General features: G+C 44.9%; 2 long non-coding RNA genes across 2 annotated transcripts; both read left to right on the forward strand.

Annotated features, from left to right (window-relative positions):
- Positions 1–51,026: 51,026 nt before the first annotated feature.
- LOC120990239 lies at positions 51,027–52,351 on the forward strand. The gene is made up of 3 exons (XR_005776388.1): positions 51,027–51,208; positions 51,840–51,844; positions 52,341–52,351. It is a non-coding gene; the product is annotated as an uncharacterized LOC120990239 (long non-coding RNA).
- A 9,257-nt stretch (positions 52,352–61,608) lies between these two features.
- Positions 61,609–74,203, forward strand: LOC120990240. Its single transcript, XR_005776389.1, has 3 exons — positions 61,609–61,756; positions 70,187–70,194; positions 74,193–74,203. It is a non-coding gene; the product is annotated as an uncharacterized LOC120990240 (long non-coding RNA).
- The last annotated feature ends 69,976 nt before the right edge of the window (positions 74,204–144,179 follow it).

Here is a 144,179-nt window from a genome sequence, read left to right on the forward strand (position 1 = left end):
GGCGGCGCGGTGTGATAGTGTTGGAAGGGAGCTTGGTGTGGCAGGCGCAGCACTATGAAGTGCCTTTTGTGCTGTGGAATTAGAAGTATTTTGGTATCTCTGACTTTTAGTCTAACCAGACTGTCTAATTCCTCTAGCGCCGTTCTATGGAATTAGTAGGTTTAAAGAGCACACCAAATGCTTGAAATAACTTCTTTATTAACTTCAACTTTTCTTCATATAACACTGCCACCTCCGTAGCAGATAATCAATGTACATAACACATGTTGAAAAGATATCACAAAATGGCAATATGATTAGGATGGTGGTTCAACTGTTCAATCTTGTCATTCAACATAAAATGGTGGATATATTTCTTTCTAGAGTGTCTGTACTCTCACTTTAAGTTATTTAATCACTTTATGATCTCTCTGAGAGGTATATCTGAGGTCTAACTAATAGTTCTGCTTGCTCAACTTGGTTTGCAGAATGCAATTGCTTATGATCTGGTATGAGCAGTTCGAAGTTTGTATGCAATTTGTATGGAATCTGGTTGGTATGCTTGCAATTTGTATTTGCAATTGACTTGTATGGTTGCAATTTGAATTTGCAATTGTATGGTTGCAACTGGTTGAACTGTAATTAAACATATATATAACTGGTTCAATATACAGTTCTAATCACAATATTAACAGTAGGAACATTATATAACTATTTTAAATACCTATTTTGGCCTCTTGTTCCCATAGAACTGGACTCTGACTGGAACTGTGTGTATCTTTGGTGAGTAATGATTCCAGCAGCTCCTGTTAGGGGAATTCCTAGACAGGCTGTATGTGAGGCTGGCTGTGATTGGTGAAAACTCTTGCTGTATGAGAAGCTGGCTGTGATTGGTCTAGACTTCTGACCAGCAACAACAGATTAACACTATGCTTTCATTACAAAATGAATCTTAAAGGAATACAATCTTTTACTGCTTCTGTGAACACAAAATTGTCATGCCTTGCCCTGTGAATGTGCTGAGATCTGTCAGACTGGCTGCACATGTCTGACTTCTTTGTTTGTTTTGATTTGGGTCTGAGCTGGATCCACCTTCCCTCAGGTGTACTGGGTTTCATTATTAGTGAGGCTATTTATCCCTCCTTCCCCCCCAGTGGCCTGTGCGGGTTATAGTTCTTTACTGGGAGCTCTTGATTTGTGGTAGATCGTCTTCTCCAGCTCTGCTCAAGATAAGTCCTCTCCTTTATTTTGCTTTGTGTGTTTTTCTAGGCCTCTAGTGAGACACTTGCTTTTTCCTGATTTGAAGAAGCAGGTTGCCTCTTCCCTTTTCCCTGCTGCTTATGGTTTGCCCAGGGTGTTTAGGTTTTAGGCACGAGGGCATGTGCATATCCACCCTAAGGGTATGCACATGGGCACAGCAGTTTAGGGAAAGCTTTTAGGAATCGCTAGGAGGTGACCCTTTTCTCCCTAGCTTTTGGGCCTAGTCGTTTTTTCTGTTTGTTTTCCTGTGTTTGGTTATTTCCCCGCTTACCTACCTACCGTGACATTATAACCCGCCTAAAAAAAAACAACTGTCATATCCCTGCTGTTTGCGAAATGGAGGCTATGGATGCCTTGGTTGATCGCATGCAGGGATTATCGCTGGAGGTTGCTGATCTCCGCAGTTCTGTTGCACGGTGTCAGAATGCTCTGGCGTCTGGCGCCATTGGAGGAAATCAGGTCTGCTTAGAGCCTAAAGTCGCTCTCCCATATAGGTTCTCAGGGGGTGGTGATGACTTTATTCGGTTCAGGGAGTCCTGCAGGTTGTATTTTCGTCTGCGGCCGATGTCATCTGGTGATGAGAATCAAAGAGTGGGGATCATTATATCTCTGCTCAAAGGGGACGCGCAGTACTGGGCTTTATCTCTGCCTACCGGTTCACCATCCCTCCGGTCGGTGGATGAATTTTTTAGAGCCTTGGGCTTGATTTATGATGACCCAGACCGCGTCTCTATGGCTGAATCTAAGCTGCGCATTTTGTCACAGGGAGAACGTACTGCGGTCGTACTGTGCAGAATTTAGAAGATGGGCAACTGACTCGGGGTGGAATGATCCTGCACTTCGGAGTCAGTTTTATCAGGGGCTATCTGAGAGGTTGAAAGATGCCCTTGCTTTTCATGAGTATCCCGATTCATTGGAGACGGCCATGTCTTTGGCAGTGCGGCTTGATAGACGTCTTTGAGAAAGGAATAAGATTCCTCTCGAGCGGGGGGTCCCGTCTGTAAGTGGATCCGTCCCACCTAGTCCCCGGGGTAATATGACTTTTGAATCTGGGGCAGGATCGCCCCAAGAGGCGATCACAGCCATGCCTACTAATGGCATGGCTGTGATTGGCCAGAGCAGCATGTGACCCAGGCTCTATATAAGCTTGGGTCACGTAGCGCTGCATGTCACTCTGCTGTTACAAGTGTAGGGAGAGGATGCTGCTGGACTTGTGATTTCAGGGAGAGCATAGGAGAGAATCTAACTCAGCGATCTACAGACAAATAGATGTGTGGGTGCAGGGCACTATCGTTTTACCCTGCCCTGAGCTCAATGACCAAAAATACTAACTTTTAGAATTCTGTTAGTTAGGTGGGTGGCGGCGGCGGCCAATTTATGCATGCTCAGTGCACCAGCACTGTATCTGAGCTTTTGGGACATTGCAAATCACCATTTTTTGGGGGGCAAACTACAACATCTGGATTAGTCAGTGTGCAATTTAAGATAGAAATACACCCATCATTTTCTGGGGTTTGAAAAACACATTTTTTTTTTCTTCAAAAAACTGTATTTGCCAGATCTGCAAGTGTTAAATTCAAGTTTAATATACACAGCATTCATATTCTGTTAGCAAAAAAAGACTTTTTGGGCAATCTACAACATCTGTATTAGTCAGTGTGCAATTTAAGGTAGAAATAGACCCATCATTTTGTGGGTTTAAAAAACACACATTTTTTTTCAAAAAACAGTATTTGCCAGATCTGCAAGTGTTAAATTCAAGTTTAATATATACAGCATTCATATTCTGTTAGCAAAAAAAGATTTTTTGGGCAATCTACAACATCTGTATTAGTCAGTGTGCAATTTAAGCTAGAAATACACCCATCATTTTCTGGGGTTTGAAAAACACACTTATTTGACAATAAACACTATTTTCAGGCCTTGCAGCATCAGCACGTGTGAAATTACAGGCTTATATACTGCTGTCAAATTCAGTTGTTAACCGCCTCCGGACCGCCTAATGCAGGATTGCGTTCCGGAGACGGTCATTTTGTTCCTCCTTGACGCGCCGACACGTCATCTGGCGAGACATTGCGGGCCGGCAAAAGTTAAAGCAATATTTCGTCACCAGCCTGCCAGCCAATGATTGTCGCTGGCAGGTTGGTGATTTTCAGAAAATCGAATCGGAAGCCATTTAACACCTTATATTTATAAATATAAGGTGTTAAATGGCTTCTGTGCTCCTCTGCTGGTCCTTTTCGTCGGTTGGTCCCAGCAGAGGAGCACACATCACTGTGAGTACACACCAAACACTTCACTTAGCCCCAGATCACCCCCCATCACCCTAATTAACCCCTTGATCACCCCTTGATCTCCCCTGTCAATCACTAGTGAAAGGGAAAAAAGTGATCAGTGTAAACTGTCACTTTTTTTTCCACTAGTATTGACGGTTAGGTTTAGGATAGTTTAGGCCCCTTTGTTAGGTAGTTAGCGCCGGTTAGCGCCCAGCCCACCGCACCGCAGTCATTGATTTGCTGATCAGCATTGGTACTTTTATAGTATCTGTAAGTGATCAGAACTGATCACAGTCAGATCTATAATAGTATTAGTGTCACCTTAGTTCGCCCTCCACCCAAAACGTTTGCCCGATTAGCACAATCACTTCACAAGCGCTGCGGCGATAAAAAAAAAACTGTTTTGATATTTTTTATCAATTACAGTGGCTTCTGGTTCTTCGCTAGCCTCCCATTTGTAAGACAGGCTTGCTTTTTTTCTTGGGTAGTCTCAGGGAATACCCCCTAAATTTAGTTGACCAAATGGCAAATAAGGGGTATTCATCTGAAGAGGCCTACAGGATTCTGACCCAGTCGGATGAGGAATGGGAACCCTCATCTGACGAATTGGCTTCAAACAATACATCCCAAGCAAGCACGCCCGGTATGGGGTCAAATTGTATAAGCTCTGTGAAAGGGCCACAGGCTATACGCACAAATTTCGAGTCTATGAGGGTAAAGATCAGATCCTGGAGCCGGTCGGTTGCCCTGACTACCTGAGGAGCAGTGGGAAGACAGTCTGGGACTTGATGTCACCCTTATTTGGCAAGGGGTACCATCTTTATGTGGACAATTTTTACACACGTGTGCCCCTCTTCAGGCATTTGTTCCTAGAACAGATTGGCTGCTGTGGCACCGCACGACCTAACGGCTCGTTACCACCCGTCTTGCAAGGGGGGAGAGGGCTGCCTTGTGTAATGAAGAACTGCTCGCGGTGAAATCGAGAGACAAGCGTGACGTTTACATGCTCTCCTCCATTCACGCAGACACGACAATACAAATAGAACAGGCAACCAGTGTCATTGAAAAGCCCCTCTCAGTCCACGACTATAATTTGCTCATGGGAGGGGTGGACTTCAATGACCAGATGTTGGCTCCTTATTTAGTTTCCCGACGCACCAGACGCTGATATAAGAAGGTGTCTGTAAATTTGATTCAATTGGCTGCATATAATAGTTTTGTTCTCTACAGTAAGGCTGGGAGAACAGGATCCTTCCTCAAATTTCAGGAAGAGATCATCGAGAACCTCCTGTATCCAGGAGGTTCTTCGTAGAGGCCAAAAGATCTGTGAGGATTTTCACACACCTCCGGCTAAGGCTGATGACTAGATCTGCCATTACTGATAGTGGCTATTTATCGCATGCCCCATCATACCACCTTTACTGTCTGCCTGCCATCATGTTCCATATTATATGTGTCCCATTGGAATAAATGGAAATAATACCATACATGCATTGTCACCCTTTCATTTACCGAGCTGGTACTCAACTATTTTCAGAAGTCCCATAGCAAGAAATATAGAGGACACTGCACATAAGCGTTGTGCTCTTAGTACATGAGACATGTCTCTGAGCTGCCACTGTCTGACCTCAAAACACATGCTCCCTGCTGAGTGCATGACAAAATCACTCACCACTTTATGCTGCTCTAGCATATGCAAGGAGGAATTGTAGCAAGTTGAAGGTCATGGATCAAGCCCTGGAGACTGTCCTGTCCCTGCAAGTAGAGAAAAGGGTTCCTTGCCACAAAAGAGACTGAAATTCAAGGACAGTCTCCTGGACATGGCCAGCACCCTCTGCAAGCCACTGTACCTTTTCAGAAACCACTGCACAACTAATGCAGGAAGCATGTGTTATTTCCCCCAAATGCAGCACAGCCATTGTCGCTGACAACAGTCTCCAGTTTGGGTTGGCAGGGAGACAACCGGCAGGACACTTGATGCACTTTAGCAAGTGATCGGCTATGTGGCTACTCTCCCCCAGTATGAACAGATTAAACGACATGGCAACCATTCACTTTACACATACGTTAGGAAGGGAAGTGGGAGCGATGCTCTTCCCTGCTACTGTTGGGGATGGGAGAACGTCCATGGAGGTGCACGTGTAGGAGGCATGTAAGCTCCTGTTGTGGGAACCAGACTGACAAAAATGTTGAGGTATCAATATGACCTGGATATCTTGCTGCCACGCAAAACATTGACCCAGTGGGCCTTGAAAGAAGTATACTGTAACAACTGCTCCAGGTGTCTATTGTGCTGTGCACCTTGCTGCAGGTATAGTTTTTTTTTTTCCTCTTCCAGCGAGGGTGAGTGCACCTCCCTAAAGGCAGTAAAATCTACTAAATGGTACGGCATACTGCAGCAACTGTACCACTAACAACTTGGAAAGGTGGGAGTCTCTCTCGCTCTCTCGCTCTCTCGCTCTCTCTCTCCAAAACGAATCGCAAATAGCTTTGGATTCGTTTGTTCAACACATTTGTGAATCAATGAAATGCACAAAATACAGTTTATTCTACTAGCAACATGCAGTATACCCTGCATTGCATAATAGCTACAAAATACTGTTTACGTAGGCAAACCATTGCTACGAACTTGGTTTACACTATTAATAATATTGCGGAATAATAAAAGGGGTAAATTTATGTGAAATATTTTTATGGCAACTATGAATCAGCTCCCTTATTGTAGGCCTGCAGTGAAGCTAATCACTGGCCTTGTAGATTTAGGTGAATTGCCTTTTCTTCAACAAAGACACATAATACTTTAATATTGAGACCATTTTTCTTCATTTTCATCAAATTCAGCTAGAAAGCTCAGTAACTTATAAATAGTGCAGTTTATTTCTTCGTGTTACAGGAATACCGTATCAGTCTTTGTTTTTAATAATATGCTGCCTGCGCGACTCTGCTAAGTGCAAACAAACATTGCTTTCCTATTCAGAAACGAACAGTGGGTAACCTGTGTATTTACGGGACAAGAAACGAAGCAAAAAGGCATACTGTACTTATTACTCAGACTTTACTTAGAGTGTATGCATATTTAACATGTCTCAGAAAGAAGCATATGTTTTTGCGGACAGACATAATTTCTGATCTTATTTATTTATTTTTTTTGTCTTCACATATTCTCATATATCATGTTTTTCCAAGGAATAATAGAGAAACAGGTCATGTTATAAAAGATATAATGATAGGTGATCCTCAGTATAGGATATAGATGTTTAGAGAATGAGCGATCAGACAATCCTACATTCAAATAAAAAAAAAAGAATCTGAATTAACATAGCTATCCACATCCACTTTCCTATTCAGTTTTCAAAAGTGACAAGAATGCCGTTAAAAGATAACCTAAAAGGGACCTTTTCCACCAGAAGATTGCCACAAAGGGAATAATAAATCCCCCCTTTCCTTATTTGAGACTATGTTCCATAGAAGTCAATAGGGAAGCAGAAAAACTTCACAGAATTCTTTATGTTTACCTGGACTAGTGGAACATTGATCATGAGGAAATCATGGCAGCTCTAAGTTTCTTTAAACGTATCCCATGTATATTCTAGGGTTATTATGGGCAAACTTTATTTGAGTAAGAGTTGCTTATGGTATTAAAGAGGTTGTGCTAGAATCAAAACATATCACCTATCCACAGGATAGGTAATGGGTGTTTAATGATGAGCATTTCACCTCTGGGACTCGTACCAATCCCAAGAAGAGATGTCCTATGTCACCTGTTTGAATGAAGCGGTGATTGAGCATGCATGTTACCGCTCTGTTCAGTTTCAATGAGACTAACAGATCTAGCCAAGGGTAGCACAGTCCAGTAGAGATTACACTTCAATAAAGTCTTAGATGACAACTTTCTCCAAACAACACCAGCGCTTAAGTAATGTATGTATGAAATCCTTAAATGTTGATCAGGCCTATTTGCCACATATTGGCTAATGCCTTATTGGTAGGGTTGAGCGAACCCGAACTGTAAAGTTCGGGTTCATACCGAACTTTAGGAGTTTTGGACCCCGGACCTGAAACCGAACATTTTCGTAAAAGTTCGGGCTTGGGTTCGGTGTTCGGCACTTTCTTGGCGCTTTTTGAAATTTAAGTTAAATATATACAGCATTCATATTCTGTTAGCAAAAAAAAAAGACTTTTTGGGCAATCTACAACATCTGTATTAGTCAGTGTGCAATTTAAGCTAGAAATACACCCATCATTTTCTGGGGTTTGAAAAACACACTTTTTTTTTTTCTTCAAAAAACAGTATTTGCCAGATCTGCAAGTGTTAAAGGATAACTGTCGTATTTCTTTTTTTTTTTTTGAGTATTGGATTGTGGTGATTAATATCACCTTGGTGGCCCTATTTCAACTTTTCACTGTGTATTCAATTACCCCTTAATTCCACATTTTTGTTCCCTGTACTGCCTACTTTTACCTGTGCTTAAAATAGGGTTGCTAGGCATGGTCCGTCTATCTGTTGAAGGACGGAGGACGCAGAAGCAGGCTGCGTGCACGGTCACATTACTGACAGCCAGGGACTGTAAGTAAATGATTAAAGCCAGGTCCTCCCCAGCAGCTGATAACAGTGCCTGGGCTTTGTGCACTTCTCTCTGTCCCTGCGCTTGGCAGACACTCCCTCACTCAGCAGAGCTGGAGAATGCAGAGTTGGAGCAGCGCAGACCAGGGAAGTGAGATCTGCCATCTGCTCAGTGTATAAATGAAAGCAACATGTGGTAAGAGGACCCCTTTGTGCTGCAGGAGATTAACCCTTTAGGGGGGGAGGGCTCTGGTTGCTGACACTTTTAGGGGGCTATTGTTACTGGCTAGTGAGGACAGGCGGGATTAGCCTCAGGGTGAGGGCAGTGGCGGCCATCTTAACTGCATAGTGAAATTGCAGTTTTATGCAGACTGGTTGCTAAGGGCTGAATCTTATTAAATATGGGGTAAGTCAGTCTAATAGTAACTGATTCTGGAATATCATGTTATTAGTAACTACATATATAAAAATAGAAATTAGGGTCTAAATGTGACAGTTATCCTTTAAATTCAAGTTTAATATATACAGCATTCATATTCTGTTAGCAAAAAAAAGTATTTTTGGGCAATCTACAACATCTGTATTAGTCAGTGTGCAATTTAAGCTAGAAATACACCCATCATTTTCTGCGGTTTGAAAAACACACTTTTTTTTCTTCAAAAAACTTTGCCAGCAGGGCCGGACTGGGACAAAAAATAGGCCCAGGCATTTTTGACTGAGCAGCCCAATCACATGACCCCCAACAGGCCCCACCCCCTTGCAGTCTAGGGGCGGAGCCAAAACCGGAAGCACAATTGAGAGGCAGGGCCAGCCACCAGTAAGATAGGAAGGTTTCAGCCAACACACAAGCTTCTTGTCACGGATGGTGTACAGGAAACAAGACAATGCAATATATTCAATGACTCACTGGATCCACAACTAAGGAACAAAAGGGAGACCCCTGCATGAGACCTGCCACTCTCCCTGACTGCTCAGCCTATGCGAACACCCCAAAGGTGGATGGGCGCATATCCACGTACCTCGGCTATCTAATACCTGAAGACCCTACAATAGTGAGGGGACACGACCACCGACTCCCTACACTAGACACGGAGGAAGTCAGGGTCTCCTGAAATCCAGCAGACAGAAAATCACAAATAAAGGAACAGCACTTATCTTGCAGAGGACTGGGAAATAAGGAACAGCATGCACACACACTCCAGGAAGTTGTATAAGCCGCACACTACTGCATTATGGGGAGGAACTTAATGGGAAGCAATCAGTCCAACTGCATGACAACTGAGATAGACTAACGAGATGAGGAACTGAAACCAAAACAAAGAAACTCAAGGAGGAGGATCTGGAAGGCTCCTGTCAGAGCTTCTCAGCTGTCTGGTTGTGACACTTCTTTGGGGGTCCCCAGGTGACATTAGGGGTCTTAGTACGATCCGGCCACCTAATCCGGCAGAAAATGCAAGGAATCGACTGGACACAAAGCAGAGCATGCAGCGGTTTATGTCCCGCTGATTCCCAGATTGTGGCCAGATCTCTGCCGTACCCCATTATAGTTAATGGGGCTGGCGGGCATTCTGTCTGCATCTAGCAGTGCAGGTCCAGTGAATTCTCAGCTAACGCACACATCACTAACGCAGATGTGAAAGTAGCCTAATACAGTGCCCCATACCTCTTATATCCAGTGACGTCTCCTCTGATGTAGATGTTCTCTTTCTTCATCTTCTCCATTCAGACCAGACCACCGTGATAATTTCTTTCAGCCATCTTACGTCTCTGCAGAGTTTGACAGACATCTTAGTTTCCTACTTTTCCATCATCCTCCAATTAACATCCCATCATGCACCCCCAATACTGAGAAGCTGTGCTCCCCAAAACTATACTGCAAAAAGAACTGTGCTAAGCTGATTCTGTGCCAGGGTGCCCCCAAAGTAATGGGGCTCCCAAAGTCCCAACAATAGTAATTATTTCTTTGCCAGAGTGCATTTAGTAGTAATCGTGCTCCTACAGTGCCCCCAACAGTAATTGTGTCCCACAAGCAATAATGCTCCCATAGTCCCCCAGTTGTAATAAAGCCCCCCATAATGCCTCGATAGTAATAATTCTCTTTATAATGTGTGACAGTAGAACCCCCCCCCCTTATAATGTGCACCAGTACAAAAAATGCCCCGTTGTGTGGCAGTAAAAAAATAAATACCTCCTCTTAGTGCCCCCAGTAGAGCCAATGTCCCCAGAGTGCCCTCATGTGTTCCAATGACCCGTACTGTGTGCCACTACAAAAAACACTTAGTGCCACCAGTTGAGCTTAGGTGCCCATAGTGACCTTATAATTTGTGCCAGTATAAAATACTCCTATATAGTCCCCCCAGAAGATGCCCCCATAATGCTCCTTCCCCGTCTCCATTGTGCCCTCCATAATGTGGCACTATAAAATGCCCCTATAGACTGCCCCACATAGATACCCCCATAATGCTCCTTTCATCCCTTCCCCATAGTGGCATCAAAATGGGTGCCAGTATTAAATGCCCCTATATAATGCCCTCATAGTGTTCTTGTCCCCCACTTCTCCATAGTGCCCACCTATAATGCGTGCCAGTATATAGGGCCCCCAGTAGATGCCCCCATAGTGCAGTCATACACGCACTCTCCACATACATGGACGCAGTCATACACGCACTCTCCACATACATGGATGCAGTCATACACACACTCTCCACATACATGGATGCACTCTCCACATACATGGACGCACTCATACATGCGCTCACAATATACATAGATGCACTCATACACACACTCTCCACATACATGAACGCAGTCATACACGCACTCTCCACATACATGGACGCACTCATACACACACTCTCCACATACATGGATGCATTCATGGACACAGTCACCACATACATGGACGCACACATATACAATACACATATATAGACACCCAGCTTTCCTGCTGTGCCTCTCCCCCATACCCTAATGCCTCTGCACTTGTGCCATGCAGGATAGCTGGTAAGCTGGATGACATTTCATGATATAATTCACCCAGCTTTCCTACTGTACTGCAGGTCACATGTGCCTAGTCTGGGAAAGCTGAATATAACCGCAGTAGTTCCCCTGCTACTCACATCACTGGTGCAGTTGTGACAATCCAACTGATGTGCAGCTTGCTGGGCAGGGAAGGTTCAGGCTGCAGGAATCGCTTTGTGGGTAGAAAAGGGGGCGGGGCTATTATAGCTCTGCCCACATCGGGCCGTCCTGTTGCTGGTCACTGTCCATCATAAGAACTCAGGAGGGGAGAGGCGGAGCAAATTCACTGATGTCAGGAGGTCAGTGACAGAGGTGCAAGTGCAGGACTCTGGACCCGTGCAGGAGAAGTCAGCTGCTCTGACAGGGGCCCGGGGTGACGAAGTACAGTGACCAGGCGGCCCGGCCCACCGGGCAAATGCCCGGTCTGCCCTATGGCCAGTCCGGCCCTGTTTGCCAGATCTGCAAGTGTTAAATTTAAGTTTATTATATACAGCATTCATATTCTGTTAGCAAAAAACACTTTTTGGGCAATCTACAACATCTGTATTAGTCAGTGTGCAATTTAATCTAGAAATACTAGAGATGGGAAGTTCGGATCTTTTTCATGAATCGGTTCATTCGAATCAGTTCATTCAAAAGAACCGATTCATGAATCAGAACTTCGGTTCACTTCCTGAGCCGGCAGAAGCAAGTGAACTGAAGATCAGTGCGCATGCTCAGCTCATCGAATCTTCGGTTCACTTGCTGAGTCGGCTCTCAAGTGAACCGAAGGTCAGGAGGGACTCGCTCCTGGCAAACACAGCTCTGCTGCAGTGAATGCAGTGGAGCAGACTGTGATGTAATTACAATGTATAGTTATTGCAGGGACTAAGAGAATCGTCTGAGAGTTTATTAGTTAAAAGAATCTAATGAGTCAGAGACGTGTCACCGAGTCCCTGCCAGACTTCCTGCTACACTGCTGCATGCACCCTGTACACACACAGCTCCGCTACATGCTATACTAATGCCCCCCCGGACAGACTTGTCGGGAGACAGGGAGCCGCAGAGCAGGAAGCCTGGCAGGGACTTGGTGACACAGTCTTTGACTCATTCGATTCTTTTAACTAATAAACTCTCAGACGATTCTTTGAGTCCCTGCACGACTCCCCCTGTGCTGTGAGTCAGTGCTGGTTGCCTCTGATTGGTTGGAGGGCGGGGAGGGGCGGGGCTAGATTCCACTGTAGGCTCCTATTACACTGCCTGCTGCTGCCTCTATGCTAATCTGACTGAGCTGCTTCACTCGGATCGGCTCAGTCAGAGGAATCGACTCTTCCGGTTCAGTGAACTGAATCGATTCAAAAGAATGATTCCTTCATGATCCGGACATCACTAAGAAATACACCCATCATTTTCTGGGGTTTGAAAAACACACATTTTTTTTTCAAAAAACTGTATTTGCCAGATCTGCAAGTGTTAAATTCAAGTTAACCGCCTCCGGACCGCCTAACGCAAGATCGCGTTCCGGAGGCGGCAGCTCCAGGCAGAGTCACGCATCTATGCGTCATCTCGTGAGACGCGAGATTTCCTGTGAACGCGCGCACACAGGCGCATGGATCGGATCCGCAAAACACATACGGACGTCTGAATGGAGCCTTACAGGGGGGTGATCAATGACAGGGTGGTGATCAGGGAATCTATATGGGGTGATCACTACTCTGTCATTGATCACCCCCCTGTAAGGCTCCATTCAGACGTCCGTATGTGTTTTGCGGATCCGATCCATGTATCCGTGGATCCGTAAAAAACATACGGACGTCTGAATGGAGCCTTACAGGGGGGTGATCAATAACAGGAGGGTGATCACCCCATATAGACTCCCTGATCACCTCCCTGTCATTGATCACCCCCCTGTAGTAGGCACCATTCAGACTTTTTTTGGCCCAAGTTAGCGGAAATTGTTTTGTTTTTTTTTTCCGGTTTTTTTTCTTACAAAGTCTCATATTCCACTAACTTGTGTCAAAAAATAAAATCTCAAATGAACTCACCATACCCCTCACGGAATCCAAATGCGTAAAATTATTTAGACATTTATATTCCAGACTTCTTCTCACGCTTTAGGGCCCCTAAAATGCCAGGGCAGTATAAATACCCCACATGTGACCTTATTTCGGAAAGAAGACACCCCAAGGTATTCCGTGAGGGGCATATTGAGTCCATGAAAGATGGAAATTTTTGTCCCAAGTTAGCGGAAAGGGAGACTTTGTGAGAAAAAAAAAATCTATTTCCGCTAACTTGTGCCAAAAAAATAAAAATTTGATGAACTCGCCATGCCCCTCATTGAATACCTTGGGGTGTCTTCTTTCCAAAATGGGGTCACATGTGAGGTATTTATACTGCCCTGGCATTTTAGGGGCCCTAAAGCGTGAAAAGAAGTCTGGTATCCAAATGTCTAAAAATGCCCTCCAAAAAGGAATTTGGGCCCCTTTGCGCATCTAGGCTGCAAAAAAGTGTCACACATGTGGTATCGCCGTACTCAGGAGAAGTTGGGGAATGTGTTTTGGGGTGTCATTTTACATATACCCATGCTGGGTGAGAGAAATATCTTGGTCAAATGCCAACTTTGTATAAACAAATGGGAAAAGTTGTCTTTTGCCGAGATATTTCTCTCACCCAGCATGGGTATATGTAAAAAGACACCCCAAAACACATTGCCCTACTTCTTCTGAGTATGGCGATACCAGATGTGTGACACTTTTTTGCAGCCTAGGTGGGCAAAGGGGCCCACATTCCAAAGAGCACCTTTCGGATTTCACAGGGCATTTTTTACAGATTTTGATTTCAAACTACTTCTCACACATTAGGGCCCCTAAAAGGCCAGGGCAGTATAACTACCCCACAAGTGACCCCATTTTGGAAAGAACACACCCCAAGGTATTCCGTGAGGGGCATGGCGAGTTCCTAGAATTTTTTATTTTTTGTCACAAGTTAGCGGAAAATGATGATTTTTTTTTTTCTTACAAAGTCTCATATTCCACTAACTTGTGACAAAAAATAAAAACTTCCATGAACTCACTATGCCCATCACGAAATACCTTGGAGTGTCTTCTTTCCAAAATGGGGTCACTTGTGGGGTATTTATACTGCCCTGGCATTTTAGGGACACGAATGCTTGAGAAGTAGTTTGAAATCAAAATGTGAAAAAAATGCCCTGTGAAATCCGAAAGGTGCTCTTTGGAATGTGGGACCATTTGCCCACCTAGGCTGCAAAAAAGTGTCACACATCTGGTATCGCCGTACTCAGAAGAAGTTGGGCAATGTGTATTGGGGTGTCTTTTTACATATACCCATGCTGGGTGAGAGAAATATCTCGGCAAAAGACAACTTTTCCAATTTTTTTATACGAAGTTGGCATTTGACCGAGATATTTATCTCACCCAGCATGGGTATATGTAAAATGACACCCCAAAACACATTGCCCAACTTCTCCTGAGTATGGCGATACCAGATGTGTGACACTTTTTTGGAGCCTAGGTGGGCAAAGGGGCCCACATTCCAAAGAGCACCTTTAGGATTTCACAGGGCATTTTTTACACATTTTGATTTCAAACTACTTCTCACACATTAGGGCCCCTAGAATGCCAGGTCAGTATAACTACCCCACAAGTGACCCCATATTGGAAAGAAGACACCCCAAGGTATTTCTTGATGGGCATAGTGAGTTCATGGAAGTTTTTATTTTTTTGTCAAAAGTTAGTGGAATATGAGACTTTGTAAGGAAAAAATAAATAAAAAATCATCGTTTGCCGCTAACTTGTGACAAAAAATAAAAAGTTCTATGAACTCACTATGCCCATCAGCGAATACCTTAGGGTGTCTACTTTCCGAATTGGGGTCATTTGTGGGGTTTTTCTACTGTCTGGGCATTGTAGAACCTCAGGAAACATGACAGGTGCTCAGAAAGTCAGAGCTGTTTCAAAAAGCAGAAATTCCCATAGTTTGTAAACGCTATAACTTTTACCCAAACCATTTTTTTTTAATCAAAGACATGTAGGACAATAAATTTAGAGAGAAATTTATATATGGATGTCGTTTTTTAAAAAAAAATTTACAACTGAAAGTGAAAAATGTCATTTTATTTGCAAAACAAATCGGTGAATTTCGATTAATAACAAAAAAAGTAAAAATGTCAGCAGCAATGAAATACCACCAAATGAAAGCTCTATTAGTGAGAAGAAAATGAGGTAAAATTCATTTGGGTGGTAAGTTGCATGACCGAGCAATAAACGGTGAAAGTAGTGTAGTGCAGAAGTGTAAAAAGTGGCCTGGTCATTAAGGGTGTTAGGGGGGCTGAGGTGGTTAAATATATACACCATTCATATTCTGTTAGCAAAAAAAGACTTTTGGGGCAATCTACAACATCTGTAATAGTCAGTGTGCAATTTAAGCTAGAAATACACCCATCATTTTCTGGGGTTTGAAAAGCACACTTATTTGACAAAAAACACTATTTTCAGGCATTGCAGCATCAGCACGTGTGAAATTACAGGCTTTTATACTGCTGTCAAATTCAGTTGTTAAACAAACAGTCGTTTGGGCTCCAAAAATTTTGTTGGCAGCCATTGATGCAGATGTCATTGTGAGATACACTCTTAATACATTTGTGTTACATTCAGAGATTTTAAATACCGCCATTTGGTGCACCAATATTGAATTCAGGCCTACAGATGTTCAGGCCCTGTGAGATACCACCTCTACATACAGGGGTTTGAATTAGGCATTTGAAATACAGCCATTTGAAATACAGCCTTTTTGTGCAAAGATATATTTACTTCAGGCCTACACAGGTTCAGACCGTGTGAGATACCCTCCTACATACAGGGGTTTGAATTAGGCATTTGAAATACAGCCATTTGAAATACAGCCTTTTTGTGCAAAGATATATTTACTTCAGGCCTACACAGGTTCAGACTGTGTGAGATACCCCCCTACATACAGGGGTTTGAATTAGGCATTTGAAATACAGCCATTTGAAATACAGCCTTTTTGTGCAAAGATATATTTACTTCAGGCCTACACAGGTTCAGACCGTGTGAGATACCCCCCCCCCCCCCCCTAAGTTTAGGGGTTTGAATAAGGCATTTGAAATACAGCCATTTGAAATACTGCCTTTTTGTGTAAAGATATATTTACTTCATGCCTACACAGGTTCAGACCGTGTGAGATACCCCCCTACATACAGGGGTTTGAATTAGGCATTTGAAATACAGCCATTTGAAATACAGCCTTTTTGTGTAAAGATATATTTACTTCAGACCTACACAGGTTCAGACCGTGTGAGATACCCCCCTACATACAGGGGTTTGAATTAGACATTTGAAATACAGCCTTTTTGTGCAAAGATATATTTACTTCAGGCCTACAGAGGTTCAGGCCCTCTGAGATACTACCTCTACATACAGGGGTTTGAATTAGCCATTTGAAATACACCCATTTGAAATTCAGCCATTTTTTGCAAAGAAATCTTTAATTGAGGCCTAGTCTGGTTCAGGCCGTGTGAGATACACCCTTTACATACTGTAGTTGTTTTTTACTATTAATTAAACATCCATTTAGGGCAAGATCCTAAATTCAAAAAATATGAGGAGAGCGTCAAATAAGGGACGTGGCCCAGGTCGTGGTGCTGCTGGTGGAGCTCCTGTTGCAGGGAGAGGACGTGGTCGATCTGTGCCAGCTACAAGCAAAAGTGAAACTCCTTCCTCAGGTGCGAGTAGGCGACAAAACCTGCAGCGGTATTTGGTTGAGCCTAATGCTGCTCCACGAATGGTGAGGGCTGAAGAAGTACAGGGGATAGTAGATTGGATTGCTGACAGTGGATCCAGTTCCTTCACATTGTCTCCCACCCAGTCTCATGCTGAAAGACCACAGTTGGTACCTGTAGCCGATGTCCATCAGTCTTTCACCTCACCCTCTTGCAAATCAGCCAAGCAGTCTGAGCCCCAAGTCATGCAGCAGTCTCTACTGCTTTTTGATGACTCTGTTAGCAGGGTTTCCCAGGGCCATCCACCTAGCCCTGCCCCAGAAGTCTCGGATGATGACGAAACACAGGTGCCAACTGCTGGGGCTTTCGAAAGCGTGCAGACCGACAAGGAAGTCATGGGTGAAGACTGGGTGGAAGATGATGTGGAGGACAATGAGGTCCTCGACCCCACTTGGAATCAAGGTCATGTGAGTGACCGATGTAGTTCGGAGGAAGAGGCGGTGGTCGCACAGAGCCACCAGCACAGCAGAAGAGGGAGCAGTGTGCAAAAGCGGAGCGGCCGTCCTCTTGACAGTACGCCTCCTACTGCCCACCGCAGCAAGGGACCGAGCACACCAAAGCCAGCTCCAAGGAGTTCCCTGGCGTGGCAGTTCTTCAGACAATGTGCCGATGACAAGACACGAGTGGTTTGCACGCTGTGCAATCAGAGCCTGAGGCGAGGCATAAACGTTCTCAACCTGAGCACAACCTGCATGACCAGGCATTTAAGTGCAAAGCACGAGCTGCAGTGGAGTAGACACCTCAAAAACCCAGAAAGGTCTCTGGCTCCTCCTGGTTCCTCTTCTGCTGCAGTCGCGGCCTCTTCATCCACCTCTGGAGTGACAGTGCCACCAGGCACCCCACAAACTGAGGATCTGCCAGCAACACCAACACCTTGGTCACCAAGCATCTCCACAATGTCCCACGGAAGCGTTCAGCTCTCCATATCCCAAACGCTGGAGAGGAAGAGGAAGTACCCCCCTACCCACCTGTGATCCCTAGCCCTGAATTCCAGCATTTCTAAATTACTTGCCTTTGAAATGCTGTCATTCCGTCTGGTGGAGACGGATAGTTTTAAAGGCCTTAAGGCGGTGGCTGTCCCACAGTACGTCGTGCCCAGCCACCTCTACTTTTCAAGGCGAGCCATCCCTTCCATTCACAACCAAGTAGGGGACAAAATCAGGTGTGCACTGCGCAACGCCATCTGTGGCAAGGTGCACCTTACTACGGATACGTGGACCAGTAAGCACGGTCATGGCCGTTATATCTCCATAACAGCACACTGGGTAAATGCAGTGGCGGCTGGGCCTGGGCGGATAGCAGTTTGGCGCATGTCCTTCCACCACTGAGGATTCCAGGGCGCTTCAGTTTGCCTACTGTTGCTTCCTCATCCACTACCAGCTCCTCATTCGGTCAGAGACACCTTCACCACCAACTTCAGCACAGCCAGGGGTAAACGACAGCAGGCAGTTTTAAAACTTATCTGTTTGGGGGACAAACCCCACACCGCGCAGGAGCTGTGGACAGGCCTTGAACAACAGACCGATGAGTGGTTTGTGCCAGTCAGCCTCAAGCCCGGCCTGGTGGTGTGCGATAATGGGCGAAATCTTGTAGCAGCTCTGGGACTAGCCGGTTTGACGCACATCCCTTGCCTGGCGCATGTGCTCAATTTGGTGGTGCAGAGATTCCTTAAAAATTACCCCAACATGTCAGAGCTGCTGCATAAAGTGCGGGCGGTCTGTGCGCGCTTTTGGCAATCTCACCCTGATGCTGCTCGCCTGTCAGCGCTGCAGCGTAATTTTGGCCTTCCCACTCGCCGCCTCATATGCGACGTGCCCACAAGGTGGAACTTGGCACATGCTGGCCAGACGGAACAGCACCACTTCACCACCAATGACTGGGCCTCCATGCGAGACCTGTGTTCCTTGTTGCGCGCACTCCACCAACATGGCCAGTGCCGATAACGGCATTCTCAGCGTTACTATCCCACTTCTATGCCTCCTTGAAAAAATGCTCCTGGCGATGATGGAAGAGGATGTGGCACAAGAGGAGGAGGAGGAAGAGGGATCATTTCATAGGGTTTCCGGCCAGTCATTCCCAAGTGGCTCCGAGGGTGGGTTCCTGCACCCACAAACGCCAGGTACACTATTGTCCAGCCAGGACACAGTTCTGGAGGATGAGGAGGTGGAGGATGAGGAGATGGAGGAGTAGGAACCATGTTTACAGCAGGGTGGCACCCAGACCAGATCATGGCCATCACTGGTGCGTGGATGGGGGGATAGAGAGAACACTTTTCGTTGCCTCTAGACAGCCTTGCACACATGAGCGATTACATGCTGCAGTGTCTCCGCAACTACCGCAGAGTTGCCCACATTCTAACTTGTGATGATTACTGGGTGGCCACGCTGCTGGATCCCCGTTACAAGGACAACGTACTGTCCTTAATTCCGTCACTGGAGCGTGATCGTAAGATGCGCGAGTACAAGCGCATGTTGGTAGACGCGCTGCTGGTGGCATTCACAACTGACAGCGGAGGCACAGTGGAAGCACAAAGCGAAGGCAGAGGACGAGGAAGAGGTCGCCAACGCAGCTGGGGCACCGCCAGCACCTCAGAAGGCATAGTTAGCATGGGCGATATGTGGAAAAGCTTTGTCAGCACGCCACAACAACCAGCACCACCAGCTGATCTGGAACGTCTTTCCAGGAGGCAGCATTTCACCAACATGGTGGAGCAGTATGTGTGCACACGACTACACGTACTGAATGACGGGTCTGCCCCCTTCAACTTCTGGGTCTCCAAATTGGGCACATGGCCTGAGCTTGCCCTTTACGCCTTGGAAGTGCTGGCCTGCCCTGCAGCCAGTATATTATCTGAACGTGTGTTTAGCATGGCAGGGGGCGTCATCACAGACAAGCGCAGCCGCCTGTCCACAGCTAACGTGGACAAGCTCACGTTCATTAAAATGAACCAGGCTTGGATCTCACAAGACTTGTCTATACCTTGTGAAGAATAGACATCTATACCACCATCCAACATACATTCTTGTACTCAAGTCAAGTGCAATGATTCTTTGTTTTATTTATTTTTTATTTGTCACAATATTTTGGGGGCTACCTACCACAATAAAAAATAAAAATAAATCATTGTTGGTTACCTCCTCCTCCTCCATTGCTGCCTCCACCTACAACACCAAATTCACCGCCTCCTCAACCTATGACTCCATATCCACCTCCTTCTCTGAGTTTCAGGTTAATAATTTGTAATTTTTTGTTATTTTATTATATTTTAAGTTATTTCCCTATCCACATTTGTTTGCCAAGCAGTTGCCATGCTCTTAAGCACATTTTACTGCCTTTTACATCCCTCAAGCCTTTTCAAGGACTATTTTATAGCCATTTAAATGCAAAAAAGTGCCAATTTTAGTGCTCTAAATTGAAAAAATTCTTATTTTCAATTGTCGGGTGACATTTTACCATTTTTGGCGTATACAAACCCCTGCTGAGCCTGGGTTACAAGGGCCTTAATCTCTCAAAATCCTCTGTTCTATTGCTGGGTGACATGAACCCCCCTTTGCCGTGAATAAACCCCTGCTGTGCCTGGGTGACAGGGGCCTAAACCTCTCAAAATCATCTGTTGTATTGCTGGGTGACAAGAACCCCCTTTTGCCGTGAATAAACCCCTGCTGTGCCTGGGTGACAGGGGCTTAAATCTCTCAAAATCCTCTGTTCTATTACTGAGTGACATGAACCCACTTTTGCCGTGAATGAACCCCTGCTGTGCCTGGGTGACAGGGGCCTAAATCTCTCAAAATCCTCTAATCTATTGCTGGGTGACATGAACCCCCTTTTGCCGTGAATAAACCCCTGCTGTGCCTCGGTGACATGGGCCTAAATCTCTCAAAATCCTCTAATCTATTGCTAGGTGACATGAACCCCCTTTTGCCGTGAATGAACCCCTTGCTGTGCCTGGTTGACATGGGCCTAAATCTCTCAAAATCCTCTGTTCTATTGCTGGGTGACATGAACCCCCTTTTGCTGTGAATGAACCCCTGCTGTGCCTGGGTGACAGGGGCCTAAATCTCTCAAAATCGTCTGTTGTATTGCTGGGTGACAAGAACCCCCTTTTGCCGTGAATGAACCCCTGAGGTGCCTGGGTGACATGGGCCTAAATCTCTCAAAATCCTCTGTTCTATTGCTGGGTGACATGAACCACCATTTGCCGTGAATGAACCCCTACTGTGCCTGGGTGACATGGACCTAAATCTCTCAAAATCCTCTGTTCTATTGCTGGGTGACATGAATCCCCTTTTGCCGTGAATGAACCCTTGCTGTGTCTGGGTGACAGGGGCCTAAATCTCTCAAAATCCTCTGTTGTATTGCTGGGTGACATGAACCTCCTTTTGCAATGAATGAACCCCTTGCTGTGCCTGGTTGACATGGGCCTAAATCTCTCAAAATCCTCTGTTCTATTGCTGGGTGACATGAACCCCCTTTTGCCGTTAATAAACCCCTGCTGTGCCTGGGTGACAAGGGCCTAAATCTCTCAAAATCATCTGTTCTATTGCTGGGTGACAAGATAACCCTTTTGCCGTGAATGAACCTCTTGCTGTGCCTGGTTGACATGGGCCTAAATCTCTCAAAATCCTCTGTTCTATTGCTGGGTGACATGAACCCCCTTTTGCCGTGAATGAACCCCTGCTGTGCCTGGGTGACATGGGCCTAAATCTCTCAAAATCCTCTGTTCTATTGCTGGGTGACATGAACCCCCTTTTGCCGTGAATGAACCCCTGCTGTGCCTGGGTGACAGGGGCCTAAATCTCTCAAAATTCTCTGTTCTTTTGCTTGGTGACATGAACCCCCTTTTGCCGTGAATGATCCTCTGCTGTGCCTGGGTGACAGGGGCCTAAATATCTCAAAATCGTCTGTTGTATTGCTGGGTGACAAGAACCCCCTTTTGCCGTGAATGAACCCCTGCTGTGCCTGGGTGACATGGGCCTAAATCTCTCAAAATCCTCTGTTCTATTGCTGGGTGACATGAACCACCATTTGCCGTGAATGAACCCCTACTGTGCCTGGGTGACATGGATCTAAATCTCTCAAAATCCTCTGTTCTATTGCTGGGTGACATGAATCCCCTTTTGCCGTGAATGAACCCTTGCTGTGTCTGGGTGACAGGGGCCTAAATCTCTCAAAATCCTCTGTTGTATTGCTGGGTGACATGAACCCCCTTTTGCAATGAATGATCCCCTGCTGTGCCTGGGTGACTGGGGCCTAAATCTCTCTAAATCGTCTGTTGTATTGCTGGGTGACAAGAACCTCCTTTTGCCGTGAATGAACCCCTGAGGTGCCTTCGTGACATGGGCCTAAATCTCTCAAAATCCTCTGTTCTATTGCTGGGTGACATGAACCCCCTTTTGCCGTGAATGAACCCTTGCTGTGTCTGGGTGACAGGGGCCTAAATCTCTCAAAATCCTCTGTTGTATTGCTGGGTGACATGAACCCCCTTTTGCCGTGAATGAACCCCTGCTGTGCCTGGGTGACTGGGGCCTAAATCTCTCTAAATCGTCTGTTGTATTGCTGGGTGACAAGAACCTCCTTTTGCCGTGAATGAACCCCTGAGGTGCCTGGGTGACAGGGGCCTAAATCTCTCAAAATCCTCTGTTCTATTGCTGGGTGACATGAACCCCCTTTTGCCGTGAATAAACCCCGGCTGTGCCTGGGTGACATGGGCCTCGTTCTCTCAAAATCCTCTGTTCTATTGCTGGGTGACATGAACCCCCTTTTGCCGTGAATGAACCCCTGCTGTGCCTGGGTGACAGGGGCCTAAATCTCTCAAAACCTTCTGTTCTTTTGCTGGGTGACATGAACCCCCTTTTGCCATGAATGATCCCCTGCTGTCCCTGGGTGACAGAGTGACTCCACTTTTAAAATAAAAAATAACACAAATCAGTGTTGGCTACCTATTCCTCCTTCGCCGCCGCTTCCACCTACACCGCCACGTCAACCTACACCGCGCATCCATCCATCCACCGCCTCCTCAACCTCCTACTGCTAGATCCAGATTGTTATTTTTAATTTTTCTGTATTTTATGTTATTTCAAGTCATTTCCCTATCCACATTTATTTGCAGAACAGTTGTCAAGCTCTTAAGCATATTTTGATGCCTTTTGCAGCCCTCTAGCCCTTTCCAGGACTATTTTAGAGCCATTTTAGTGCCCAAAAGTTCAGTTCCCCATTGACTTTAATGGGGTTCGGGTTCGGGGTCAAGTTTGGGTCAAGTTCGGGTCCCGAACCCTAACTTTATTTTCAAGTTCTGCCAAACTCGTCGAACCGGAACATCCGGGTGTCCGCTCAACTCTACTTATTGGTTTTCTGCTTTTTTTCTGAATCAATATAGGGAGAATTGCCCCACCATCTACCTTTCATTGATATAGCTTGGTTAAACTTGATGAACATATGTTAATTTTAACAGCACCATGAAAATATACTGTATAATATTGCACTTTAATTTTTGGTGTTGAAGGTGAGATAGTGACAATTAGAGATGAGCGATTTTTTTCAAAAATGTTGTATGCTGGAAGGGCACTGTGAATTGTCCCTGCAGTGGAGGCTGAGAACACAGTGCAGGATGAGGAGGCAAAGGCGGACATTGTCACAGGACCAATGGCGTGACAACTTGGAGGCGGAAGCGGCGTCGCCTGGTTAAGTTGCTAGTGTGGCTGTGTAGGAACCAAATTCACCCAGTGGGCCGTAAAGGACATATATTGTCCCTGACTGTAGTTACAGCTCCACACATTGGCACTGCCGTCCACTTTGGCAGACACCGACAGGCTCAAGGACTGGCTCACCTTCTATTCTACATGTGTGTGCAGGTCTGGTACTACCTTTTTGGCAAAGAAATGAATGCTTGGAACTAGGGATGTCCCGATACCGATACCAGTATCGGTATCGGGACCGATACCGGGCATTTGCACGAGTACATGTACTCGTGCAAATGTCCCCGATACCACTGCCGATACCTGTGCACCGCTTCTATGTGTCCGTCCGCGGCCCCTGCATCTCGAACAGCTAACAGCTTCACAGGCAGCAGCAGGCAGTGTAATAGGAGCTGAAAGTGGAAGCTAGCTCTGCCCCGCCCCTCCCCGCCCTCCAACCAATCAGAGACTCACAGCACAGGGAGCGTAGTGCAGGGACTCAGAGAATTGTCTGACAGTTTATTAGTTAAAAGAATCCAATGAGTCACAGACCGTGTCACCGAGTCCCTGCCAGGCTTCCTGCTCTGCGGCTCCCTGTAAGTCCGTCCGGGGGGAAGGGGGGGCATTATTAGCATAGCATGTAGTGGAGCTGTGTGTGTACAGGGTGCATGTAGCAGAGCAGGAAGTCTGGGGTGACACAGTCTCTGACTCATTCGATTCGTTTTAACTAATAAACTCTCAGACGATTCTGAGTCCCTGCAATAACTATAATTACATCACAGTCTGCTCCACTGCATTCACTGCAGTAGAGCTGTGTTTGCCAGGAGCGAGTCCCTCTAAAAGTGATAGTGTCTGTCTTCTATGGCCCTGGTCCTTCCCTTCCTGCCTGCAAGCTGCATTAGGGCAAGAAGAAATATACATTACTGTATGATGGCCACAAGACTATTATACTGAGGAGGGGGGGGGGGCTTCAAAAATTGTTGTCCTGACTCCTTACAGTAGCGTCTCCTTGTGGCCGTCCCCATACAGTATAATGTCTCCTTGTGGCCGTCCCCATACAGTATAATGTCTCCTTGTGGCCGCCCCCATACAGTATAACGTCTCCTTGTGGCCGCCCCCATACAGTGTAACGTCTCCTTGTGGCCGCCCCCATACAGTATAACGTCTCCTTGTGGCTGCCCCCATACAGTATAACGTCTCCTTGTGGCTGCCCCCATACAGTATAACGTCTCCTTGTGGCTGCCCCCATACAGTATAACGTCTCCTTGTGGCTGCCCCCATACAGTATAACGTCTCCTTGTGGCTAGCCCCATACAGTATAACGGCTCCTTGTGGCTGCCCCCCATACAGTGTAACGTCTCCTTGTGGCTGCCCCCATACAGTATAACGTCTCCTTGTGGCTGCCCCCATACAGTATAACGTCTCCTTGTGGCTGCCCCCATACAGTATAACGTCTCCTTGTGGCTAGCCCCATACAGTATAACGGCTCCTTGTGGCCGCCCCCATACAGTATAACGTCTCCTTGTGGCTGCCCCCATACAGTGTAACGTCTCCTTGTGGCCCCCATACAGTATAACGTCTCCTTGTGGCTGCCCCTATACAGTATAACGTCTCCTTGTGGCTGCCCCCATACAGTATAACGTCTCCTTGTGGCTGCCCCCATACAGTATAACGTCTCCTTGTGGCTTCCCCCATACAGTATAACGTCTCCTTGTGGCTGCCCCCATACAGTATAACGTCTCCTTGTGGCTAGCCCCATACAGTATAATGGCTCCTTGTGGCTGCCCCCCATACAGTATAACGTCTCCTTGTGGCTGTCCCCATACAGTGTAACGTCTCCTTGTGGCTGCCCCCATACAGTATAACGTCTCCTTGTGGCTGCCCCCATACAGTATAACGTCTCCTTGTGGCTGCCCCCATACAGTATAACGTCTCCTTGTGGCTAGCCCCATACAGTATAACGGCTCCTTGTGGCCGCCCCCATACAGTATAACGTCTCCTTGTGGCTGCCCCCATACAGTGTAACGTCTCCTTGTGGCCCCCATACAGTGTAACGTCTCCTTGTGGCCCCCCATACAGTATAACGTCTCCTTGAGGCCGCCCCCATACAGTATAAGGTCTCCTTGTGGCTGCCCCATACAGTATAACGTCTCCTTGTGGCTGCCCCCATACAGTGTAACGTCTCCTTGTGGCTGCCCCCATACAGTGTAACGTCTCCTTGTGGCTGCCCCCATACAGTGTAACGTCTCCTTGTGGCTGCCCCCATACAGTGTAACGTCTCCTTGTGGCTGCCCCCATACAGTGTAACGTCTCCTTGTGGCTGCCCCCATACAGTGTAACGTCTCCTTGTGGCTGCCCCCATACAGTGTAACGTCTCCTTGTGGCTGCTCCCATACAGTATAATGTCTCCTTGTGGCTGCCCCCATACAGTATAACGTCTCCTTGTTGGCTGCCCCCATACAGTGTAACGTCTTCTTGTGGCTGCCCCCATACAGTGTAACGTCTCCTTGTGGCTGCCCCTATAACGTCTCCTTGTGGCTGCCCCTGTCCCCATACAGTGTAACGTCTCCTTGTGGCTGCCCCCATACAGTATAACGTCTCCTTGTGGCTGCCCCAAACAGTATAACGTCTCCTTGTGGCCCCCATACAGTATAATATCTCCTTGTGGCTGCCCTCATACAGTATAACGTCTCCTTGTGGCTGCCCCATACAGTATAACGTCTCTTTGTGGTCCCCATACAGTATAATGTCTCCTTGGAATGTTATAGTTCTGTTTTTGGGCCTTTTGGTTGGTCAGTGGTCAGAAAATACATGTGTGTGTATTTTATTGTTAAAATTAGTATCGGTAATTGGTATCGGTGAGTACTTAAATAAAAGTATCGGTACTCGTACTCAGTCTTAAAAAAATGGTATCGGGACATCCCTACTTGGAACTCTCCACCTCGGCACAAGCCATCAGTTCTCTGAAAGGTGCAGAGTCCACCACTTGTAAAGGGAGGGACTGCAGTACCAGCACCTTGGCCAGGAGCACTTTCAGCTTCTTCGCTGTTGGATGAGTGCACGCATACTGTTGTATCTTGGCTATCACTTCAGTGATTGATTGCTGAAGAAATGAGTGACGAGGAACAGGAGCATCAGGACCGGTAGATGATGGGAAGGACAGACAGCCCCCTTCGGCTGAGGTGGTGGAGCCTTAACTGCCTTAAATCGGTGGACCACCACATCACATCCACGGTTCTCCCAGGCCACTTTATGGTGACACTGCATATGGTGACACAGGGCCGTGGTGCCCACAGATTCTACATATGGCCATGTTCACCTCCTCTGGCAGCTTAACAAAAAACTGCCTTACCGCTGAGTAGGTGATTTTACACCCAACACTACGCACTGACTGACTGCTACCGCCGCTGCCTCTGTGAACCCGTGCACCGCTACTTCCCGGGTAGGTAGGCTCCTGCGAATCAGGTGGTCTACTCCGGGCATGTTTGGCTACCGACCTCCCACTGCTGCCACCCTGCTGACTCCCGGCCATGCTAGCGACTTGCTGGCTCCGCCGCTGCCTCACATAACTTTCTTGGACATCAAAATCTGATAAGGGGAGCGAGGGAGCTGCTTACCTTGGCCTGGCAAACCCCCCCCCCCCCTTATCCTTCACAGGACACGTTTATACAAAATGGATTCTCATCCCTCACAATTCCCCCATTTTGAGATATCTTGGAGCTGACAGCTTAATCCAGAGTTACTTCCGTTGGGAAAGGCCCAACTGCCAGCCGGAGGCCAGATTCCCTCTCAGGTATTGATGCAGTTCCTAAGACCTCTCAATAATCTTGGTAGTTTCTCCTTTTCGTACAGAACCTGTTGGTGCACATAAACATAAGCTTATACTACTATTATAATCAACACTACTTGCATTATTGTTTGTCTTGCCACCATGGGGGCTTCCACCCACCCTGCTATGGGGAGATGGACTGCAGTGGAATTATACTTTTGATCATCAGGCCCTGGTCTTCTTTGTGAGACAAACTGCCAACAAGATATATGAATAAGTTCTTTAAAAAATCAAAGGGATTGCCAGATAAGGCAGAGTTCTTAAACTCACAGGACTGTGAGTACGGATCCAACAGTCCTTAATGGGGATAATCCTGTCTTTCTGTTTGTGGTCCTCACTGAGTATAAGGCTAAAGGCAAACACTCTGGCCAAGGCCGCTGAGTTTCCTGCATGGCTTTCTGAATTTTCAATTTGAGCGTGCCATTTAGGTGTTCGACGCGGCCGCTGCTTTGGGGATGGTATGCTGTATGGAAAATTTGGGTGACCCCTAAAGCCTGCATCACTTACCCCATTACTTCTCCTGTGAAGTGGGAAGCCCTGTCTGATTCAATAACTTCAGGGACACCATACCTGCACACCAGTTCACTGACCAGCTTCTTTGCTGTATTCTTTGCATTTACCTTTGCTACTGGGAAGGCTTCCGGCCACCCTGAAAAGAGATCAACACACAAGGACAAATTCCTATACTCCTCCCTTAGGCAGTTGTATATAGTCTATCTGCAGTCTCTGGAATGGGTAAAGTGGCCTGGGGGTGTACTTGCTTGGAGTCTTCACCACTTGACTGGGATTGACCATACATCCTTGTACAAACCAAGAGGCTTCTGAAGAAAATCCTGAATCAATCCACCCTGCATTAACGACACTTACCATGGCACCTTTTGATAGGTGAGTGGGCCCTTGGGCCTCCTGAGCCATATCTGGGTATAGAGGGTGCGGTTGAAATGTACTTACTGAAATGTTCTCAGATCTCAAGGCTCTCACCGGGGGGCATCAGCATTTAGTGGCTGGAGTGCAGCTTGTTTGGCTGCCTTGTCTGCTCAATCATTGCCTTTTGCCTCCACCGTGGTACATCTTGTGTGAGCCTTTAACTTAATAATAGCAACCTCCTCTGGTAATAACAGAGTTCATAAGTTCAAGTACAGAGTCTTTATTTGTAATTGGCTGGCCTGCTGTTGTTAGAAAGTCTCTAGCCCGCCATATAGGTCCATAGTCATGTGCAATACCAAAAGCATACCTTGAGTCCATTTAGATGTTCACCTTCTTCCCCTTGGCCAATTTACATGTCTCAGTAAGTGCCTTCAGCTCTGCCTCTTGTGCTGACATGTGAGGTGGCAGTGGTTCAGCTATCCCTACCTCATGCTGTGTGGCCACTGCATATCCAGTGTGGAACCGGTCGTCCTCTCCCATGAACCTGCTTCCATCTACAAAATTCTCAAAATTATGGTTATCAAGGGGGTAAAGGGGGTTTTCATGTACATGTTTAAATCTTGATGTTTCTTGTTGCATTAATTGTACACAGTCATGGGGGTGATGTTCCATAATGTCATTTAGGAGGCTGCCTGTACCATCTATGCCCCCTTCCCCCATTTCTGAATCTGTGATTGGTAACAAAGTAGCAGGATTCAGATTAGTACATCTTTTGAAAGAAATGTTAGCAGGCATGAGGAGTGCACACTGAGTCTAGGTTGCCTACCTATAGAAATATGCTTAGGTTGAACCTGTGTTAATATGCCCTGTATGTCATGAGGTGTTTGTACAATCAATGGGTAGTCTAACACAATTTCAGAGGCTTTTTCTATCATTGTCTGCACTGCCGCTACCGCCCTGACACAGTAGGGGGCGCCTCTGGTGACAGGATCTAATCTGGCTGAAAAGTACGCCGCTGGCGGTCACCATGTTTCTGAGTCAATACAGTCATGCTGTCACCTTGCATTTCTGAGCAGAACAACTGGAATTCCTCATCATATTTTGGAATACCCAGGGCTGGGGCCAAGGTTATACACAGCTTCAAAGTATGAAAATTATTCACTGCCTCTTGTCAGGTGAAATGTGTAACGCACCTAGTTGATCAGTTAGGATCTCAACTGCGGAAGCAATGGACATGCACTATTATCCCACTGCCCTTGTTCTTGGCTGTGGGATTCGCGGTTACTCAGTATGTACCCCAGGCGTCTCTCTCAGTCTTGGGCGGAGAGTTTGGGGTAACAAAATCATTTACCGCTATCCATCTATTTAGTATTACTGCTGGAGAGGAAGGTCTCCCAGTATTACAGGAGTCACAAGTTAGTATAAGCTTGTGCACAGTTCAGAGTTAGTATCTAGTATGCAATAGGTTCAGGGCTAGTATATAGCATGTCCTCAGTTTAGTATATTGTATGCCATAGGTTCAGGGCATGTCCACAGTTTAGTATATTGTATGCAGTAGGTTCAGAACATGTCCACAGTTTAGTATATAGTATGCAGTAGGTTCAGAGTCAGTATAGCATGTCCACAGTTTAGTATATAGTATGCAGTAGGTTCAGAGTTAGTATAGCATGTCCACAGTTTAGTATATAGTATGCAGTAGGTTCAGAGCATGTCCACAGTTTAGTATATAGTATGCAGTAGGTTCAGAGTTAGTATAGCATGTCCACAGTTTAGTATATAGTATGCAGTAGGTTCAGAGCAAGTCCACAGTTTAGTATATAGTATGCAGTAGGTTCAGAGTTGGTTTGGGAGTATCGTCTCACACCAGTCAGGAACCACCCCACTCAGAGTTCCAGGACATTAATCAGAGCAGGTAACAGGCATATACTTGCGGTTAGTTGGTCCTGGCTAGGAAGCCAGCAGTGGGGAAGCCAGTGGCAAGAAGGTAGACAGTCCTTCACGCTGTTGTTAGGGATCCAGGTCTGGATATGTGGACAGAGTCCTCAGATGCAGTGGAGCTAGCAGTGTGCGCACTCCATTAGTGGAACACCCTGCTTAGCACCTGTCTTCTATTTAAGGGCCGGACGGTAAGTGGGCGGAGTCACAGGAGGGCCCAGCAGCCACTGCGTTCTACGCTGGAGCGCAAGCCAGCGTAACAACACAGGCGGTCGCTGCGTTCCACGCTGGAACGCAAGCCAGCATATCATCGCAGACGGCCGGTGCGTTCCACGCTGGAGCGCAAGTCAGCGTATCGTCACAGGGAGCCGCTGTGATCCAGGCTGTACTGTTACAGTACCCCCCCCTTAAGGGACCCCTCCGGGGTACCCCACTAGGAGAGGGTCGGTTGGGAAATCTTCTATGGAACAATCTTTGGAGTCTGGGAGCATGAACGTTTTGCACATCTTCCCAAGAGTCATCCTGGGGACCATACCCCTTCCATCTAATGAGATACTGGATCTTCCCCCGTCTTCTTCTGGAATCAATGAGCTGCTCAACTTCAAATTCTTCTTCTCCTTGGACCTCTATCAGAGGCAAGGGTCGAGGATCACTTGATGGGAACGGCCTAGATCTAAACGGCTTCAGTAGTGACACGTGGAATGTGGGATGTACCTGTAATCGCGGAGGAAGGGTGAGTCTCACCGTGTTGGGGTTAATAATCCTTTCTATCGGAAAAGGACCCAGGAATTGTCTTCCCAATTTCTTGGAAGGTACCCCCAACCGAAGGTTTTTTGTTGATAACCAAACCGAGTCCCCGACCTGGTAAGGAGGACTTTCTCTCCTACGACGGTCGTAGTAACACTTCTGTCTTTCTTTTGCCCGTTGAAGGTTGTCTTTTAGCGTCTTAAGGGTAGTTTGCAAAGTGGTCAGATAATCGTCTGTGGCTGGAACGTTTGTGGGAAGGCTGGTTTGAGGAAGAGACCTAGGGTGAAATCCGTAATTAGCAAAGAATGGAGTATGTAATGTGGAGGAATTCGTAGAATTATTATAGGCGAATTCAGCGAGAGGAAGTAGGCCCTCCCAGTCATCCTGGAGAAATGAGCAGTGACATCTGAGATACTGTTCCAGACACTGATTCACCGTTTCAGTCTGCCAATTAGTTTGGGGGTGATAGGCGGTAGACATTCTGTGGTCGATTTGAAGTCTGGAACAAAGTGCTCTCCAGAATTTGGAAACGAATTGCGAACCCCTGTCTGATATGACCTGGCTAGGAATTCCATGTAACTTAATAATATTAGACAGGAATACCACGGCCGTTTCCTTGGAGGAGGGTAACTTCTTGAGGGGCACGAAGTGTGCCATCTTAGTCAGCAAATCCACTACCACTATGATGGTGTTGTTTCCTCTGGAAAGGGGAAGTTCAACTATGAAATCCATCGAGACCCATTCCCAGGGTCTGTTGGCGATGGGAAGACTCATTAGGAGACCATAAGGTCGGTTTCTGTCAGTTTTACATGAGGCACAGGTCTCGCACGTGGAAACGAATTCCTCAATTTGTTTGGTCATCTTTGGCCACCAGAAGTTCCTGCGTATCAGGGTTGTGGTTTTAGCAATGCCGGGATGTCCCGCGAGGGGTAAATCATGGCAAAGTTTGATCACCTGATTGGTGAGGGAGGTTGGTATGTACAGTTGGCTGTCCTTGTAAAGGAGACCCTGTTGGTTCTGCGAAAGACCAGGGGGGGTATTAGCATGGTCATTAATTAGAGCATCCTTGAGCTGGGTTTCCAACGTTATGGTGGCAAGGACGAGTTTCTTCGGTGGAATGATCCATGTGGGGGCCGTGTCTGAGGTGCGAATTTCAGCCAGTCGTGACAAGGCGTCGGCCTTCCCATTTTTTGAGCCTGGTCGGTATGTAATTTGGAAGTTAAACCTGTCAAAAAAAAAACTCCACCGTACTTGACGGCCTGATAATGTTTTATTGGTTTTCAGGTATTGTAGATTACGGTGATCCGTATAAATTGTGATGGGGTGTATTGATCCTTCAAGTAAATGCCTCCAATTTTTTAGGGAGCACTTTATGGCGAGGAGTTCCTTTTCGCCTATGGGGTATTTGAAATCGGCGGTATTTAGCGTCCGGGAGTAGAACCCGATAGGATGTAACGGAGTTGAAAAAGAGCTTCGCTGGGACAGAACAGCTCCTATGGCTGCCTGGGATGCGTCTACTTCCAGCACGTAGTGATGGTTCGGATTTGGGAGAGTCAGTATCGGTGAACCTGTTCTTTAATAACTCAAACGCTGATTGGGCGTCCTTGGACCAAACGAACTTCGTGTTGACACTAGTTAAGCGGGTTAGTGGTTTAGTGGTAGCGGAGAAATCTTTAATGAATTTCCTATAGAAGTTTGAGAACCCCAGGAATCGTTGAAGAGCTTTCCTGGAATCCGGAATCGGACAATTTTGGATGCAAGTGATTTTTGAGGGATCCATCTGGATACCTTTGGGTGAAATTATGTATCCGAGGAAGGGAAGCGAGGTAGTCTCGAATACACATTTTTCCTGTTTGACGTATAAGCGATGAACACTTAACCGTGCGAGAACCCAACGGACATGTTTCCTGTGATCGTGTAAGTTATCGGAATACACTAGTATATCATCAAGATAGATGATTACACATACGTCCAGTAGATCCCTAAAGATGTCGTTAATAAAATTTTGGAATGTGGCAGGGGCGTTGCACAACCCGAAGGGCATCACTGTATACTCGAAGAGACCATACCGAGTGCGGAAAGCTGTCTTCCATTCATCACCTTTTCTGATCCTAATTAAGTTGTATGCGCCTCTCAAATCCAGCTTGGTGTAGATTGTTGCTGTTTGTAATCTTTCTATGAGTTTGGATATTAGCGGCAAGGGGTACCGATTTTTGATTGTTACTTTGTTCAAGGCTCTGTAATCTACACTGCGTGCAGAATTATTAGGCAAATGAGTATTTTGACCACATCATCCTCTTTATGCATGTTGTCTTACTCCAAGCTGTATAGGCTCGAAAGCCTACTACCAATTAAGCATATTAGGTGATGTGCATCTCTGTAATGAGAAGGGGTGTGGTCTAATGACATCAACACCCTATATTAGGTGTGCATAATTATTAGGCAACTTCCTTTCCTTTGGCAAAATGGGTCAAAAGAAGGACTTGACAGGCTCAGAAAAGTCAAAAATAGTGAGATATCTTGCAGAGGGATGCAGCACTCTTAAAATTGCAAAGCTTCTGAAGCATGATCATCGAACAATCAAGCGTTTCATTCAAAATAGTCAACAGGGTCGCAAGAAGCGTGTGGAAAAACCAAGGCGCAAAATAACTGCCCATGAACTGAGAAAAGTCAAGCGTGCAGCTGCCAAGATGCCACTTGCCACCAGTTTGGCCATATTTCAGAGCTGCAACATCACTGGAGTGCCCAAAAGCACAAGGTGTGCAATTCTCAGAGACATGGCCAAGGTAAGAAAGGCTGAAAGACGACCACCACTGAACAAGACACACAAGCTGAAACGTCAAGACTGGGCCAAGAAATATCTCAAGACTGATTTTTCTAAGGTTTTATGGACTGATGAAATGGGAGTGAGTCTTGATGGGCCAGATGGATGGGCCCGTGGCTGGATTGGTAAAGGGCAGAGAGCTCCAGTCCGACTCAGACGCCAGCAAGGTGGAGGTGGAGTACTGGTTTGGGCTGGTATCATCAAAGATGAGCTTGTGGGGCCTTTTCGGGTTGAGGATGGAGTCAAGCTCAACTCCCAGTCCTACTGCCAGTTTCTGGAAGACACCTTCTTCGAGCAGTGGTACAGGAAGAAGTCTGCATCCTTCAAGAAAAACATGATTTTCATGCAGGACAATGCTCCATCACACGCGTCAAAGTACTCCACAACGTGGCTGGCAAGAAAGGGTATAAAAGAAGAAAATCTAATGACATGGCCTCCTTGTTCACCTGATCTGAACCCCATTGAGAACCTGTGGTCCATCATCAAATGTGAGATTTACAAGGAGGGAAAACAGTACACCTCTCTGAACAGTGTCTGGGAGGCTGTGGTTGCTGCTGCACGCAATGTTGATGGTGAACAGATCAAAACACTGACAGAATCCATGGATGGCAGGCTTTTGAGTGTCCTTGCAAAGAAAGGTGGCTATATTGGTCACTGATTTGTTTTTGTTTTGTTTTTGAATGTCAGAAATGTATATTTGTGAATGTTGAGATGTTATATTGGTTTCACTGGTAAAAATAAATAATTGAAATGGGTATATATTTGTTTTTTGTTAAGTTGTCTAATAATTATGCACAGTAATAGTCACCTGCACACACAGATATCCCCCTAAAATAGCTAAAACTAAAAACAAACTAAAAACTACTTCCAAAAATATTCAGCTTTGATATTAATGAGTTTTTTGGGTTCATTGAGAACATGGTTGTTGTTCAATAAAAAAATTAATCCTCAAAAATACAACTTGCCTAATAATTCTGCACTCCCTGTATAATGGGCCTTAGGCTTGAGTCTTTGTTTCTCACAAAGAACATCCCTGCTGCTGCCGGGGAGGTTGAAGGCTGAATAAAACCTTTTCGTAAGTTCTCTTCTAGGTACTGTTTGAGGTGAACAAGTTCTGGTTGTGCCAATGGATAAATTCTACCCGTGGGTATCTCACTACCCGGCAGCAAGTCTATGGGGCAATCGTAAGATCTATGGGGCGGAAGAGATTCCGCCTTCTTTGCGCTGAATACCTCAGCAAAGTCTACGTATTGGCTGGGGACCTGGTTCACTCCCACGTGCATGAGAGATTTGAGAGGAAAGCAGGTCTCCATACAATAAGGTGACGTAAACTGAACTCTCCCCTGTTTCCATAGGAGGGTTGGCTGGTGTATTTGCAGCCATGGCAACCCAAGAATCACGGGAAACAATGGAGAGTGTATGATATCAAAGGATAAGAATTCTGTGTGGTTATTTTCACATGTCACCATGAGGGGTTGAGTCTGACTGTGGATAGGACTAGAAGTGGTACCGTCAATGAAACTCACGGATATCGGAACGTTTTTTCTCATGTGGGGAATTTTATTTCGCTCAACCAGATGCATATCGATAAAATTCCCCGAAGCTCCCGTGTCCACCATGGCTTCAACGATAATCCGGTTTTGGTCCCACTGTAAGGTGAGAGACGTGTATATGTAACCACCAGTACTATTTTTTGTACTGCCTAAGGTACAAGACGTGCCGCTCTTACCTTCGCACTTCTTACGTATCGCAGGGCATCCGTCAACGGTATGGTCAGCAGACGCACAATATAAACAGAGGTTGAGGTTACGTCTCCTGGCTTTCTCTCTCTCGGTCAGAGGACCTCGGATCGCCCCAATCTCCATCATCTCTACAGCAGGACCCTGGCTGGACGGTCTTGGGTTGGGTGTGAAGCCTGAGACTCTCTCGGCTCTGCGTTCCCTCAGCCGTCTGTCAATGGTGGTGGCCTTCTGCATCAAGGCATTAAGTGTAAGTGGTAATTCTCCTCGGGCTAATTCGTCCTTCAGGGCCTCGGAAAGACCTAGGCGAAACTGATTCCTAAGGGTGAGGTCATTCCATTCAGTCTCCCGGGCCCAGCGAGTGTATTCCGCAATAAAGTCCTCTACAGGTCGTCTCCCTTGTTTAAGGCTGCGTATAGCGGTCTCAGCGGTCATCTGTTTACTATGGTCCTCGTAGAGAAGGGCCATTTTTTCAAGGAACAGAGGGAAGGATTCCAGGACTGGGTCTTCTTTTTCTAAATAAGTATTGGCCCATGCTCTGGGCTCCCCCCTGAGGTATGAGATCATGGTAAGTACTTTTGTTCTGTCAGTTGGGTAAGTCCGGTGCTGCAGCTCAAACATTAGTTTGCACGCGTTCAGGAAATCCCTGAACTGCCTTCGGTCACCCGCGAATATCTCAGGTGGGCTGACCTTTGGTTCTGGTCCATCACGGGGGTGTCCTGGCCCCTGAGTGACAAGTTGCCGTATTGCCTGGTTTTCTAGCTGGAGATGTTGTATAGTCACATTGAGGGTCTCCACCCTCTTAGTGAGGGTGACGAGGTGACCTGCAACCTCCGCTGGATCCATGTGGGTTCCACTAATATGTAACGCACCTAGTTGATCAGTTAGGATCTCAACTGCGGAAGCAATGGACATGCACTATTATCCCACTGCCCTTGTTCTTGGCTGTGGGATTCGCGGTTACTCAGTATGTACCCCAGGCGTCTCTCTCAGTCTTGGGCGGAGAGTTTGGGGTAACAAAATCATTTACCGCTATGGATCTATTTAGTATTACTGCTGGAGAGGAAGGTCTCCCAGTATTACAGGAGTCACAAGTTAGTATAAGCTTGTGCACAGTTCAGAGTTAGTATCTAGTATGCAATAGGTTCAGGGCTAGTATATAGCATGTCCTCAGTTTAGTATATTGTATGCCATAGGTTCAGGGCAGGGAGCCACCCAGCTAGTAAAGCCGCCCTGGGAATGAGGTCAAACACAGATCCTCATTCCCAAAGCTAAGCAACAGGTCTGCGGGTAATGGGGGACCGAGTGCACCTTCGGAACCCCGTTACAGTACCCCCCCTTTTACGAGGGGCCACCGGACCCAAGACTTCAGGCGATGGCTTTTCAGGGTGTTCTAAATGAAATTTTCGAACAAGTCTAGGAGCATGAACCTCCCTGGCAGGTACCCAAGATCTCTCTTCAGGTCCATACCCCTTCCAGTGAATCAGGTACTGCAAGGAATTACGCACCTTCCTGACATCCACTATTTTAGACACCACATACTCGACAGCATCATTAACAAGAACCGGCGGAGGCGAGGCTTTCGATGGTACTACAGGTTCAAAATATTTTTTAAGTAGAGACTTATGGAACACATTATGAATGTGGAATGACTCGGGCAGCTCCAACCTAAAAGATACCGGGTTAATCACCTCCGTGATCTTATATGGTCCAATAAAACGAGGAGCAAACTTTTTAGAATCTACCTTAAGAGAAAGATTCTTGGAGGACAACCATACCTTATCCCCAACCTGAAAATTCACCCCCCTTGAACGTCTCCTATCGGCCTTGAGTTTCTGAGAACTTTGAGCCTTTTCGATTGAACCCGGGCCCAAACTGTGCACAGTTCAGAGGAGAACCTATCCGCCTCAGGGTTAGAGGAGGAGACGGATGACCCAGAATGAAAACGGGGATGGAAACTATGGTTACAAAAGAAAGGTGAAACCCCAGCAGAAGAATTGACACGGTTATTCAAAGCAAATTCAGCCAATGGAAGAAATTTCACCCATAATTGCTGGTCATCAGCAACATACGACCTCAAGAATTGTTCGACAGACTGATTAAGGCGTTCAGTCTGCCCATTACTCTCAGGGTGGTAGGCAGAGGACAAAGACAATGAAATTTTACATTTTTGACAGAAGACCCTCCATAATTTGGACACAAACTGCACACCCCTGTCAGAAACAATATTTTCCGGGTTACCATGCAATCGAACAATTTCTTTCACAAAAATAGACGCCAGGGTTTTGGCATTCGGGAGTTTGGACAGGGGAATGAAATGGACCATCTTGCTAAACCTATCGACCACTACCCAAACTACAGTCTTACCCTCCGCCGGCGGTCGGTCAGTTCTAAAGTCCATCGAGATATGGGACCAGGGTCTACTGGGAATGGGTAGGGGTCGTAGGTTACCAGCAGGGCGAGTCCTAGGTGTCTTGGACCTGGCACAAACCTCACAGGCTGACATGTAGGACTTGACATCCCTAGTTAGAGTGGGCCACCAATAAGATCTAGAAACCAGATCCTTAGTGCCCTCAACACCCGGATGTCCACAAAAGGCAGAATCGTGACACTCACCCAACAGCTGGAGACGAAATTGTACGGGAACAAACAACTTATCTGTTGGGGTGGATACCGGTGCCAGATGTTGTTCAGACCTAATGCGAGCCGAGATATCCTATGAAGATTTTTGCTGGTAGCATGGATTCAGGTGGTAACTCAGTAGGTTGAAAAGCCTGGAAGCTCCGAGATAATGAGTCCGCCTTCACATTTTTACTTCCCGGCCTGAACGTAATGGAAAAATCAAAACGAGTAAAAAACAGAGCCCATCTGGCTTGACGGGGATTCAACCTCTTAGCAGACTCGAGAAACATAAGGTTTTTATGGTCAGTGACAACAGTTAGACAATGCCTTGCCCGCTCCAGAAAATGCCTCCACTCCTCAAATGCCCATTTAATGGCCAGCAGCTCCCTATTCCCTATGTCGTAGTTTCTCTCCGTGGGAGAGAATTTCCTGGAGAAGAAGGCACATGGTCTCAGGTTAGTGAGGCTAGCAGGACCTTGTGAAAGGACTGCTCCTGCGCCGTCCTCGGTCGCATCCACCTCCACAATAAAAGGTTTCTCATGATCAGGCTGGATCAGAATAGGAGCGCTACTGAATCCCTTTTTTAATTTTTCAAATGAAGAAATGGCATCAGTAGACCAATTCTCCAAATCCGCCCCTTTCTTAGTAAGCTCGGTCAACGGTTTAGCAATTACGGAAAAATTCATAATAAATTTACAATAGTAATTGGCGAAACCTAAGAATCGTTGTAAGGCCTTTAAGGATGAAGGTCTTACCCATTCCTTAATTGCTAGTACTATACCAGGATCCATCTTGAAGGCGTGAGGAGTCAGAACATGCCCTAGAAACAGAATCTCCTGTACACCAAAGACACATTTCTCTTGTTTAGCGGATAGCTGATTCTCCCTCAACACCTCTAATACTTGTTTAACATGAGACACATGGGATTCGAAGTCAGGAGAGAATATCAAAATATCGTCAAGATAGACAATAACAAATTTACCTAAGAACTCCCTAAGAATGTCATTCATGAAGTTTTGGAACACAGCTCGGGCATTGCTGAGTCCAAAAGGCATCACCTGATATTCAAAGTGTCCTACCGGAGTATTGAACGCCGTCTTCCATTCGTCTCCCTCCTTGATTCGGATTAGATTGTATGCCCCTTTCAGGTCAATTTTGGAAAACCAGGTTGCCCCCAGAACCTGGTTAAATAAATCCGGAATCAATGGGAGGGAGTATCTATTCTGGACAGTGATTTTATTTAATCTCCGGTAATCGATACATGGCCTAAGACCACCATCTTTTTTCTTAACAAAGAAAAACCCCGCCCCCATGGGAGAGACAGAAGGTCTAATATGCCCTTTACCAAGGCTCTCCTTAATATAATCTTCCATGGCCTTGCGTTCGGGCATAGAAAGATTATAAATTCATCCTTTAGGAAACTTGGCCCCCTCTACTAGCTCTATGGTACAATCATAAGGTCTATGGGGGGGTAGAACCTCCGGGGTTGGTAATGAGAATACATCAGAATATTCCTTAACAACAGTGGGTAAAGTATCAGACTTTACTGAGACCCCAGCCTGTACCACGGACAAGCACGAGTAACACTTAGGTCCCCATCTCACCAACTCCCCATTGGACCAATCTATAGTGGGGTTATGTAGTCGGAGCCAAGGCAACCCTAGTACCACCTCAGCCGGTAGGTTCTCCAGGACTAAAAGCGAACATCTCTCTGAGTGGCACACACCCACGGTTAGAGAAATCTCCGAGGTACATAAGCTCACCGTACCACCAATAAGAGGAGTAGCATCAATAGCCATGACATGGATAGTAGTTGCTAAGGCAAACATAGGAATGCCCAATCTTACAGCATACTCAGAGTCAATAAAGTTAGCCGCTGAGCCAGAATCAATAAAGGCCTTACCCGGCCATTTATCTACTCCCAGAGAAATCGTAATGGGTACCGAAAGCTTACATTTAGAAAATTCAGGGTGTACCTGGTCTTTAAGTTGCCTTGCCTTAGGAGACTTGACAGAGAGGACCTTCTTAGGACACTGGTTAATCCAATGGTCAGGATCTCCACAGTAAAAGCATTCTCCACGTCTGCGGCGAAGACACCCTCGGGTCATGCTAACCTGCATGGGTTCCTCGGTAGAGACCTCAGCATTGTCTCTGGGATAGGCCTCTGGCTGGACCACCATCTGGGAAGAGAACTGTTGTTCCTGTCGTCTCTCTCTAACCCGTCGGTCAAGTCGGACAACAAGGGTCATCATCTCCTCTAAGGTCTCTGGAAGTTGATAACTGACCAGAAGATCCTTTAATTTATCAGACAGACCTGACCTGAACTGACTCTTCAGGGCTGGTTCGTTCCATCCTGAGGGGACACACCACCTTCTGAATTGGGTGCAATAATCCTCCGCTGGTAGATTGCCCTGAACCAGTGCCTTTACAGCCGTCTCGGCTACTAGAGCCCTGTCTGGTTCATCATAGAGGGTACCCAGGGCCTGAAAGAACCCCTCCACAGAATATAAACAACTGGCGCCAGCAGGTAAAGAGAACGCCCAGTCCTGGGGATCACCGTGTAATCGGGAAATGATAATGCCCACGCGTTGACTCTCGGGGCCGGAGGACTCTCGGAAGTAAAGTTTGCAATTCTCCTTAAAAGAGAGAAACTTCTTCCGTTCTCCAGAAAAGGGTTCTGGGAGCTTAATCTGGGGCTCAAAATGCGGACTGGAGGCCTGAGGAGTGGAAGAACCTTGCCCTAACTCAAAAGAACTGAGTTTTTCCCCTAACTCCTGCACCCTCTGCGTCAGATTAGAGACATGGTCAGTCAGGGTCACCAGAGGATTCATTATACAGTGGTTATTGGGCCTGTTAATCTGTAACGGTCGCGTACACACACACAGGAAGGGAAGTGACCACTGCGCTCCACCCTTACCCCTGGCCCTGCCTACTTGCCTCGCACGTCCTAATGACAGGGGACAACTGGACGGCAATCCCTAGCTTAGAATAAGTGCAGGGATGACAGACACACAAACAACAGAATGTGAACGGACCGAGTCAATACCAGGAAAGCTACAAAGTACAAATGGAGCAAGCAGAGAATAGTCAGGAGATGCCGGGGTCATATATACCAGGAGAGACGTGAAGTACCAAAGGAGTCAGCAGAGGATCGTCAGGAGGAGGCCGGGGTCAGAATACCAGGAGAGCAGCAAAGTACACAAGGAGCAGGCAGAGGATGGTCAGGAATTCAGCAGGAGGTAAGTACGCCAGGAAGACAAAATCACAGGTGGAACCTAAATTAACAGGCAACCTGTGGCCAGCAGGCTGCCTGTATTTATAGTGGGGAGTGAGGGTCATGTGACGTGGCCAGCATCACATGACCGACAGACCAACCAGTCGAGCACCGAGTGATCACAGATCCTCATTCCCAAAGCTAAGCAACAGGTCTGCGGGTAATGGGGGACCGAGTGCACCTTCGGAACCCCGTTACACCTAGAAATACAACCTTGTTTTTACAAAACTGCAGCTTCTGTTTTTAAACTTTACACCCGTTTTGATGTAGCAAAATTAAGAGATATAGTTGCCTCACAGCAAGTCTCATTGGTTTCAGCACACATGAGCAAATCATCCACGTATTGTAATAGGACCACTGAGCCAGGCAGTGCCCAGTTTGTAAGGACAGATTGCAGAGCCTGTGTATACATGGTCAGGGAGTTCTGAGCTCCCTGAGCCAGGACAGTCCAAGTATACTGGTTACCCTTAAATGTAAAGGCAAACAGATACTGACAGTCAGGATGCAGCGGGAAACTAAAGAAAGCATTTGCCAGGTCTATCACTGTGAAACACATAGCAGTGGATGGAACTTGTGACAGTAAGGTATGTGGATTTGGCACTATTGGAGTTTGTAAAACGGTCACCTTGTTAACTTCTATAAGATCATGAACCATCCTGGCAGGTTTTCTTTAACTAACAATTGGGTAACAACCATACTGTCTTTTATCTTTAGTTTAATTGGCTCAGATTCATGGACAAAAACAGTTTATCCTGTAAATCCCACAGCCGGTACATAACAAGGGGTTAACTGATGTAGCTGCAAGAAACTCTGGTCTACTACTGTTTTGGATGTCCCCATGTCAACCAGGAATGGTATTGCCTTTCTGTTTCTGAGTATACAACAATCTACCTCGCACAACTTCTCCTCTCCATCCCTCAGTTTCAACCTCATGAGCTACTTTTATCCATGTATCAACCACTTCTTTACATCCATGATCCTTTATTCAACCACAATGTGTCCTACTGAATCTTTCCCAGACTTCTAGGTTAAGATTCCCATACTCCATCCCTGCCTTCTCTAACACTTTGTCCACATTCTTCAGACCCTCCTTACCTCCTCTTTCCTTCACCAATGTTTTGGGTCTTATAACCTTCGGGTATACTAAAATTATTCCCCATTGCACTTTAACTGTACCAGAACAACTATAGAAATTAACAGAATTAAGACGTCTGTTTCCCTTCAGTTTCCTCAGAGCTTCTTCACTATATCACCTAGTGTACTCTGTTACTGAGATTTCCCTTTCTACAGTATAATGTTCTGAAATTTTCCAAAGTTCGGGTGCTATTTCAAAACTCGGCTAAGCTGTTTACCATTAACTGATGTGGTATATGGCAATCATGAGAAACTATTTTTGTGATATCAATGTGTCATTGTGTAACTCATTCAGGCTGCATTTGGTGTTTCCGTTTTTTCTAAATAGCATCCGCTTGTCATCCATTTTTCACAAGCATTAAAAAAAGTTGAATAATAACACATAGAACCTATGAGCAACTATCAATGACAAATAAACACTCTTTCATTGTGCCTCAGTTTTTTTTTTTTTTTGCCCCAGTGACTTGAAAAACTCATGAACATGCTGCAATTTTCCCTGAATAGACAGATGGTCAGTGAACAATAATGCTCATGTACATGTCCTGGCAGGAGCACACATCACTGATCCTGCCTGTTTCCTCTTCTGAAATCTCTGTCATGGAACATCAATGCAGGATACCCTTATGTTCTATGCAGAAGTTTCAGCAGGACACAGCGAGGACGGACAGGAGCAGTGAAGTGTACTCCTGCCAGGAGAGCTCTCACTGCAGCACATACTGTACAAATCAGAATCCACACACCACATACAGTATATGGCATAGCACTTCAGGAAGCCCGAATTTTGGGGGACTCATTTGGTGGAAAAATTTAGTATATCAATTTATAAAGTATAATAAAAATTATTTTAGGTTATTTCTTTTAAAAACCTTAGGTAGAGATGAGCGAAGTTTTGAAAAATTTGATTTGGCCGATTCGCCAAAGCTTGCAAAGAAATTTGATTTGTTCTAAATTAATTTGTCACAAATTACTATAAATCAGGTATACCCAGGCCGCTCTGCCTAATCATATTCTTTCCACTTGGTGGCTCAATCACAGTGTGAAGACTTGGAAAATAACCCTTTCCCGACTGCTGACAGTAAATTTACGTCGTCAGCCGGGCATTTAAAAATGGCCGCCAGGTGTCTGTTGTTTTAAAGAGCAAACACCCAGCACTAATGTCAGAGACAAGCAGTTGTGGTGGTCCCAGATTTTTAATCCTTCAGCTGCCATGGTCATCTGGGTGTTCTCTGGCTCCCACGGCGGGGATGGGGGGAGCAGGAGTGTATATGCAGCAGCCTCTGTTCTCCTGTGTGATGGTACCAGAGATGGTACACAGCATTGAGGCAGGAAAGCCTCAAAAATTGAGGGATCCACAACAGGGATGACCACAATCCCATGTGGATCACTCCATAGGGCTTGGGATCCCTCCCTACTATGAACCTAATATTAGCCTTAAGACCATATAGCCGAACATGGTGGATGGATGAAGAATGGCCGCTGGATTATTGCAGCAACACTGTCCCTAGCGCATGAGCACTTGTCACATTTCTTCCCACAGTATGCTCAGCTCACAGGACAATGACGGAAACCATGCGGGGTCAGGCTTTTATAGGGCTGGAACATCAAAGGGGATGGCTACCGGTGGATTGGCTGACTGCACAGCATTATGGGTCATATCACATTCCTGGGCTTCTTACTTTCACTTTGTAACACGTGCAGCTACCATTTTATGAAAAACTGATTCGTTAAAGCGAAGCTCAACGAAATTTGGATTCGAGTCAAATCAAATTTTTCCTAAACTTTGGACCGAATTCCACTTTGGATGCTTCGATTTGGATGCTTGACTATTTGCAATATATCCGTTTGCAATGTTTTTTGTCTGGCCGAATCCAGGCTTATTTGCTGGGTATCCCATTATTATAGTCAATGGGGCCAGCTGTTCTCTGCCAGAAAAGCCTGCCGGAAAATGCCTGTAGTGTGAAAATAGCCTATCCAGCCTTATGATAATCTTAGGTTGGAAAAAAATATATAATTTGTCAGGTTTTTTTCGCCCAAATAAAAAAAATCATCTAAATTAAATGCTTATTTATGTGTACATAAAAATGACACCTATGTAAAGTGCAATTCATCCCACGAAAACATGGCCTCATACATTTACATCAAATAGAAAAACTAAAGAAGTTATGGCCACCTCAATGCAAAAAAATAAAAATTAAATATGTCTGGTCCCTAATGCAAAAATTTGTTTTGTCATCAAAAGATTAATATCCATTCTGAAAGGGTCAAATAGTGTACAGTATGTTAGCAAAAGTTCCCAATGGACATTTCCCATTTGTGGATCCTAGTATTACAAAAAAAAAAATGGCGCAATTTTGCAGTGTAATAAAATATGCAGAAGCCTGTGTTATCTAAGGCTACTTTCACACTAGCGTTTTTACTGGTTCCGGCAAGGGTCAGCAAAAACGCTTCTGTTACTGATAATACAACCATCTGCATCCTTTATGAACGGATCTGGTTGTATTATCTGTAACATAGCCAAGACGGATCCGTCATGAGCTCCATTGTAAGTCAACGGGGGACGGATCAGTGTTCTATTATTTTTAAAGAAAACCGATCCGCCCCCATTGACTTGCATTGTGGGTCATGATGGATCCGTCTTGCTCCGCCTCCCAGGACGGAAAGAAAAACGCAGCATGCTGCGGTTTGGTCTCCAGTATGAGAGCTGAATGGAATGCATTTTGGAGCACTCCGTTCTGGTCAGTTATGTTTTGTCCACATTGACAATGAATGGGGACAAAACGGAAGCGTTTTTTTTCTGGTATTGAGACCCTATGACGGATCTCAATGCCAGAAAATATTAACGCTAGTGTGAAAGTATCCTAAGTAATTCAGTCGAATATCATTTCTCTGCCAATACTTTATTGTATGGATGTGTGTGGGAGGTTGTATCTAAATTCATTCAGATTAAACCGATGCACGTCAAAGTCTGTGAGAATCTATTAAAAAAATGAGCTGTGACAAGAATACTGCAGTTTCCACGGCAACAATAGCAACACTTTGAAATAGATTGTAGTGTTACATAAAATTTACAGAAGCTACAATCGTACATTTACTATGCGGCTGGATCACTGATTATCTGTGGAAATAACAGAGGACTGGAGCACTCCATGAGGTTAATGTTGATAAAAATGAAATATTCGACCTTGTGTACTAAAAATGCCAAGATCAGTGACAGCCAGTGTCTCTATCAGGAGATCCTGGTACTCGCTATAAAACTGCAAGCTTCTTATAATAAATATATCATCTTCTAAACGACAGTAAAAAGTTTATACTATAATAAATCATTTACTATTTCCCATTATTTCTACAGTGCATACCTGTTCCATTGCACAGAACACATACAGCCATGCTCCAGGTGACTATCCTGGTCTCAGCCAATATTTTTTATTTTTTTCTTCCTTCTTTGGTTTGTTTTTTGGTTTGTGGAGGCCCCAAAACATTATTAAACATAAGTGGTTGAGCATCAGTGCACTCAATCTCTTCCACTTCTGGGGCAGGGCTAGGTGCATGACCCAAGGAAACCCCACCAGCAGAATCATCAAAAAGCATAAGTGACTGCTGCATGACTAGGGGTTCAAACTGATTTTCTGATGTGCAAGGGGTTGCGGTGGCCGGTGCCAACTCTGCGCTTCCAGCAGCGGACCAGGTGGAAAACAATGTGGAGGCACTCTCAGCCATCCAATCTACTACCGCCTCTACTTGTTCTGGCCTCATTATTCTTAGAGCAGTATTTGGGCCTACAAAATGACACAGAACGTCCTGTCACCTGTGTGCACCTGAGGAAAGGTGATCGACAACGTCCTCTCCCTGTGGCAGGAGTCCCAACACCACTAACACCAGCAGCACGACGTCCACGTCCCTTAATTGATGCTCTCCTTATTTTTTTACGGTCACCCACCAAATAGGCTGACAGACAAACAATTGTATTTCTGTGTCACAGGTGCAAATGATGTCTTGTACATCCCACAAAATGGCTGTAGATCACCGACACAATTAACAGACTGATTAACTATTGTATTTCTGTGTCACTGGTACAAATGTGTAGTATTGCACCGACCAAAAGTGACTACAGGTCACCCACAGACTGAAAAGCACGATTAAGTATTGTATTTCTGTGTCACCGGTGCAAAGGTGCTGTATTGCACCCATATAAATGCCTACAGGTCATCCACAGACTTCCTAAAAAAAAATTAAAACCTAAAACTGTCAGTGCAGCAGCGTCCTGTCCCTTCACTAGTCTGAGAAGAATTGCGGCGCACTACGCTGCAGCCTTTCCACAAGCTTTATTCAAAATCCAAACAACGAGCACAGACTTTTGCGCCAATGTCCGTGTTTGAATACCCAGACACCCCAATGTTCGGTACGAACCCGAACAGTGCAGTCTGGGTTTGCTGATCCTTACTGGGTAACAGTGACATGGAAAAGGACTTATGAATTCTACTGGACAGCAAACTAAGCAGTAAAAACCAGTGTCAGGCAGCTGCTACCAAGGCCAATAAGATAATGGGTTGCATCAAAAGGGGCATAGATGCCCATGATGAGAACATAGTCCTACCACTTTACAAATCACTAGTCAGACCACACATGGAGTACTGTGTACAGTTCTGGGCTCCTGTGAACAAGGCAGATATAGCAGAGCTGGAGAGGGTCCAGAGAAGGGCAACTAAAGTTATAACTGGAATGGGTGGTCTACAGGACCCTGAAATATTATCAAAATTAGGGTTATTCACTTTGGAAAAAAGACGACTGTGGGGAGATCTAATATCTACCGTATGTATAAATATATCAGAGGTCAGTACAGAGATCTATCCCATCATCTATTTATCCCCAGGACTGTAACGAGGGGACATCCTCTGCGTCTGGAGGAAAGAAGGTTTGTACACAAACATAGTAGAGGATTCTTTACGGTAAGAGCAGTGAGACTATGGAACTCTCTTCCTGAGGAGGTGGTGATGGTGAGTACACTAAAAGAGTTCAAGAGGGGCCTGGATGTATTTCTGGAGTGTAATAATATTACAGGCTATAGCTACTAGAGAGGGGTCGTTGATCCAGGGAGTTATTCTGATTGCCTGATTGGAGTCGGGAAGGAATTTTTTGTCCCCTAAAGTGAGGAAAATTGGCTTCTACCTCACAGTTTTTTTTTTGCCTTCCTCCGGATTAACTTGCAGGATAACAGGCCGAACTGGATGGACAAATGTCTTATTCAGCCTTATAAACTAGGTTACTATCTGGTCTTTATTAAAATATTGAACCATTCTGTCACAACAAAGAGTTAACTGTTTTTCTAGCCCTGTGAATCCTATTTTCTACTTTCACTTTGTGCCTTATTTCTAATTTACTAAGAGGTCATAAACACTTATTTATCAGTAGGATAAGGACTGAGCTATAATAAGTGTTTAGGAGGTCAGAGATCAGAGATAAACAGACATCAGCTGAGCTGCCTGATGGGACAAAGTGAAAATTCAGATCCTGCTGCTAGATAATCTAACAGCTACACACACAGGGGTTAATTTTTTTTAATAAATACCAATTGAAAAAAAATTTGGGCTCAAAATGAGTACAATGCAATAATTGAAAAAATTCCACCAAAGGTGTACATAGCCTTTAACTCAATTTATTGAAAACGACATCACAAAGCCACATAGGGTCACAGTGGTTATGCAAAGTCACGTTGTAACCTAGTTGTTGTCTGACTGTTTTGTAGGTCTGGTTGTAGCGGTAGAGATGAGAACAAATCATTTCTATTGAAAAGTGTGGCAGCTACAAATCATTCAGTTGCACCTCATGTCAGAGGATGGTTCACATTGTTCATTAGTTCAAAATCACCCAAAAGTAAGCAAAATACTATTTTCCTGATGCAGATTTAAATATTGCAGCAGCAGGAGCAATGCTCTGTGGTCTTCATTTGCTGTCATGTTTGTCTCGATAATCCGATTTCAAACAACTACAGTAACTTAGGTGAAGTCTGAATGCTGCTTGCTTAATTAAGAAAGTTCATGGCATTAAAACTGCATCCAACTGTAAATATAATTAGCAACATAACTTTTTTTTTTCATTGTCCAAAACATCTGTGCCCCCCTTCTGCAAATATAATTTAATATTCTCCTTCCAATATAGTAAATGCCATGCTTATTCATTCCCACATAACAAGCACCTGAACAGCCGCAGGGCAGAGCATCTGCACTTAATGATTTCATATCATTTTTTAAAAGGCATAACAGTCACCACATAATATAATTCATTGTCTCAATGACCTGAGAAAAGTCTCCTAGATCGAAGTCAGGAACCGTTCAAATGGAAGCAAAAGTCTGCCTTGTTTTCTTGTGAAGGATGATGATGCCTACATACAATAATATGTATGGAAGTGATGAACCCTTAAAATCTCATTCTGCTAGACATGAACACATCTACACTATAGATATTGATGACCTTAGATAATGATGGCCAATTCTCCGGATATCTTGTCGATTGTAAGTCCTAGCTACAGGGTCCTCACCCTCTTTGTACCAGTCTGTCAATAAGTTCATGCTTATTTTACTTGCTTTTGTGCTTGTTTTTATATTATGTATGCACTGTATACCTTTAGATGTAAAGCACCTTGAAATTAATGACACTGAGATATTTATACTGATGATCTATCCTCTGGATAGTCCATCAGTATCTCATCGGCCACCTGTCCGACACCAGGGACCCCTGCGATCAGCTGTTTGCGAAGGCACCAGTGCTCGCAGTAGCGCCGCTGCTTTCTCTCTGCTGACCAAGCTCAGCGCTGTCTATTTGATAGCAGCCGTGCTTGTTATTGCAGCTCAGCCCCATTCACTTCAAAGGGGCTGAACTGTGTCTGCAATGTGACCAATGAACCCAGGGAAAGCCTAGGGAAAGCTGTGAGAAGGCCACAGTGCTACTGCGAGCGCCGTAGCCTTCTCAAATTGCACATCGGCTCGGGTACCTGTTGTCGGACACCCACTTATCAGATATTGACCTATTCAGAGTATAGGTCATCAGTAAAAAGATCTTGGAAACCTTCTTTAATAAATAATAATCAATATCAGATAGGTGGGGGGGTCTGACCCATACTTTATGTAAAATCTATGGGAACCATATCTGGATTACTGCTACTGAGGTAAAGCAGCTGCAGAATCCAGCACAAGTTCTGCAAGGGGCCATCGCACCTGTGGGGCTATTCTTCAAGCCTTCTCCAGATTTGAGTCTGCTGATGCACAACCTGCCAAGGTAGTCATCATTTTTCCCTAAAAACTCTGACTATCCTATGAAGCATCAAAAGACTATCATCTGTTTTTACATTTCCAGCTTTAAATGGCGGGAGCCGGGGAAATCCTCGGTGGGCCCCAGGGATTACAGACAGTTAATGATAGTGCAGGAGGGCGTATTCAGCTCCAGCGCTTCACTTGCTGTGGCTGTCGGCCTCAGCGCTGACCAGTGCCTCTGTTCGCCCGCTCGTTGTGCTGCCTGGGTCCACCTTCCACCAGGGAGGGCCCGCCTCCTCGTACCTGCCGTGCCGTGCCTGCGCTGTGCTCTCGCTGCATTTCCACGCACAGGCACAGGCTATCAGGAGGGTCCTTCTGCTGGTGCTGCTGCAGGAGTCTGGGAGGATTGAAGGTGATCATATGAGGGTTCCTCTGCTGATACTACTGCTGACTTCAGGAGGGATATTGTGCTGGTGCTGGTGCTGCTGCGGATCTCAGAAGGGTCCCACTACTGGTGCTGCTGCAAGAGTCAATGAGTACACAGATGTCCTCCTCCTGCATGTATCCTGACTTGCCCCTGGATTGTCTTCTGGATGACTTCTTCCCTCCCACACAATGCCCTTTATGTCTGTGCAGAGTTCTCAGCCCCTGTGTCTCCACCATCCATATGGGATCCCTGCTGTATGATGTCTCTCATCCCCAGTCCCTATCTGTGACCTCATTACCCGCCAGGCTAGTAGGGTTTGTGGATGTGATTAGGCCACTTACCTCTATATGCAGCTCACTGTTTATTCATTGATTGCAGATAAAGAGGAAAGTGCTGGGGACAGGCTGCTGCCCTTATGTAAGCCAGGCAGCAGCATTCTGGATGATGATGAATCACTGTTCTGTTCTCTGCATTGACATAAAGGCATTGTTGCTGGCCTGCCAGCACTGGAAGGGTTAATCACTGAGGGGACACACTGTCACTGTCATCAGGCCATAGGGTTGTGCAGGGAACCTGCTTACTACCTTGTATATCCTGAAGCTCAAATTATAAAACCCGGCTCTGCTACATCTGCGTCTTTTTCAGCCTCTTTGATGAGGAGATGGGAGAGTAGTGACCCTGCTCCCCACTCCTCCTGTCACCCCACTAGTAACCCTGCTCCCCCCATTAGTGACCCTGTGTGTTCCTGTACGGAGAGGAGCCTGGCTGGAATGTGGTTGGTGAGGCCTAGCTGTGTTTGTGTCCCTGTGTGTGTGTGTGTGTGTGTGTGTGTGTCTGTCCCTGTATATGTGTGTGTGTGTGTGTGTATGTATGTATGTCTGTCTGTCTGTCCCTGTGTGTGAGTTAGAACGGACAAGGTAGCGCAGCGGTAAGGGGAGGCCGGTCATGAAGAGGGTTTGGGTGTGATGTAGGGGTTAAGGTTAGGAGGCAGGGTTTTAGGAAAGGCGCGAGTCGCCATGTGAACGGGGGGGTGGCTGGTGGTTAGAGCAGAGGAGGAGGCAGGGCCAGGGCCAGGGGCAGTCGGCATGGGGAAAGCGAACGGAGCAGACAGGCTGTACAATGGCGGCGCAGGCTTTATCAGTGGAGGAGTTATTGGTGCGGCTGCGTCGGGAGGCGGAGGTGCGGGGGCCTGGCTGGTTGCAGGAGCAGGTTGGTGCATGCGTTCTTTCGCCTGCTCCTGTAGCTACCCCCACTGAACGGGCTGTCCGGCCGCGGCTGAGCCCTGAAAGCACCCCCCGGGTCCGGCGCCGAGTAGGGAGCCCCTCTAGGGACCCTGAGAAGGCAGAGGGCTCCTGCTCAGCCTGTTGCAGGGCGCTCTCATCGCGGGAGGAATCCCACTGCACGGCTGGGCCCAGAGCAGAGCGGGACGCCCCTTCCCCCGCTCTCTGCTGCCAGACATGGGGATGCAGGTCCTGTAACGGTGGACTGGCCCAGTCCTGGCTCCAGCGGGCGGTCCATTCAGCGAAGTGAGGAAATCTGGGTGCCTCGGGCTGCACACAGTGGTGGAGAAGAGCTGTGCAGGCTCAGTGAAGTTCCGTGCAGAGTATTCCCCTAGGGTGGCAGGTGCCGTGTCGTCGTGCCAAAGGCCTGCCAGCGTCATCCAGAGGGCCGTGCAAGTCGTCCGGGAGGATTTGCCGTCGACGTCCAAGAGCTACGCCGAGGGAGAGTCCGTTCAGCGGGAGTCAGGATCTGCGGCAGAGGGAGTCACAGCGCCCGTGGTGCCTGGTGAGACTTCTTGGGGTCCCTTGTTAGCGCAGGGCTTCCCGGTGGGAAGTGTTGGGGGGGTGGTCATGGGTGAGTTAGGAAAAGGGTTGGAGCAGTTTTTGGGGGGTTTGGCGGGTTGGTTGTCTAGTTTGGGGTCAGCAGGGGGGTCGTCATTGCCGGCGTGGGGTGTGTTGCCAGGGCCGGTGGCTGGATCGAGTGGGGGGTCGGTGTCTGTGGAGACGCAGGTAGAGGGGGAGGGGCAGAGGCTGGATGACAGAGCGCGTGGGGAGGTGTATGTGTGCTTTGAGGGCCCTTTGGGGGCCCATTTGAAGCAGGAGGTAAAAGAGAAGATTTGGAAAGGGGAATATGTGGAAATATTTTCACTGCTCCCCTTAGAAAGGTTTAATTTGGATGGGGGTAAGAAGGATGTGGGCAAAAAGGAGGAGGAGGAGAAGCGGCGGCATAGGTTGATTCCCGTACGTTTGCTAATTGGCTGAAAGCGTTTGCCATATTAGCAAGTGTCATTGGGGAGAGGTCCCCAGAATGTTGTTCGGCGTTGTTCTGTTACCAAGATGCCATAGGGGAGGCGTATCGGGTATACGGCGGGGTGGGATGGCTCCGATATGACAAGCAGTTCCGACAGCGTAAGGCGGTTAGGTCTGATATCTGGTGGGACCACAAGGATACTGGGTTATGGTTAAAGGTAACGGCACCGCCGAGGGCGGGGCAGTCCTTTCGGGGTGAGCCCGGGGGGTCGTCTCCGGGAGCACTGGCGGCTGCGTCGGCGAAAGGGTTGTGTTTCCTCTTTAATGAGGGAAGCTGCAGATTCGGTGTTAAGTGCAAGTTCAAGCACGAATGCACAGTGTGTGGGGGGTCCCATGGAGCTAGCCGTTGCTTTAAAGGGGGTAGACAGAGGGGGGGCGATGGGGTTGGAAAGGGGTCTGACGCCGGTACGGGTGGAAAGGATGCAGGAGTTTCTAGATAGGTATCCGGACCGGGCGGCGGCCAGGTTGCTGGGGGATGGTTTTCGGTTTGGTTTTCGCATTCCTGCGGTGGTTACGGCGGGGCCTGTGGTTCATATGAATCTTAGGTCTGCGCTTGAGAATGCGGAGGTGGTGACTGAGAAATTGAGAAAAGAGGTGGAATTGGGGCGGATGGCTGGCCCATTCAGGGATCCACCGCTTCCGAATCTTACAGTGTCTCCGTTGGGGGTGGTTCCTAAGAAAGAGCCGAACAAGTTTCGGCTCATTCATCATTTGTCTTACCCGAAAGGAGCGTCGGTCAATGATGGTATAGATCCCGAACTTTGTTCGGTGGTGTATACGTCATTTGATGCTGCTGTTAGGTGGGTAAGGCAGTTTGGGCGGGGGACGTTATTGGCAAAGGTGGATGTTGAAGTGGCTTTTCGGCTGCTTCCGGTGCATGTTGAGAGCATGGGTTTGTTGGGGTGTTGTTGGGAGGGGGAGTATTTTGTGGACAGGTGTTTACCTATGGGGTGCTCTCTCTCGTGTGCATATTTTGAGACTTTTAGCTTGTTTTTGGAGTGGGCGGTGGTGGAAGTTTCGGGTTGTTCGTCGGTGATTCATTATTTAGATGTTTTTTTGTGTTTGGAGCCGGCAAATTCTCGGGTTTGTTCGTTGTTGTTGCACACTGTGCAGTCGGTTTTTGCGCATTTTGGGGTGCCGTTAGCGACGGAAAAGACGTTAGGTCCAGTGACGGAATTGTGTTTTCTGGGGATCGTCATAGACACCGAGAGGATGGAGTGTAGTCTTCCTGAGGACAAGTTGCTGGATCTTAGGCAGGACATTGATAGAGCCATAGGGCGGGAGAAGATTAGGTTGAGGGTTCTACAGTCGTTGTTGGGGAAGCTTCATTTTGCATGTCAGATCATGCCGATGGGTAGAATTTTCTGTAGACATTTGGCTGCGGCGACAGCGGGTGTGTCGGTGCCTTATCACTTCATTAGGTTGCGGAGCGAGTTGAAAGGGGATTTAAGGGTTTGGGCGGAATTTTTGGGGCAGTATAATGGACGGACATTAGTCATGGGGGAGGTGTGTGATTCGGCGGATTTTGCGTTATATACGGATGCGTCGGGGGGAGTGGGTTTTGGAGCTTACTGTCAGGGGCAATGGTGTGCGGGCGGTTGGCCTGAGTCGTCTGTGGTTCGGGGTTGGGTGAAAAATATTGCATTATTGGAGTTGTTTCCCATTGTCATGGCGGTTGTGTTGTGGGGGGAAATATTCCAGAATAGTAAGGTGCGCTTCCATTGTGATAATTTGGGGGTAGTCCAGGCTATCAACAGTTTGTCAGCATCTTCCCCTCCGGTGGTCAGGCTTTTGCAGTTTTTGGTTTTGCATTGCTTGTCAATTAACGTGTGGTTGGTGGCAGAGCATGTCGCTGGAGTGTCTAATTCTGTGGCGGACTCTCTTTCTCGTTCACAGTGGGATCGGTTCCGGCTTCTAGCACCAGAAGCGGAGTTGGAGGACCTGGAGTGTCTGTCATGGCTGTGGGGGATCTTGGAGGAGAGGTGATGGGGTTGCTGAGGAATTCGCTGAGTCTGGGTACGTGGAGGGAGTATGGTAAGGAGTGGAAATTTGGGAGAGGTGGATTGGTAACTGGGGTGCAGGGGGGGAGGATGGGGGTGTTAAGTTGGTGATGCTGTTGGGGCATTTAAAGAGTGAGGGTTGGTCGGTGTCTATAGTGAATCATTTAGTTGCGGGGGTGGCGTTTGGTTTCAAGATGCGGGGACAGGTGGATTTGACAAAAGTTTTTTTAGTGCGGCAGGTTTTAAGGGGATGGCGTAGAGGGGCCTGGAAGGTGGCGGACTGGAGGAGGCCAGTGTCTTTTGAGTTATTGGTACGTATGGGTGAGAAGTTGAGCGATGTGTGTAGCTCGGGATGGGAGTTAAGGTTGTTTAGGGCGGCGTTTGCGTTAGCGTTCTTTGGGGCTTTTAGATTGGGGGAGTTGGTGAGTAGTAGTAGCAACCGTGTGGGGGGGGTTGAGTAGTGGGGATGTGGAGGTGTGCGAGGATAGGGTTTTGGTGCGGATTAGCAAGTCTAAAACGGATCAGGAGGGCAGAGGGCAGCAGTTTGCATTGTTTGCTGTTCCGGGATGTGGCATGCGCCCGGTCTTGTGCGTGGGGCGGTATGGGTTGGGTATTGGGAGGGATGCATTGCCGTTTTTCCGGCATGATGATGGTTCGTTTTTGTCTAGATTTCAGTTTTTGGCTGTGTTTAGGAAGTGTTTGAAGGTTTTGGGGGTTCCGGATAAGGAATATTCTGGACATTCTTTTCGGATTGGTGCTGCGACTGAGGCGGCTAGATTGGGGGTCAGTGAGGATGTGATTATGAGGATCGGGCGTTGGGAGTCAGTGCAATTTAAATCTTATGTTAGGCCGGGTTTGTTGTAGTAAGGTTGCGGTGTGCAGGGGACTGAGTTAATTATGTCTTTGTTTATTTGCAGGTTTTCCGGCTGCTTTGGTGTGGATTTTAGGTCACTCCTATGTTTTTTGGGGGGCAATCAGAGCAGATGGTAGGCCGAATGGGCGGCAGCTTGGTTTGAGTTCGGAGGTGGCTACAGTTAGGTGGTTAGGGGTTAGAGGTATGTTGTGGGGAGGGGTGTTGCGGGAGGTGCAGCGGTTCGCGCGGTTGGAACGGTCTCCGGATGTGTTGGTGCTCCATGTTGGGGGCAATGACTTGGTGAGGTGTCCATTTAGGGAGTTGATTAGGGATGTGAAGTTTGACCTGCTGAGGATCTGGGCGTTGTATCCTGGTGTGGTTACAGTCTGGTCAGACATTGTGCCCCATAAGGCATGGAGGGAGGCAAGGTCTGTGGAGAGCATTAATAAGGCTCGGATAAAAGTGAATAGGGCGGTGGGCCGGTTTATGGCAAAGAATGGGGCTGTGGTAGTGCGTCATGTAGACTTGGAGAAAGGGGTTGGTGCATTTTGAAGAATGGATGGGGTGCATCTGAACGCGGTGGGGACGGATTTGTGGTCTTTGGGGATCCAGAGTGGAGATAGCAGTGAGGATGTGGAGGGACGCGCAGGCTTGAGGAGGTCAATCTGCGCGTTCTTGGAGGTGGGGGAGGTCCTTGAAGTGGGAAAATATGGTGGTATCTGAGGATGGGAGGGCCCCGCGGGAGGGGCTGGACTCTCATGGAGGAGCTGGTATTAACAAACTAGTGTCACAACTAGACAGTTGAGAAGCTCTGACAGGAGCTTTCCAGATCCTCCTCCTTGAGTTTCTTTGTTTTGGTTAAGTTCCTCATCTCGTTAGTCTATCTCAGCTGTCATGCAGTTGGACTGATTACTGCCCTTTAAGTTCCTACCCAGAATGCAGTAGTGTGCGGCTTATACAACTTCCTGGAGTGTGTGTGCATGCTGTTCCTAGTTCTCAGTCCACAGTCGTCTGCAAGATAAGTTCTGTTTATGTATTTATGATTTTCTGTTTTCTGGATCCAGGTGACCCTGACTCCCTCCGTGTCCGTGTAGGGAGCCGGTGGTCGTGTCCCCTCACTATTGTAGGGTCATCAGGTGTAAGATAGTCGAGGTACGTGGATATGCGCCCATCCACCTTTGGGGTGGTCGCATAGGCTGAGCAATAAGGGAGAGCGGCAGGTCTCTTGCAGGGGTCTCCCTTTTGTTCCTTAGTTGTGGATCCAGTGAGTCATTGTTCATATTGTATTGTCTTGTTTCCTGTACACCATCCGTGACATTATAAGCCGCCAAAACCGTCTCTAGCATGGATCCGGTTTCACTTTTGGCTGAGCGCTTCCAGGGTCTTTCATTGGAGGTAGCTGATCTCCGTAAGACTTTTTCTCAGTTTCAAGTAACCGGTTCAGCTTGCGTTCATGGAGTTTGTTCTGAGCCTAAGATCTCGCTCCCGGATACATTCTCCGGGGGCAGTGAGTATTTTGTGCGTTTTAGAGAGGCTTGCAAACTCCATTTTCGCCTTCTTCCCCATTCCTCTGGTGATGAAGAACGGAGGGTGGGGATCATTATATCGCTGCTCAGGGGTAACGCTCAATCCTGGGCCTTTTCGCTGCCGGAGGGGGCACGGCCCCTCCGTTCAGTGGATGAATTCTTTTTAGCCCTGGGTCAGATATATGATGATCCGGATCGTATTGCTCTGGCTGAGTCTAGACTACGTCTGTTATGCCAGGGTAAACAATCCGCAGAGATATACTGCTCAGAATTTCGGAGATGGGCAGCTGATACTGGTTGGAATGATGATGCACTCCGAAGTCAATTTTGCCATGGTCTTTCAGAGAGATTTAAAGATGCATTTGCCTTTCATGAGAGACCTACCTCCTTGGATTCTGCTATGTCTCAGGCCGTTCGTATTGACAGGCGTCTTAGAGAGAGGAGAGATCTCTCCTTCCTGTCATACTCAGTCCCGGGACAGTGCAGCGGTCTCTTTCTGTGCGCAGGGGTCTCAGTCGCTGTCAGTCCCTTCTGAGCAGGAGCCCATGCAGCTGGGGTTGATTGCCTCTGACAATAGAAGATTCAGCCCGCATGGGAGGGTTTGTTTTTGTTGTGGAGGTATAAATCATTTGGCAAATGTTTGTCCCTCTAAGAGATTCAGGCAGTCTTCTGGGGGTAATAAAGAAACAAAAAGGAAAAAATCTTTTAAAAATGTTCCGTCTGTTACTATTGGCAGGGTTGAGGCGGAAATTGAAGGTTTTCCGTTTGCTTGTAGTTCCCGTTTTGTCCTGCCTGCTAGGGTGGCGCTAGAGAGCAAAAGCATTTTTTGTGAGATTTTTGTGGATAGTGGAGCAGCTGTCAATCTCATTGATAATCAATTTGCAATAACTCATGGTTTCCAGGAATGCACTTTGGGAAAGGATATTCCTGTTTTTGCTATTGATTCCGCTCCACTTTCTCAGAAATCATTAAAGGGCATAGTTCACAATATCCGTTTAATTGTGAGTGATGCTCATGTTGAGGATGTGTCATGTTTCGTCCTTAGCGGTTTGCCTACTCCTCTAGTGTTGGGGCTACCCTGGCTCACTAAACATAACCCCACCATTGATTGGCAAGCGAGGCAAATAAATGGTTGGAGTGACTTTTGCAGAGAGAATTGCCTCATGACATCTGTTTCTGAGGTTTCTACTAAGACTGTACCACCTTTCCTCTCTGAATTTTCGGATGTCTTCTCTGAGAGTGGAGTTCAGGATTTGCCCCCGCACAGGGAGTACGATTGCCCTATTAATCTCATCCCAGGCGCCAAGCTGCCTAAATTTCGTTTATACAATCTTTCCCAACCTGAGAGGGTCGCTATGCGTGCTTATATCTCTGAGAGTCTGAGAAAAGGACACATACGACCCTCGAAGTCACCTGTTGCCGCAGTTTTTTTCTTTGTTAAGAAAAAAGATGGTTCTTTAAGACCTTGTCTGGATTTCAGGGAGCTGAACAGTATCACTATTCGTGACCCTTATCCGCTTCCTCTGATCCCGGACCTGTTTAACCAGGTTGTTCAGGCTAAAGTCTTTTCCAAATTAGACCTAAGAGGGGCATACAACCTGGTCAGGGTCAGAGAAGGAGACGAATGGAAGACGGCTTTCAATACCTCTGAGGGCCATTTTGAGAATTTGGTTATGCCTTTTGGTTTGATGAATGCCCCAGCCGTTTTTCAGCATTTCGTGAACAGCATTTTTTATCATTTAATGGGAAAATTTGTATTAGTGTATTTGGATGACATTTTGATTTTTTCTCCTGATTTCAAGACTCATAAGGAACATTTACGTCAGGTCTTGCTCATTCTGCGGGAGAATAAATTATACGCGAAACTGGAAAAATGTGTGTTTGCGGTTCCAGAAATTCAATTTCTGGGGTTTCTTCTCTCCGCTTCTGGTTTTCGCATGGACCCCGAGAAGGTCCGCGCTGTGCTTGAGTGGGAGCTTCCTGAGAATCAGAAGGCGCTGATGCGTTTTTTGGGCTTTGCCAATTATTACAGGAAATTTATTTTGAATTATTCCTCTGTTGTTAAACCACTCACTGATATGACCAGAAAGGGGGTAGATTTTTCTTCCTGGTCGGTAGAGGCGCGTAAGGCCTTTTCTAATATCAAGGAGAGTTTTGCTTCCGCTCCCATCCTGGTACAACCTGATATTTCGTTACCCTTCATAGTTGAGGTTGATGCTTCTGAGGTAGGGGTGGGTGCGGTCTTGTCTCAGGGTTCCTCTCCTGCCAAATGGCAACCGTGTGCCTTTTTCTCAAAGAAACTCTCCTCCGCAGAGAGAAATTATGATGTGGGAGATAGGGAATTGTTGGGCATCAAGTTGGCTTTTGAAGAATGGCGCCATTGGCTAGAGGGAGCCAGACACCCTATTACTGTGTTTACTGACCATAAATATCTGGCCTACTTGGAGTCAGCCAAGCGTCTGAACCCGAGACAGGCCAGATGGTCTTTGTTCTTTTCAAGGTTTAATTTTGTTGTCACGTTCCGCCTGGGGTTAAGAATGTGAAGGCAGATGCCCTGTCACGTTGTTTTCCGGGAGGTGGGAATTTTGAAGACCCGGATCCCATTTTGGCTGAAGGTGTGGTGGTCTCTGCTCTTTTTCCTGAATTGGAGGCAGAGGTGCAGGCAGCCCAGTCAGAGGCTCCTGATCTTTGTCCTCCTGGGAGGTTGTTTGTGCCTCTCGCTTTGAGACACAAGATTTTTAAGGAACACCACGATACGGTCCTTGCTGGGCACCCGGGGGCAAGAGCCACACTGGATCTCATCGCTCGGAGATTCTGGTGGCCTGCGCTTCGTAAGTCGGTTGAGGGTTTTGTGGCAGCTTGCGAGACTTGCGCTCGTGCCAAAGTCCCTCATTCACGGCCATCAGGTCCTCTCCTTCCCTTACCCATTCCTTCCCGTCCTTGGACACATCTGTCCATGGACTTCATAACGGACTTGCCTCGTTCCTCGGGGAAGACTGTGATTCTGGTGGTGGTGGACCGTTTTAGCAAAATGGTGCATTTCATCCCTTTTCCTGGTTTGCCCAATGCTAAGACGCTGGCGCAGGCATTTATTGACCACATTGTCAAATTGCATGGTATTCCATCAGACATAGTCTCTGATAGGGGCACGCAGTTTGTTTCCAGATTCTGGAAGGCTTTCTGTTCTCGCTTGGGGGTTCGGTTGTCATTCTCTTCTGCTTTCCACCCGCAGTCGAATGGCCAGACAGAGCGCGTCAATCAGAATCTGGAGACATATCTGCGCTGTTTTGTGGCGGAGAATCAGGAGGATTGGTGTTCTTTTTTGTCCCTTGCTGAGTTTGCTTTAAATAACCGTCGTCAGGAGTCCTCTGATAAGTCACCATTTTTTGGTGCATATGGGTTTCATCCGCAGTTTGGGACTTTCTCGGGAGAGGGGTCTTCTGGTTTACCTGATGAGGACAGATTCTCCTCGTCTTTGTCATCTATTTGGCAAAAGATTCAGGATAATCTAAAGAGCATGAGTGAGAGATATAAGCGTGTGGCAGATAAGAGACGTGTGCCTGGTCCGGACCTGAATGTTGGTGATCTGGTGTGGTTGTCTACCAAGAATATCAAATTGAAGGTTCCCTCCTGGAAGTTGGGTCCTAAGTTTATTGGGCCTTACAAGATCCTGTCTGTCATCAATCCTGTTGCCTACCGTCTTGATCTTCCTCAGACTTGGAAGATCCATAATGTTTTTCATAAGTCCTTATTGAAACCTTATGTTCAACCTATTGTACCCTCGCCTTTGCCTCCTCCTCCGATTATGGTTGATGGAAATCTTGAATTTCAGGTCTCTAGGATTGTGGATTCTCGTCTTGTCCGCGGTTCCCTCCAGTACCTCGTTCATTGGGAGGGTTATGGTCCTGAGGAGAGGATGTGGGTCCCAGTGACGGACATTAAGGCCACTCGTCTCATCAGGGCTTTCCATAGGTCCCATCCTGAGAAGGTGGGCCCTGAGTGTCCGGAGTCCACTCGTAGAGGGAGGGGTACTGTCACAACCAGACAGTTGAGAAGCTCTGACAGGAGCTTTCCAGATCCTCCTCCTTGAGTTTCTTTGTTTTGGTTAAGTTCCTCATCTCGTTAGTCTATCTCAGCTATCATGCAGTTGGACTGATTACTGCCCTTTAAGTTCCTCCCCAGAATGCAGTAGTGTGCGGCTTATACAACTTCCTGGAGTGTGTGTGCATACATGCTGTTCCTAGTTCTCAGTCCACAGTCGTCTGCAAGATAAGTTCTGTTTATGTATTTATGATTTTCTTTTTTCTGGATCCAGGTGACCCTGACTCCCTCCGTGTCTGTGTAGGGAGCCGGTGGTCGTGTCCCCTCACTATTGTAGGGTCATCAGGTGTAAGATAGTCGAGGTACGTGGATATGCGCCCATCCACCTTTGGGGTGGTCGCATAGGCTGAGCAATAAGGGAGAGCGGCAGGTCTCTTGCAGGGGTCTCCCTTTTGTTCCTTAGTTGTGGATCCAGTGAGTCATTGTTCATATTGTATTGTCTTGTTTCCTGTACACCATCCGTGACAACTAGGCATCCATCAGTTGCTGCCTCCGAGCTGGGTTCAACGGCTGGGGGCAAGATGGAGTCGCAGGTTTGTTACCGGTGTTTGGGGTTATTGGGGCTTCTAGGACCTCCCTCGTCATTGGTTAATTTATGTTAATTATGTTATGTATTTATTTAATAAACGGCTGCTGTGGCCGATTAAATCCAAGCAGTAGTGTTGTGTATTTATTTTAAGAGGTAGGTGGTGAGGCAGGTAAGATATGATGTTAAGGGACCGAACAGTTAGCCAATTCCCTCTTCATGTGTGTCTGTCTGTCCCTGTGTGTGTGTGTGTATGTCTGTCCCTGTGTGTGTGTGTCTGTGTATGTCTGTCTGTCCCTGTGTGTGTGTGTCTGTCTTTGTGTGTGTGTGTGTCTGTCCCTGTGTGTGTGTGTGTATGTCTGTCCCTGTGTGTCTGTGTATGTCTGTCTGTCCCTGTGTGTGTGTGTGTGTGTGTCTGTCCCTGTGTGTGTGTGTGTGTCTGTCTGTCGCTGTGTGTGTGTGTGTGTGTGTGTCTGTCTGTCCCTGTGTGTGTCTGTCTGTCCCTGTGTGTGTGTGTCTGTCTGTCCCTGTGTGTGTGTGTCTGTCTGTCCCTGTGTGTGTGTGTCTGTCTGTCTGTCTGTCCCTGTGTGTGTGTGTGTGTCTGTCTGTCCCTGTGTGTGTGTGTGTGTCTGTCTGTCGCTGTGTGTGTGTGTGTATGTCTGTCTGTCCCTGTGTGTGTCTGTCTGTCCCTGTGTGTGTGTGTGTGTCTGTCTGTCCCTGTGTGTGTGTGTGTGTGTGTCTGTCTGTCTGTCCGTGTGTGTGTGTGTCTGTCCCTCTGTCCCTGTGTGTGTGTCTGTCCCTGTTTGTGTGCATCTGTCCCTGTGTGTGTGTGTCACCATCACCATGCCCACAGTGTTCCTATGTATTGACGCAGCTGCATCAGGACGTTCTGTGCGGGGCACGAAGAAGAAGATGAAAGAGGAGGCAGCGCCGCCAGCATGGAGTCCGAGGGAGAGACATAGGGAGGAACACTAAGGACGTAGGTAACACTACAAAATGATCTACACTAGTGTTATCTGTGGTTTTACATAGGACTGCAGGTAACACTACCACATTATCAGGACTAGTGTTATCTGTGGTTTTACATAGGACTGCAGGTAACAATACCACATTATCAGGACTAGTGTTATCTGTGGTTTTACATAGGACTGCAGGTAACACTACTACATTTTCTGTACTCAGATAGCCATCACTGTGTTATCTGTGTTGTTACATAGGACTGCAGGAGACATCTACTATATTATCTGTACTCAGAGAGTTATCAGTGTATAGTGGGGCCCACTGAGACTTCATCGCTCAAGGGCCCACATGAGCCTGGAGCCGTAACGTCGCGATATGTGGGTGGGGCTGTGGGTGAGTGGGGCTTGAGAGTGGGTGGGGCACAGGGGCCCCATAATCTCCTATTGCCAGGGGGCCCCATGAGTTGTCAGTCCGCCCCTTGCATATATTAAAACATCATTTTCTCATTAATGCGGGCACATATGAACATGGGACATCCTGCTTACAGGATCTTATTAAAAAAAAAAAAAAAACTGATCAGATCTTTTTTTTTAGGCTACTTTCACACTCGCGATTTGTGCGGATCCGTCGTGGACGGATCTGTTCAGATAATACAACTGTCTGCATCCGTTCAGAACAGATCCATTTGTATTATCTCTAACATAGCCAAGACGAATCAATCTTGAACACCATTGAAAGTTAATGGGAGGACGGATCAGTTTTCTATTCCAGATTGTGTCAGTGAAAATGGATCCGTCCCCATTGGCTTACATTGTGTGTCAGGACGGTTGTCTCAGTTTCATCAGACGGACACCAAAAGCGTTTTTGTGTCAGTCTCCAAAGCGGAATGGTGACTGAACAGATACAAACTGATGCATTCTGAGCGGATCCTTTTCCATTCAGAATGCATTAGAATGATAGGAAAAAAACGGACGCGGACGCGGATGACAATCTTGTGTGCCTCCGCATTTTTTCACGGTCCCATTCACTTGAATGGGTCCGCGAACCATTTTCCGTGAAAAAAATAGGACAGGTTATATTTTTTGGACGGACTGGAACCACGGATCACGGATGCGGAGGACAAACGGTACATTAGCCGAGTTTTCAACGGACCCATTTAAAAGTCAATGGGTCCGCAGAAAATCACGAAAAACTGAACACCGGACACGGAATAAAACAGTCGTGTGCATGAGGCCATAGGAAGACATTTAGGGGGAGATTCATCAGTAGAGGAATTTGTGTTGTAAAAAGCCTGCAAAATGTTTGCACAAATAAGCCCAAAACATTGCAAAATAGTATTTTGTAACTTTTTGAAGACAGAATTCTGGAGTGCAGGACAAAGCTTGATAAATTCCAAAGTACTGTATGAAGACTATGGAATAGCCAATATTTCATTCTTGACTGGAGTCCCTTTAAAGTAACATCCTGGCGCAGCAAGACATAAAATATAAGATTAATCTTATTAGGTAAGCACTCAAACCACCATGGAGCAGGCACAATGTTTAATATTGGGTATAATGCAATATGATAATAATAAAATGCAACACTAAAATGTATAAAACACTAAAACACAATATAAAACTTGCTGGAAATAAGGTACAAAAAAAGGATTCCCGTCGCAACAAAGGAACCAGTTAATGTACTTATTAATACATCTGATGTCGATGCTATATTGCTGGCAACCTGTACGCTTTGATGTAGCGTTACATCCAAAAAGTCACAAGTGGCGATAATATTGCACTATATAGATATTATGCGAATAAATGGTTGCTTCCTGAGCACCCACCTCGCCTGTTGGTAGATCTTCAGGTGTATATTTTCCGGGTGGATTGTTACCTATGTTGCTGGCAACCTTTACATTTTGATATAACGTTGCATTCAAAAAGTCACAAGTGATTTTGTTACCTCACTATATTAGTGTTATGCGGATAAACGGTTGCTCACTGAGCACTCGCCCCACCTGATGATATGTGGTCTTCACACTGGCTGGTGTGCGCTCAGGTGTATGTTCTCGGGGCGGATTAGTACCTGTGTTTAGGTAAAACTTTCTTGCAATTACCTTCACTGCCTCTCTGTCCCGCTCTGTACACAGTTCTCGCGAGAGTTGGAGTACAGGTTCACCGATTCAGGTCACTCCTTGCCTTTGCTTTTCAAATTGCTGAAAGATCATCTCCTTAAATAATCGTAGAGTTAAAGTCGCATGGCCATGCTTCAGTTATTTGTGGAATCTTTCAGAGCATCGGTATCCAGCACCAGAAGCGTTTCGAGGTCTTGCTGACCTCTTCCTCAGTAACCAAGGAGTGACCTGAATCGGTGAACCTGTACTCCAACTCTCGCGAGAACTGTGTACAGAGCGGGACAGAGAGGCAGTGAAGGTAATTGCAAGAAAGTTTTACCTGAACACAGGTACTAATCCGCCCCGAGAACATACACCTGAGCGCACACCAGCCAGTGTGAAGACCACATATCATCAGGTGGGGTGAGTGCTCAGTGAGCAACCGTTTATCCGCATAACACTAATATAGTGCGGTAACAAAATCACTTGTGACTTTTTGGATGCAACGTTATATCAAAACATAAAGGTTGCCAGCAACATAGGTAACAATCCACCCGGAAAATATACACCTGAGCGCACACCAGCCAGTGTGAAGATCTCTTACCAACAGGTGAGGTGGCTGCTCAGGAAGCAACCATTTATTCGCATTATATCTATATAGTGCAATATTATCGCCACTTGTGACTTTTTGGATGTAACGCTACATCAAAGCGTACAGGTTGCCAGCAATATAGCATCGACATCAGATGTATTAATAAGGACATTAACTGGTTCATTTGTTGCGACGGGAATCTTTTTTTTACACCTTATTCTCAGCAAGTTTTATATTGTGTTTTAGTGTTTTATACATTTTAGTGTTGCATTTTATTATTATCATATTGCATTATACCCTATATTAAACATTGTGCCTGCTCCATGGTGGTTTGAGTGCTTACCTAATAAGATTAATTTGTCCAGTGTATATGTGTTGAATAGGGTGATTCAATCTCAGGTTCAAGGACCTATTCATAGTTATAGGGGGGGTGAGCCACCCTATTAACTCTCTATAAAATAAAAGATCTAAAGAAACCTACAATATATGTTTCCCTGGAAAGCAGACATATAACTACAGATTACTTGTACTGTAAGCTGATTTTCATCATGCTTTGGATACTGTGGCGACACATACTTTCTGCGATAACACTGCTGTAGACTGTAGCACATTTCCTCTTAGTGACAAACACTTCCATAGATGATATTGAAAGTTATCTGTAATCTAAGAAATTTTTGTTTGATGGATGCTGCAATATTAAAAAGTGTCAGTGCTACTGATGGTTGATAAATCAATTCCTACATATGAAGGAAAGTGATAAGATTTGTAATGATGGATGGAGAGAGTTTTTCTTCTCTTCTATATACTGTATATGTATGTCTGCCTGTCAGGCAGAAAATAACAGTATCATTTTTTTATCCAACAGCAGCAGCAACGTTCTGACCTAGACACATACAGAGGTGGGAATTTAAAGAAACAGACAATATAAAGTCAGCAGCTCATAAAAGTGCAGGTTAGTTAGGACGACGGTGACGCGCACCTGCACATTGGGATGTGCTGACTAACCCCCATTTTTTTTCTTTGCAGTTTGCATTGGAGGTGTAGATGACTCCATTGGTCGTGCACTCTTGATTAACCTGTCTGCCCCATTGGCTGATTTTAATTAGTGCAAGTATAAAGCTGTAGCCTGCTCTCCCTGAAATTATTGGAGGCCATTTGGCACCAGGAGAGATGGAATACAGAGTCAGTTCAGCATACTAGTGGAACCTGCATTCCCTGAATAAAATGGAGGCCAGTGAGGCTCCAAAGAGGTACAATATAGTGTGGGCTCAGAATGCATGTGGAGCCTGATTCTCCTGAATTTAATGGAGGCCAGTGTGGCACCACCGGAGGTAGAATTTAGTGTAGGTTCCTGTCCCAAAGAGATCGCCTCGACATTGGCAGACAGGCACAAATAATTTTGTACAAAATATATTTGCCAAGAATCTCACATTTATAAAGTAGCATTAGTACATTTTCTATAGTGAGGATAGCACTATTTTATTTATCAAGGGGAGAAAAACAGAACTGGATCGCACATCCACAATGCTATGCTTAACTCTAATTAAACTCGCTTCTCAGAAGTCTGCATATAAGTGGTAATTGACCTGCAGTTCCTGATGGCAATGGACATGTTGTGTTAGACAACTGTTCACATGGTGCAGTACTGTGTGGTGGCCTTTGTTTTTGTGGTGCTGTGCTGGTGGGTTGGTGGGACCCAGTGCCATGGGTGGCATTGTTAGACAGCAGGGTTGATGTTTGACTCCTGGGTCCTGCTGCCTACTACGGCAGTGCCGCTTTGTCATCGCATTGTGCTGCGCCTTTTTGTTAGAGTAGGTCCCACTCAAAGAGGCAACCTTGGCGTGGTGAGTGGGCTTATGCCTTTTTGATCAAAATGTACACTAATGCTTCTTGTACAGCATGCAGTATAGGGGGCTGTATACTTTAATATTGTGCTGAGAAGCGAGTTTAATTAGATCTAAGCATAGCATTGTGGATGTGCGATCCAGTTCTGTTTTTCTCTCCTTGATACACTGCGTGCAGAATTATTAGGCAAATGAGTATTTTGACCACATCATCCTCTTTATGCATGTTGTCTTACTCCAAGCTGTATAGGCTCGAAAGCCTACTACCAATTAAGCATATTAGGTGATGTGCATCTCTGTAATGAGAAGGGGTGTGGTCTAATGACATCAACACCCTATATTAGGTGTGCATAATTATTAGGCAACTTCCTTTCCTTTGGCAAAATGGGTCAAAAGAAGGACTTGACAGGCTCAGAAAAGTCAAAAATAGTGAGATATCTTGCAGAGGGATGCAGCACTCTTAAAATTGCAAAGCTTCTGAAGCGTGATCATCGAACAATCAAGCGTTTCATTCAAAATAGTCAACAGGGTCGCAAGAAGCGTGTGGAAAAACCAAGGCGCAAAATAACTGCCCATGAACTGAGAAAAGTCAAGCGTGCAGCTGCCAAGATGCCACTTGCCACCAGTTTGGCCATATTTCAGAGCTGCAACATCACTGGAGTGCCCAAAAGCACAAGGTGTGCAATACTCAGAGACATGGCCAAGGTAAGAAAGGCTGAAAGACGACCACCACTGAACAAGACACACAAGCTGAAACATCAAGACTGATTTTTCTAAGGTTTTATGGACTGATGAAATGAGAGTGTGTCTTGATGAACCAGATGGATGGGCCCGTGGCTGGATTGGTAAAGGGCAGAGAGCTCCAGTCCGACTCAGACGCCAGCAAGGTGGAGGTGGAGTACTGGTTTGGGCTTGTATCATCAAAGATGAGCTTGTGGGGCCTTTTCGGGTTGAGGATGGAGTCAAGCTCAACTCCCAGTCCTACTGCCAGTTTCTGGAAGACACCTTCTTCAAGCAGTGGTACAGGAAGAAGTCTGCATCCTTCAAGAAAAACATGATTTTCATGCAGGACAATGCTCCATCACACGCGTCCAAGTACTCCACAGCGTGGCTGGCAAGAAAGGGTATAAAAGAAGAAAATCTAATGACATGGCCTCCTTGTTCACCTGATCTGAACCCCATTCAGAACCTGTGGTCCATCATCAAATGTGAGATTTACAAGGAGGGAAAACAGTACACCTCTCTGAACAGTGTCTGGGAGGCTGTGGTTGCTGCTGCACGCAATGTTGATGGTGAACAGATCAAAACACTGACAGAATCCATGGATGGCAGGCTTTTGAGTGTCCTTGCAAAGAAAGGTGGCTATATTGGTCACTGATTTGTTTTTGTTTTGTTTTTGAATGTCAGAAATGTATATTTGTGAATGTTGAGATGTTATATTGGTTTCACTGGTAAAAATAAATAATTGAAATGGGTATATATTTGTTTTTTGTTAAGTTGCCTAATAATTATGCACAGTAATAGTCACCTGCACACACAGATATCCCCCTAAAATAGCTAAAACTAAAAACAAACTAAACACTACTTCCAAAAATATTCAGCTTTGAGATTAATGAGTTTTTTGGGTTCATTGAGAACATGGTTGTTGTTCAATAATAAAATTAATCCTCAAAAATACAACTTGCCTAATAATTCTGCACTCCCTGTATATGCACTATTTTATTTACTTTATTAGTTGTGTTTGCAGAGTGCTGTTGCATTGTTTGTTTTTTGCTTTTGTGCATTCAGCCATGGTGACATGCACCTGCGCACTTGGATGTGCTGACTGACCCCCAATTTTATTTTCTTTGCAGTTTGCATTGGAGGGGTAGCTGACTCCTTTGGTCGTGCACTCCTAATTAACCTGTCTGTCCCGTAGGCTGATTTTAATTAGTGCAGCCATAAAGCTGTAGCCTGCTCTCCCTGCATTTATTGGAGGATGTTTAGAACCAAGAGAGGTGAAATACAGAGTAGGCTCAGCATGCATGTGTAACCTGCATTCCCTGAACATAATGCAGGCCAACCTGACACCAACGAGGTACAATATAGTGTAGGCTCAGCATGTATGTGGAATCTGCATTCCCTGAATTCAATGGAGGCCAGTATGGCATCACCAGAGGTAGTATTTAGTGTAGGTTCCTATCTAGGGTTGAGAGAACCCGAATTGTAAAGTTCGGGTTTGTACCGAACTTTAGGATTTTTGGACCCCGGACCCGAACATTTCAGTAAAAGTTCGGATTCGGGTTCGGTGTTCGGCAGAGCAGCCAATCAACAAGCGTTTAACTGTCTGACCTTAGAAGCCATCACAGCCATGCCTACTAATGGCATGGCTGTGATTGGCGAGGGCAGCATGTGACCCAGCGCTGCACATCACTCTGCTGTTACTAGTGTAGGGAGAGGATGCTGCTGGTGATTTCAGGGAGAGAATAGGAGAGAATCTCTGTTCAACTCAGCGATCTACATACATTTAGTTGTGTGGGTGCAGGGCAAAATCTTTTTACCCTGCCCTGAGCCCAGTGACAGAAAAAAAGAACTTTTATCCGTCTGCTAGTTAGGTGGGCGGCGGCGGCGGCCATTTTATGCAAGCTCAGTGCACTAGAACTGCATCTGAGCTTTTGTGACATTCAAATCCAAGTTTGAAATGCTGCACTTAACTGGTTTTAAAAAAATCACCCTTTTTTTGGGCAATATACAACATCTGGTGCATTTGCAGGAATAGTCAGTGTGCAATTTAAGCTAAAAATACAGCCATAATTTTCTGGGTTTTTAAAAACACCCTTTTTTTGGCAAAATCCACTATTTTACAGATCTGCTTTTGTGAAATTCAAGTTTAATATATACAGCTTTCATATTCTGTTACTAAAAAAACAAACACTTTTTTGGCAATATACAACATTTGGATTAGTCAGTGTGCAATTTAAGCTAGAAATACAGTCATAATTTTCTGTGTTTTTAAAAACACACTTTTTTGCCAAAATACACAATTTTACAGCCCTTGCAGCATGTGTGAAATTCAAGGGTTATATACAGCTTTCATATTCAGTTATTAAACAAACACCCAGTTTGGGCAAAAAACTTAAATTGCGGCCTAGTCTGTATCAGTCAGTGTGAGATACACCCTTTAGATACTGTGGTTCTATTCAGTTATTTGAAATACAGCCAGTTTGGGCAAACAAATTTAATTGAGGCCTAGTCTGGATCAGTCGGTGTGAGATACACCATTTAGATACTGTGGTTATATTCTTCTATTACTAGAACGCCCTTTTTTGGGCAAAATACACATTTTTTCTGGCCTTGCAGCATCAGCACGTGTGAAATTCAAGGGTTATATACTGCTGTCATATTCAGTTATTAAACAAACACCCGTTTTGGGCAAAAAAGTTTATTTTGCAGCCTTTGCTGCATATGTCATTGTGAGATACACCCTTTACATACTGTGTTTCTATTCAGTTATTTGAAATACAGCCATTTTGGGCACAAATCTATAATTGCGGCCTACTCTGGATCAGGGTGTGTGAGATACACCCTTTACATACTGTGGTTCTATTCTGCTATTAATAAAGCACCCATTTAGGGCAAGATCCTAAATTTGAGAAATATGAGGAGAGCGTCAAATAAGTGACGTGGCCCAGGTCGTGGTGCTACTGGTGGAGCTCCTGTTGCAGGGAGAGGACGTGGTCGATCTGTGCCAGCTACACGCACAAGTGAAACCCCTTCCTCAGGTGATAGTAAGCGACAGAACCTGCAGCTGTATTTGGTCGGGCCTAAAGCGGCTCTACGAATGGTGAGACCTGAACAAGTGCAGGCAATAGTAGATTGGGTTGCTGACAGTGCCTCCAGTTCCTTCACATTGTCTCCCACCCAGTTTCCTGCTTAAATATCAGAGTTGGCACCTGCAGCCGATGTCCATCAGTCTTTCACCTCGCCCCCTTGCAAATCATCCAAGCAGTCTGAGCCCCATGTCATGCAGCAGTCTCCTATGCTTTTTGGATGATGACGAAACACAGGTGCCAACTGCTGGGGCTTTTGAAAGTGTGCAGACCGACAAGGAGGGCAGGGGTGAAGACTGGGTGGAAGATGATGTGGAGGACGATGAGGTCCTTGACCCCACATGAAATCAAGGTCATGCGAGTGACCTATGTAGTTCGGAGGAAGAGGCGGTGGTCGCACAGAGCCACCAGCACAGCAGAAGAGGGAGCAGGGTGCAAAAGCGGAGCGGCCGTCCTCTTGACATTACGCCTGCTACTGCCCACCGCAGCAATGGACCGAGCACACCAAAGCCAGCTCCAAGGAGTTCCCTGGCGTGGCAGTTCTTCAGACAATGTGCTGATGAAAAGACACCAATGGTTTGCACGCTCTGCAATCAGAGCCTGAAGTGAGGCATAAACGTTCTCAACCTGAGCACAACCTGCATGACCAGGCATTTAAGTGCTAAGCACGAGCTGCAGTGGAGTAGACACCTCAAAAACCAAGAAAGGTCTCTGGCTCCTCCTGCTTCCTCTTCTGCTGCAGTCTCGGCCTCTTCATCCACCTCTGGAGTGACAGTGCCACCTGCCACCCCGCAAACAGAGGATCTGCCAGCAACACCAACACCTGGGTCACCAAGCATCTCCACAATGTCCCACGGAAGCGTTCAGCTCTCCATCTTCCAAACATTGGAGAGAAAGAGGAAGTACCCCCCTACCCACCTGCGATCCCTAGCCCTGAATGCCAGCATTTCTAAATTACCGGCCTTTGAAATGCTGTTATTCCGTCTGGTGGAGACGGATAGTTCTAAATGCCTTATGGCGGAGGCTGTCCCACAGTACGTCGTGCCCAGCCGCCACTACTTTTTCAGGCGAGCAATTTCTTCCCTGCACAGCCAAGTAGGGGACAAAATTAGGTGTGCACTGCGCAACGCCATCTGTGGCAAGGTGCACCTCACTACGGATACGTGGACCAGTAAGCACGGTCAGGGACGTTATATCTCCATAACAGCACACTGGGTAAATGCAGTGGCGGCTGGGCCTGAGGCGGATAGCAGTTTGGCGCATGTCCTTCCACCAGAGAGGATTGCAGGGCCCTTCAGTTTGCCTCCTGTTGCTTACTCCTCCTACTCCACTTCCTCATCCTCTACTAGCTCCTCATCCGTTCAGCGTAACACCTTCACCACCAACTTCAGCACAGCCAGGGGTAAACGACAGCAGGCAGTTTTTAAACTTATCTGTTTGGGGGACAAACCCCACACCGCGCAGGAGCTGTGGACAGGCCTTGAACAACAGACCAATGAGTGGTAGGTGCCAGTGAGCCTCAAGCCCAACCTGGTGGTGTGCGATAATGGGCGAAATCTCGTAGCAGCTCTGAGACTAGCCGGTTTGACGCACATCCCTTGCATGGCGCATGTTCTGAATTTGGTGGTGCAGAGATTCCTTAAAAATTACCCCGATATGTCAGAGCTGCTGCATAAAGTGCAGACAGTCTGTGTGCGCTTTCGACATTCTCACCCTGCTGCTGCTCGCCTGTCAGCGCTGCAGCGTAACTTCGGCCTTCCCGCTGACCACCTTATATGCGACGTGCCCACAAGGTGGAACTCCACCTTGCACAAGCTGGCCAGACTGTGCGAGCAGCAGCAGGCGATAGTGGAGTTTCAGCTGCAGCAGGCACGGGTAAGTCGCTCTGCAGAACAGCACCACTTCACCACCAATGACTGGGCCTCCATGCGAGACCTGTGTTCCTTGCTGCGCTGTTTCGAATACTCCACCAACATTACCAGTGCCGATAACGCCATTCTCAGCGTTACTATCCCACTTCTATGCCTCCTTGAAAAAAACGCTGCTGGCGATGATGGAAGAGGATGTGGCACAGGAGGAGGAGGAAGAGGGATCATTTCGTAGGGTTTCCGGCCAATCATTCCCAAGTGGCTCCGAGGGTGGGTTCCTGCACCCACAAACGCCAGGTACACTATTGTCCAGCCAGGGCACAGTTCTGGAGGATGAGGAGATGGAGGAGGAGGAACCATGTTCACAGCAGGGTGGCACCCAGACCAGCTCATGGCCATCACTGGTGCGTGGATGGGGGGATACAGAGGACACAGACGATACACCTCCCACAGAGGAAAACCAAAAAAGGGGGTCAGTCAGCACATACCAAACCGCAGAAGCACATAGCTATGGCAGGGAACAACATTGAAAGACAGAAACATGCAATGCGACAATTAACTGCAATATAGAGTACAAAATTGCATAATAACAAGTGCTACACTACAAGTGCGAGATACTTGGCAAATCGTTTTGTACAAAATTATTTGAGCCCGTCTGCCGAGCGTCAAGGCGATCTCTGTTAGACGGGTTCCTACGCTAAATTCTACCTGTTAGGTGCCATGACGGCTACCATACACTTCAGGGAGTGTAGGTTCCACAGCAGGCCCACTCCACGACACCACCGGCGCCGGTTGTCCCACATTTGCGCTTCAATAACTTTTCCCACATTTGTGCTTCATTAATTTGTCCCACATTTGCGCCTCAATTACTTTTCCCATATTTCCGCTCAATCCAATAAAAATTTAATACATTTATCTCCCTTGGATGTGGTCTCTCTTTTTCATGCTCCCTCTCCGCGCAGAACCCTGATTTGCCGATAACCGTGATCAACATGGTAGGCTCAGAAAAGAACATCGAAAGTTGGATGGTGGACGTCACAGGGACGTGCGATCAGACAGAAGTTAGCTAGAGTCAACAAAGCGGCAGCAGGGCCTCTCCTGGCTAACGTTTCCAAATCCAAAATATCACAGTGACATTCCCTATAATTTTTTATTAATCATTCCAATAACAGGGCATCTTAAGAGTCCTGTATTGTTATTTATCGCCACTACCTCCCCGAGTCGGGAGTGGGTAATTGCTGCGCCCCTTCCTTAACTTGGAAGCTTATGCTTCAATACTTTGTCCCACATTTCCGCTCGATTACATTTAATTTCATCCATTGACCTCCCTTGCATGTGGTATCCTTTTCTCAGGCTCCTTTTCCAGCCTGGAACTCTGATTCCCCGCCAGCCGTGATCACCATGGTAGGTGCATAAAAGAACATCGAAAGTTGATAGAGCAGATATCAAATTAGATCGTGAGCATCACAGGGACGTGCGACATGGTGGGGCAGTAAGTGTGCACACGCCTACACGAACTGACTGACAGGGGTCAGCCCCTGCAACTTCTGGGTCTCCAAATTGGGCACATGGCCTGAGCTTGCCCTTTACCCCTTGGAGCTGCTGGCCTGCCCAGTGTATTGTCTGAACGTGTGTTTAGCACGACTGGAGGGGGTTATCACAGGTTATATTTCCCAATGTTTTGGGGTGTACCCTAATTTAAAAAAATATAAATACATTTTAAAACAAAAAGCAGTGGAGGCTACCTCCTCCTCCTCCACCGCCGCTTCCACATCCACCGCCTCCTCAACCTCCTACTCCATATGGACCTCATCCTCCTAGATCAAGATTATCATTTTTTATTTTTACATATTTTATGATATTTAAAGTAATTTCCCTATCCGCATTTGTTTGAAAAGCACTTGCCATGCTCTTAACCACATTTTTGATGGCAATTGCAGCCCTCTAGCCCTTTCCATGACATTTTTACAGCCATTTTAGTGCTCAAAAGTTCGGGTCCCCATTGACTTCAATGAGGTTCGGGGTCAAGTTCGGGTTCCGAACTTGAACTTTTTTGTGAAGTTCGGCCGAACCCGTCGAACCCGAACATCCAGGTGTCCGCTCAACTATATTCCTGTCCTAAAGAGATTGCCTCAACGCTGGCGGACAGGCACAAATAATTTTGTACAAAATGCACTTGCCAAAACTCACATTTATAACGTAGCATTCGTACATTTTCTATAGTGAGTGTTGAGGAAGGGTTGAGACGCATGCATATATATACATATATGCATGCAAACACGTGCATGCATGTATGATATACAGTACAGACCAAAAGTTTGGACACACCTTCTCGTTCAAAGAGTTTTCTTTATTTTCATGACTATGAAAATTGTAGATTCACACTGAAGGCATCAAAACTATGAATTAACACATGTGGAATTATATACATAACAAACAAGTGTGAAACAACTGAAAATATGTAATATTCTAGGTTCTTCAAAGTAGCCACTTTTTGCTTTGATTACTGCTTTGCACACTCTTGGCATTCTCTTGATGAGCTTCAAGAGGTAGTCCCCTAAAATGGTTTTCACTTCACAGGTGTGCCCTGTCAGGTTTAATAAGTGGGATTTCTTGCCTTATAAATGGGGTTGGGACCATCAGTTGCGTTGAGGAGAAGTCAGGTGGATACACAGCTGATAGTCCTACTGAATAGACTGTTAGATTTTGTATTATGGCAAGAAAAAAGCAGCTAAGTAAAGAAAAATGAGTGGCCATCATTACTTTAAGAAATGAAGGTCAGTCAGTCAGCCGAAAAATTGGGAAAACTTTGAAAGTAAGGGCTATTTGACCATGAAGGAGAGTGATGGGGTGCTACGCCAGATGACCTGGCCTCCACAGTCACCGGACCTGAACCCAATGGAGATGATTTGGGGTGAGCTGGACCGCAGAGTGAAGGCAAAAGGGCCAACAAGTGCTAAGCATCTCTGGGAACTCCTTCAAGACTGTTGGAAGACCATTTCAGGTGACTACCTCTTGAAGCTCATCAAGAGAATGCCAAGAGTGTGCAAAGCAGTAATCAAAGCAAAAGGTGGCTACTTTGAAGAACCTAGAATATGACATATTTTCAGTTGTTTCACACTTGTTTGTTATGTATATAATTCCACATGTGTTAATTCATAGTTTTGATCCCTTCATAGTCATGAAAATAAAGAAAACTCTTCGAATGAGAAGGTGTGTCCAAACTTTTGGTCTGTACTGTATATGCATGCATTAATGGTCACTTTATAGGATGATGTGCGCAGATGTGCCCAGCATCTGCGCACATCTGCCCTTAGTGGCCCACAGGGGCTCATGGTGGCCCCTGTGGGAAATATGTGGTCCCTGGAAGTTGTGCCCCCTTATAATGTAGGGGCTGTGCCCCCTTATAATGTAGGGGCTGTGCCCCCTTATAATATACAGGTATCCCCCCCATCTCCATAGGCTGAAACCAGGTGCATCGGTGTGAATGGGCCCCAAGCATGGCTAATTGCATCAGAATGACCGGACAAGGGTCCGGTCATCCTGATGGATACAAAGAACTCAGTTTCAACAGAATCTGAGTCCTTTGCTCTAATTATCTCCAGCGCTGCTGGAGATAATTATGCATGATAGAAGAGAGGGAGAAACCTCCCCTCCTTCTATTATGCACATTCCGACAGCGCGATTACTATCGCGTTGTCCGGAATGTGCAGGCGGGAGATCAAAGGCTTCTCCCGCCTGTCTGCTAGTGGCACAGGGATGTGCGGGCTGGCGTGGTGATGTCATATCACCGCGCCGGCCCACAGAGCATGCGCCTCGGCCCGGGAGTGCGGGCTGCAGGGTATAAAGCCCGGCAGCCCTGCACTCAGAGGAGAGACCCCTACCGGCCCACCGTGAAGGAGAGTGCGATCGGTGCTCAGGGAGACGGAGCGGCATCCCCCCTGCTGAGAGACCCGGACCCCCCCCTCTGCTGAGAGAGCCCGACTGCCCCCCCCCTCGGAGAGAGAGCGTGATCGGCGCTCAGGATACGGAGCGCCCCCCCCGGACCCCTGGATGAACGAGCATCAAACATTAAGTATCACCCCCTTTATTAACCCCTATCCCACCAACGATATCCCTGACCCCCTACCAATCTACCATTATATCAACGATTCTACCCTTATATACACCCCTGAGCCCACACCCCTATCCCACCAATGATTAACCCCCCTCTCCCGGGTTAACCCCTGTTCATCCAAACCCCTACTCCCCTCAACAACCCCTGATTGTGCAACCCCATTGTTAACCCTTACCTACCCTGTCCCACCAATTATCCCTGACCCTATCTCTGTACACTTGCAGGGTATTAACCCTTGCATTGCTGTGTAGCCCTGATCACCCCCACTGTACCTCACCCCTATTACTGTATTTGTGTCTGTGGCCTGCCTACACCCCTGCAGTGCCACCGTTTACCCTCGTCATACCCCATAGGGACAGTAAGTAGAACCAGGTGGGTGGGCTGCTAATATATATGTGTGAGTGTATTGTATAGTTAGTTTGTGGCTGGAATATGGGATTGTATAGTGTAGTTTAGTACTGTATATTTAGTGCTGTATTGTTAGTGTATTGCGTGCTTAGTGTATTGTTTGGTATTAATAAATATCTTGTTCTATTTATAACTATCTGTGTAATGTGTGGTCATTAAGGCGCATGCAGCTAGCTTAGTGATTAGCGTAAGGCAAAGTATAGTCAAAGTATTGTATTATTGTTATATAAAGGTATAAATAGGCGGAGTCATCGATAGACGGCTCCTCCTATTTATGAATATTAATTATTGATATTTGCATAAATATTGGTGATTAATATTTCCCCTTTACAGTGAGTATGGCACTATTGTATTTATTATTTGTGTTTGCAGAGTGCTGTTGCATTGTGTTAGTTTTTTGTGCTTTCAGCCATGGCGACTTGCATCTGCACGGATTTGCATACTAACCTCCCATTTTATCCTTTGCACTATGGTTTATCCTTATTAAGTTTCTCAATGGTCCTCAGAGGGATCACTAATATCACTACCAATATTTTCCAGGTTTTTAAAACCAAATGAACGCAGCCCCTTTATGCATCTACATATTAACATTTTAATCAGCTTGAAGTGTAATGAGAGAAGAAAATTGCCAGGCTGTGGTGTAATATACTTGGAGATGAGTTTTTAAAAGCATGCTCATTAACGGTGATACTAATGGAACACTGAGTCATATTAATGTCTATAGCTGACCAATCTTATCTTGTAAATATCTATCTAAATTCCCCTCTTAATTGTGGAGTGTGCCCTTGCATTGTATTACATGTCTATATTCTAGAATATTCATTAACAATACTAAGAACTGATATAGTATATTAACTGATTATTTATACTGTTTTCTAATTACTTCCATTCGTTTTTCAAGAAAAAAGGCAAATTTAAGTATGTTTACTAGAGTCCAAGAATCTTGAAGGGATAGCTGCTTAAATCAGTGGATAGCTGCTGAATAGTGGATAGCTGCTAAATCAGTGGGGGTGTTACCACTGGAACCTGTGTCCCCTGTGTGAATAGAGCTATGTGACTGATGGAAATAGTACAGTACACTGCTTAGTTACTTTGAATGGAGCAGCAGCGTGCATGCTTGACCACCACTTAATTAAATTGTGGAATCCCAGAGCCCTCATTTTGGCTCCGTAGGAAACCCCATGGCAGAGTCCCACCAATATTGCAATTGTCCCCTATCCAGTAGGTGGGTGATAGTTTGCCATTACCAAAATACCCCTTTAATAATTGGTTAAGTGATAACTAAGATCCTGGCATTTTTACTCCTTGGATGCCACAGTCAACACTGACCATGACATCTAAGTTGTTAAGTAGAGGAAGAGCTCTTCTCTTCTTACCCTGTCGCCATCCCTTCCTCCCACAAAACAATTACGGGGTTCCAGTGTGTTGCTGTGGCAACTCAAGGCCTCCATGGCTGTCAGATAAGAGCGTAATAGGCAGACTGACACTTTTTTATACTGACATGCATAACACTGAGTAATACAGAAGTACTGTATTAGTACACTGTCATACAGGTGCGAACAGAAGATCACATGTTCAAGTACCCTACTTAGACAATAAAAAAAAGTTAAAGAAAGATAAAAAATCCTACATAGAGAAAATTCTTTCACAAATCTTTTTGGGAAAAATTTAATAAAATACACCTACAAGTTAATTAGTTAGTATCACTGTGTCTGTAATGACCCATACAATGGAATTATCACAATAATATCGCTGTAAGAGAACTGAATTTAAAAAAATGCCAAAATGTTTTTCACCTCCCAAAGAATACAACAAAAAGTGGGTCTTTGAATGCAGTGTCACAAAAGCAAATTATTTTCAAAAATCTGTAGCTTGTAAAATTTGTAGTATGTAAAAACAGAAAACATTTGAAAAAACTGTATACATTTGGTAATTGTTGTAATCGTACTCACGTGCAGAATACAGTAATAATGTCGCTAATAGAGATGAGCGAATTTCATGTTTTGAAATTCGTTCATGCTTTGTTTGGTGGTAAAAACAGAATTGCGTTATGGATTTCGTTACCACGGACCATAACGCAATTCTATGACGAAATGCATAATGGAATGTCTGTAGAGGCATTCCGTTATTCATTCCGTCATAATAGAAGTCTATGAGCTGCAAAACGGATCCGTCCCGTTTCCGTTATGCAGAGGAGTCCTCTCCTGCATAACGGAAACAAGACGTATCCGTTATGCAGGCCATAAACTTAACATGAAATTCGCTCATCTCTAGTCGCTAACATTGCACAAAACCTGTAATAAAACAAAAAAAAACAGTAACACAAAGACAAACTGTTTTAAAATAAATGTATAGTTTCTATTATGCAAAAATACAATTTTTTTTAGGAAAACGGTATAAATCAAGTATTGTCTTAATCATACTGACCAGCAGAATAAAGTTATGATGTCACTTACATAGCACGAAAGCTGTAATAACAAATTCCAAAAAGTAATGTCAGAATTGCTGTGTTTTTTCACCCCGTTCCTCCAAAAATTAATAAGTTATACAATATGTTATATGCACCATAACCCAAAATGGTTCCATTTAAAAATACAACTCATTCTGCAAAAATTAAGCCCTCATATGGATACGCCGACTGAAAAATAAAAACATGGCATTTGAAATTAGATGAAAAAAATCGTAGCTAACACAGGCGTCTACTTAAAGGTTATGTACACCTTCAGGGAATTTTTTTTTTTAAATTATTGCATTTTAATCATTTTGGGCTAAAAATCTTTTTTTTTCACTTGCTCTTTATTAAAAAATATTGAGCCATTTTGTCACGAAAGGTTAACAGTTGTCTTTTTTCTAGCTCTGTAAAGGGTACTTTTACTTTCACTTTTTGCCTAAATTACTAAGAGGTCATAAATAGGGTTGAGCGAACGCAAACTGTAAAGTTCGGGTTTGTACTGAACTTTAGGATTTTTGGACCCCGGACCTGAACCCGAACATTTCAGTAAAAGTTCGGGTTCGGTGTTCGGCGCTTTCTTGGTGCTTTTTGAAAGGCTGCCAATCAACAAGCGGTTAACTGTCTGACCTTAGAAGCCATCACAGCCATGCCTACTAATGACATGGCTGTGATTGGCCAGAGCAGCATGTGACCCAGGCTCTATATAAGCTTGAGTCACGTAGCGCTGCACATCACTCTGCTGTTACAAGTGTAGGGAAAGGATGCTGCTGGACTGGTGATTTCAGGGAGAGAATAGGAGAAAATCTAACTCAGCGATCTACATAGAAATAGTTGTGTGGGTGCAGGGGACAATCTTTTTACCCTGCCCTGAGCCCATTGACCAAAAAAAATAACTTTTATCCGTCTGTTAGTTAGGTGAGCGGCGGCCATTTTATGCAAGTGAGCTTTTGGGACATTGAAAATCACAATTATTTTGGCAATATACAACATCTGGATTAGTCAGTGTGCAATTTAAGCTAGAAATACACCCATTTTCTGGGGTTTTAAAAACACACTTTTTTGCCAAAAAACTGTATTTTCCTGATCTGCAAATGTTAAATTCAAGTTTAATATACACTCACCTAAAGAATTATTAGGAACACCATACTAATACGGTGTTGGACCCCCTTTTGCCTTCAGAACTGCCTTAATTCTACGTGGCATTGATTCAACTAGGTGCTGATAGCATTCTTTAGAAATGTTGGTCCATATTGATAGGATAGCATCTTGCAGTTGATGGAGATTTGAGGGATGCACATCCAGGGCACGAAGCTCCTGTTCCACCACATCCCAAAGATGCACTATTGGGTTGAGATCTGGTGACTGTGGGGGCCATTTTAGTACAGTGAACTCATTGTCATGTTCAAGAAACCAATTTGAAATGATTCGAGCTTTGTGACATGGTGCATTATCCTGCTGGAAGTAGCCATCAGAGGATGGATACATGTTCTCATTCTGTTTACGCCAAATTCGGACTCTACCATTTGAATGTCTCAAAAGAAATCGAGACTCATCAGACCAGGCAACATTTTTCCAGTCTTCAACAGTCCAATTTTGGTGAGCTCGCGCAAATTGTAGCCTCTTTTTCCTATTTGTAGAGATGAGTGGTACCCGGTGGGGTCTTCTGCTGTTGTAGCCCATCCGCCTCAAGGTTGTGCGTGTTGTGGCTTCACAAATGCTTTGCTGCATACCTCGGTTGTAACTGTTGTTATTTCAGTCAACGTTGCTCTTCTATCAGCTTGAATCAGTCGGCCCATTCTCCTCTGACCTCTAGCATCCACAAGGCATTTTTGCCCACAGGACTGCTGCATACTGGATGTTTTTCCCTTTTCACACCATTCTTTGTAAACCATAGAAATGGTTGTGCGTGAAAATCCCAGTAACTGAGCAGATTGTGAAATACTCAGACCGGCCCGTCTGGCACCAACAACCATGCCACGCTCAAAATTGCTTAAATCACCTTTCTTTCCCATTCTGACATTCAGTTTGGAGTTCCGAAGATTGTCTTGACCAGGAGCACACCCCTAAATGCATTGAAGCAACTGCCATGTGATTGGTTGACTAGATAATTGCATTAATGAGAAATAGAACAGGTGTTCCTAATAATTCTTTAGGTGAGTGTATACAGCTTTCATATTCTGTTACCAAAAAAATACTTTTTTTGCAATCTACAACTACTGTATTAGTCAGTGTGCAATTTAAGCTAGAAATACACCCATCATTTTCTGGGGTTTTAAAAACACACTTTTTTGCCCAAAAATTTTATTTTCCTGATCTGCAAGTGTTAAATTCAAGTTTAATATATACAGCTTTCATATTCTGTTACCAAAAAAACACTTTTTTGGCAACATACAACTAGAGATGTCCCGAACTATTCGCCGGCAAACAGTTTCCGGCGAACATCGCTTGTTCGCCGCCGCGGGCGAACATATGCGATGTTCGGTCCACCCACTATTCGTCATCATTGAGTAAACTTTAACCCTGTACCTCACAGTCAGCAGACACATTCCAGCCAATCAGCAGCATACCCTCCCTCCCAGACCCTCCCACCTCCTGCACAGCATCCATTTTAGATTTATTCGGAAGCTGCAGTCTTAGTGAGAGGAGGGACAGTGTAGCTGCTGCTGATTTAATAGGGAAATCGATAGCTAGGCTAGTGTATTCAGTGTCCACTCCAGTCCTGAAAGACTCATCTGATCCCTGCTGTTAGGACAGCGTCCTGACAGCACCCCAAAAAGCCCTTTTTAGGGCTAGTACATCAGTCTGCTTTTTTTTTTTTTTCTGTGTAATCTAATTGCAGTTGCCTGCCAGCGTGTGTGTCAGGCTCACAGCGTATACTGTGCCCACTTGCCCAGTGCCACCACTCATATCTGGTGTCACAGTAGCTTGCATTAAAAAAAAAAAAACTCTTTTGACTGTAATATAATAGCAGTCAGTTGCCTACACGCGTGTGTGTGTTTCAGGCCCTGCAAGTGCATAGTGTCACCAGCGCAACACCTATCTGGTGTCACAGTAGATTACATTTTTTTAAAAAACAACAATTTTGACTGTAAAATAATAGCAGTCAGTTGCCTGCACGTCTGTGTGTGTTTCAGGCCCTGCAAGTGCATAGTATCACCAGCGCAACTCCTATCTGGTGTCACAGTAGATTACATAAAAATAAAAAAAAGGCAATTTTGACTGTAATAGATTGAATAGCAGTTACAGTAGTTGTCTGCAAGCGTGTGTGTCAGGCCTACAGCGTCTACTCTTCCTACTTCTGCCAGTGCACAGTGCCACTCATATCTGGTGTCACAGTAGCTTGCACGCATAGTACAACTAAACTAATCTAAAAAAAAATGACAGGCAGAGGCAGGCCACCCGCAGGGGCCGTTGTGGTCGTGGTGCTCTGATTCCCTTTGGCCCTAGAATAATGCCCAGTGTTCAGAGGCCACGTACCCTGAACTCGAAAAATTCTGAGGACATAGTTGACTGGCTAACACACGACACCCAATCTTCTACAGCTTCCGCTCGGAACCTTGACGCACCATCCTCCTCCAGCTCAGCTTCGGGCACCTCTCAAGTTACCACTCGCCCGCCTGCCGCCACCACCAACACTAGCACCACAGCTGCTGCACTTGATCTGTCAGAGGAGTTATTTACACATCAGTTGGAAGAAATGAGTGATGCGCAACCATTATTGCCAGAGGATGTAGATAACAGGGATATGTCTCAGTCAGGCAGCATTACACATATGGACGTACGGTGTGATGATGATGATGTTGTACCCGCTGCTGCTTCATTTGCTGAGTTGTCAGATACAAGTGAAGCGGTTGATGATGACGATGTGTCCGTGGATGTCACATGGGTGCCCGCTCGAAGAGAAGAACAGGGGGAAAGTTCAGATGGGGAGACAGAGAGGAGGAGGAGACGAGTTGGAAGCAGGGGGAGGTCGTCGCAAGGAGCTGGTGGCACAGTCAGACAGCATGAATCGGCACTCGGGGTCAGCCAGACAGCACGCCAATCAACGCATGCTGTTGCCACCACCAGAATGCCGTCATTGCAGAGATCATCAGTGTGGCATTTTTTTTGTGTGTCTGCCTCTGACAACAGCGATGCCATTTGCAACCTGTGCCAAAAGAAACTGAGTCGTGGGAAGTCCAACACCCACCTAGGTACAACTGCTTTGCAAAGGCACATGATCTCAAATCACAAACGCCTATGGGATCAACACATGAGTACAAGCAGCACACAAACTCAAAGTCGCCATCCTCCTCCTGGTCCAGCATCTTCAGCTACGTCAACCACTGCTGTCCTCCTTGCCCCCTCTCAACCATCCGCCACTCCGTCTCTCACCTTGAGCAGTTCCTGCTCATCTGCCCGCAGTCGGTGTCTGTCAAGGACATGTTTGAGCGTAAGAAGCCAATGTCACAAAGTCACGTCCTTGCCCGGCGTCTGACAGCTGACTTGTCGGAACTCTTAGCCCGCCAGCTTTTACCATACAAGCTGGTGGAGTCTGAGGCCTTCAAAAAATTTGTAGCTATTGGGACACCACAGTGGAAGGTACCCGGACGAAATTTCTTTGCACAAAAGGCAATCCCCAACCTGTACTCGATTGTGCAAAAGGAAGTCATGGCATGTCTGGCACACAGTGTTGGGGCAAGGGTCCATCTGACCACTGATACCTGGTCTGGAACGGGACATGAGTAGCTCGGCATCCAACCTTGTGCAAATGGGGTCTTTCATGCTGTCGTGCTTGTTGAGGGACCCTCGTATAAAAAGGCTGAAGGAGAACAACCTGTACTGGGTGGCCACGCTACTAGACCCCTGGTATAAGCAGAAAGTGCCTGAAATGTTACCTAATTACCGCAAGTCGGAAAGGATGCAGCAGTTCCAAAATAAATTAAAAAGTATGCTTTACACAGCGTATAAGGGTGATGTCACAGCACAACGGGAATCTAACAGGGGAAGAGCTGAAAGTAATCCTCCTCCTACCATGACCACGCTGGCAAGGACAGGACGCTTTACAGACGTGTTGTTGACGGAGGACATGCATCGCCACAGCCCTTCGGGGTCCACCCTCAGAGAACGACTCGACCGACAGGTAGCAGACTACCTCGCCTTAACTGCAGATATCGACACTCTGAGGAGCGATGAACCCCTTGACTACTGGGTGTACAGGCTTGACCTGTGGCCTGAGCTATCCCAATTTGCGATAGAACTTCTAGCCTGCCCCGCTTCAAGTGTCCTGTCAGAAAGGACCTTCAGTGCTGCAGGAGGTATTGTCACTGGGAAGAGAAGTCGCCTAGGTCAAAAAAGTCTAGATTACGTCACCTTTATTAAGATGAATGAGGCATGGATCCCGAAGGGACTGACAGTGGGCGATACATTTGACTAAAAAAGGCCTGGTGAAGAGATGAGCTGCCTTGGGCTAAAAATGGTCCACACGCTGCTGTATTGTATCTCTGCATGCCGAATGACTTGCATGACTTATCCGCAACCAACTAGGGTTCAAGCCGCAATGTTTTAGTGCACTTTCTGCCGGGAAAACATACATTTTTCTGGCCGCTGCTACAATACCAAATTTTTCTGGCATGTGTACATGCCTAATTTTTCTGGCCTCTGGTGCTGCACTGTGGCTGCAAAAAAAAAAAAAAAAAAGGCACATACATGTGTCAATTCCCCTTCGTGATCGTTACCTGTTGTAGTGAAGGGGCTTGCATATCACAATGAAGCGACCACCTCTATGAGTGTGTTAGCAATGGCAATGTTGGCACACCCCAGATGATAAGGTCGTTGCTTCATTGTGAACCGACCAAAAGCGATCGGCTGGATAATTTTGCATAGAAAAAACATTAACTTTCTTTGTGATCATCTAAGGTGATCATTAACAATGGGCCCACACTGCAGAATCATTGTTTTCTGGGTCACTTAACTGTCACTGAACTACCTCAGCACGACCATAGGCTTTGAAAAACCCCCATCGCCTGCAATCTCCCAAACATGCGCACGAGCACAGTCATCACTACACCAAGATTGACGCATAGAGGAATTAAATTTATGTCATGAGTGTGTCAACTATTGACAACTCTTTGCGGTTGTCTAAAATCTATTCCATATACGTCCCCTGATAGGGGACGTAACAGAGATTAAAGTGATAGGAATAGTACTACTTAACACACCACTCCTATCTGGTGGCACAGTACATTGCACGGTGCACGCGCAGTGCCCCAGATTGGAAGTAGGAGGACCAACCAAGCATCTTTTTCCATCTCCCGGTTCCTAAAATCTATTCAATACACGTCCCCTGATAGGGGATGTAACAGGGATTAAACTGATAGGAATAGTACTACTTAAACACACCACTCATATCTGGTGGCACAGTACATTGCAAGGTGTACGCGCAGTGCCCCAAATTGGAAGTAAGAGGACCGACCAAGCATCTTTTTCCATCTCCCGGTTCCTAAAATCTATTCCATACACCGGCCCCTGATATGGGACAAAACAGAGATTAAACTGTTAAGAACAGATTTTTTGTAAATTTAAACAAAAGAGGACAGCCTCTGCGGAGCTGGGTATTTTTTTGCCACGTTACTGAACGCTCATGCGCAATGGCTGTAGGTTCATGCGTACTTTTGCGGAGGTGACAAACCTGGTCAGTCAAACCCAAGGCAACATCATCGACCTCATCCCATATGCGCTTTTTCTGGAGCGTGCCCTGCGAAGAGTGCTGGATCAGGCCGTAGATGAGCATGAAGAGGAAGAGTTGTGGTCGCCATCACCACCAGAAGGAGCCTTGTCGTCGTCGATTGCTGGACCTGCGGCAACGCAGAGAGAGGAGTCTGAAGAAGAGCAGTCAGAGGAGAAAGGTGGCTTTGAGGAGGTGGAAGACCAACCACAGCAGGCGTCCCAGGGGGCTTGTTGTCACCTTTCGGGGACCCTTGGTGTTGTATGTGGCTGGGTGGAGGAAGAGACCTTCAATGACGTCAGTGAGGACAAGGAACGGGACATGACTAGCTTGGTATCCAACCTTGTGCAAATGGACTGTTTGCGGTGCGTTAAACTGGGAGTTTGGTCTGTCACTGTGAAGCGGTCGTAACCCTTGCACTACCTGATCGATACAACATCATACCTGATGGTATACACACACTGGATGTTTTAAAGCACGTTATTCCAAACAATTTAGGGATGTTAGGTGATTTATGCCCTTTATGGATTAAAACCCGACTTTGCGTCAGCTATGTCATTTTCCATGGGAGTTTTGCCATGGATCCCCCTCCGGCATGCCACAGTCCAGGTGTTAGTCCCCTTGAAACAACTTTTCCATCACTATTGGGGCCAGAAAGAGTCCCTGTGGGTTTTAAAATTCACCTGCCTATTGAAGTCTATGGCGGTTCGCTCGGTTCGCCCGTTCGCCAACATTTGCGAAAATTCGCGTTCGCCGTAACGCGAACGGAAAATTTTATGTTCGCAACATCTCTATATACAACATCTGGATTAGTCAGTGTGCAATTTAAGCTAGAAATACACCCATCATTTTCTGGGGTTTTAAAAACACACTTTTTTGCCAAAAAACACTATTTTCAGGCCTTGCAGCATCAGCACGTGTGAAATTACAGGCTTAAAAACTGCTGTCAAATTCAGTTGTTAAACAAACACTCGTTTGGGCAAAAAAAAATTAGTTGGCAGCTTTTGCTGCATATGTCATTGTGAGATACACCCTTAGTACATTTAAGTTAGATTCAGAGATTTGAAATAACGCCATTTGGTGCACCAATATTGAATTCAGGCCTACAGTGGGTCAGGCCGTGTGAGATACAAAAAGTGGTGAGCAGATGGCTCACTCTGATTTATCACGACAGGTGCACAAGTTCAAAGAAGCGTCCCCTGATTCTGATTGGTATAAATGTAGATTGGATGGAACCGGCACTCAAACAATAGGAATTCACGTGGAACTTGAATATTATTGGTATTAAAATATTTATTAAACAGTAAATAATGTATCCTATGTGCACAAGGTTAAAATTGATGTCTATAGCTGGAACACAAAAACCTGTAGACTACGACACAGAGGGATGCATCCGTATTCCCCAAATTATGTTTGGCTGTTAGATCGCAGCCGTCTGTGGCAGAGCAAGACAGGGTAAATCATATAGGTGTGCTCCGGATATAGTCAAATGCATGTAGTTATCATCCAGATTTCACAAACTTAATAATGCATAACAATAAAATCTTATGCCACCTTATAGGATATAGAATATAAGATATTCGGAGTAAGTGTGTGAATTATCTATTTGTTAGGGTCGTCTCAAAGGTCTGAGTACGCCATGTGTAGAAAAGTCAATTGTCCAGCAAATGTATTGCTTCCGTACTTATATCGCCTATTGTTCAGCGATTCAGTACAGCTTCACTTAGATTTGTATCTTTACTCACTGTGTCCCAAGTCGGCTCACTGAATAGATTCCGCGGAAGGGTTACTTCTCGTGGCGTTGCACGCTTCAGCCTTTCTCCGCTTGACTTGTATCAGGTCAGGTCTTGGTTTGGATCCCGTCTCTATTCTCGCGGGAGACCTGTATCAGGTATTTCACTTTCGTGAGTCCTGCAGTCAGCCTTGGTCTTACGTGAGCTGGAAGTGGATAAATCTGTTCGTTCTTTAGTACATGGCCATGCACCGCTGAGATAGTTACTTCACAGGTAATACGTCCAGACGCGTTTCGAGATGTCTTATCTCTTCCTCAGTGGGTAACCTGTGAATTCTGATCTCTCATCTTTTATATTCTTGACTTAATTGGCTAATTGATTCCACCTGTTCCAAAAATTCTGTGGTGGGGTGGAACCTTTAGTTTTCCTTAGTCTTTTCTTTTCCATATAATCCCATCTTATTTTTACATCGGCATCTTCCTTCAGTAATGCATTTATACTAATGTCTTCCCTTATATATATACACATATAAAGTATATACTCAAATATGATATAAATATTTAAAAAGTATTAAAAAGTATATAAATAAAATATCTAAGGGAGATGTTTCTCTGTTGTATTTAGAATCTTATCGAGTATTCGCTATCTTACAATCAAGGGAGATATTTCTATTCATCACATCCTTGTGTCGGCATTATCTGATTCTATTTTGCTCAGATTTAGTTGTATCAACTTCTAACCTGAGGTTTCTTTTTACTATTGCACTGTTTTTTCGTTGCGATTTTTTTCTCTGCGGTTTTTATATTGCGGTTTTTTTCTTGCGTTTTTTTTCTTTTTTTCTTTTTTTAAATTTTGCAAAGATATAAGTAGAATGGTCTTATCTGCCTACTATTTAGTGAATTTTTCAATCTAGTTATTTAGTCAGAGACTTTGTGTTTTTCCATTTTTGTATATAAATCAGTACTTCATAACAAATGTCTATTTATCCATATATACCGCTATAAATGAATTCATAGTTCTAACCATAGTTAATTTTTTCTATAATCTATGTCTTTATTCCTATATTTTATATATTTCAAATAAAACCAAAAATTTCCAGATCTGAATTTAGCCCTGCGGGAAGAAGGCTGCCAAAATCATAAATTCTTCTGGATTCCGCCCGTGACATTCTCATGATGTGATTGCCTCCTCTCCAGTGCATGTCCACCTTTTCCAGGGCCACTAAAGAGAAACCCCGCGGGTCACTATCATGGAACATTTTGAAATGTTTGGATAGAGAGTGGTTTTCATATCCTTTTCTGATGTTATTTAAATGTTCCGTGATTCTCACTCTCAGGGGTCTCTTAGTTCTGCCAATGTACTGTTTCTGGCAGGGGCACTGGAAAAGGTAGACAACACTGGAGGAATCGCATGTCAAGCAACCCTTAATGTCCAAAGCAAATTGGTTTTGAGTAGATTGGACCCTACTTATCTTTTTGGGAAAGGTTGAATTTTTGCATCCCGAGCATCTCCCGCATCTGTAAAACCCATTCATATTCAGCCATTTTTGGAGTGTAGGTGTTTCTTTCTTTTTGTGATTAATTATTGAGGGTGCTATTTTTAATCCTAAATTTGGTGCCTTTGTGAAGGTAATTAAAGGGGAAGTGTGTAACATGGGTCCAATGACCCTATCTCTTAATAAAAAGTGCCAGTGTTGGTTTATGATGTGTCTTATCTGTTTAGATAGTGAACTATACGGTAAAATTAATCTCAGTTCACATTCCTTATTTGTGTCTTTGTGAGTATTTGGCTGAAAGAAGGACTTTCTCTCTGTTTCTCTTATTTTTTCCAGAGCATCTGTCAGGACTTTCTCGGGATAACCTTTACATTCAAATTGCTGTTTCATTTTAAGGGCCTCAATTTCAAAATCCACTTCATCAGTACAATTTTGCTTTATACGGCGGAACTGACCTGAAGGGATGTTTAGCAGCCACTGGGGTAAATGGCAGCTCGTGAATGGTATAAAGCTGTTTTTCGCTGTTGGCTTATAATGGGTATTACACCTATATTTGTTATCACACATTGTGATCTGAATATCCAAAAATTCCAAAGATACTTCTCTTATATTAGACAGGAAGATCAAGTTTTTATCATTCTTATTCAGGGCCTCTAGGAATTGTTCCAACTGGTATCTATCTTTTTTCCAAACAAACAGGACGTCGTCTATGTAACGACGCCATAGGGCCAGGTCCGTCCCCAGTTTGGGAGTGATGTTTTCATACTCCCACTGTGCCAAAAATAAATTTGCATAACTGGGGGCGAACCTGGTCCCCATGGCAGTCCCACACAGTTGTAAAAAATGATCGCCCTCAAAATAAAAATAATTATGATGGAGTATGAATTGAATCCCCTCCATCAAAAATTCTATTTGCTTAGTACATAAGGTGCCGTCCATTTCTAATTGTAATTTTACTGCTTCCATACCTTGGTCATGTCTTATACTAGTATAGAGAGACTGGACATCCAGAGTGCCAATAATCCAACCTGGTTCAACATTAAGCCCCTCCAACGTTCCAATAATATCCGTGGTGTCCCGGATATATGACTGAGTCTTTCTCACCACAGGCTGTAATAATACATCGATGTACTGAGAAAGATTAGAGGTCATTGATCCTATGCCGGATATTATGGGGCGTCCAGGTGGTTTTTCCATGCACTTATGGATTTTGGGCAGGCAGTAGAAGACAGGAAGTCTCCCCTGCGTGCCCAAAATGAAGTTACGTTCTTGGTCGGACAATATCTTGTCCCTTATCCCTCCATCACAATAGCTGGTGAGACTTTTGGTAAATTCCTGTCCTGGGTCTCCTTTTAATTTTTTATATGTGGTAGTGTCCCCCAGTTGTCTAAGACACTCATCAATATACTGTGTGGTATTCATGACCACTATGGCTCCTCCCTTATCTGCGGGGCGTATTGTAATATTTTCTTGTTTCTGCAGTTCTTTAATGGCCCGGATTTCACCTCCTGTTAAATTGTTCCTTTGGTGCTGTCTATCCTTGATCTTTCTCAAGTCATTCTCAACTGATCTTTGAAATGTTGCCATGTCGTGGCCAATTTCATTTCTTGGAAATTTCCTTTATTTATTTCTTAAATTTGTATGTTGTGCTGCTCCCCTATTTTCATTGTCATCATGAACTCGAGGTTCTACTAATATGGGATTTTTTTGGAAATATTTTCTTAAACATAGTTTCCTCATAAACTTTTGCAGTCCTATATATGTGTCGAACTTATTGAGTTTGGATGTGGGTGCAAATTTCAGTCCTTTGTCTAGGAGTTTCATCTGTGTGTTTGTGAGTGCTGTAGAGCTTATGTTGACTATTGAGTCTAACGAAATTGTTAATTTCTCCTTCTGTCTCTCCCCCTTCTTTCTCTGTCCTCTTCTTGTTTTTGTGCCTCTGATTTTGTGTATTGATGTTGATGGTGTTGTCCCCTGTATGGTCGTTTGTATGGTTGTTGATGGTATGTTGGGGATAAATTCCGCTGTCTCAGGTTGTACGGGTGAACTGGTGGGGTTTGTCGTGCGTGTTTTCTTACTGGTGTCTGTGAATATTGGATTTCTCTTGGTGAAGGTGATCTGTGTCTTATCCGTGGTTTGTGATGTGGTGGGGTTCTGTCTAAAAAAGACACTATGTGTATATATATGAGGGAAGACATTAGTATAAATGCATTACTGAAGGATTGTAAGATAGCGAATACTCGATAAGATTCTAAATACAACAGAGAAACATCTCCCTTAGATATTTTATTTATATACTTTTTAATACTTTTTAAATATTTATATCATATTTGCGTATATACTTTATATGTGTATATATATATATAAGGGAAGACATTAGTATAAATGCATTACTGAAGGAAGATGCCGATGTAAAAATAAGATGGGATTATATGGAAAAGAAAAGACTAAGGAAAACTAAAGGTTCCACCCCACCACAGAATTTTTGGAACAGGTGGAATCAATTAGCCAATTAAGTCAAGAATATAAAAGATGAGAGATCAGAATTCACAGGTTACCCACTGAGGAAGAGATAAGACATCTCGAAACGCGTCTGGGCGTATTACCTGTGAAGTAACTATCTCAGCGGTGCATGGCCATGTACTAAAGAACGAACAGATTTATCCACTTCCAGCTCACGTAAGACCAAGGCTGACTGCAGGACTCACGAAAGTGAAATACCTGATACAGGTCTCCCGCGAGAATAGAGACGGGATCCAAACCAAGACCTGACCTGATACAAGTCAAGCGGAGAAAGGCTAAAGCGTGCAACGCCACGAGAAGTAACCCTTCCGCGGAATCTATTCAGTGAGCCGACTTGGGACACAGTGAGTAAAGATACAAATCTAAGTGAAGCTGTACTGAATCGCTGAACAATAGGCGATATAAGTACGGAAGCAATACATTTGCTGGACAATTGACTTTTCTACACATGGCGTACTCAGACCTTTGAGACGACCCTAACAAATAGATAATTCACACATGGTGTGAACTACGGACTTACTCCGAATATCTTATATTCTATATCCTATAAAGTGGCATAAGATTTTATTGTTATGCATTATTAAGTTTGTGAAATCTGGATGATAACTACATGCATTTGACTATATCCGGAGCACACCTATATGATTTACCCTGTCTTGCTCTGCCACAGACGGCTGCGATCTAACAGCCAAACATAATTTGGGGAATACGGATGCATCCCTCTGTGTCGTAGTCTACAGGTTTTTGTGTTCCAGCTATAGACATCTGATTGATACACATGACTGTATATGCTTTTTAGATGTTTTTTAGATCAATTTTAACCTTGTGCACATAGGATACATTATCTACTGTTTAATAAATATTTTAATACCAATAATATTCAAGTTCCACGGGAATTCCTATTGTTTGAGTGCCGGTTCCATCCAATCTACGTGTGAGATACACCCTGTATATACAGGGCTTATATTATTTCATTAATAAAACACCCTTTTGGAGGCAAAATACACAATATTTCAGGCCTTGCAGCATAAGCACGTTTGAAATTCCTGGTTATATACTGCTGCCATACTGAGTTATTAAACAAACACCCGTTTGGGCAAAAAAGTATATTTGGCAGCCTTTGCTGCATATGTCATTGTAAGATACACCCTTAATACATTTGGGTTAGATTCAGAGATTTGAAATACCGCCATTTGGTGCACCAATATTGAATTCAGGCCTACACTGGTTCAGGCCGTGTGAGATACACCCTCTACATACAGGGGTTTGATTCAGGCATTTGAAATACAGCCATTTGAAATAAAGATTTTATTTGCCCAAAATGGCTGTAATTCAGGCCTACACTGATGCAGGCCGTGTGAGATACACCCCCTACATACAGTGGTTTGATTCAGGTATTTGGAAATATAGCCATTTTGGCCAAACAAATCTTTAATTTAGGCCTAGTCTGGTTCAGGCCGTGTGAGATACACCCTTTACATACTGTCGTTCTATTCTACTATTAATTAAACACCCATTTAGGGCAAGATCCTTAATTGGAGAAATATGAGGAGAGCGTCAAATAAGGGATGTAGACCAGGTCGTGGTGCTGCTGGTGGAGCTAATGTTGCAGGGAGAGGACGTGGTCGATCTGTGCCAGCTACACGCACAAGTGAGACCCCTTCCTCAGGTGCGAGTAGGCGACAGAACCTGCAGCGGTATTTGGTTGGGCCTAATGCGGCTCTACGAATGGTGAGGCCTGAACAAGTACAGCCGATAGTAGATTGGGTTGCTGACATTCACATTGTCTCCCACCTAGTCTCCTACTGAAAGACCACAGTTGGCACCTGCAGCCTATGTCCATCAGTCTTTCACCTCAACCCCTTGCAAATCAGCCAAGCAGTCTGAGCCCCAAGTCATGCAGCAGTCTCTTCTGCTTTTTGATGACTCTGTTAGCAGGGTTTCCCAGGGCCATCCACCTAGCCCTGCCCCAGAAGTGGAAGAGATTGAGTGCACCGATGCCCAACCACTTATCTTTCAAGATGAGTAAATGGGAGGACCATCGCAGCAAGTCTCGGATGATGACGAAACACAGGTGCCAATTGCTGGAACTTTCGAAAGTGTGCAGACCGACATGGAAGGCAGGGGTGAAGACTGGGTGGAAGATGATGTGGAGGACGATAAGGTCCTCGACCCCACATGGAATAAAGGTCATGCGAGTGACCTATGTAGTTCGGAGGAAGAGGCGGTGGTCGCACAGAGCCACCAGCACAGCAGAAGAGGAAGCAGGGTGCAAAAGCGGAGCGGCCATCCTCTAGACAGTACACCTGCTACTGCCCACCGCAGCAAGGGACCGAGCACACCAAAGCGAGCTCCAAGGAGCTCCCTGGCATGGCAGTTCTTCAGACAATGTGCTGACGACAAGACACGAGTGGTTTGCACGCTGTGCAATTAGAGCCTGAGGCGAGGCATAAACGTTCTCAACCTGAGCACAACCTGCATGACCAGGCATTTAAGTGCAAAGACGAGCTGCAGTGGAGTAGACACCTCAAAAACCAAGAAAGATCTCTGGCTCCTCCTGTTTCCTCTTCTGCTGCAGTCTCGGCCTCTTCATCCACCTCTGGAGTGACAGTGCCACCTGCCACCCCGCAAACAGAGGATCTGCCAGCAACACCAACACCTGGGTCACAAAGCATCTCCACAATGTCCCACGGAAGCGTTCAGCTCTCCATCTCCCAAACGCTGGAGAGGAAGAGGAAGTACCCCCCTACCCACCCGCGATCCCTAGCCCTGAAAGCCAGCATTTCTAAATTACTGGCCTTTGAAATGCTGTCATTCCGTCTGGTGGAGACGGATAGTTTTAAAGGCCTTATGGCGGTGGCTGTCCCACAGTATGTCATGCCCAGCCGCCACTACTTTTCAAGGCGAGCCCTTCCTTCCTTGCACAACCAAGTAGGGGACAAAATCAGATGTGCACTGCGCAACGCCATCTGTGGCAAGGTGCACCTGATATGTGGACCAGTTACGGCACAGTGGGTAAATGCAGTGACGGCTGAGCCTGAGGCGGATAGCAGTTTGGCGCATGTCCTTCCACCACCGAGGATTGCAGGGCGCTTCAGTTTGCCTCCTGTTGCTTCCTCCTCCTACTCTGCTTCCTCATCCCCTACCAGCTCCTCATCCGGTCAGCGTAACACCTTCACCACCAACTTCAGCACAGCCAGGGGTAAACGACAGCAGGCAGTTTTAAAACTTAACTGTTTGGGGGACAAACCCCACACCGCGCTGGAGCTGTGGACGGGCCTTGAACAGACCGATGAGTGGTTTGTGCCAGTCAGCCTCAAGCCCGGCCTGGTGGTGTGCGATAATGGGCGGAATCTCGTAGCAGCTCTGGGAATTGCCGGTTTGACGCATATCCCTTGCCTGGCGCATGTGCTGAATTTGGTGGTGCAGAGATTCCTTAAAAATTACCCTGATATGTCAGAGCTGCTGCATAAAGTGCGGGCCGTCTGTGCGCGCTTTCGGCGTTCTCACCCTGCTGCTGCTCGCCTGTCAGCCCTGCAGCGTAACTTCGGCCTTCCCGCTGACGGCCTTATATGCGAGGTGCCCACAAGGTGGAACTCCACCTTGCATATGCTGGCCAGATTGTGCGAGCAGCAGCAGGCGATAGTGGAGTTTCAGCTGCAGCACGCACCACCAATGACTGGGCCTCCATGCGAGACCTGTGTTCCTTGTTGCGCTGTTTCGAGTACTCCACCAACATGGCCAGTGCCGATAACGCCGTTCTCAGCGTTACTATCCCACTTCTATGCCTCCTTGAGAAAACGCTCCTGGCGATGATGGAAGAGGATGTGGCACAGGAGGAGGAGGAGGAGGAAGAGGGATCATTGCATAGGGTTTCCGGCCAGTCATTCCCAAGTGGCTCCGAGGGTGGGTTCCTGCACCCACAAACCCAAGGTACACAATTGTCCAGCCAGGGCACAGTTCTGGAGGATGACGAGGTGGAGGATGAAGAGGAGGAGATGGACGAGGAGGAACTATGTTCACAGCAGGGTGGCACCCAGACCAGCTCATGGCCATCACTGGTGCGTGGATGGGGGGATACAGAGGACACAGACGATACACCTCCAACAGAGAACAGCTTTTCGTTGCCTCTGGGCAGCCTGGCACACATGAGCGATTACATGCTGCAGTGTCTCCGCAACGACCGCCGAGTTGCCCACATTCTAACTTGTGCTGATGAGGTGCTGGCCTGCCCTGCAGCCAGTGTATTGTCTGAACGTGTGTTTAGCACGACTGGAGGGGTTATCACAGGTTATATTTCCCAATGTTTTGGGGTGTACCCTAATTTTAAAAATAAAATTTAAAACCAAAAAGCAGTGTAGGCTACCTCCTCCTCCTCCACCGCCGCTTCCACCTACACCGTTACATCCACCGCCTCCTCAACCTCCTACTCAATATGGACCTCGTCCTCCTAGATCAAGATTATATTTTTTATTTTTTTTATTTTTACCTATTTTATGTTATTTAAAGTCATTTCCCTATCCACATTTGTTTGCAGAGCACTTGCCATGCTCTTAACCACATTTTGATGCCATTTGCAGCCCTCTAGCCCTTTCCATGACATTTTTACAGCAATTTTAGTGCTCAAAAGTTCGGGTCCCCATTGAGTTTAATGGGGTTCGGGTTCGGGGTCAAGTTCGGGTCCCGAACTCGAACCTTTTTCTCAAGTTCGGTCGAACCCGAACATCCAGGTGTCCGCTCAACTCAAGTCATAAACACTTATTTAAGCCACATTCTTATAAGTAAGATAATAACTGAGCCAGATAAGGAGCAAAGAGAAAACATAGATCCTGCTAGTAGATAAACTCAAAGTTGTGCATGGAAAACGGCTTATTTTTTTTTATAAAGACCAATTGAAAAACAAATTTTTAGCTCAAAATGAGTACAATGCAATATAACTCCTACATGTTTTACTGCACTTTATACAATATAGCCATTATAGCCAACTAAAAACATATTCATTTCAATTGGTAAATATACTGCATGTGCTGGACAAAGTCATGAATGATCCCCGGTTTTCAAGAGGTTAATTTTATTTGTAGGTGACTCAATTAACTCGGAATGATACATTGCTTCTCTAACCGCAAAATCTTCCTCTCTGTGTTTTACAGTTTTAACTTATTTATGTTTTCTAGAGTATAACCGTTCTTGATATTTGTCAAAACATAATTTCTAAACAGCATATGTACAGTAAAAATAAAAATAAGACGATTGGCGAGAGTTTGCCAAGTAAGCAGCTTGTGCAGCAGAAGGTGACTTTTTAAACTCCAATCATTTTCACAAAATATGCACAAAGAGCAGATCAGGGAGGTGAAAGAGACATAAAATTTGTGCCTGGGAATTGTGACATGAATACGTTGTAAAGTTTATTCAGTGTCATATTTTCTGGGTCACATTCATTATTGATCTTAATTTATTAATATTTAGAATACCTCTCCTTTACCTGGGCACCTAATAAATCACAAAAATCAGCATACTATTTTATATTTAGAATTGGTAGATTAACCCTCCAAGGACCAGGCGATTTTCTGTTTTTCTTTTTTTGCGCTTTCATTTTTTACCTCCGCCTCTCCCCAGAGTCATAACTTTTTTTTATTTTTCCGGTCACATACCCTTATGAGGGCTTATTTTTTGAAGAGAAAGTTGTACTTTCTAATGGAACCACATTACTATGTAGTGGGAAGCGGGAAAAAAATTCCAATGGTGTGGAATTGGAAAAAAAAATGCAATTCTGTCTTTTATTTTTTTTTACGGTGTTCACTATGTAGCAAAAATTACGTATCGCCGTCATTCTCCAAGTCAGTATGATTACTATACCACGCTTATATAGGTTTTCTTGTCTTTTAATGCTGAAAAAATGTAAAACCTTGACTCCCTAAAACTTTTTTGTATTTATGCGTACGGAGCTGTGTGAAGGCTCACTTTTTGTGGCGTGATCTGTAGTTTTCAGTAATATAATTTTAAGTGTATGACTTTCTGATCACTTGTGTGTGTCACTTTTTTATCACTTTTTATAAAAAGAATTCGGGGAGTGACAAAATTGGCGGTTTTCATTAAAAAAATTCACGTTATGCCATTTGCAGCATGTAATTAATATTGTTATATTTTAGTAGTATGGGTGTTTATGCATGTGGCGATTTCCATGATGTGTATTTGTTTTTAGTGGTTAAGTATTTTAATTTTTATTTTGGGGAAAGTGGGGTGATTTGAACTTTTATTTATTTTTTATTTTTTATATTAACCCCTTAAGGACTCAGCCCTATTTCACCTTAAGGACTTGGCCATTTTTTGCAAATCTGACCAGTGTCACTTTAAGTGATGATAACTTTAAAACGCTTTGACTTATCCAGGCCATTCTGAGATTTATTTTTTTCCTCACATATTGTACTTCATGACACTGGTAAAATGAGGTAAAAAAAAAAAAACATTTTTATTTATAAAAAAATACCAAATTTACCAAAAATTTGTAAAAAATTGCAAATTTTCAAGTTTCAATTTCTCTACTTCTATAATACATAGTAATTCCTCCAAAAATAGTTATTACTTTACATTCCCCATATGTCTACTTCATGTTTGGATCATTTTGGGAATGATATTTTATTTTTTGGGGATGTTACAACGCTTAGAAGTTTAGAAGCAAATCTTGAAATTGTTCAGAAAGTTTCAAAAACCAAATTTTTAGGGACCAGTTCATGTCTGAAGTCACTTTGCGAGGCTTACATAATAGAAACCACCCAAAAATGACCCTATTCTAGAAACTACACCCCTCAAGGTATTCAAAACTGATTTTATAAACGTCGTTAACCCTTTAGGTGTTCCACAAGAATTAATGGAAAATAGAGATACAATTTAAAAATTTTACTTTCTTGGCAGATTTTCCATTTTAATAATTTTTTTCCAGTTACAAAGCAAGGGTTAACAGCCAAACCAAACTCAATATTTATGGCCCTGATTCTGTAGTTTATAGAAACACCCCATATGTGGTTGTAAACCGATGTACGGGCACACGGCAGGGCGCATAAGGAAAGGAATGCCATACGGTTTTTGGAAGGCAGGATTTGCTGGACTGGTTTTTTGACACCATGTCCCATTTGAAGCCCCCTGATGCACCCCTAGAGTAGAAACTCCAAAAAAGTGACCCCATTTTAGAAACTACGGGATAGGGTGGAAGTTTTGTTGGTACTAGTTTAGGGTACATATGATTTTTGGTTGCTCTATATTACACTTTTTTTGTGAGGCAAGGTAACAAGAAATAGCTGTTTTGGCAACGTTTTTATTTTTTGTTATTTACAACATTCATCTGACAGGTTAGATCATGTGATATTTTTATAGACAAGGTTGTCACGGATGTGGCGATACCTAATATGTATACTTTTTTTTATTTATGTAAGTTTCACACAATGATTACTTTTTTGAAACCAAAAAAAACATGTTTTAGTGTTTCCATAGTCTGAGAGCCATAATTTTTTCAGTTTTTGGGCGATAACCTTGGGTAGGGTATGATTTGTGCGGGATGAGATGACGGTTTTATTGGCACTATTTTGGGGTGCGTGTGACTTTTTGATCGCTTGCTATTACACTTTTTGTGATGTAAGGTGACAAAAATGTTTTTTTTTACCCCGTTTTTATTTTAAAAAAATTACGGTATTCATCTGAGGGGTTAATTCATGTGATATTTTTATAGATCAAGTTATTATGGACGCTGCAATACCTAATATGTATACTTTTTTTATTTATGTAAGTTTTACACAATGATTTCATTTTTGAAGCAAAAAAAATCATGTTTTAGTGTTTCCATAGTCTGAGAGCCATAATTTTTTCAGTTTTTGGGCGATTACTTTGGGTAGGGTATTATTTTTGCGGGATGAGAACGGTTTTATTAGCACTATTTTGGGGTGCATATTACTTTTTGATCGCTTGCTATTACACTTTTTGTGATGTAAGGTGACAAAAAATGTTTTTATTTTTTACGGTGTTCATCTGAGGGGTTAAGTCATGTGATATGTTTATAGAGCCGGTCGATACGGACGCGGCGATACCTAATATGTATGCTTTTTTTTTTTATGTACGTTTTACACAATAATATCATTTTTTAAACAAAAAAAATTATGTTCTAGTGTCTCCATATTCTGAGCCATAGTTTTTTTATTTTGTGGGCGATTGTCTCAGATAGAGCTAATTTTTTGCGGAATGAAGTGACCGTTAGATTGGTACTATTTTGGTAGGCAAACGCCTTTTTGATCGCTTGCTGTTAAACTTTTTGTGATGTAAGGTGACAAAAAATTGTTTATTTAGCACAGTTTTTATTTTTTACGATGTTCATCTGAGGGGTTAGGTCATGTGATATGTTTATAGTGTCGGTCGGTACGGACGCGGCGATACCTAATATGTATACAAAAACTTTTTTTTTTTTCCTATTTTTTACCTATTTTTTTTTTACTTTATTTGGGGAAAATGATGTTTTTGTTTATTTTTACTTGAAACTTTTAATTTTTGGGGGGGAAAACTTTATTTTTTAAACTTTTTTTTTACTTAAATTTTTGTCCAACTTTGGGACTTCAACTTTTGGGGGTCTAATCCCTTTTACAATGCATTCCAATACTTCTGTATTGGAATGCATTGGCTGTATGAGTAATACTGTGTGTATTACTCATACAGCTTCCGGCCTGTGAGATCCAGGGGGCTGGATCTCACAGGCTCATCACTGTAAGGCAGCACAGATGCCTAAGGAAGGAATCGCACTGCCTTCCATGCCATCGGGTCCCCCCTACAGCCGCATGGGGACCCGATGGCACCTCCGCCCGCCGGATAAGGTAAAAGCCGCAAACCGCAGGTCTGAATTGACCTGCGGTTTGCAGCGATCTCCAACACGGGGGGGTTACGGGACCCCCCCTGGCGTTGTGACAGGATGCCCGCTGAATGATTTCAGTGGACATCCTGTTGCGATTAACCCGCGCCGCAATCGCGATTTAAAGTTAAGATGTACCGGTACGCTCTGAGTCCTTAAGGACTCGGGAAACAGGGCGTACCTGTACGCCCTAAGTCCCTAAGGGGTTAAAGACCTTTTTTTTTTTTCTCTGGGTGAATATAACTGGCAATCATTAGATTGCCCATTGTGTTCATTATTGGCTATATAGCCATCACTGAACACTTCATTTTCAATATATCAATACAGTGTGACTCCCTCTGCCATCCAATCCGAGACCCCGCAGTGAAACTGTGGGGCTTCTATTGGTTACCATGGCAGCCTAGATGCTTTTGAAGCTTCCCATGGCTGCCATGGTAACATCCCTGCTGCGCTGTGCATGTGGCACAGCTCAGCAAGGAGCCCGTCAAAATGCGATTCCCCCTAATAGATCTCTATTAGGATTGAATAGGACAAGAGATTGAAAGATCCTGGATTCTAGCCTCCTAAGGGATTAAAAGTTGTCACTGTAAAAGTAAAAAGTTGAAACCACCCCCTTTCCTAATTTTACATATAAAAATATATAAACAAAAAAAAATTCTAGTTAATAGGTATCATCTTGTTCAAAAACGTCTGAACTATTAAAATATTATCAGCGCAATGGAAAAAAATAAAGCACGCGATTCACCTTTTTAGTCAATTTTTCCCTCCCAAAAATTTGAATAACAGTGATCAAAAAGTCGTAGGTACCACAAAAATGGTACAAATAAGATCTAAATTTTGTCCTGCAAAAAAACAAGCCCTCATACAGCTCTGTAGACTGAAATATAAAAAAGTTATAGCTGTCAGAAAACCGTGATGCAAAGAAAATTTTATTCAATTAATTTTATTCAAAGGTTTTTATTTTTTTTAAAGTAGTATATAAAAAAATATACAAGTTTGATAATTGCTGTATTTGTATTGGGCCACAGAATAAGGACATCATTTGTAGCGCACAGTCGATGCCATGATATAAAAACCACAAAAACCTTTGCGGGATTGTAGTTTTTTTTATTTTATTTTTTTACTTTAACCCCCACGAAAAATATTTATTGCTAGTTTCCAATAACAGGCATGATAAATTGAATGGTGCTCTTAAATAGTACAACTTATCCCTAAAAATAAGCCCTCGCATGGGTATATGAATGGAAGATTTTAAAAAGTTATGACTATTGGAATGTTGGGAGAAAAAGAAATGCAAAACCAAAAATGGGCCTCGTACTTTATGCTCTGAAAACCATACAAACAATGAAGAACTTTAGAAAACAAACTGAGAATAAATATAAAAATGTACACATTAAAATTGTAAATGGCTCTGTTCTGTCAAATGGAAAACTACTTAAAGATCATAATTATTTTTTTTTACACTATAGACATGAATTCTTGAAATATGGAAATCATTATTTTTTTTAAAGTGTAAATTCAAAAACTATACAAATATATACTAATAGTTGGCCAGTAGTTGACCACTATATAAATAAAAAATTAAAAAATGTAAAGCTTTATTTGAAACGTAGATGTGCGTACAATAATGAAGGAATAATGAATCGTACAAAATCAATAAAAGAGGTTCAAACAGAAATGGGAACCAATAAAATGGGTACATACAGTGAATATTGAGTACATTTGCATATCGATATGGGAGTATCAAGTGAGTATTCAATTACATTTCTCTACTTTTCTACCTTTATTGTTTATTTGTCACGCCTCGTTAGTCAGGAGTGTGTGATATACTCTCTATTATAGTGTTTTACTTAACTAATAGAGGGAGTGTTCCTGAGATTGATATTTCTATAGATTACCCAATCACCCCATTTGACTCTAAAAATTTGAGAATTGCGTGCCTCCGATGCAGCTAACTCTTCAAATCTGTAAATAGTGTCAACCTTTTCTTTCCAAAGATCATGAGAGGGAAGAAGGCATGCAGCCATGAGAAGGATGCAAAATAGTGGAGGAATATTAGAGGTTAAATCTGAAGTTGATAGATTTAATAGGGCCAATTGTGGGACTGAAGGTATTGAAGTTTTGCATATTTTATTGCTCTGCTTGAATATACCTTCCCACCATAGTGATATTAGGGGGCATAACCACCAAATGTGGAGAAAGGTGCCCCTTGCCTCACCACACCTCCAACATTTATCTAGATTTGAGCTGTCGTATTTGGATGTGATGTCAGGTGTTTTGTACCATCTTGTTAGTATTTTATAACTGTTTTCCTGTATGAGGACACATCGTGATGATTTGTGTGGCGAAATATAAAGTTTAGTTAGGTCTTGTGAGGAGAAGGAAATTTTCAAATCCTTTTCCCATAGGCCTATAAAAGCCGGTTTTGGCATCATGATAGGTGTATTCAGTTTCTTATATATTTGTGAGATAGGTTTTTTAAGTATGTAGTGGCTGCAAATCCATCCTTCAAACCAAGTGATAGGACTGAGAAGAGCTTGAAAGGGGACATGTTTGGCTATATAGGTATAAAGGAAAGAAATTGGGGAAGGGAGAGAGTCTGAGAGGGAAATCAAGGTGGCAATTTCTTTTTTATTTGCTAATTCCCCTTCTTCATTGAAAAGTGACAGAATGGGGGTTTGGGACATTTGAAGCAACTGTGGGAGACATTGTTTTAATTCCAATGGGGCCATCTCTAATACATCTCTCACTTGAATCAGAGGTGATGGAAGAGGGAAACCCCAACTAGAGTCTCGAAACCATCTCCACACTTTAAGATTGGAATTTATAACTGGATTGGAGTTGGAGGGAGAAGTGAATCTGTCTATATCCCCAATCAATAGTATCCTAAATGAGAGTTGGAAGGTTGAGGACTCCATTGCCACCCAGGATTTGTGTGTTGGTTTACGAAACCAATCCAGCACTCTGGATAAGTGAATAGCTCTGTTATAAAGCTGGGGGTTGGGCAGACCTATGCCCCCCATGGATCTGGGTCTCTGCAGGGTAGTTGTCGCTAATCTCGGGCTTTTCTGTTTCCATATATATCTACAAACCATTTTTGTTAGGGTAGTGAAGTAGTTCTTTGGTATTGGGATAGGAAGTACCTGTTGTAAATAGTTAAGTCTAGGAATAATTAGAGAGGTGACTAAGTTTTTCCGACCAAACCAGGACATAGTCTGGAGGTCGATTTGAAGGAGTTGGTCTTATATAGACTGGAGTAATGGGGTGTAGTTAAGTTTAAAAAGGTTGTTTGGGTCGGGGCCTATTTTAATCCCCAGGTAAGTGATATATGGGGCATTCCAATTAAAGGGTGATTTAGCTTTTAGGGAGGTTATCGTGGACGGGTGTATGCCAATACCCATAACCTGATATATTTATTTTGAAGTTGGATAGAGGGCTGAATCGTTCAAGTAATTTGTAGATGACGGCTAAAGAGGACTGGGGGTTTGAGGTAAGAGTCAATAAATCGTCAGCAAATGCTGCTGCCTTATGTTCTTGTTTTCCCATTTTGATCCCTGCTATTCCTGGTTCTTGTCTGATGGGCTGAAGGAGTGGTTCCATAGTAATCACGAATAAGAGGGGGGATAATGGACAACCCTGTCTCGTTCCATTGCGAATTCCAAATATGGGGGAGATGATATCATTTACCAGCACTGATGCAGAGGCATTGGAATACATGGCAAAAGTGGCTTCTATGAATGGGTTAGGGATATCAAACTTGATCATAGCATGACGCATGAATTCCCAATTGACCCTATCAAAAGGATTTCTTTTTTGCGTGGTATATGGCACTGAAGATCCTAGCGGTGTTGTCTTTACCCTCTCGTCCCTTTACAAAGCCTGTCTGATCTCTATGTATCAGATTAGGAAGGTATGGAGCAAGACGATTGGCTAGCATTTTTGCAAGAAGTTTTAAATCTAAGTTTAGCAGGGATATGGGGCGGTAGCTCGAACACTGGGTTGGATCTTTACCCTCCTTGGGAACGATGGTAATATGGGCTCTGGTCATATCTGCTGAAAGAGGTAAACCTAGGAAGGAACTGTTACATATGTGCAACAGATGCAGGATTAGGGAATTGCTAAAGGAACGATAATAGAGGGCTGGGAGACCATCTGGGCCTTGAGCTTTACCGTTTGGGAGATTATTTATAGTTTTTTTAAGTTCTTCAGAGTCGAAGGGAGTGCTGAGGGCTAATTTTTGAGTCTCGCTCAACCTGGGGAGGGCAATGGAGCTAAGGAAAGATTCAATGAAATCAGGGAGAGTTGAGTTTGTGTCCCCTAAAGTTCTTTGTGGGATGTTATAGAGAGTTTGATAATATTTTTGAAATTGAAGAGCTATTTCTTTAGAAGTTATGGCCACACCTCCTTCTTTTTTATTAATTTGACTTATATAGTGTGGCGAAACCAACCTCGCCACTGGGTTTTGGAGGGGCCTGGCTGCTGGCCTCTTGCCTCAGGATTATGGCCCATACTAACTTTTAAACCCCTGAACCTATTCAAGTGAATTTTGGATAGGTTTGTCCCCAGGTTATACTGGTTAAATTGGTGTAAGTTATATGTATGGACACTGTAAACTCACAAAGTTGTAACAATTTATAATAAGTATAGCTTGTCAGCTTGGGAGATAGTTGAGTGGATAGACAGAGGGGAGGAATATGCTGGGTGTGTTTCCATTGTCCCATTGTGTGTTTAAATGGTGATGTCTGTCCCGTTGTTCTCACATGTGTATTGGCGATTTCCCTTTGTCCTGAGAGATAATTGGATTGCTCCTCGGTTGTCTCCAGGACAGAGAGGAGGAAACCATGATGCATTTTAGGGATGTGTTGGTTCTGTATCCTTAATTGCTACATATCTGTCCTGTGTCGCAGTGCTCCTTCTGGTCCCCTTGGGGCGTGTACACCAGATGGGCTTGGTTGCTGTACTTACATTATATGTGTTGTAACATATTGATTGGTTGGATTTCAAAACCCTGTGGGCAGACCTGTATTTGCAACAACTGTAATAAAAACCAGGCTGGGTGTCCCAGCACCTCAGACCACTGCTTGACCCTCAACACGGAGCCTTGTCTCGTTATTGGGGGGATCCACTGTATGCTGTTAGGGACTGATTGCCAGGAGTGTAAGCTGATTCCTGTTCGTCTGCTAGCAGCTATTCGTGAGGTTCCAGTTTGGAGTGCTATTTTGTATCCAGTTCGGGAGTTTGGTGTTCTGCAGTAGCTGTACCTGTCTCTCAGAAAGGGGCATATCGCCTAAACGGATTTTAACCCCTTGTCTGCTGAAACGGTCCGTTACATTGGTGGCAAGCAGCGGGATCGTTCCTACAGCCAGAAGGACAGCTACAGGAGACACCATTTCTTTGGATTTTACAACTTAAGGGCAACGCATGTCTCAGTACAGCGACCCTAAAAGCACCAGGATGGAACCAGCAGTGGAGTACAGATACTCTGTTGAGGAATTTGACCGTATGATGTGGTTACGGCTGAACTTCTTCGGACCCAATCCAGCTGAGAAATCCGTGAAGTTCGTGAGGAGTCTAGTGTTCAAGACCCTACTATACCGGGCAGAAGGTGACGGTCAGCTGCCACGTTGGGTGGACCTCCATCGGAAGTTATAGTTGCGGGACAGAGAGAGCTCAGTCTCCTCTCCCAGCGGCAGAGTGTCCAGCAGGAAATTGGGAGCCCAGTCTCCATTCCCCAGCGGCAGTGTGAATTGCAGGGAATTGGGAGCCCAGTCTCCATTCCCCAGCGGCAGGCTGAGTTGCAGGGGGCAGAGGTAGTTGTTCCTGCCCCCCAGCAGCAGGGTGACATGCTGGGAAGGCAGTGTGAAGTGCAGGGAGAGGAGAGCAGCGTCCTCCCTCCCCAGCGGCAGGCTGAGTTACAGGGGGCAGAAGTAGTTGTTCCTGCCCCCCAGCAGCAGGGTGATATGCCGGGAAGGCAGTGTGAAATGCAGGGAGAGGAGAGTAGCGCCCTCCCTCCCCAGCGGCAGGCTGAGTTACAGGGGGCAGAGGTAGTTGTTCCTGCCCCCCAGCAGCAGCATGATTTTTTTTGGAATTGGGAGCCCAGTCTCCATTCCCCAGCGGCCGAGTGATGTGCCGGGAATTGGGAGCCCAGTCTCCATTCCCCAGCAGCCGTGTGATGTACAGGGAATTGGGAGCCCAGTCTACATTCCCCAGCGGCCGAGTGATGTACAGGGAATTGGGAGCCCAGTCTCCATTCCCCAGCGGCCATGTGATTTATTGGGAATTGGGAGCCCAGTCTCCATTCCCCAGCGGCAGGCGGAGTTACAGGGGGCAGAGACAGTCGGTCCTGTCCCCCAGCGGCAGAGTGTCCAGCAGAGAATAGAGAGCCCAGTCTCCTTTTCCCAGCAGCAGGACACTGTATTGGGAGCGGAGACGGTCGGTCGCCCTCCCAGCGGCTGGAAGTATGTATGGGAGAGGAGCTCGTTACCCCCTCTCCCCAGTGGCAGCTTAACACACCAGGGGGAGACAGTAAGCCCCACAACAGTGCAGATGGGACCGTGGTCTCTGCACTTACAGCACAGGGGGTAGAGACAGTCGGTCTCCCCCTCCAACAACCAGGCTCCAACCAGGCTTCTTCCATGGTAACGCTGGCACCACGGCAGAGTACCGCTGATACCTGCCCACAAAGCAACCTCCACTCCACTCCAAGCCAGGGAGCAACACAGAGACTGGGAGTACTGGCTACCAACACAACCGTGGTGGACTCACTGGACAGAGACAGGCTTCCAAATTCAACAGGTCCAGTATTGGGTTGTGGGTGGACTGCCAGACTAACTCAGATACTGACCGTGAGGTCAGGTACCTGGTTAGTCTTCCCTGGGAGGGGGAGATGTGTGGCGAAACCAACCTCGCTACTGGGTTTTGGAGGGGCCTGGCTGCTGGCCTATTGCCTCAGGATTATGGCCCATACTAACTTTTAAACCCCTGAACCTATTCAAGTGAATTTTGGATAGGTTTGTCCCCAGGTTATACTGGTTAAATTGATCTAAGTTATATGTGTGGACAATGTAAACTCACAAAGTTGTAACAATTTATAATAAGTATAGCTTGTCAGCTTGGGAGATAGTTGAGTGGATAGACAGAGGGGAGGAATATGCTGGGTGTTTTCCCATTGTCCCATTGTGTGTTTAAATGGTGATGTCTGTCCTGTTGTTCTCACATGTGTATTGGCAATTTCCCTTTGTCCTGAGAGATAATTGGATTGCTCCTCGGTTGTCTCCAGGACAGAGAGGAGGAAACCATGATGCATTGTGGGGATGTGTTGTGTCTGTATCCTGAATTGCTACATATCTGTCCTGTGTCGCAGTCTTCCTTCTGGTCCCCTTGGGGCGTGTACACCAGATGGGCTTGGTTGCTGTACTTACATTATATGTGTTGTAACATATTGATTGGTTGGATTTCAAAACCCTGTGGGCAGACCTGTATTTGCAACAACTGTAATAAAAACCAGGCTGGGTGTCCCAGCACCTCAGACCACTGCTTGACCCTCAACACGGAGCCTTGTCTCGTTATTGGGGGGATCCACTGTATGCTGTTAGGGACTGATTGCCAGGAGTGTAAGCTGATTCCTGTTCGTCTGCTATCAGCTATTCGTGAGGTTCCAGTTTGGAGTGCTATTTTGTATCCAGTCGGGAGTTTGGTGTTCTGCAGTAGCTGTGCCTGTCTCTCAGAAAGGGGCCGATCGCCTAAACGGATTTTAACCCCTTGTCTGCTGAAACGGTCCGTTACATATAGTTTTCGGCTTTCCTCTTTTTTATGAGGCTCATCATTAATTTGGAAGCTTTATTGCCATGGGCAAAATATTTAAATTGGGAATGTAGGTAACATTTAGCTGATTTTGTGTTGAGAAGGTTTTTCAATTCTGATCTAAGATCGTTAAGGGCTCTTTCACACTTGTGCTTTTCTTTTCCGGCATAGAGTTCCGTCGTCGGGGCTCTATGCTGGAAAAATCCGGATCAGGATTATCCCCATGCATTCTGAATGGAGAGAAATCCGTTCGGGATGCATCAGGATGTCTTCAGTTCAGGACCGGAACGTTTTTTGGCCGGAGAAAATACAGCAGCATGCTGCGCTTTTTGCTCCGGTCAAAAATCCTGAACACTTTCTGCATCGACGGATCCGGAATAATAGCCCATTGAAATGTATTATTCCGGATCCGTCCTAACATCTTCAGTTGTTATGACTAGAGTTGAGCGAACACCTGGATGTTCGGGTTCGAGAAGTTCGGCCGAACTTCCCGGAAATGTTCGGGTTCGGGATCCGAACCCGACCCGAACTTCGTCCCGAACCCGAACCCCATTGAAGTCAATGGGGACCCGAACTTTTGGGCACTAAAAAGGCTGTAAAACAGCCCAGGAAAGAGCTAGAGGGCTGCAAAAGGCAGCAACATGTAGGTAAATCCCCTGCAAACAAATGTGGATAGGGAAATGAACTAAAATAAAAATAAAAAAAATAAAAATTAACCAATATCAATTGGACAGAGGTCCCATAGCAGAGAATCTGGCTTCACGTCAGCAGAGAATCAGTCTCTTCATGCCATAGCAAAGAATCTGGCTTCATGTCAGCAGAGAATCAGTCTCTTTATGCCATAGCAGAGAATCTGGCTTCATGTCAGCGCAGAATCAGTCTTCATGTCATAGCAGAGCGCCTACACCATGCAGCTTTACCAACCGGCCACGATCCCTTGAGAAAGGTCTTTGACAGGACCGAAACGTTAGGACATATCAAGGCCTACAAATATATATGTAATTTTTTTGCTTATATCACAGTTATGGCGCGACTAGTCATATATTGACAAATCTTGTGAAATACCATTGTGTACCTAAAATAAATTTGCAAAGTAATAAGATATCGGTGTGCCGTGGATTATCTCTATATATTCTGCGACTGAAGTCCTCTGCGAGCACCCACCACCATACCAAGGTGTGCGGATTCTACAATTTCCTACAATAGCAAAGAATCAGGCTTCACGTCACACACCACTGGAACAGGCCACTGTCACATATTTAGGCCCCGGCACCCAGACAGAGGAGAGAGGTCCCGTAACAGAGAATCTGGCCTTATGTCAGCACAGAATCTGTCTTCATGTCATAGCAGAGAATCAGGCTTCACGTCACCCACCACTGGAACAGGCCACTGTCACATATTTAGGCCCCGGCACCCTGACAGAGGAGAGAGGTCCCGTAACAGAGAATCTGGCCTTATGTCAGCGCAGAATCAGTCTTCATGTCATAGCAGAGAATCAGGCTTCACGTCACCCACCACTGGAACAGGCCACTGTCACATATTTAGGCCCCGGCACCCAGAGAGAGGAGAGGGGTCCCGTAACAGAGAATCTGGCCTTATGTCAGCGCAGAATCAGTCTTCATGTCATAGCAGAGAATCAGGCTTCACGTCACCCACCCACTGGAACAGGCCACTGTCACATATTTAGGCCCAGGCACCCAGACAGAGGAGAGAGGTCCCGTAACAGAGAATCTGGCCTTATGTCAGCACAGAATCTGTCTTCATGTCATAGCAGAGAATCAGGCTTCACGTCACCCACCACTGGAACAGGCCACTGTCACATATTTAGGCCCCGGCACCCAGACAGAGGAGAGAGGTCCCGTAACAGAGAATCTGGCCTTATGTCAGCACAGAATCTGTCTTCATGTCATAGCAGAGAATCAGGCTTCACGTCACCCACCACTGGAACAGGCCACTGTCACATATTTAGGCCCCGGCACCCAGACAGAGGAGAGAGGTCCCGTAACAGAGAATCTGGCCTTATGTCAGCACAGAATCTGTCTTCATGTCATAGCAGAGAATCAGGCTTCACGTCACCCACCACTGGAACAGGCCACTGTCACATATTTAGGCCCCGGCACCCAGACAGAGGAGAGAGGTCCCGTAACAGAGAATCTGGCCTTATGTCAGCGCAGAATCAGTCTTCATGTCATAGCAGAGAATCAGGCTTCACGTCACCCACCCACTGGAACAGGCCACTGTACCATATTTAGGCCCCGGCACCCAGACAGAGGAGAGAGGTCCCGTAACAGAGAATCTGGCCTTATGTCAGCGCAGAATCAGTCTTCATGTCATAGCAGAGAATCAGGCTTCACGTCACCCACCCACTGGAACAGGCCACTGTCCCACATTTAGGCCCCGGCACCCAGGCAGAGGAGAGAGGTCCCGTAACAGAGAATCTGGCCTTATGTCAGCACAGAATCTGTCTTCATGTCATAGCAGAGAATCAGGCTTCACGTCACCCACCACTGGAACAGGCCACTGTCACATATTTAGGCCCCGGCACCCAGACAGAGGAGAGAGGTCCCGTAACAGAGAATCTGGCCTTATGTCAGCACAGAATCTGTCTTCATGTCATAGCAGAGAATCAGGCTTCACGTCACCCACCACTGGAACAGGCCACTGTCACATATTTAGGCCCCGGCACCCAGACAGAGGAGAGAGGTCCCGTAACAGAGAATCTGGCCTTATGTCAGCGCAGAATCAGTCTTCATGTCATAGCAGAGAATCAGGCTTCACGTCACCCACCCACTGGAACAGGCCACTGTCACATATTTAGGCCCCGGCACCCAGACAGAGGAGAGAGGTCCCGTAACAGAGAATCTGGCCTTATGTCAGCGCAGAATCAGTCTTCATGTCATAGCAGAGAATCAGGCTTCACGTCACCCACCCACTGGAACAGGCCACTGTCCCACATTTAGGCCCCGACACCCAGGCAGAGGAGAGAGGTCCCGTAACAGAGAATCTGGCCTTATGTCAGCACAGAATCTGTCTTCATGTCATAGCAGAGAATCAGGCTTCACGTCACCCACCCCTGGAACAGGCCACTGTCACATATTTAGGCCCAGGCACCCAGGCAGAGGAGAGAGGTCCCGTAACAGAGAATCTGGCCTTATGTCAGCACAGAATCTGTCTTCATGTCATAGCAGAGAATCAGGCTTCACGTCACCCACCACTGGAACAGGCCACTGTCACACATTTAGGCCCCGGCACCCAGGCAGAGGAGAGGTTCATTCAACTTTGGGTTGCCCCGCAATATAATGGTAAAATGAAAATAAAAATAGTATTGAAAGAGGAAGTGCCCTGGAGTAGAATAATATATTGTTAAGGGGAGGTAGTTAATATCTAATCTGCACAAGGGATGGACAGGTCCTGTGGGATCCATGCCTGGTTCATTTTTATGAACGTCAGCTTGTTCACATTGGCTGTAGACAGGCGGCTGCGTTTGTCTGTAATGCCGTGCTGAATACACGTTCAGACAAAACGCTGGCCGCCGGGCAGGCCAGCACCTCCAAGGCATAAAAGGCTAGCTCTGGCCACGTGGACAATTTGGAGACCCAGAAGTTGAATGGGGCCGAACCATCAGTCAGTACGTGGAGGGGTGTGCACAGGTACTGTTCCACTATGTTAGTGAAATGTTGCCTCCTGCTAACACGTTCCGTATCAGGTGGTGGTGCAGTTAGCTGTGGCGTGGTGACAAAACTTTTCCACATCTCTGCCATGCTAACCCTGCCCTCAGAGGAGCTGGCCGTGACACAGCTGCGTTGGCGACCTCTTGCTCCTCCTCTGCCTTCGCCTTGGGCTTCCACTGGTTCCCCTGTGACATTTGGGAATGCTCTCAGTAGCGCGTCTACCAACGTGCGCTTGTACTCGCGCATCTTCCTATCAAGCTCCAGTGTAGGAAGTAAGGTGGGCACATTGTCTTTGTACCGGGGATCCAGCAGGGTGGCAACCCAGTAGTCCGCACACGTTAAAATGTGGGCAACTCTGCTGTCGTTGCGCAGGCACTGCAGCATGTAGTCGCTCATGTGTGCCAGGCTACCCAGAGGTAAGGACAAGCTGTCCTCTGTGGGAGGCGTATCGTCATCGTCCTGTGTTTCCCCCCAGCCACGCACCAGTGATGGGCCCGAGCTGCTTTGGGTGCCACCCCGCTGTGAACATGCTTCATCCTCATCCTCCTCCACCTCCTCCTCATCCTCGTCCTCCTCGTCCTCCAGTAGTGGGCCCTGTCTGGCCACATTTGTACCTGGCCTCTGGTGTTGCAAAAAACCTCCCTCTGAGTCACTTCGAAGAGACTGGCCTGAAAGTGCTAAAAATGACCCCTCTTCCTCCTCTTCCTCCTGGGCCACCTCCTCTTCCATCATCGCCCTAAGTGTTTTCTCAAGGAGACATAGAAGTGGTATTTTAACGCTGATAACGGCGTCATCGCCACTGGCCATGTTGGTGGAGTACTCGAAACAGCGCAACAGGGCACACAGGTCTCGCATGGAGGCCGAGTCATTGGTGGTGAAGTGGGTCTGATCCGCAGTGCGACTGACCCGTGCGTGCTGCAGCTGAAACTCCACTATGGCCTGCTGCTGCTCGCACAGTCTGTCCAGCATATGCAAGGTGGAGTTCCACCTGGTGGGCATGTCGCCTATGAGGCTGTGAGCGGGAAGGCCGAAGTTACGCTGTAGCGCAGACAGGCGAGCAGCGGCAGGGTGTGAACGCCGGAAGCGCGAACAGACGGCCCGCACTTTATGCAGCAGCTCTGACATGTCGGGGTAGTTGCGAATGAACTTCTGCACCACCAAATTCAGCACATGCGCCAGGCAAGGGATGTGCGTCAAACCGGCTAGTCCCAGAGCTGCAACGAGATTTCGCCCATTATCGCACACCACCAGGCCGGGCTTGAGGCTCACCGGCAGCAACCACTCGTCGGTCTGTTGTTCTATACCCCGCCACAACTCCTGTGCGGTGTGGGGCCTGTCCCCCAAACATATGAGTTTCAGAACGGCCTGCTGACGTTTACCCCGGGCTGTGCTGAAGTTGCTGGTGAAGGTGTGTGGCTGACTGGATGAGCAGGTGGAAGAAGAGGAGGAGGAAGCTGAGTAGGAGGAGGAGGAGACAGGAGGCAAAGAATGTTGCCCTGCGATCCTTGGCGGCGGAAGGACGTGCGCCAAACAGCTCTCCGCCTGGGGCCCAGCCGCCACTACATTTACCCAGTGTGCAGTTAGGGAGATATAGCGTCCCTGGCCGTGCTTACTGGTCCACGTATCTGTGGTTAGGTGGACCTTGCCACAGATGGCGTTGCGCAGTGCACACTTGATTTTATCCGACACTTGGTTGTGCAGGGAAGGCACGGCTCTCTTGGAGAAGTAGTGCCGGCTGGGAACAACATACTGTGGGACAGCAAGCGACATGAGCTGTTTGAAGCTGTCTGTGTCCACCAGCCTAAATGACAGCATTTCATAGGCCAGTAGTTTAGAAATGCTGGCATTCAGGGCCAGGGATCGAGGGTGGCTAGGTGGGAATTTACGCTTTCTCTCAAATGTTTGTGAGATGGAGAGCTGAACGCTGCCGTGTGACATGGTTGAGATGCTTGGTGACGCAGGTGGTGGTGTTGGTGGTACATCCCATGTTTGCTGGGCAGCAGGTGCCAACGTTCCTCCAGAGGCGGAGGAAGAGGCCGAGGCGGCGGCAGCAGCAGAAGAGGCAGAGGCGGCGGCAGCAGCAGAAGAGGTAGCAGGGGGAGCCTGAGTGAGTTCCTTGTTTTTAAGGTGTTTACTCCACTGCAGTTCATGCTTTGCATGCAGGTGCCTGGTCATGCAGGTTGTGCTAAGGTTCAGAACGTTAATGCCTCGCTTCAGGCTCTGATGGCACAGTGTGCAAACCACTCGTGTCTTGTCGTCAGCACATTGTTTGAAGAAGTGCCATGCCAGGGAACTCCTTGAAGCTGCCTTTGGGGTGCTCGGTCCCAGATGGCGGCGGTCAGTAGCAGGCAGAGTCTCTTTGCGGCGGGTGTTCTGATTTTGCCCACTGCTCCCTCTTTTGCTACGCTGTTGGCTCGGTCTCACCACTGCCTCTTCCTCCGAACTCTGAAAGTCAGTGGCACGACCTTCATTCCATGTGGGGTCTAGGACCTCATCGTCCCCTGCATCGTCTTCCACCCAGTCTTGACCCCTGACCTCCTGTTCAGTCTGCACACTGCAGAAAGACGCAGCAGTTGGCACCTGCAGAAGACTGGATGGGAGATAATGTGAACGTGCTGGATCCACTGTCGGCCACCCAATTGACTAATGCCTGTACCTGCTCAGGCCTTACCATCCTTAGAACGGCATTGGGCCCCACCAAATATCGCTGTAAATTCTGCTGGCTACTGGGACCTGAGGTAGGTGGTTCACTAGGACGTGTGGCTGTGGCAGAACGGCCACGTCCTCTCCCAGCACCAGAGGGTCCACTAACACCACCACGACCATGTCCACGTCCGCGTCCCTTATTAGATGTTTTCCTCATTGTTCCCGTTCACCACAATTTTGAGAATGGCAAATTTGGGAATAGTTTTTCAACCCAGAACAAAAAGTGTGCTTTTACGGTCACTACAAATAACTTGACCAGCTAAGACAGTACAGATTTGGTTGAATAGAAATGTGAGGCCTGTTTTTTTTTTGCGCTGTGTGACAGGTATAGGTTTAATGACAGAATTAGACTTGTATCTGCATGGTAGCGTGTGTGTTAAGTTTTTCTGAATGACACTATCAGCACCTTCAATGTAAGATATCCTTTTTGGGATAGATTTCAAGTAGGCCTCATATAGCAGAAACTAGTTATTTTGAGAATGGCAAATTTGGGAATAGTTTTTCAACCCAGAACAAAAAGTGTGCTTTTACGGTCACTACAAATAACTTGACCAGCTAAAACAGTACAGATTTGGTTGAATAGAAATGTCAGGTCTATTTTTTAGGCGCTGGGTGACAGGCTCAACTTGCCCCTGATGTAGTATATGGCCAAAAAATAACCACACTATTGATGGTTAAATGCACTTGGGTGACACAGGCTCAGCCTGCACCAGATGTAGTATATGGCCAAAAAATAACCAGACTGTTGATGGTTAAATGCACTTCGGTGACACAGGCTCAGCCTGCAGCTGATGTAGTATATGGCCAAAAAATAACCAGACTGTTGATGGTTAAATGCACTTCGGTGACACAGGCTCAGCCTGCAGCTGATGTAGGATATAGCAAAAAATAACCACACTATTGATGGTTAAATACACTTGGTGATAGCTTGTGCTGGCGCACCACAAGCCACAAAATGGCCGCCGATCACCCCAGAAAAAAGTGATCTAAAAACGCTCTGGGCAGCCTCAAAAAAGTGAGCAAGTCGATACTAGCACTTCAATTATCCACAGCTGCAGATCGATCACAGAATGAAGTCTTTTGGAGGAGTTAATCTGCCTAATCTCGCCCTAACGTCGCAGCAGAAACCTCTCCCTATGCTTGAATCAGCAGAGTGACGTGCAGCGCTACGTGACCCAAGCTTATATAGAGGCTGGGTCACATGCTGCACTGGCCAATCACAGCCATGCCAATAGTAGGCAAGGCTGTGATGGCCTCTTGGGGCAAGTAGTATGACGCTTGTTGATTGGCTGCTTTGCAGCCTTTTAAAAAGCGCCAAGAAAGCGCCGAACACCGAACCCGAACACGTACTTTTACAGTTCGGGTTCACTCATCCCTAGTTATGACGCAACGACGGATCCGGAAGTTGCGTCTGCGCCTGCGCCAGGAAGTAGGAAGGGCTTGGCTGGTGTGAAAACTTCCACTAGACAGCCCGCGCGTGAGAAGACAGGGCGTGAAAGAAGCTCCTGGAGGTGAGTATTGTGTGTGTTTGTCCCTTGCATATTTTATTAGTTGTAAAACAAACTAGAAATTTTCGGATAAGTACCGGATCCGCTAATCAGTACACGACGGATCCGCTGTTTCGATGGATCCGTACGATGGATCCATCGAAACAGCACTTGATGTTGGCTTCAGGATTTCCGGATCAGTATCTTACCAAAAAAGCCGGAAAGACGCATCCGGAAAGAAAAAATTATGTGTTCTTACGCGTTTTTCCGGATCCGGCATGTAATTCCGGCAAATGGAGTACACGACGGATCCGGACAACGCAAGTGTGAAAGAGCCCTAAGTTGGGAAAGGTTTGAATCCAATAGTGTTTTTTTGTGAATCTCTTAAATTTTTGGGATTTCTGAGAGAAGTCATTCCACCTGTGAAATTCTTTTTTTTTTTAATTTTTTTATGTGAGTTCCCAATTTAATGAATTGGCCTTTTATAAATGCTTTGTGGGCATCCCACACCATATGAGGGGATGTTTCAGGGATGGCATTCAGATGGAAATATTCTTCCAGAAGGTTTTGTACCTGGGTTTTAAATTCTGGAATAGTAATTAGTTGTTCGTTTAATCTCCATTTGAATGCTTTAGGAACTTGTTGAGGGATGGTGATAGATAAGTAAATTGGGGAATGGTCTGAGAGGTGTATGACCCTATTTTAGCTTTAGTGCTGTATTGGAGGTGTTATTTAGAAATAAAAAGGTAATCAAGTCTATGATAGGAATGATGTACATTGGAATAGAAGGTGTAGTTTTTACTTAGTGGATTTAAGAGTCTCCCTGCATCTACCAACTGAAAATTGTGGAATTGTTTGCGGATGGTCCTGAGATGTTTTTTGAGAGAGTGGATTTTTGGGATCAGGAGTCTAACATAGGTTCTAATGAAATATTGAAATCTCCACCCATAATGACTATGCCTTCCTCAAACTTTTCCACTATCAGGGAGATTGTTTTATACCATTGATGTTGGTGTGTGTTGGGGGCATATATGTTAATAAATGTATACATCTGATTCGCAAAAGTACCTTTCAACATTATATATCAGCCATCAGGATCTTGGATGTGAAAGCAATATTGGAATGGGCTACCTCTTTTGAGTCCTATGCTGACGCCCCTGGAGGCTGAAGAGTCGGATCCACAATGGTACCATACTGGAAAGTTAGAAAATGTTAGGTTAGGATAATGGTCAAATTTATAATGTGTTTCCTGAAGAAAAACAATAGAGCATCCCTCTTTTTTTTAGTAGGGAGAAGATTTGGGCTCTTTTGGAGGGTGACTTAAAGCCTTTGACATTGTATGAGGATTCCTGGAGATCCGTCATAGCTTAACATACAGGAGTACTTCAGATATGCAATATGGGCGTGGGTGGGGTAAGGATTCCAAGTATCCAGCCTCCAGGAGTGCCCCAATACCTCTCACATGACGGAAATTTTCCCATTTTTCAGAAATCAGTTGTTCACCGAAGTAACCCTTTGAACCAAAAATAACAGTAACAAGAAGTGAGCAATAAGCCAAGATTAGTATCTGAGCCATTGCTAATCAGTAGAACAATAGTAACCTTAGAGATAGAGGAAGTAATAGAGGTCACAGAACCCGGGGGAGCCGGGTAGGAAGAGCAAGGGGGGGAGAAAGAACTTGGTTCTTAGTTAGAGCACCCTAAGTTATGATTGCTAACCATTTACAGTATTATGGATAAATAACCAGGATAGTTATATTAAGGTGCAGAAGGAACAAGTAGACAGGTGAAAGCATTGAAGTAGAAGGATAGAAAAAGATACAATGAATCTATATGCTTCTACTAATACATATCAGCAGATGGTCCTGGGGTTTCATTTATCCACTGGAAGTCGTCTTGTATACGGGCCGTGGATGTTTCTCCTGTTTCTTTGGGACTTTGGTGTGCGCTGTCTTTCCCAAGGTTTCACTTGTGGTATTACTGGTAGGTCTAACAGGTCTTGAACAGGATCCCAATTTTGGATGTTTAAAGGGCCACATCCTAGCAGATCGTACAGTGGTTCCAGGTCTTGGTACGAGGTAATGGACAGTCTGCGTACTTCAAACATAAAAGAAATGCCAAAAGGGAATGACCATCTGTAAATTATCTTCTTGGTCCTAAGCCAGTCAGTTAGAGGTTTAAGTGATCTTCGTTTCCTCAGGGTGGACTGGGCCAGATCTTGGAAGATGAGGATATTGTTACCCTCCCACTGAATTGGACCGCCGGAACGCGCTTTATATATAATTCTTTTAGTGGAAATGCCATAAATTTACAGATCACGTCTCTGGGTGGGTCAGATGGAGCAGGTTTGGGCTTTAAGGCTCTGTGAGCCCTCTCCAGAATAGTCAATATATTTTGATCAAAACACATCTAAGCCCGCCTACCAAGTGCCAAGGTGGTCTCAGGTCAGGCGGGTCCTACGCTAAACCTATCTAAGCCATTGGGCTTCTATGTTCAGGAGCGCAGACACCGCACATATGGTGTGCTGCTCCTAGTCACCTCCATGTGCATCAAGCAACCAATGGGAGGAGGAGCCTGCACACCTATATGTACCACCTAATCAAGGCGCTCTATTGGATAGGAAGGGCAAAAGTGCAGAGGAATGCTACTCCCAAGATAAAATAGGTGCGCATTCACACCTGAAGGTGCCACTCCCTCAAGCAAATACTACATAGACAAAAAAAATCACAGAAAAAACTAAGATAAAAACATCCTGCACAATATGATATACAAATGTACGGATGTCCCTGGCCATATTATTGAAGAAAACCACAGAAATAAGATAATAATGCACTTAGTAAAGTAGATGCAAGCATCCAATAGAGCGCCTTGATTAGGTGGTACATATAGGTGTGCTGGCTCCTCCTCCCATTGGTTGCTTGATGCACATGGAGGTGACTAGGAGCAGCACACCATATGTGCGGCGTCTGCGCTCCTGAACATAGAAGCCCAATGGCTTAGGTAGGTTTAGCATAGGACCCGCCTGACCTGAGACCACCTTGGCGCTTGGTAGGCGGGCTTAGATGTGTTTTGATCAAAATATATTGACTCAGATATTATCATATCAGAGTGAGGACTTTGTCCATATATAATGCTTGCATCTACTTTACTAAGTGCATTATTATCTTATTTCTGTGGTTTTCTTCAATAATATGGCCAGGGACATCCGCACATTTGTATATCATACCGTGCAGGATGTTTTTATCTTAGTTTTTTCTGTGATTTCTTCCTCTCCAGAATAACCTCATGGGCCATGTCAGGACCCAAGAGCTTGAGGCATATTTGCACCACTGTATAGGGAAGATCTCCTGCAACTACAGATTCGGGTATGCCGCGAAAGCGAAGATTATTGCGCCTACCTCTGTTCTCTTGATCTTCAATGGCACTGAACATGATGTTAAGTTTTTTTAATCGAGGATACGCTGTTTGTCATCACTTTTTGGTGTTGGATAGCACTTGCCTGGTTCTCTTCCAGGGTCTCGACTCTCCTCCCTATCTGCTTCACGTCCTGTTTGATGGATGAGAGGTCTGTGCTGATCGGTTCCAGCGCAGAGGCCAGTGAGGAAGCCAAACAATCTTTCAAGAAGGATCGGGAGATAGGTAAGCTGTCTGTTTCTTCTCCGCTTTCCCAGTCCTGAGCTGGTTGTTCCACCTGTCTGCGGCTTGAAGCGCTCGGGGTATCCTGCGCCATTTAGTGCTCTCGGGCAGCAGCAGCGGCTGCTTTTTTGATTAATTTGTCCATCTCGCCGCCGTTTGGGTTAGATCTTTGCTGGCCTGCGGTTTCCCCAGCTTTTGAGCCACCGATTTTGACCATTTTGGTTAATCCAGGCTGTATTATTACGCTGTTAGGGTGATTTGTAGATCGGAGCAGCGAGGTTAGGCAGCCATCTCGCTCAGGCGCTAGCTCCGCCCCCCACCACTATATACATTTTACCTAATAATTAATTAAAGCTAGGCCGAATGCACACGGCCGTGCAGCGGTGGCATGAAGCGCACGGCGTCATAGCAACCAATGACGCAGTGTGCTCCTGCTCTGAACAGGAATCCGGCCCGGCATACCACGGACCGCTCTTGGCCGTGGAACACGGCCGTGTGCATTCGGCCTTATACTTGCCTTTTAACACTTGCATTCTTAAACTACATATGAAGAGTACCTCACAGTGCAAAAATGTGACTGGCAGTCGGATTCAACGAACTGATAAGAGGATACAAAAACGTTCATGGGGAATTCCTGGAGTGACACAAGAAGAAGGCCCCCCCCAACCCCCATAGTTGCAAATCCACTTTCCAACCCCAAATGTTCTCCTGCACTACAGGTGGAAGGACCCTTCTGCCATCTTCTCTTCCTCCTTTTAAACATCATCTAATACAGATGATATATCAGGAAAATCCTGCTCCTCCTCTCTCTACATCTTGCTGACTTTTCTCAGACATGAAAAACGCAAAGGATGATTTGGAAGAAGTGAAGCCAGGAAAAGATGAGGATGGTCATCGTTAAGACCTGGCCCCCCTAAGGGGTGCATAAAAAAGGAATGATTTTCATATTCTACTACATACTACTTCCATAGTCAACTACATGGAAAGGAAAGGACTGTAGTACCAGTAACTTGGCCAGGTGCACGTTCAGCTTCTGTGCCGCTGGATGAGTGCACACATAATGTAGAGGAGATTGGATTTGAAGGGAAGGAATGACCGCTTCCTTCTGCTGATGCTGATGAGCCCTGACTGCTGGAGAGGGGGTGCGGGCCAGTGGGAGATGCAACGGTTGCTGCATCAGGCTGTAAGACTAAATGAGTAGCACAGTTTTCCCACACTTTTTTGGGTGACGCTCCCTTTGTTGACTCAGTTCCATCATGCCAACATTAGCACCCTTGCCGTGCCCCAACATATCCTGCATACCACCACGCTAATGTCCCCCAGTGACTTGGTGAAAGATTCTCACACTACCGCACATGGCATTTTACCTCCACCACTGTGTGATGCCTGCCTGCCGCTGCTTTTATGAACTGTTCCTCACAGGTAGTCTCCTGTACCCCTCCCGTGTTTGGCTGCAGATCCCCTGCTGTCTCACGAGCACGCTACTACCCTCGCCCCCTGATTATGACTATGTCCCCTCTTCACCCAGCTCCCATCATCTACATCTGTTTGGTCATCACTTGTGTAATCCTCACCTGTCTCTTGTGCACACCCCTGACCTCTCTCAAAATGTGCTCCCACCCGATTGTCATCATTGGTAGTTGCATGCCTAGAGGAGTCTGCAGCAGACCTCTCCTCCAAGTCTGTGCTGGCCTTTAACTGCTGACTGTCCTCACAAAGCTTTCACCTTGCTGAAAAGTGGAGCAGAGCCAGCAGCATACCTTACTTGGCTAGCAGAAGGAGCAGCAAAAGCCAGAGGAATGCTCAGGACAGGTGAGGCCACAGAGGCACTCACAAAAATCCTTAATCTACATTTTGAAACAAAGGCTCTTGCAAATATAAACATAGACATATTATCTAGGAGTTTAAATCCAAAGAGAAGAAGATGGAAACTTTCTTATTAGTCAGGGTGCTAAAATTACTGCAATTCTGAAACGGTTTGGAATGTAAAATGATAAAGATGTTTCTTCTCCAATGGATCCATCCTACTTGAAATTAGAAGGAGTAGATGATCTATTACCTGATGATTAAAGTTACAAACAAGCAGTGGGGGCACTACTGTATGTAGCAAACACGACTCCCCCAGTCATTACAGCAACAGTTGGAATTCTGTGCAGACATGTAAGCAAACGTCAGACTGCAACGCTGTTAAGAGAGTTCTTAGATATCTAAAAGCAACTCTACAAGATTGAGCTATGAGACTCACAGGATAAGTGGTTGTTGAGTGGGGGTGTTGGAATAATGCTTATTGTTGTGTGTATTGCAACAACAACATAATGTGATTGCACTGCCTGTTTCTAGACACAGTATTACGTTGTTAATAAAGTACTGTGGGGAAAATTTCTCAAGCCCTGCAACCCAGAATTCTGGCTTCAAAAAGTGATATAATAGAGCTTTGTGACTTTTGGAGCTCATTGGAGCAAAAATGTGTGACTTCTTGCTTTTCTAAACCACTTAGGGTGGGTTCACATCACTGTTCCTTTTTCCGTTCTTCTGATCCATCAGAATTTTATTTTTTTTTTAAATGGATCCTTTATTTTGACCATCCGTTATGCTTATTTTCAATTCTTTTTCTTCCATCTAAAATAACGGATCTCAGATGGAAATGGCTAAAACAGATATAAAATGAGCATAACAGATTCTCAAAATAAAGGATCCGGTTATTTATTTTTTTGTTTTTCTGTTCTTCTGATGGAAAAAGTAAATCTGGCCATCTTCCAATTTAGAAAAATGGGTGGTAAATTGAGAATGGCAAGCCTGTTGAACTGATTAAAAGGGATTTTGTCCCTTAGTTTTCATTCATCTGCATGCTAGATATACCTTTATGTCATTTGTTTCATTAGCAAATTTCCAGAAAAGTATTTTTAATCCTCTGTAAAATGGCTCCCTCCCAATTGTTCAAGCCCTTGGCCCTTCCCTTCCCTGCTTTGTGCTCCTTCCCTAAGATGCCAAGGGTTCTTCCCCTCTCCACCTACGTCATGATAATTCAGTGCTTCCCGCTGTGTGCTTCTCCCATATGCTTCCACAGACTTCCTCCCTCTCTCCCCTGAAAGTGCAGAACAGGGCATGTTCATGAGATTTGCAAATGCATCACCCTGTACTGCACTTCCATGGGAGAGAGGGAGGAAGCCTGTGGAAGGATATGGGAGGAAGCGCAGCATTGTGACGTCAGTTGAGAGAAACTTTGGCAGCTTAGGAGAGGAGGACAGAACAGGTAACAGTGTGGGCTTAGGCACTTTTAAAAGAAAAGCCTGCCCCACTGGGCACTTTGAAGCCGTTTTACAGAGGATTAAAAGTGCTTTTCTGGAAATTCACTAATGACATAAATGTATGTCTAGCATGTTTGTGCAATGTTCTGCTAACCCTTAGTGGTAGTTAGATGAATGTGAACTAAGTGACAGAATCCCTTTTTAATATAGGACTAGAGAGAGAAGACTAGTACTCAGATATGTGTTTCTCAACTAATATATGCGTTATCTTAGGGGTACTTTTTTTCACTATGGAGAGCTCATTGTACACAGAGTACGTACATGCAGGACCAAATGATGCCCCTACTATGCCAAGTATCCGAGTATGTGTGTGCAGTATTGTAGTCAAGTTGATGCACCTGGTACTCCGAGTAAATGTGCGCAGCATTGTAGACCAAGCGATGCAACTACTATGCCAAGTAGCCAAGTATGTGTACACAGTATTGTTGTCCAGGATATGCGCCGGGTATGGTAGTACGTGTGAGCAGTACTATAGACCAGACCAGGCAATGCCCCTCTGGATTGCTGGGAAAAATATTCAAATAATCTTTTCTGAACCTATCTGACGCCAGCAGACTTTAGACATGATATTTTGAACATATTTAACCGAGAAATCCAGAGGAGCATTGTCTAGCCTACGATACTTGTCAAGTGTATCAACTAGTCTTCATAATAGAGATAGTACTCACCCAGAGGTTCCCCCTATGGCCTTGCAACTAGAATTTTTTTTTATCTGCTTTTTTTCTGATTAAGGGTTTTTGTCCTGAAAGAACACCTAGCTGTGAGGCTGACTTAGCTTTTTTCTTGCTTTGCTAAATAAGCATGTTTAAAAGACAGAAAGGCATCTCTGCCTATTTGCTGTGTGAAAATAATGAAGTGTTCATATTGCTGCTGTGTTCTCCTTACTGTTTACCTACTTTCTGTGCAGCCACAAGTAGGTATAATTATAGCTTTCTACTGATCCCTTGACCATGTATAACATGTAATTTTGATTCAACATCATATGAACTAGAGAGATCTCCAAAGTAACATTCTACTGAAAGTGAGGCAAGAGAATTACAACATCCCACAAAACGTATTAATTTCTCAATGAAACATGCAAGCTAGTTCTCTTTCTAGAAGAACAAGAGAACCAGAATGCCTCAAGAAAAGCTTGCTTTACTTGGTTGACTTGCCTTGAGGGGTTCTCTTTGGGGTACTCTTTATCATTAGGGGGACCAAACAATATGCATGAGTATTATTTGCTTGGTGACACTACACTTAGTTTCTAGGAAGAGTATATCACAAATCGCATATCTTAATTCTTCTGGCATTAGATAGGATATTCCCTCTTTTAATTTTTTTTGTCAGGCAAGCTAATTTGCATACCTTTGAAAAATTGAAGTGACACCTGAAGACAGAAATGCTAGCCTTAAAGATCTACCAAATCTATCAAACATTATCCTAGATTTGGTGCAAGTTATTGCAAGGCAGATTCATGCAAAGCTGACTTGAAAAAGTATCCAAGATAATAATCTCTCCCACTATTTACATTCTTGCCTGTTACGCCTCATGCACACGACTATATCCGTTTTGCGGTCCACAAATTACGGATCCGCAAAATACAAATGCAGTATTTTTTCTGCGGACTCAATGACTTCAATGGGTCTGCCATCCGCATTTTTCTTACATATTCTTATACCGTATCTTTTTGAGCAACGGACAAACGGATGCGAAAAACATACGAATGGTCCATGTGTTTTCTGCATCCATATGTCTGTTCTGCAAAAAGACAGAACATGTCCTATATATTGCCCATAAAAAGTTGACTATGTATTTTGCGGATCCATATTTTGCATATCACATGTGCATGAAGCCTTAGAAAAGTGTTCTTATTACAGATTTAGCAGCAAGCACAATATACTGTATTTTTGAACATCAAAATAAGCCAAATTCCTATTTTTTCAAAGTGTTTGCTTATCCTCCCATTCTCCTTTATATCACAGTTCTTGGTTATAGAAAAAAAAGTAATTGCAGATTATAGAAGAAAATTCAGTGAAATGAAAAACTTGAAAAAGGAATAAATATTTGAAGTTAAGTGGAATGATGAACGATCAAAGGGTGATTTTAGTTAAAGTTGGATGAGAATGAATAAATATATAATTAAATACCTTGTATAAATTGTTAGGTATAAATTTCCAAGAGATGTAAAATTCAGAAATATCATATAAGAAGAAGTAATGAAATGCGGATGAAACACTTGGAGCGTATGCATTAGTGTAATGCATTATAGCGGCACTAGAGCTGGGAATTGGGATTGATTACATGCATGAATGTACACACTATTTTTGGCACAAACGAAAAAGATTGATAGAATAAGTAAAACTTTAACATTACCTTATACACATGCTCAATAATTTCTAAAATGTCAGAATCCATATGAAGTGTTTGAGTTCAATAGGCTGCCATGGGGCCACTGGAGAAAGGGATGTCCATTCAAGGTTGGACTTCACCCCATAATGGGTAGTGAGAACATTTACTAGGACGTAGTCTTTATAAGTGCTTTTTGTTTGCAAACGGTCATGACATTAGCATGGGAGGACCAGAACTCCTGTGGTCCACCATGAATGCTGTTAAAATTATAATTTGTCATCTTAATATTAAAATTCAACGCTTAAAATGGAGAATAGTTTGCTTGAAACAGCAGAAAATAAAATGCCTATCATTAAAATCAACTAGCAATAAGAGGTTCAGTTTGTGAAAATTCAAAAAATGCCAAGATGTACGGATGTTAACACTCAACGAAAGAAAAGGCAAATACTGCCTTGACAAGATAAAGGTGAAATGAAGTTAGTAGCTCCAAGTGATAGTGATCAAGCAATAGAAAAGTCACTAAATAATTCATGCATACATTTCAAGACTCTGTTAGGGGCCTCCGATTCTGTCAAAAAATCTGAGCAATATAATTTAGCATGCTGTCATAAATATCTGATGGATTTCATCATGGCAATGGGATCCATCAGGAACTGTTCATTTCCATAATGAGATGAATACAGTGCTGCAGTCTGTGTCCCCCCCCCCCCCCAGAATGGAAACAGAGAAACGAAAAAAATTGGTGGAGGTGAATATAGACTAATTATCCCAAAGCTCAGCTTTATGCCGTTGGAGGACTTTTTACATAATAAAAGCATGTTAAAAAACCAACAAATTGTACATCACTAAAAATGTTATTGTCTCAGCTACTGAAGTCTGTAGCGGCTTCAATGTCTCATGTCTTGCCCTTATATTGAGTTTTGGAGCATGACATTGTCTAGGAAGTGCTTGGGTGGTATGATGAAATATCCACTTAGATGTTTCTTTAGTCTTTTCTTATGTTGTGCATATCTTTAGCTTTATATTTCATTGTTCTTTGGTCTTTCCTACAGATTCACAGGGTGGTTTCTTTTCTTCAACTCCAAGGTGGTGGTTTTCAATCATAGCTCCCCGCCTGACCACACTGGCACAACAGCAGTGACTGCACAATTATACTACCATATATGTATGGCACAATGCAAAATTAATTTAAGAACATATTGCTTTGCTATATTAATACTGTCTGAAATAAAGTGCTGGTCATGTGAAATCCAGACAAACCTATTGAGTTTAAATGGGTTGTCTATGGTTTTGACATTGATCACCTGTCCTCAGATTGGGCCATCAATATCAGATTAGTGGGGGTCCGACAGCAACCTACACAGCTCTATCTATTGTGTAGTGGAGAGAGCTGGTAACTGTAGCTTTGCTACAGTTGAGGTAAATCAGAGCAGCACCCACAAATCTGATATTAATAACCTATCCCATCAAAATCTTGGACAACCTCTTTAAGCCCTTCCTGTCACTGTTTATTTTTCATTTTTTCACTTTTTAGTTTTTGACTTCCTGCCTTCCAGGAACAGACCTTATTTTTCCGTTCACACAGATACACTGTATGAGAGTGTGTTTTTACATGACAAGCTGTACTTTCTAATGGAACTAATTATTATTGCATGCGATGTAGTGGGAATCTGTAAAAAATTCTAAGTGGGGTAGAATTTGGAAAAATAATGGATTTAGTTTTTTAGGGCATACCTAAATGTGGTAGAAATGATATGTTAAATTCACTCTGTGGGTTAGTACAATTACATCAATAATACATTTCTATAGGTTTTCTTTTTAAATACTTTAATAAGAATTTATTTATTTTTATTGGGATCTCCATATTCTGACCCCCAGAACTTTTTTTTTTGTTATCTGTATGTCTATCGAGCTTGGTGAGGGCTCATTCTTTTGTGGAGCATCTGTCACTGGAACAGCCTGCCGGAGAGCTGTGCCACAAATTTGAGAGTAGCTGCATTTCCAGTGACATACGTGTCCATGGGTTGTGTCTGGTATCTCAGTTCGGTTCCGTTGAGGTGAAAGAGGCTGAGCTGCAGTACTGCACGCAACCTGTTTATAGATGGGTGCTGTTTTTTAAAGAAAGAAGCCATGTTTTTTTTTATCTTGTACAACCCCTTTAATGACATGGGAAATCTGAACCAAATTGACATACTGTACTCATGATTATTATTGCTAATTTTTCAGACAGAGCATAAGACAGACTTAAAATGTCTATATTAGGCTCTGTTCAGACCTTTGTTGGAGCCTCAGTCACAGATGTTTTTGCATACAGTATGTATGCCATAGTTTTTTCCATCAAAATAACTGAAATCTCAGAAAGTCAATGGGCTTCTTGGGGTAACACTGGTATCTGATAGATCCGGCACAACATTGGGGCTGCCATTATTAACAGAAGCCACAAAGGAAATGTAGTTTTAGCTTTGCAGAGAGATGTTATTTTGGGTAAGGTTTATAGTAATTGTCAATAAAATAATCAATGACTTATCCTCTAACAAGACATTAAGCAGATAAGAAGGAGACATAAATCCTGCCAAACATGTTAATTGAAAGCAAAAGATCTGCAAATAATTGGAAAGAAAAAGTTTTGCTCTGGGAATTGGCAGGAGACAATATGCGAAAGTGAGGTGTTGGAGAGTATCCAGAAACAGTTGTCTTGTGTTCGAGAGCTGCATTATCACTGAAGAATATTAATCAGGTATATATATTTAATAACTACTCAGCTAATCTAGACTCCTGTGCTTTGGAAAGAGGTCTACATGGGCACAACTCGAGCAAAAAAATTGAAAAAGAAAAGTCAAGACTTTAAAGGAGCCTTAACTTGAAAGAAGACTCGTCTTGATTGCACCATCCCATTTGCTACTGGGTGGTGAGAACTTATTTAGGATATTCCCTTACAAAACTTCATGTGACTGCTTGTGCAATCCTGGGATTTAGACTGTTCTGTAGAATATGTATAGCACAGGTTAAAGCATAAACATCTGGTTCTTTTATGAGAATTCACTCTTGCATCAGCCAAAAAGTATAAATGTTTTCAGTCTAATAGACCTTCACCAGACTTTCTGATTGTCAAGAGTCAGGTACATGAGAGTCTGGAAGATATAAAGCAGCATCAATACACAGATATAACCAACTTTATCTTGACTGGTTTAACACAGTAACAAATCCAAATCACATTACAGTAATCCAATTTTATTACGGTGACTATTTTGGCGTGGCTGGAGTCAAGATAAATCTGGCTATACCTAAAGGTATGAGTAAAGCTGCCTTAAACGTGTCACAGCTTAAAGGAAAGGGTGCAAATAATCATACAACCTGATGTATGCCAAGACAAGCAAAAGTGGTTTACTACTCCAGGGTCGGACTGGCCCACCATAGTACCAGAAGATCCTCCGGTGGGCCCAAGCTCTGACAATAATGGATCCCTAATAAAACAGGGCCCTTAAGGTCCAATGTACACAGAGGGTGGGCCCTCAGAATCATTTCCTCTGGTGGGCCCAAGGAACTTCAGTCTGACGCTGACTACCTCTCTTGGTCACTTGACTGATCACTTGATTGCAATACACAGCTGTTGGGTAACAGCATAGCTCTAACCAATAGCTTTACAGGGGTTATCCAGGAAAATATATTTATGACTTATCCTTGCATAGGTAATCAGCATCAGATCTGTGGGGATGTGACATAAAGGCCTCCCGCCGATCAGCTGTTAGAAGAGGCCTTGAGCATTGCAGCCTTTTCCTTGGCCAGTGACGTCACTGTACATTGGTCACATGGCCTAGTTGCATCTCAGCCCCATTCATGTCAATGGGGCTCAGCTGTAATACCAAGCACTGCCAATATACAATGTACAGCATTGTCCTTGGAAAGCTGCCAGGCGTCTGCATCGCTCACCAGTTCGGTGGGGATGCTGGGACTTGGAACCCCGCCAATGTTGTTATGATGACCAATCCTGAGGATAAGTTATTATCTTTTCCAGGATAACCCCTTAAATAGTAACAGGCTGATTTCGCCTGCAGCTGTCTGTTTAAGGGGTATTCTGATTTCATAATATTGACTTATCCTTAGGATAGGTCATCAATATCATATTAGTGGGGGTCCAACTCCCGACACCTCCAGTGATCAGCTGTTTAAAAGGGACTGTGATGCTTCTCCAAGCTTTGCATCTTCCTCATTGTTTACCTGCAAGAACTCTACATTGTAGCGGCAGTAAAGAGTAATTACAGTTTTCACACCCATTCAAGAGAATGAGACGAAAAGCTGAAATTACCCATCCCCAACACTACAGTGTAAACAGCGTTCAGGTAAACATTGAAAAGGCATTCAGCGCTCACATGAGCACAACAGCCCATTCAAACAGCTGATCGTCAGGCTTGCCAGGAGTCAGACCCCAACTGATCGGAAATTGTTGACCGATCCGAGTGAAGTTTTGGATTCGGCTGCTATGCTGAATTTTAGTAAAAAATTTGCTTTGTGATGAATTACTTTGTCACAAAGCACATTTTTTTGTAACTAGCGGGTGCAATGACAGGGAGCTGCGATAGCGCCGCTTCCCATCATTGTACCCCTCAGAGGCAGCGTTAATACATGATTGCGGCATCTGTGAGTAATAATACAGTTTAAAACTAACAGAAAAAATAATTAAATCATACTTACCGCCTCAATTTGCTCATGATGGCCGAAATTCCCTGTGCGTTGTGACATATGACAAGATCTTAAATCAAGATGGCGGTGGCCGGACTCTTGTGAGCAAATGGTGGAGGTAAGTATTTATTTATTTTTTCTGTTTTTTACACTATTTCAGTTTAAATCTATTCACTACCACAAAGCACGAGGAAATTTGGCTTTGCGGCAAATCAAATTTAGCCTGAAATTCAAACTAAATTCCACTTCGTTGGATTTGATTCGCTCATCTCTAGTTATCAATATCATGAAACGGAATTACTCCTTTAAGGTTGACCCATTTATAGGGGAACAGTATCAAGTTAAAAAATACTAATATGTAAGCTAAAGGGTTGCTTCTGGCTTTTTGTGGGATACATGTTTAGAAAATGGAGATGTTAAAAAAAGAAAAGTAGAGGAAATATATAATTGTGAATATAGGTAAAAATAAATGTTGATGCTACTTAACTCTTATCCTATTGAATAACAAAAAAAACAGTTGAGTGATGTATCAAAGTCGGGGGAACACTCGTTTTATTCTATTGTAGCATTCCACTACTGCAAATTTTGACATTTCTTTTGTCATCTTGAACATTTTAAACATAATAACACTGAAAAAGAAAATGATTGTAATGGCTTATAAAATGGTAAAAAAAAAATAAAGTGCAACCTGACAACCAAACCTGTCAAAATAAAACAAAATTAAATGATATTCACCTGACCCTTGGAGCCAAAATTACCCCAGTCCTTAAAAGGTGCAATCATCTCTAGAAAACCCACTGTAACTATGGATGTAGTAGGCTGCTGTGAATGCAGATATTGCTCTTTTGAGATGGGGAATTACTATTGTTGATACATTATGTTGAAATAGAGCCATTTATTGGCATGGCTAGACTGGCAATGTGTTTTTACTATGTAATAATTTTTAAGAACAAGCAGCAAATAAAATACCCAGAGTGTCATAAACCAGGCTGACATGTTGACCCTGAGCATGATATCTATGAATAATGTGATGTTTGCTCATATATTTTGGCCGATGTCAGTGCAGGGATGACTGGACCATCAGAGCTATGTAGGCAGAAATCTGTACCTATAGCACAAGGTTGTCTCTTAAGCTAAGATTGTTAGACTATTTTAGATTACTTGACATCAAGGTATATCTTAAGGGTGCAAAAAAAAAAGTTTTTTAACCACCTCAGCCCCCAGTGCTTAAACACCCTGAAAGACCAGGCCACTTTTTACACTTCTGACCTACACTACTTTCACCGTTTATTGCTCGGTCATGCAACTTACCACCCAAATGAATTTTACCTCATTTTCTTCTCACTAATAGAGCTTTCATTTGGTGGTATTTCATTGCTGCTGACATTTTTACTTTTTTTGTTATTATTCGAAATTTAACGATTTTTTTGCAAAAAAATGACATTTTTCACTTTCAGTTGTAAAATTTTGCAAAAAAAACGAGATCCATATATAAATTTTGCTCTAAATTTATTGTTCTACATGTCTTTGATAAAAAAAAATGTTTGGGTAAAAAAAAAATGGTTTGGGTAAAAGTTATAGCGTTTACAAACTATGGTACAAAAATGTGAATTTCCGCTTTTTGAAGCAGCTCTGACTTTCTGAGCACCTGTCATGATTCCTGAGGTTCTACAATGGCCAGACAGTACAAACACCCCACAAATGACCCCATTTCGGAAAGTAGACACCCTAAGGTATTCGCTGATGGGCATAGTGAGTTCATAGAACTTTTTATTTTTTGTCACAAGTTAGCGGAAAATGATGATTATTTTTTTTTATTTTTTTTTTCTTACAAAGTCTCATATTCCACTAACTTGTGACAAAAAATAAAAAGTTCTATGAACTCACTATGCCCATCAGCGAATACCTTGGGGTCTCTTCTTTACAAAATGGGGTCACTTGTGGGGTAGTTATACTGCCCTGGCATTCTAGGGGCCCAAATGTGTGGTAAGGAGTTTGAAATCAAATTCTGTAATAAATGACCAGTGAAATCCGAAAAGTGCTCTTTGGAATATGGGCCCCTTTGCCCACCTAGGCTGCAAAAAAGTGTCACACATGTGGTATCTCCGTATTCAGGAGAAGTTGGGGAATGTGTTTTGGGGTGTCATTTTACATATACCCATGCTGGGTGAGATAAATATCTTGGTCAAATGCCAACTTTGTATAAAAAAATGGGAAAAGTTGTCTTTTGCCAAGATATTTCTCTCACCCAGCATGGGTATATGTAAAATGACACCCCAAAACACATTCCCCAACTTCTCCTGAATACGGAGATACCAGATGTGTGACACTTTTTTTCAGCCTAGGTGGGCAAAGGGGCCCATATTCCAAAGAGCACCTTTCGGATTTCACTGGTCATTTTTTACAGAATTTGATTTCAAACTCCTTACCACACATTTGGGCCCCTAGAATGCCAGGGCAGTCTAACTACCCCACAAGTGACCCCATTTTGGAAAGAAGACACCCCAAGGTATTCGCTGATGGGCATAGTGAGTTCATGGAAGTTTTTATTTTTTGTCACAAGTTAGTGGAATATGAGACTTTGTAAGAAAAAAAAACAAAAAAAAAACAACATAATTTTCCACTAACTTGTGACAAAAAAAAAAAAATTCTAGGAACTCGCCATGCCCCTCACGGAATACCTTGGGGTGTCTTCTTTCCAAAATGGGGTCACTTGTGGGGTAGTTATACTGCCCTGGCATTCTAGGGGCCCAAATGTGTGGTAAGTAGGTAAATGACCTGTGAAATCCGAAAGGTGCTCTTTGGAATGTGGGCCCCTTTGCCCACCTAGGCTGCAAAAAAGTGTCACACATGTGGTATCTCCGTATTCAGGAGAAGTTGGGGAATGTGTTTTGGGGTGTCATTTTACATATACCCATGCTGGGTGAGAGAAATATCTTCGCATAAGACAACTTTTCCCATTTTTTTATACAAAGTTGGCATTTGACCAAGATATTTATCTCACCCAGCATGGGTATATGTAAAATGACACCCCAAAACACATTCCCCAACTTCTCCTGAATACTGAGATACCACATGTGTGACACTTTTTTGCAGCCTAGGTGGGCAAAGGGGCCCAAATTCCTTTTAGGAGGGCATTTTTAGACATTTGGATACCAGACTTCTTCTCAAGCTTTGGGGCCCCTAAAATGCCAGGGCAGTATAAATACCCCACATGTGACCCCATTTTGGAAAGAAGACACCCCAAGGTATTCAATGAGGGGCATGGCGAGTTCATAGAAACAAAAAAATTTTGGCACAAGTTAGCGGAAATTGATTTTTTGGATTTTTTTCTCACAAAGTCTCCCTTTCCGCTAACTTGGGACAAAAATTTCAATCTTTCATGGACTCAATAAGCCCCTCAGCAAATACCTTGGGGTGTCTTATTTCCAAAATGGGGTCATTTGTGGGGTGTTTGTACTGCCCTGGCATTTGAGGGTCTCCGCAATCATTACATGTATGGCCAGCATTAGGAGTTTCTGCTATTCTCCTTATATTGAGCATACGGGTAATGAGATTTTTTTTTTCCGTTCAGCCTCTGGGCTGAAAGAAAAAAATGAACGGCACAGATTTCTTCATTCGCATCGATCAATGTGGATGAAAAAATCTCTGCCAAAAAAAGAAAAAGGAGAGGAAAGGCGTCTGCCAGGACATAGGAGCTCCGCCCAACATCCATACCCACTTAGCTCGTATGCCCTGGCAAACCAGATTTCTCCATTCACATCAATCGATGTGGATGAATAAATCATTGCCGGGATTTTTTTTTTTTATATATATATACAAAGTGTTTGCCAAAGTATATGAACACCGCCACCTCCTCAGCTCATATGCCTCGGCAAACGTATCTTTTACTGCAGAGGAGAAATCTCGTCTTGCAGCGCCGCATACACCGACTTGCGTGTAATCTGACAGCAGCGCAATGCTTCTGTCAGAATGCACATCAGTGCTGCAGCTAGTCGATCGGTTGGTCCACCTGGAAGGTAAAAAAAAAAAAAAGAAAAAACCAGGCCGCAACGCAATAAATTTATTAACTGTTGAACAGAACATAGAAACTTTTTTTTAACTTTTTTAACTGAACATTTAACTTTTTTACTTACCGGTAATTTTTTTTTGTTTAGTTTTTTTTACCTTTATAGAACAAACCTCTCCTTCCCCATGGGACAATGTGCAAAGCGCAAATCGCCCAAAGATGTGGCGAAGTACGTTATGCACTTTATCCCAGGTGAAAGGAGAGGTTTGCAGCAGCTGTGAGTAAAAGGGCCCTAATAGCCCTGTGTGCCTGTCCTGTGAGATGCAATCCCTATGCTAGGTGTACCTGTGTGTGGTACTTCCGGAAACACTCACCAAAGCATAGGGCAGGGTGGTCAGGACAGTCAGGACAGAAATAGCGAGTGTCGCGCCTTATTCCACTCCTGCTACAGACACGACATTTTTTTCGGGGTGGCGGTTGGGTTGAGGTACCAGCAACGACACTGGGGAAATGTCGCTCGTGTAGACGGCTAACTACACTGGTGGATGGGGCCACGGAACCTCCTGGATACAGGAGGTTCTCGATGATCTCTTCCTGGAATTTGAGGAAGGATCCTGTTCTCCCAGCCTTACTGTAGAGAACAAAACTATTATACAGAGCCAATTGAATTAAATATACAGACACCTTCTTATACCAGCGTCTGGTTCTGCGGGAAACTAAATAGGGAGCCAACATCTGGTCATTGAAGTCCACCCCTCCCATGAGCACATTATAGTCGTGGACTGAGAGGGGCTTTTCAATGACACGGGTTGCCCTTTCAATTTGGATTGTCGTGTCTGCGTGAATGGAGGAGAGCATGTAAACGTCACGCTTGTCTCTCCATTTCACCGCGAGCAGTTCTTCATTACACAAGGCAGCCCTCTCCCCCGTTGCAAGACGGGTGGTAACGAGCCGTTAGGGGAAGCCCACGTGACTAGTTCGCGCGGTGCCACAGGCGCAAATCCGTTCTAGAAACAAATGCCTAAAGAGGGCCACACTTGTGTAAAAATTGTCCACATAAAGATGGTACCCCTTGCCGAATAAGGGTGACACCAAGTCCCAGACTGTCTTCCCACTGCTCCCCAGGTAGTCAGGGCAACCGACTGGCTCCAGGGTCTGATCTTTTCCCTCATAGATCCGAAATTTGTGGGTATAGCCTGTGGCCCTTTCACAGAGCTTATACAATTTGACCCCATACCGGGAACGCTTGCTTGGGATGTATTGTTTGAAGCCAAGGCGCCCGGTAAAATGTATTAGGGACTCGTCTACGCAGATGTTTTGCTCGGGGGTATACAAATCTGCAAATTTCTGGTTGAAATGGTCTATGAGGGGCCGAATTTTGTGGAGCCGGTCAAAATCTAGGTGGCCTCTGGGACGGGAGGTGGTGTTGTCGCTAAAATGCAGAAAACGCAGGATGGTCTCAAATCGTGTCCTGGACATAGCAGCAGAGAACATGGGCATGTGATGAATTGGGTTCGTGGACCAATATGACTGCAATTCATGCTTTTTAGTTAGACCCATGTTGAGGAGAAGGCCCAGAAAAATTTTAAGTTCGGAAACTTGGACTGGTTTCCACCGGAAAGACTGGGCATAAGAGCTTCCCGGGTTGGCGGATATAAATTGTGTGGCATACCGATTTGTTTCTGCCACGACTAAGTCCAAGAGTTCCGCAGTCAAGAACAGCTCATAAAATCCCAGGGCCGAACCGATTTGAGCCGTCTCAACCCGAACTCCAGACTGGGCGGTGAAAGGGGGAACTACAGGTGCGGCTGAAGTTGGTGACTGCCAATCAGGGTTTGCCAGCACCTGAGGGATTCTAGGGGCTCTACGGGGATGTCTGCGCGGTGGCTGCGACGGGGTAACTACTGCACGTGCCACCGTACCAGCTTCAACTGCCCTTCTGGTGCTCGCCACGTCACCATGTTGTACGGCAGTGCTGGTACTAGGTCCAGGAAGGGCTGCGCTGCTGGTGTATGCCTCACCACGTGATCCGGCAGCGACAGCCCCACTCTTGAAACGGATCCTGCGTAACCTGTGGTCTAGCGACACGGGGCCGGGTACGCCTGGTTCTATCAGGGACCTCCACCTCCTCGTCCGAACTTTGGGTCAGAGAGCCACTGCTTTCCACAGGTTCATATTCTGACCCGCTAGATTCGTCAGATGAGGGTTCCCATTCCTCATCCGACTGGGTCAGAATCCTGTAGGCCTCTTCAGAAGAATACCCCCTGTTTGCCATTTGGACTACTAAATTTAGGGGTATTCCCTGAGACTACCCAAGAAGAAAAGCAAACCTTTCTTACAAAGGGGAGGCTAGCGAAGTACCAGAGGCCGCCGCAGTGAGTGTAAAGTGAATGTGCAGTGATCAAAAACCAAAATTTTTTTTGTCACTGCGGTGGGGCGGGCGTGGGTGAACGCACGTGTGGGCGACCGATCAGGCCTGATCGGGTAAACACTGCGTTTTGGGTGGAGGGCGAACTAAAGTGACACTAGTACTATTATAGATCTATAATACTAATACTATTATAGATACTATAAAAGTACAAATGCTGATTAGCGATACGCTAATCAGCGAATAAAAGTGACTGCGGTGCGGTGGGCTGGGCGCTAACTGACGCTAACTACCTAACCAAGGGGCCTAAACTATCCCTAAAACCTAACAGCCAATACTAGTGAAAAAAAAAAAGTGACAGTTTACACTGATCACTTTTTGTCTTTCACTAAGTGATTGACAGGGGGCGATCAAGGGGTTAATTCGGGTGATGGGGGTGATGGAGGGTGATCTGGGGCTAAGGTGTAGTGTTGGTGGGTACTCACAGTGATCTCTGCTCCTCTGCTGGATCCAACCGACGAAAAGGACCAGCAGAGGAGCAGAGAAGCCATATAACAGATCATATTTACTAATATGATCTGTTATCTGGCTTCTGATTTGATTTTTTGAAAATCGCCAGCCTGCCAGCCAATGATCGTTGCTGGCAGGCTGGTGACGAAATACTTCTTTAACTTTTGCCGGCCCGCGATGCGCATGCGCGGGCCGGCAATGCACGAAATCTCGCGTCTTGCGAGAGGACGCACCGGCGCGTCCACCCAGAACAACAGGACCGCCGCAAAGACGCAATCCTGCATACGGCGGTCCTGAGGAGGTTAAAGGAGTCACGGACTGTACTGGTCTAGACGCAGCCAGATGAGCAATCCATGAATAGCAAAAAAATGTCCAGCTCCTTATCCTTAAAAACCAATGCTTTATTCTTTCACATATTCAATTAAAATCCATGTGTACAAACGGAGAAACTGTAGCACTATGTGACGCGTTTCGGGCCATCCAGACATATCTTAAGGGTGTATTAGACACCCCGATGCTGCTAGCAATTGTTGGGTGGGAAGCGTTCCTTCCCGGCAATCGGCAGAAAGCAACATGGGGAGGAGCATCTAATATGACAGCGGTGTGCCGGCGGCAGATTGCTATTAGAGAGAGTGATCTGCCGTAGGCAAATCGAGATCTTTCAGCATGCTGAAAAGACTGGACTGCCCGATGAACAAGCTTATTTATCAGGCATTTCGAGGCAGTAGTAGGCTGCAATATGATCGCTAACGAGTGGCAGAAAATCTGGCAGTCTAATATACCCTTTACAACAAGTTTCAGAAATTGTACAGTACAGTAGATGTACAGTATATGCTGACTCTGTTTATATTGTATGTCTAACTGATAACTTATTAAAGGGGATGTCTGAGATAATTAAACATCTTGGACAAGCCCTGCAATAGTAAAAAAGAAAAAAGCATGATATACTCACCCCTCTCTTCAGCAACGTTTTCTGCAACACTGGATCAATTGCTGCTCGTCTTCAAACTGCAATGGTGACTTGCCTGTATATAACATGTGACTGCTGCAGCCAATCACTGTCTTCAGTGGTCTAACGATGAGGATAGTGATTAGCTGCAGAGGTCATGTGCTTGTACATCTGCATGTCAGTGAGACTAACATGCACAGTGACTTGCAGGCGGTGACATGCACAGTGACTGCTGTAGCCAATTACTGTCCTCAGTGTTAGACCGCCGAGGACAGTGATTGGCTGCAGCGGTCACATGTAACACAGTATACCAGCTCTTCACCATTGCAGTTTGAAGTCAAGCAGCAACAAGAGAACTGATCCAATGCTGCAGAGAATGGTGAGTTTAAGATGATTTTTTTCTATTTTAGGCTATTGCAGGGCTTGTCCAAGATTTTTAATTATCTCAGGCAACTCCTTTGAATAAATCAGCAAAAAAAATCAAACCTTTTCAGATTATGTAATAGAATATTATTTTTAAAGACTGTGGATATCCTTAACGCTTTTTATTATTGGGTTGAATTTATTTTGGACTAAACAAAACAATTTTTTAAATAGGTTTTATTTATTTTAGGCTACTTTCACGCTAGCGTTTTCAATTCCGCTATTGATATCCGTCATAGGATCTCAATAGCGGATGAAAACGCTTCCGTTTTGTCCCTTATTCATTGTCAATGGGGACAAAACTGAACGAAACAGAATGCACCAAAATGCATTCCGTTCCGTTTGGTTGCACTCCCATCGCGGACAGAATAATTGTGGCAGAGAAAACAGATCCATCTCCCCTCTGACACAATAGAAAACGGATCTGTCCCCCATTGACTTTCATTGGTGTTTAAGATGGATCCATCATGGCTATATAAGACATAATACAACTGGATCCATTCATGACGGATGCACGCAGTTGTATTATTGTAACGAAAGCGTTTTTGCAGATCCATGATGGATACGCAAAAAACGCTAGTGTGTGAGTAGCCTAAAACATTTATTTTCTATAACCTGCATGTTTTCACACATATTGCAGGCTGCTCTGTCCCTTTTACAGTAACATCCAACCGAGGACCTGTCTGTCATCTAAGGCTACTTTCACACTTGCGTTGTTGTTTTACGGTATTGAGATCCAGCAGAGGATCTCAATACCAGAAAAAAATAATGTTTCTGTTTAGTCCTCATGCATTCTGAATGGAAAGAGATCCATTCAGGATGCATCAGGATGTCTTCCGTTCCTTCGGCTTTCCGTTTTGTGACCGGACACAAAACTGCTGCAAGCTGCGGTTTTGTGTGTGGTCATAAAACCGGAAAAAAACGGATACGTCCCTAAAAAAAATTTAAGTTAAGTCAATGGTGACAGACCTGTTTTTATGGAGCCTAAAGAACCGTCTCCCATTGACTTTCAATGCATTTAGTGAGGGATCCGTTTTGAATTCACACAACTGCATCCTAACGGAACTGATGCATCCTGATGTGCAAAATCAAAACTCACTGCTTCCAGGTCCTCTGCTGTCGGCTGTGCTGTGGCTGCGCACAGCGTGAGGGTGCTCTGTGACCTCACGCTGTGCGCATTGGTTCACAGTACAGCCAACGGCAGGAAGAGCAGGAGGAGCCCTGGAGGTGAGGAGTGGCGGAGTCCAGAGCAGGAGAGTTTTTTTTTTTTTTTTTATTGCTGAGAGGCTGGGGGCTGATCTGAGACAGTGTCACATCTACTGGGGCTGACCTGAGACCAAAAGGGTTATCTGCTGGGGCTGATCTGAGGCTGACCTGATGCTGGAGCTGACGTGAGGCAGGGGGCTTATCTAAGGCATTAGGGGCCGATCTGTGGAATGGGGGGCTGATTGCTGATTGGTGGTCTGATCTGAAGTCTAATGAAAAATATTTATTTTCTTATTTCCTCTTCTAAAACCTAGGTGCGTCTTATAGGGCAAAAAATATACAATATTTATATATACTATATATGTGTATATACACTGTGTGTGTATGTGTATCTATATATATATATATAGAGAGAGAGAAAAATATTTTAATATTTACCAAATAAAGTAGATTTCTGTGGTTATCCCAGGAAACCCACAAATCATATGGATAACTGGCACCTCACCAATGTACTACAGGACACACTGCTAGCATGGAAAAAATTCTGTAAGTAAAAACTTTCATTAGTATTCCTGTATAATGCACTACATAACACGACAACGTCAATTCGCTCAACACTACTGCCAATATATACACTTGAAGTTCAGGGAGTCTATAGTGCTATCACTGTTTGGAATCCATATACCACTGACATGTATGTGGTGTACAGAAGTTCTACAGGAATAGGGGCCGCAGTAGGCTCAGTACTGTGCCCACTCCACAGTCATAAGAACTATAGACATTCTTAACTTTGGGTGCCTATTACATTACAAAATAAGTTTTAGGGCATTTAGAATAGTTTTTAAATAAAGTTATATATGAGGTTATTAATTTTTAATCCTGCAGATTTCTACCTGTAGAGGTGATGGAGAAAAATTGTCAATCACAGGAAGAGGACAGCATGAGGGAGAAGTAAGCAATACATCTATGAATACATGAGACTCCTACTCATCACTGCCAGCTCAAAGTATAGTGCAGTACTGAAGATTAAAGAAACCTTGTTCTGACACAGAATAGACTAAACTCATTAAATAACATCCCTACACTCAGGGCCGGTGCAAGAATTTTTGCCGCCCTAGGCAAGATAAAAATTTACGCCGCCCCCACCCCCCCTTATCAGATGATCTGCCCATATCATGACATCACATATGTTCCACCCCTTTCTCGGCATTTAAATTAAAAGAACTGCTGTTTCCCTTAGGGTTAATCAAGCTTCTTGTAGCTGTCTCCCTGACAGCCGCTAGAGGTGCTTCCGCGATTCTCACTGTGAAAATTACCGTGGGAAGACGCGAAACATAGTTTTGAATGTGTGCGCATGCTCATTCTCAGCTGAGAGGAGGACTGGGGAGAAGAGTTCCCAGTGCCGACGCTGGAGAAAGTTAAGTGGCTGAAGGGGTTTTAACCCCTTCAGCCCAGTGGGAGGGGGACACGAGGGTGCCCCACTCCTAACAACTATATAGTGCCAGGAAAATGAGTTTGCTTTCCTGGCACTATAGTGCTCCTTTACCACCAGTACTGCACAGTGTCTGTTCTCTGCAGGAACAGGCTATAGACACCAGTACCACTACATTAAACTGTACTGGTTCTGGGACTATAGTGTTCTTTTAATGTGAGGTAAATTAGTTTCCAATGTAGTATTAATAACTAAACAATTAAATAATAAACATATTGCATTGTCTACTTACCACCAGGACAATAAGATGATCTGGTCTCTGGCTGCAGTCTGGGGACTCTGGGGACTGGAGACAAACACCAATGTCGCCCTGGGGAAGAAGAAAGCAGCTGCACTCCAATCCAGGAGCCCACTTCTGTCCCAGAAGGCACTGAGAGGCAGGAAATTGCTGGTGGCTGGCTGCTCGGCTGCTCTGTGGCCTTCCCTTCCTCTTTCGCTCCACCCCCTCTCTGCTCTGCATGCTCAAGGGTGGGAGGGGTCAGGGGGGTAAAAGTAGAGATCAGGGCGCACAGTGCGCGGCTGTGCGCCCTTGAGCTACCCAGGCTTCCATCCAAGTCGGCAGAGCTCCGCCTCCACCCTCAGCCTGAAGGTAAGCTCAGTCAGACCAGAGAGACAGCGGTGTCAGTCTCTCTGGTCTGCTGCACCCCCACGGCTTCACTGAGGCTCTGGACTGTCTGTACATCATCTCCGACCGCCGGCTCAGTGCTGTGCCGCCTGAGGGATTCTTACTAGAGCGCTAGGCCGCCACTTAACAACTTTTTTTTTTTTAAACTGCCTAGGTCGCCTTACAGGTGGCACCGGCCCTGCCTACACTCAATCTCTCCAGACCTATTAAGCAGGACCCTTCCCCAGTCCTGACATGCCTGATTTAATAGTGTCATGCATTCCCTATGTAATAATAATTCTGGAGCATCTCTTCTTATGTCTGTATGTTGTGCCATTCCTTTATTATTTCTAGTTATTAATGAATTGCTAGCAGTCCGCAGTAAGGTTACAGAGGGGTGGTAACCAGTTAGGGGTATGTACCTGCACAGACTCACTCTATCCAATCAGTGCTGCCATTTTCAGACTGTGCAGGTACACACCCCCAACTGGTTACCTCCCCTCTGTACCCTTACTGCAGACTGCTAGTAATTCATTCATAACTTCTAGTAGAAATAATAAAGGAATAGCACAACATAGAGTCATAAGAATAGATGCTCCAGAATGGTTATTATATGGGGAATGCATGAAGCTTTTAAAACATTCATGTCAGGAGCAGTGAAAGGCCCTCTTTAAATGCTATTCTCAGATTTGGCACCATTTTCCAGTTAGGGGATTCCCTTTAAGGCAGTTCCAATGCTGTTTATTTACTGGTAAAACAATATGATTGGGCAGATGAACTGTAACTTGTCAGATTCATGATGAAAGCACTATTTAATCCTGGTAAATCCTGCAGAAAGCAATAGAATCCTTTAAAAAAAATGCTGTGTCTTTGGGGAGCCTCAAAGATAACTAGGAGTTGGAGCTCCAAATCTTCTAACTTCCTTAACACAAACATAGACTTAAATTATAAAATTATGGTTGAGATCATTAAAGACAAATTTATATAGCGTCTGTTAAAATCACTAATATTAATTGTCTTCAATAGGCTTCTTAGCTCCCCCTATTGGTGGGTGCAGGCAGTCTGAATTTTATAATATCACTATATAGCTTTGTAAACAGTTGCAGGGATTTTGAGCTATATATTAAGACTTTGAGTAAATGTGTTTTTCTGTCTGATTACACTCATCCATTGAACCTGCCTTACCCTTGGTAGCTGTCGTTGTGTAAAGTGTCTGTTTTAATAAAAAGCTAAATTGATGAAGTGCAGTAAGGTCGCAGTCTCTATTCAATGTACTGTAGTTGTGCAATAGATCTTGCCATTGGGGTATTGGCAGCATTGAACTCCTTGCTGCATGCTGTGTATTAATGACATACATTCCTCCATAGTATATACTCTACTTCCTATACTCCTGTATGCAGTATGGGAGTCTATATTGCATGCTTTTATTCATTAAAATGAGTGGCATGCTCAAAAAAAAATTGCAGCCTAGAAACACAGAACACACTTTGTCTTCATTTGCAGTGTATGCACACAATGCATCATGGACAAGATATCTACTAGACAGGGGCAAAGCTGTACAACTACATTGAGGAAATAACAATCTTGGTAAGTACTATACATATTTAGTCTATAATTTAGTTTTGCAATAAACCAAATTGAGGTTATAAGATCAGAAGTTGCCAATATGGTCATTTTTGCAATAACTTTTGATTTAAGTCCCTTGCATGCAACTCCAGAGGAAAAATGGCTATGACTAAACTTGACACCCTTCTCAAAAGCCAATAGGGTGAAGATGTAGAGGCTTACATATGTATCATGCTAAAGCCACCAAAAAACAAATCCTGGATTATCTAGAGGATGAAGTCAGGATACTGAGTAATTGTTATATTACTATTACTTATATTTTATGAAATCTCTAGATAGATAGATAGATAGATAGATAGATAGATAGATAGATAGATAGATAGATAGATAATTATTACTCCATTATTTGCA

This window comes from Bufo bufo, chromosome 2, assembly GCF_905171765.1.
Source record: "Bufo bufo chromosome 2, aBufBuf1.1, whole genome shotgun sequence".
Classification (NCBI taxonomy): Eukaryota; Metazoa; Chordata; class Amphibia; order Anura; family Bufonidae; genus Bufo; species Bufo bufo.